General features: G+C 35.9%; 2 protein-coding genes across 2 annotated transcripts; one reads left to right on the top strand and one right to left on the bottom strand.

Moving 5' to 3' along the window:
* Positions 1-15,315: 15,315 nt before the first annotated feature.
* On the bottom strand, positions 15,316-42,050 carry gabra5 (gamma-aminobutyric acid type A receptor subunit alpha5). The gene is made up of 9 exons (XM_088913402.1): positions 41,968-42,050; positions 41,324-41,445; positions 38,417-38,484; positions 38,080-38,300; positions 35,171-35,253; positions 22,024-22,167; positions 19,762-19,914; positions 18,906-19,117; positions 15,316-18,440 (listed from the first exon to the last, which is right to left on the bottom strand). The coding sequence occupies exons 1-9, from the start codon at positions 42,048-42,050 to the stop codon at positions 18,138-18,140; spliced, it is 1,389 nt and encodes a 462-aa protein (XP_088769528.1). The 3' UTR covers positions 15,316-18,137.
* Positions 42,051-61,325: 19,275 nt separating this feature from the next.
* gabrb3 (gamma-aminobutyric acid type A receptor subunit beta3) lies at positions 61,326-136,213 on the top strand. Its single transcript, XM_088913403.1, has 10 exons — positions 61,326-61,405; positions 61,494-61,585; positions 61,708-61,775; positions 100,862-101,082; positions 103,610-103,692; positions 104,752-104,889; positions 108,883-109,035; positions 123,275-123,519; positions 126,103-126,183; positions 131,996-136,213. Exons 1-10 carry the CDS (start codon positions 61,326-61,328, stop codon positions 132,341-132,343), a joined length of 1,509 nt encoding a protein of 502 aa, XP_088769529.1. The 3' UTR covers positions 132,344-136,213.
* The last annotated feature ends 7,966 nt before the right edge of the window (positions 136,214-144,179 follow it).

The raw sequence follows: 144,179 nt of genomic DNA, 5'->3' as shown, positions 1-144,179 counted from the left end.
ACACATAATGTAGAAGAAGTGCACTGTACAGTATATATCTTTGGTCTGTTTTTCTTCAGCTTTAATTATTGCTCTGAAGCATTTCTATATACAGTATAAGTGGTTTGTTTTACCAAAAGTAAATTTATTATTTACCTTAAAGAAAATTAACACCCAACACTAAGAGAATGTCAAATTTGACATTTTGCCAAATTGTCATAAGAACTTCCATATGAAGTTAAATCTGACTTCAAAACTTACATATAGCATGCAGCAATGACCACACAAACAAAAACTAAGAATGCAATGTGTCTTCCATATATCCATACTGTATATAACTTCCATAAAATAATCAAATAATCAAAATAAATAGATATTGTTACGGCTGAGTGGGTCATAAAATTTAACAAGTTCATTTCCATTTGTTGGTCCAAGCTTTGACTCTGAAATTATTACTCCATCACCAGAGAAGTACCAGAAAATGAGCTCACATGCATTAAAATTTAAAAAAAGAATACCTGAGTGATAAGTGTAATTATTTGATTTCCTACCCTCTATTTTCCACTCCTCTGTAGTTTGTAACAGTATTTTATTATTAAACAGCCTCAAAGTCTTTTTCCATCTAACACTAAAAACTCATTATTGTTTCTGTTCCTCTCACTTCATCTCACATTAGCCTACAGTATTTTACAATTCTGCTCTAAATACAGAATAAGGGCCCTACCTGTAAAACCAACTAAATGGCAATTACAGCTCCCAGTGCTATAAAAATGTATCTTGTTTAGGGTTTTATGTGTTTTTTATCATGAAAATTGTGCACAACACACTGCAAAAACAAAATCAAAACATACCCAGCCACAAAATAATAGTTCAATAAGACAGGTTTCCATTTCCTTATTCCATGACTTAAAAGCATTTTAAACCCACATTCATCTTAAAATAGTTTCCAGTTTTAGACAGCTAGCACATAAAATTTACATTTATTGAAAATTATTCCCATTTTAATATAAGCCAGATTTCCTTTGTTGTGATGCTTAATTTTAATGTTATACTATACTATTTTGATAGTATTGCAAATGCATATGAATAAAATCAGGAAAGGTACTTAGTACAAACTAAAAGAACAAGAAAATTCACTAGTGTGGGACACCTAGAAATCTAGTAAGGTCTGATGATAATGAAGCTAACAGTACTTTATCAATTCATCTCTCTTTTCAGAGAAAAAGGATCCTTTCAGTTGTGCATTGTGTTCAATATGCCATTTTTGGCTTGTCTCCCTAATGATCTGGCAAGTATAACAGGAAGTAGAAAGCTTTCTAATCAAAATATTTATTTACTCTTTATTGTTGCATGCTATGTCTTTTTCCTTTTGTTTGGAAGTGTTTGGTACTTTGCTTATAAAGTCTCTGAGAGAAACTAGTCATCGTTACTTCATTATTTCAATTACAAAATACATCAATCATAAGTATGAATGTGGTGCTTTTTTTTAAATACATTACAGTGAATATTACTCAAAACGGTTTACTTTGGGAGCTTTGCATGTGGCTCAACCAGTAAATGTACTCAGCTGACATTTCAGGTTGAACCCTATGGTCCACTGATTGCAGGTTCACATCTGGGTAATGTAATCAGTCAACTTTTCTTGGGATTCCCAAGAGGTAGTAGCTTGGTGTTGCTAGATTTGGGTAGGCTACACTAAGCCAGCATGAACACCACTTGTTTTTATGCCGAACAGTGACTCCTAACATGTGACGGTTTCCCTACGCACTGCTAACTCCCTCCACTATGACACTGTAGAGCTCCCAGCTTGTCAAATGAGGAATGCCTGAGGCAAGTGAGAAAGTCAAAGGAAGTCAGAAGGCAGACCACCAGTTCTTCTATAGGCTCAGGCTTGTGCTCACCCTTGGGCAAGAACACAGGCAAACCCATAAGTCTCACATGGCTTCATTCCTCCCTTCATAACTCACTTCATACCACCTTACTACCATTCCCATACTGTATATCTACAGGCCAGACCAAAGGCTGGCCTCCTTTGCTGCTTCTTTTTTCCTTAAACCACCTAATAGCCTTGACTACCCAGGCAGTGATCGTAACTTCACTCACGGCAATAAAATCTCCTGCTAGAGGATAGTTCAGTCGGCGCAGTTCTTACCGTGAAGGGAACAGTAGTGCTGGACAGACCACAGTAACACATAAGTCCATCACATCCTGTCAAAGATCCACAATTTCTGTCTCCTCTTGCTCCAGAAAATCAGATGGGCCCTACATCCTGCTGCCAGTGTGCTTGAATTTGAGAATTGAATTTGTGCTCAACTCTTATTTTTCTTGTGGAATCCAAGTATAAACCTTTATAGCTATATCAAGAGACAGTTGTAGGGTCAATCTCTCATGCTTCCACCTGCTTACTCTAATAGTTATATTGCTTCACCACCATGAACCCAAATTCCCACACTCAACTAACGTGCTAATAAGTAAGTAAGGAACAAGAATATCATCAACAGGACAAGCAGAACGCATAACTCCCAGCCTGGGCTCCTATTATTCCTCTATAGTAATTAAGTCCACAGGACCATAGGCTGCAGTCCTGTCTCCTGCTGACAGGGCACCATTGTTGCTGCAATACATTGTCCTAATGCTTGACAGTGTAATTTTGCTTGTGTATTCTGGATTAACACAAAATACAGTAATGTAATATTGCAGCTGCTAGAAAAAAAAATCTTTGACTTAAGGTTTTAATATGTACATACTTGTATAGTATCTGGCAAGGAATTAAATGTAGACTAAGATGTATAGAAATGTGTATTGTGAAATATTGTGGGATCCTCAACATCCTTTTGCTCTTTGGGTTTCTCCGGGAAAAAAAAAGTTTCTTACTCCACATGTATATTTAGCTTTATCTTTAGTTTCTGTTATTAGTTGTGTATTATTTGTCACGCCCTCTGCAGCCAGAGGGCGCTCCTTCTCTGTCCTGTCTCTCATTTCCGGTTCTTTGCTGTCCTTCCGGTGTTTCTCTCTCTCTGGGACTATATATTTCCGGGTCTTTCATTCTGCCGGGGCTCAGCATTGATGTTCGGATGTCCTGAAACTTGCCTAGCACTAGGTCGCCCCATGTCCACTACCTGAGGGCATAGGTTTCTATACGGCATTCCCTGAACAGCTGAGCCCGGGCTAACCCCCGTCTCGCCGCTATGCATAGGGACTTTTCGCTCTCCTGTCATTCCACGGTTCGTCCTTCCGACATCCGTGACATTATTATGAACACAAATGCATCATTTTGTGTCAGATTTTTAATTTCCAGTATTATACTAAACATCAACTAACATTGTTGTTGGAGGTCCCCCATCCTACCATCAACCTTGATTAGCTTCGAATTTCTGGCAAGGTCAGGTGACAAAATAGTAATGCTGTTTCAGATTTTATGTGATCCACGTCTTCATAAATCCCTTCTACAGTAATACCTAAAACTGATCCATCTTTAAACAAAAGGCCTGGGTTATAAATCAATAATTGTCTGGAACCAGGCAGGCTATATGAGAAAGGGGAAGGGGCTTGTCCAAATATGTTTTCCCATCTTGTCAAAAACATTATTTGCAACCACCTCTGTGGTGTGACACACAAGAAGGTGATGGTGTAAGTCTGTGTCAAGATCCAGCTCGAACTACAGAGAACCAGGGAGAGACACCCTTCACCTTGCAACAAGATGCAGACATGCATATCCCCCTTCTGAAAAGAGCTACAGTACATAGAAATTGTTGACTTCAATACAGACCATTCCAGTGGTTCCCTTCCTGGTCCGAGGGTGACTCATTCCTAGAACCAATTTCCCTTGTTTATAACATGGATCTTGCATATGATTCCATTTGAACCAATTGGAAAAAAAAACACTTGGTTCACAATAGTAAAAACTGTACGTTAATTTCCAAACAATAAACAAACTTGTCAGACAGCTTTTGAACTCAATACGAGAGGACTTCCACGAGCAATGCCCAACCAGCTTAATGACTTTCTCACTGCAAGCTATTCCCCCACAGCGTATCTTAACCTTATCCTGGATAGCAGGCAGCAGGATGAGGAGATGTTTATCTGTCATGCCAGTTTTCAGCAGGAAGTCAATATCCCCTTTCTGCACAAAAATAACCAAGGGAGCTACAGAATGTTTCAGCAAACATTAAAACTCAATTTCATGTGCAGAATAAGGTACAGTGACCCTTACGTCAATCATATCCATACAGGCTTTACAGGATCATTTCATCTAATGGAACCCAATTACTGCCACATAATCTTAAATCATTTGCTCCATATAATAAAAGCCAACAACCATAGAGAAGTAAAAGAGGAGACAAAATTACCCTCTGTTCAGTTGAGACTTTTTTCTGCTCAGGTTGCAAGGTAATTGCGGGGTCCCACATCTTATATTCAATGGAAAATACACAAAAACAAAGTTCTTTTGTTTTTGCGGTGATTTGTTATTTCCACAAGTACGAGTACAGTAGACTGAAGTAGTTCAAGTAGGCAGCTGTGTCAGCATGCGTAGGCTGCAAAGGAACAAGTAAAGATTTATTCCATGCTGAAAAGAGAAGAAAAGAAACACAACGTTTCGGCTGCAGAGTCTTCTTTGGGTGTGCAGATTTGCTTATTTTAAATTTGGCCTGGCTGACAGCGTCATGGATGACAGAACAGAGCATGATGAAACCGAGCTAAAGGATGTAAACTGCAACATCCAATTAGCAGAGCAACAGACTAGGATTGTGAGGCGAATCTAGCTAGTGAGTGAGCTGTGAGCCTCTCCCAGCCCCCTGCCCAAGGACCAACTACCCTTGTGAATGTGACCCGAAGATGAGTACTTTGATGGACACATCTTTTTTGCAGTAGAATAGGTAGAGCCAAAGTATAGAACAGTATTCGGTATCACTAGTGCTAAATCTCTTCAGTCTTTTAGAGGAAAGTGGAGATGACACACACCTGGCAGTGTGGTGGCTCTGTGGCAGAGGATCTGCGCCTGCAGCTGGAAGGTTGCCAGTTTGTATCCCGTGGCCGGCAGAGGAATGCTACTCCTTAACCCCCAACTACTCCAGAGGTGCTGTATAAATGGCTGACCCTCTGCTCTGATCCCAAGCTTCTCTTCCTGTCTCTGTGTCTCATGGAGAGCAAGTTGGGGTATGTGAAAAGAAATACAACAAATTGTATATGGCCAATAAAGCGATCTTATCTTACTGTATGTGAGTGGTATTTTCACACTTTTCTTCTGCAGGGGTCTAGGTGATAACTAGTCACCTACTGTAATCTACTGTTCAGCAGATTTTCTTTTGGTGTTAATTTTTAATCATATTAAATATCCTTTAAAGTTTTTCCTTTAAAATTATCCATAAATTGATTCCCAGTCAAATATGCCAAAAAGAGCAGTTTTACCACATCGGTCCCTCCCAGCAGTTTTAGATATTATTGTTACTATTTTTCCAAGCAGTTAAATGAGATGTCCAAAACATATATATATATATATTATTTTCAACAGAATTAATATATATTTAGTGTATTTAGTGTTTAAGGTCATTGTAGTCAATAATAAATCACACTTGGCAGGCAATGACGAGTTTTCACTAAAATGGGATATAGTGAAGTCTCCATCACTGCTAATGATCATTTAAAGGGATGAATACAGTAGCCCCTATCCATTTTTCAGAGAGGCTCAAGCCTGTTCCTTGAGAGTCACAATTTATCATGGTGCCTTTCAATCATTAACCCTTAAAAACCCCTGGGTAATGGTTTAAGCAATTCAATTAAGGCTTAATTGGGACACTTTAATTATTCTGAGGAATCTCCGGATGGAGTGTGGTACTCATGAAAAAAACTTGATGATACATCATAACTTAAATGTGACCATGTCCTTCCCAAAAGGCAGACAAATACCAATGCAGAAAAACATAAACATGTTAATATAATTAATAAAACAAGCACCCAGATACTCAAGTGAATAAAAAATATGAGCATACAACATTTTAAAGGTGTTTCTAAAGCATGGCACATTTACTTCTCCACAAAACAATTTTATCATTGTCATACCAGTATCTCTCAAAACAATAGAGATTCTTTCTTTAGGAAAAAAAACACATTCAAAGAAAGTAAGGGGAAAATGCATGTGAAAATGCTGTTTTTGGTTAATAGATTTAGATAGATTTTATTTGAAAATTCCTTTTGTCTTGACTCAATACAAACCTGCAATACCTTTGAAGCTCTTCAAACTGAACTAACATCAGTTATCCAAAGGAGCCATTTTAAGATTATGGGCAGTATTTCATGAAAAGAAAATGAAGAAATGAGTAATCAATGTTATAATGAAAAGGTGGCAGATATACCCACTCCTTTCATAAGTAGTAGTTGGCTTGTTGACATTGGCAGTATGATGAATTGTTATGGAAAGATAATGGTAGACATCCTTTCTGTTGAAAACTTATCTTTCAGTCTCCATTTTATAAAAGTGCATACACTGATTGAAATCTTCCCTACAGGGATCTTTGAATTCTCAGTGGTGCCAAGAGTGTTGCTTATAACGCTTTCAAAAGAATGGATGATTTCATGGATGAAGTATATAAACACCTGTCTTTTTTCTCCTTCAGGGTACTTGTTACCCACTTCCCCCACACAAATCAGGACATACAGAACTATTGTTACAAGAAAATTATGGGAAATACTAAAAATAGGTTGCGACTATAGCATCATGTTATTACATCCCTTGTCAAGTTTGATAAAGCTACCTGATGTGCTCCGGCAATATGAAAAGCATTGCTTAGCTGGGCGTCTTTGCTATCCACAGACCATTTATTTTATCTACCACTGTGTGAGATAGGAAGAAAATTTTGGTGCAAAAAGTGCTGGGTAAAATGTTTTCAAATGTCCTGCACCTTCTATTTATGTTTGTTTAGATGTACTGCACAATATGTTCATACAGTACACATACAGTTCATACACAGGGCCTAGGTTCATGCCAGTACCACAAAAATACAGCAGGACTAATCCTGCATAAATACTGCACCATCCTTCTGCAACATCATTTGCACACAAGACTGCCTGATACAAAATGGAGTACATACTTATGTATTTGGAATTTGACTTACAATTTAAGATACATGTCTGCTTTCTCCATCACATGCATGGTTCTGTCTCAGTGTATTGTATCTATGGTACGTCAAGCTCACTCATATCTGTATTTTAAGCTTGTACTGTATTTCTGTTTCCTTAAAGTGTATTAACACGTGATCACAATATGATTTGGTTGGAACATCCTGCATGCATATATACCACTCAGCTCCAGTCAGTTATCAAGTAACATCACCATCAGCAGTAACAATATTTTTCATTGCAAAGGTAAAAGAAGGCCACACCAATGACTCCTCCACTAGTCCCAATCATTCACTTCTGAGCTGCACATCATGATATACAGTAGAACTGTAAAACTGTAGATTTATCATGCCAGGCATATTTTTTTTATTTCCTATTTATTGTTCATGAAAAAGAATGTAAAATTAGTGGAGTATTCATGCAAAGAGGTTTGGATTGCACCTTATAGTACAGCCAGTTGATGAAAACCGGAAAGCTAAACTCCCTAAATCGTTGTTCTACAGGGCTATGTTTTGATTATTGTATGTAGAAGAGCAATGTAAATCTTTTGCACTGTTTTATACTGTGTCTTAGAATGAAAACAAATAGCTTCAAACGTTGATAGTGGTCTGTTACTGTAAATAAGAAAAATAATTGTGTGTTATCTGTTGTTAGATTTATGAATGACTTTGTTTTTCGTTTCAAACTAACCAGCTAGAGACCAGTTTATCTGTCCTTTAGGTAATCTGACTCTGTATTCCTTCGGATGGCACTTGCAATTCATATTTTCTGGTGAAAATAAATGCATTAAATATAAACATTCAATCTAAGAGAAATATATTATTACTGTAAAAGACACAACTGGGAAGCATAACTCATCATCTTTTTCAATTTCTCTACCACTAGCTTTAGTGTAGTCATAGAGACAAACATGAAAACGGGTTTACTCGGAATGCCAACTGACAAGTGCTTTCCTGTCAAAATGCTATAAATAGCACAGAAGAAAGAGTTACGGGGAGTCCCTTCCATTCATAATGCACAGCACCTGCACAGACATTGTGCACGGATCATTTTTCACCCATTCTTGCTCCTAAGTACCTCTACCTCACCTTTTATTGTCATGGTATTATAGTTGCTTCACGGTCATTATGACAAATTGCTTTCTCAGCTGTGCTGATTTATGTACCCAATGGAAAAGCAGCATCAGTTTTGATTTTAGCATTTTTTTGGATAAAGAAAAAGATAAACATTTTCAATACATTCATGGGTCATGGCAGTTATTTTTTGCAACTTGTCAGACCTACGTTCACTGTCAGCAATCCACCCACTAATAGGGAACGTGAGCTGGGATTAGACCGTCGTGAGACAGGTTAGTTTTACCCTACTGATGATGTGTTGTTGCAATTGGTTGTAGAAATTAATTTCTACATCAAAAACAAACTAAATAAAACCCAATACTTACTGTAAGGCATCATTATTTCTATTATATAAATCACAGTTACCGTATTTGTTGTCTAAAATTGCCCGAATGTACAAATAAATGTACTGTAGATACAAGACTGGTTTGTGTTATTATTTGCATTCCTTGCCCACTCACCCACACAACAAAGTACATGCAAGAACTCACTTCCAATATCTGGTCGAAGTTTCTTATCATATTCCTTTAATAAATTGTTCAATATTTGTGTGGCATCTGTCTCTTGAGTTTTCGGAGCCAGCATCTGGTTCACAGTTACATCCTCATATTCCTCCTCATATTCAATGGTCTGGGAACTACAATAGAATGAAGAAAAAATAGTGAAGCATTAGAAAAACTGTTTATGCTTCTGCGTGATTTGAGTGAAAAAGATGTGACATTTCTTTAATTAAAGAATGTTTTCTCTTTGTGTTATCACTTGAATGTATCTGAGTTACAGTATCACTTTAACAGGCCAAATAATTTAACTGTTGTCACATTGCAGGTTGAAATACATATACTTTATGGTACTGTATATGTACGCTTCAGCTTTTAGTCTGTTAAAACTTGTTGCACAGAATTTATGTAAAACAGAGAATATTTATTGAAAATTATTTGAGAAGCTGATTTGTAGTCATTTCATTGGAATAGAAGGTCAATTAGAACTAAGGCTGCAAAACGGTTTCAAAAAAAGATGTACAAATGCAGTTATTAACAAGCATACATTTTGTGAACTACAGTGCTAAATGTAATTTCAATAGTCAAACTGTACTTGCTTTAGTTCTGTATTCTGTCCCAAGGCATTTGAACTATAACCTTTGCTTTTAGGTTTGCGCTGTATAAATGCACATACAAATCCATTCTCTAGCCAAAAAAAAATGTCCTGGTAAAATAAACCAGCTTAAACCACAAGATCCCCCTTAAATTTGCATGTACAGTACATGCCAATGGACATATCAAGCAATTGATTTAAAACTTACAGTTGGCAATACCTGTGTGGCTCAATTGGAAGCACAATTGCAATCACACAGCTGGTTACCAGGGCAACCTGCCCAACAGTTAAAAAAGCAGATGATTTGCATAGTTTATAAGTCAGATTACTTAATGACCCCTTACAATTAAAAACTATTCCTGTATAGACCTTTTCAAATATTATATAGCACGATTACTCCTCAGTTTATAAACCTGATTTTTTCACAGAGAGTAAAGAGAAAAAGTAAAAGGTCACAAACAACTTCTCCAATAAGTCTTTAACATTTAGGTCTTTTGGGAGTCTAAAGAAAATATCAAGGAACTGTAATAAGTAAAGCAAAATGATTTATGTGAAATTCTTAGTTGTAATTAATATAATCCAGTTAGGTTCTTCTTTTAGAAAATGTAAATTCAACATAAATGTTTTTGATAGAAAACCGAGGGGACCTCCAAATCATTAATTACTATTCAAATGTTAATTCTAACAACAACATTATCTTAAATTGCTAGATAAAAAAAAAACAGATTTTTATTAATTCAGTCAAAAAAACGACATGTAATATAATTTCCAGCATATTAACATATTCCTAAAATGTAAACGCATTTAATTATACATGTTTTCTGCGAGAGACTGCAAATTATATCTGCCGTAGTACAGTATCTCCCAAAAACAGTCATTAAGAAAATGCGCCCATCAAAGTGATTTAAGATGCGAACTATTAAAAGAAAGGTAAGGAATTAAAAAGCCACTTACCATGCATGGAAGACCGACAGAAGTAAGAAATAAACCAGTAGTTTGGGCATATTTATGAGAAGACGATTCCAAGAATTCGTTAGAGTAAATGCTGTGCTGTATCTAAAAAGAAGGGGGTAGAAGATACAGCTGTACATGTATTTTCGTCTCAGTTTTAACTACCAATGTTTGTCAGTTGAAAGGAAGTGAAAACTAAAAGATAGTTTATAATCCACAAATAAATTCACGTATCTTCGTCTAACAGGTATGAGAAATTTTGTGCAGCTCCGGTACTTTCACAGCGAGAATCAATTGTGGGAATTAATGGACCAGCCCCTCCTGCTCCTTAAAGTTGCATTAGCTGCCTTCGATTGCACCACCAGATACACAGACATACTGACGCTCACAAAAGCAGGGCACCAACTCGCGAACTGGGAAACCTACAAACCCCTTCATACATTCCCTAGAAGCCCCTTTTCGTTGTTACGTCATCGTTTACCGCGACGAAACTCAAATGATTACACAAACTTTAAATGTTCTTTTGTTGTTGTTTTTTCTTCTCCGTCTGTAGGAATAAAGTCTTGTGAGAATCCATATTCTGAGAATTAAATCTCCTGTATTGCTGTCATTTCATTAGCTCATGAAATTGCCATTCAACATCCCACGGTCTAGTCTGGAGTGATTCTCACAGTATCTGGAAAGCTGTTTATGGAGGCTGGGGTGTCAATAAAAACGTAGGTAGGGTTAGAATACACTGTACTTCGAGTTAATTAGCTGATTTCAGCATATTTGTTTACCTGAATGAGTGCCTTGCAAAAAAAAAATCTTACTTCAGTGTTCTTTCAAGGTTGTTTTGTCTTAGTTGGTTACTACTCCCAATTTTGTAATTAGGATTAGCAATTATTGCTAATTTATTTTAAAGAGATGCATTTAATAGATTCAACACTTAATTCAAATAATCACTATGCAAATAAATTCGTTTATAGCTTGCTGGAAAAGCAAACAGCTGCAGTGATTTTTATCTTTCAAATCTGGCAGGTTGAAAGAACACAAGACATTGTGTAGCCCTTTTTGTGGTGCTTTAGAAGTATCATTTATCCTAAAGCTTCTATTTAGATAGGATACAGGTTATAGGTTATCCTATAACCAGTTTTTCTATAAATAGAAGTACAGTATATACCAATGCTTTTAACTAGAGTAACATATTTGGAAACATACAGTAGCTGCATGCACAGTATAGAGCTACAAACAATAAATTTGTGAATGAGTTTACTGTTAAGTACTTTACCGTTAGTGCAGGGTTTTTAGTCTTAGGATTTTATGTCTCCTTAAGATTTAGTGAATGGGATAGTTATTATATTGCAAAACATTATTTCGAACAGGAATTTCCAAAACCTGAATATTTCTTGTTTTTGTCGTTGTTGTTGTTGTTGTTGTTGGTACTTACATTTTTTTTTGCTTTCTGTAACCGTATCTTTATAGTAAGAGAAAAAGCATACATATTCATCATGCTCCACGGATGAAACAGACAATGAAGTACTGTACAGTACATTTCGGTTGCACAGAGGAAAGATGGTTTCATAGTGGTGATCAGTACATTTAAATCGCCGCTGAAATGGAATAAATTGTTTTGCCAAAAAGCGCATGTTATAGAGTATCTTTCTGCTGGAATATTCTAGAACCAAATTACTGATTTCTGCATTTCGTAATCAGATCCGAAAGTGCAATATCTGAGTCTCTTGTTCCTCTCTACCAGGGATCATCATTATATAAATCACTTCAAGAATCTACCTCCTTTGCACTCCTTGAAATTGTGCTGCAATTAAAAAAAAAACGCTCTTGCTTCAGGACCATGGATAGTACATTGCGTTTATTAAACACTTTCTCGGTGGAATCAGTGCTATACTGTAGCGCGTACCTTGGGCGCCTTCCATTTTTACTAGGTCATAACTGTACTAGGAATATGACTGACATCTGCATATTACCCATTTCCACTACCTACCTTTGGGTTTTCAGCTATTAATAAAGGAAATCTATGGTAAAGAACTGCAAAAATGGCGAATTTTATTGGGGTTTTTTTAACGGAAGATTCACATGCACAGTACTCTCTCCTGTTCTAAAACCATTTTCAGATACGTGGATTACGCAGTATTTGAGGTTATTTCTCCGTGGGAACAAGCAAATTATGTGGTGGGCGGTGAGGTTTGTTTGTAAAGCCGGATCATCTCTTGTGCTGGTGGTCTATCTATTAACAGGAAGCTGCTTAATCAGCCGCTTGAAATTGTGAGCTGCGAGGCAGGCTAACCTCTTGTGGCTGACTGGAGTAATGCGACTGCCTAATCTGCAAATGGAGGGTGTCTCTTATTTCACGGGGATCACCATCGTCAGGAGCGAGATTCTCCGAAAGCGCGTCATTTCGTTTTCGGGTGATCTCATTAACGATTGCAGAGGAAAATAATTTGTATCGGATAATGCTTTCGAGATAATATACACAAACTGGACTTTCAGGCAACCTACTCCGGGATGTTTATTACTTTCTAGCCTTTATAGCAAATTATGTTTGATGAACGTGTACTCGTTTGGGTGTCAGCTTAGATACCTTGTTTCCTATCACGGTGTTTCGTTTAATTTGGCCGATTAATCAACTAGAATAGCATTTGTTACATTTTTCAAATGAAAGAAACGTCTGCGCCACCTACTGTACCACGAGATGTTTAACTCTAAAGTTGCAGAGGAGCAGGGTACAGAACACGATTCAGCTTAGTGGCAGCAGGTCCGGTGTAGTGTTGTATAGTGTTTTAACCCGGTGAGAATAATGAAACAACAAAAAGGAACAATAAACAAAAAATATCACAGACGACTGACAACATTTAAAATAATTTTGTAAGTGTCATCAATACATTTTTGATGAGGTACTGTACGTCCTTCGTGTACTGCTACAGAACGCAGTAACATTTGACAGCGTGCTGAATATCTTCTGATCTACGTCTAATCGTCATCAAGAATGTGCTTGATGAATGAGCTAGGTTTTGGAAAGGAGGTGCTGCAGTCACACCGTAAATACACTGCATGCATCATACACAAAAGCCTTTAAATTGGTTTATCTCTTTGATAACCCATTTATCTCATTGGCAACCCAATCTCCTGGACTGTTAACTGTTCCAATATCAAGTGATCACCTTTTGGAGTAAACTTAATCATTATACAGTACGTGGCACCCATATAATTCTAAAATAAAGGATTTCTTTATTGTAAATAAAGATAATTACAGTGTAATTATATTGTATACTAATCTGTATATACTGTTTGTGTGTATGCATGTGTTTGTAGTGACTCTTCCACTATGAAACAGAATCGGGCAGATCAAAACTCATACTGTATGGTATGCACTTGCTGAATGATTTTACTCTTTAAGTGGTTACCAAAAAGATACATAAAAAAATCACTTTGTGAAAAACAGTTGTTCTTTATTAAAAATGATGCCTCACCACTTACTGTATATGATAATTGGCTGAAAAAGGGGAAACAAAACTAAACAGAAACAAAATGTTACATTTGCAAAATATGTGCTTAATATCTTGTGTTTGCAGGCCTTTGGTTTGTGAAAGGCAGAAAGATACACATTTTGCAGATGGAACCAGCTCATTCTGTGTGTGGGAATCTTTGCAATCTCATTGGGGTTCATACCAGGAAAGGAGCCAAAATAAGGCCAGGATTAAATGACCAACTACTTTAGTTCATCATGGAGATAAAGACCATTTAGAATAGCCAATTCTTGCCCAGATGTCTTTGAACAGAAATAGGAGCATCTACTGAAAAACTCCCACAAACATAACGGCAGTATTTAAATTACATACATTAAACTCCTAAGGTCTTACTACAGGGCTCCTTCCTGATATTCACTATAATTTGGATATGTGTGAATATGAAAGTTTTTGGAGTCTACCATAATAATGTAATGTCTTGAATGTTGGATGTGTAAGGTTCTACTATATGTACAGTACATATTAATATTATTCAACTAACAATGGGCTGCCATTGTGGAAAACGAAGTTTCAGAGCACAGAAAAATACGACAAACAGCATATGGAAACACATTGCTTCATGAACTATAAGACTCATTTTTAAAGGAAGTTTTCACAAAAGAATGAAGATATGAGGCTCCGTGTATGTTCTACATGTAAAAATTATATAATTGGAAATGTAAATATTTGAGCAAAACACAGCAGAAGATTGTATCACAAAATAATTCACTCCCACTTGTCCAGTAGACTGAAAACCTTTCAAGAAAACAGCAAAAAGGCAGGGATGCAGTAATTTAGTGCCATCACAAAGATCTTAGGTTGCAGTACACAGTAAGTGCTCACAGGATGATAAATAACAAGTTTGGCAGAAGTAGCTCCTTTAAAAACAGATAGGTCTAAGATGTTTCTTTCACACTGCAGGAAGTAAACAGTGTTGTATTCCTTCCATCTCATACTCAATCGGGTCTGGGTGTTTGTTTTTTATAATCCAAAGGGAAATCGATAAAGCATTCCATTTCTTCATGGCAACAAAAATAATGCACTTGTATTGAAAACGATCATAATGTTAGAATCATGATAAAGTACTTTTTAGTCCAAAAGTCCACTTGGAAAGTCTGTAGGTCCATAAAAAAAACAGAAACTGTAAAGTTGTTTTGCTTTTCTGTCCACAGGAACACAATGAAAAAGAAAAGTTTCCATTCAGCTCCAGCTTGTGTCAAACATCCTACTGTAGGTCCATTATGAATAACCGTACTGTGCTGTTAAGTTTCCAATATTATCCCTTAAAAGGACTTATGATGCTGGGGTGGTCATCCAAATATTTCCTTGGGTGAACAGACAGGGTTTAAGAAATCCTTGGCAGTTGTTTCTTGATTAATCTGACCTTATCTTTATTTGCACTGTGCACATATTTAACTGATAACTCTCCAGCTCGGTACACTTCCCATTTTTTTCCTTTTAGTATAGTTTGCAGCACAAAGATTTCCTCATAATACATACTCACCTGCAAAGTGTTGAAAACATTCAGCAAAATAAAACATGGGATATGCTCAGGTTACATCATTTTAATTTTTGTGTTCTTATTTTGCTCACATGACATGTCCTGGGCTTGATACACAAAACATACATCAATAAAACTAAAGGTTGAAAGGTAAATGGAAGCCTCAATTCTCAATCAATTCATTTTATCATTATGCCCCTGGAAGAAATGGCATACAAAGTAGTTAAGAACTCCAGCTCGTCTTGCACAACTCAAATGCTAAGGGGGAAACATTTTGTTTTAAAAAACTGAAGACCCTAGTTATGAAATATATCAAGCATTTTATTTATTGCTTTAGTAACAGTTAGAGAAAATGGACTGCACATCAGCTTACCGTAAATCAACAATGCAAAAACATTTTTGGTGAAGCAAGCTTCTAGATGCACTTTTCAACTTACACACTCTTAATTTAAAACTTTGAGAGCATCTTAAAGTTTTTTCTTCATGCTTTAGGCTTAGTTTTTTTTTCTGCTTCACTTTCATTGTATTTTAATTTTACGGTAGCTCTTTTGTACCTAACAAGAGCTACAGTATAGATTCTGAGCCATGTAGTGTATGCTTCAGATTTGCCATTTTGAGCTTGGTATCACACAGGATTTCATCAACAAGTAGTGCTTTACTGGTGTGAAATTAATTAACCCTGGGTAAATTGTCACCTGAAACCACTGAAAATACAAAACTAAGTGAAGCACTCCTTGTACTGTATGTCCAAATCATTGATACATACAGCCAGCAAAATGTCATTACAACAGTTCACCGTGCATACTGGTTACTCTGATTTTCCAGGTAATTTTTCACAGACAAACTTCTGGAAAATAAAATTAGATCCATATTCAACAGTAAAAATCTTTCATATTCCTTTCTTTCGAAATTCACTATTTTGAACTCCCAATTTGGCACGGTTAATAGCTGCTGTTACACACAAACATATCATAGACTACTATATCGAAGCTGATTGACATGAAGCTGAACCCTACTTGTTGAGATTAACAAAAAACAATTGACAATTATGTGTATATGTTGGTTCTTTCTCAATAACCATCTGGCTGGTGTAGTCAACATGACCTTTTCCCCTGATTTTTTCCTCATGTAAAATTTCATGAGTTTCAGAACACAGTTTTCAATGAAATAGAATACTTTTAGGTAAAACCAGCTTCAGTACCACAAAGATTACAGTACTTAGAGCAAAAAATAATAACTGCACAGAATTGAAAATAATTTAAACTTGCATCTACATTATATGGAAATAAGCAAAAATGTACAACAGTTAAAAAAACTAAGACTTAAATTCTAAACAATCCTATATTTTTGATAGTGAAGAATTGATATAAAAAGCGATACGTTCAGGTTTAGCTGTCAAAATCTTAAATTTCATCTAGATATTGAATACATAATATAATGCAGTCCTTGCTCACGATACGCAGTAGCTTGCATTTTTGTTGCATAATCTGTACATTATCTCTCTTATAGGTTCTTCCTACTTTGTCCTGTAGCGCTCTCGGGTTCACGTGGGTCTGCGCCCTCGCCACTGCCGCCTCAGGTCTGCCCCCCATTGCTGCGGGCTCGAACCCGGGCCTCCGGCTGTGGTCCCTGCTATTCACAGGGAAGGGTGGTGACGTCACCGCGCTGGTAAGCCAGCTCGCAACACCTCTAATGTCGGCCGTGATTGGCCCCTGCTTAATTTGCCATCCTTGGCAAAGGGCTATCCCATCCCACTGCTGACACCAATGTAGCACTCTTGGGTTCACGTGGGCATGCGCCCTTGCCGCTGCCGCCTCAGGTTGGCCCCCCACCACTGGGGACTCGAACCCGGGCCTCCGGCATCACTCAACAGGGACCCAGCCAGTTGAGCTAAAGGGAAATCTCCCTGCAGCCCGACGGCTGTGGTCCCTGCTATTCACAGGGAAGGGCGGTGACGTCATCGCACTAGTAAGCCAGCTCGCAACACCGCTGTATGCGTTACAATACTTTTGGAACTTAAGTACAAAACATTGTTCTGTGATATACACACAATTAATCATCTATAAAATTATTTTCTTTGTTCCGTTTATAACATTTCATTTTTCTTTACTTGATGGGAATCCATTTTCATACTTTTGCTAATTTAAAAAGCCAAATCTTAAAATTAGATATAACAAATCAAGAAATTGTTTGCTTTTGTTTTTTAATAAAATTGTAAAAATGTCAATGATAAACTTTTAGCTCCCTCTGTTTTTCAAATTTCTTGGATTGGATGCAATATGTGACAATCAAAGCTTGCAAGAATGGAAATCTGACAATATAGGCAAAACATATTGTGTGGCCATTCTTCTTTTGTCGCTACTGTACTCCTTAAAAGTTTTTTTTGTGAAATCTTAGTTCACATGACTTTCTAATCCACTCTTAAATGCCCCTTTTACAGTATATGTGAATATATAAACTCTGTTGTCATTAAAACCTTAATAAAACAAAATTATTCTGTATTGCAGTTGGATCTTTTTCATTTTTGTAACATAATGCATACCAACATTTTTAATGACTGTTATGTATATGCAAAATGTTATTTGGGTGTGTTAAACAGGTGATGTAAAGAATATTTCCTACTTTGCAATGATAAAAATACTTGCTGCGTTGAATAAAATGCAACATTCTTTAAGAAAATCTAGTATATTAGTATAGAAATCGTCAAGGCAAACATGGCAATATTATTCCATATAGCTTTGATCATGCAACTTAAGAAAACAAGTAAGGTTCTCCAAACTTGATTAGAGTAAGTCTTCAGTGCTTGGCATCAATTTCTATGGCAATCCTGTTGTTGTACAATATGGCTGAAGTTCGGGAACTGTAAACAGAAGCACTTTATGTAGGGGTCTCGGCTCCTTTAATAACTGGTTCTCGGTTCAGGTACGTGGCCCAGTAAACTAGGTTGAAAGTCCCAAACAACACTGGGAAAACTATCCTCGACATCTTGTCAATCTTGCTGACACTGTTGTATGTTTTTTTAGGGTCTGGTGCCTTTACTTCAGCAGGTTTCAACTGTACCGACGTGCTGTTTGAAATAGTGGAAAGAACAGCATCCTTTGTGATGTTTGGCGTGTAGCTAACTCCTCCAGTCGGACATGCATTGTTCGGTTTCTTTGAAAGTGCCAAGGGGTCCTTTTTCTGTATATGACAAAAAGAGTAACATAAAGTAAACAAACTACAGTTGAATTAATATGGTAATAGAAGTACTGGAGTAAACCTACTTTAAACAATTCTCACACTAAGCCGGGAAAACCGTTGTCTTAAAATACTGTATATGTGAATAATGTCAGTGAGTGACTTCCTTGTGGAGCATTCTGGAAGAACATTAGGATAATCAGAATGTGTGAATAATCAGAATTTAATATCTTTTCCATGCAATGAACATAACCACATAAGGGTTCATAATTACTGGAGTGTAGCAGCTGTGCTTCAGATACAGTACCTGAAAACAAAGTAGATATCTGACACGAATGTCATAAGTTATTTTGTTTTTAATTTCAGATACCAAACTACTGTAAGCTACACAATATCATTATACATAAACAGAAACATACATTTTCTGTTTTCTAGTGTATGGAGAGAGAATTTAATACTAAACTATACCTTAGGTTGACATGCTTCAAGGGCTTTTTTCCCATCCCATGCCCAACTTCGTTTGGTGAAGTAGTTGACAGTAGCAAACTCAATTAATGCAGAAAAGACAAAAGCATAGCACACTGCTATAAACCAGTCCATTGCAGTGGCATAAGCAACTTTAGGTAGTGAGTTGCGAGCACTAATACTGAGTGTGGTCATTGTAAGGACAGTGGTTACTCCTGAAAAAGAAATGTAATGTGTTTAATTCATACATAATGCCAGCCAAACTGACATGACATACTGTAAGCTGATAGAAAGATTACAAAGGAGAGTAGGCCATTCAGTCTCTAGCTACTGTACAGGTATTTTGTATTTTTTCCTGATCCAACAGGTTTGTAGCTAATTGATCCAAAGACTTCATCCAACCATTTCTTGAAAGAATCCAGGGTAGCAGCTTCAACAATATGATTGGGTACAGTGCAGTACATTTTGAAATATCTTTTAAAAATATAGGAAAATAGTGAGAATACAGTATTTGAGAATGCACCCTGTAATAACCTCAGCTGAAGATCTGGAAATAGATTTGCCATTCTTTAAAAATGACTCATGACTGTTAACCCATTATTATGAATAATGCACAGACAGCATCATGTAGATTTATTAATTGAATCACTGCAACTGACTTATAGTACAACATAAACACTGAACATGATTTAGAAACTGGCTTAAGCTACTGCTGCTTCTGCAGACATCATCTTTGTCTAGACACAACTAATGTTACTCTTACTAATTATAACTAGTCATAGTAAAAATAGCTACAGCAGTGTAGTATTACAGTAGATGTAACAGTACTAGTATGAGCAGTAGTAATAGTAATACTTACCAAAGACAGTTCTGGCAGGGACAGATTCTCGGTTCAGCCAAAATGAAACCTGGGACAGAATGACTGTCATAATGCATGGCAGATATGTTTGGATGACAAAGTAACCGATTTTCCTCTTCAGATAGAAATGTGCCATCATAACAGTGTATTGACCTGAAAATAATGGAGCGAGGAAATTACTCGATAGTTGCAGCATGGAGAAAAGAACAGGTCCAATAGAGCATGAAAAATGATGAGAGAAAACAAATTCCCTTAGAAATCCGGGAGATTATTAAAACATTTAGGTAGACAGTGCCAGAGAAATTAAATTCAATGGGGATTTCAAATTCTGTAAAGGATGCCCTTAGGAAGTAACAACTGGGGAATCAGAAACTGTTGGTGCTGAAAGACAGCTGTGTTATAAAGTGCAGCCATATCATACTGTATATAAACTAACATTTAAACAAATATTTTTTTTACAATTTTCAGGTCATATTAGAATAATAATAATATTTAAAACAAAGGTTACCTAGTTGAACACGTGTATTTCAAACTCAAGAGTGTGACAGTTAAAACATGAAAGAAACATTAGGGAGAGAGAGAGAAAATATTCTGTTAACCAACTGAAGATTGCATTTTGAGCTTTTAAAAAATCCTTTCTAGCCCTCCTCTGTAGAGTCTGATAAACTACAGAAAATCCACTGATGACTGCTGCTTTCTCCTGGCAAAATCGGATTTTTGTATCTCACTAATCCCTTGTCACAATCTGCATCCTGCAGTTTGAAATCCACGCTGCAGAGTACTGCTTCACTTCCTGACGAGATTCATTTAGGGACATACAATCTTGATGTTAAAAACAGGTAATTAATGGCTTAAAGCAAATGAAATACTTGGAAGGGGATTGAAAGGACCAGAACCAACTTTCTGATTTCTCAGCTGTAGTCCTAGAACCACAATGTCTTCCATGTGTGGGTTCTTCCCTACACGCACCAATGACTAATACTCGCAAATCTTATTCAACGGTGGGACGCCCATTAGAGGAGTATAAATCTGGATTGTTTGGTTTTGATGCATGGAGCCTTATGGGATTTTAAAAGGAATGAAAATGTACATTTGCTGGATATTCCTGCTAAGGGTTTTCAGTGTTTATGGCGAGCTTCCATTTATTGCCGAAAACAACGCAGCCATGTTGGTTAACTGGTGAGTACGTGTATCTTTTTCTTACCTTAAAAACCCTTTTGTCAGTGGGATTAAAGCATCAAATGTTAATGGATACACAGAGGAAAAAAGAAATGTTCCTGAGAGTCATGTTTTTCTACTGTACATTAAATAACTACAATTTCAAAGAACGGAATTTATATACACCGGAATGGTCTAGTTTTTTTAACTTGTATGCTTTGTCTTTTTATCTTACTATACGTATTGAATTTACAGTACTTGGTAGTCAAAATGTTCAATCATCTCACTTTCTGATCCTGAAGTTCTTTCTTATCCCTTCCCAGTTTAGTAAAGAGGGTTTACACCTCAGCTTAGGGCTGCTAAGTAAAACCCTGCAGGTTCTGAATCCTGTCAGAGGTTGGTGTTAATGTACAAAAGGTCAGATAGACTTGTACTTTCTTACCCATGCCATGTAAGTGCAGAATATTTGTACCGTCTTCTATACAAAATATTAAAATAATTCCTGGTACTTTCATATACCATTTAAGATGCTTATTTTGCATAGCACAACCACAGAAAAGAAAGGAAAGAAATAGAACAGAAAGTTATAGGACAATTACAATGAGAAATCATTATGTCTAAAGATGTTGGTAAAGTCCTAAGCAAAGAATTTATTAATAGAAAAAAAATAATCAACTTAGATACATGTCTAATTGCATGCACTTACTATAAAAGCACACACTGATATGAGAAACCTGTATCTTTAATAACCTTTCATCTCTGAGAAACAAAAGTGTATTACTGATTTATGTAACAGAATTAAGCAGATGTCTTTATATCCCACGTGTCCAGAACATGTTATCCAATCCCGATAAAGTGACATCATGTTCTAAATGCTCAAATACTATGACCGTGCGTTTGGATTAACCCTAGATTTCCAATGGCTCAAAGTAGGGATAAGACATGTTTTTTTTCCCGAGTGGACAGCTGGCAAATTATGTTTGCTGTCATGCTGGCATGGACCCAGATTCTAAAGATAACCATATGTACAGTACTTGCATTCAATGTTAATTTTGTGTAGTTTCAAACTGTGTGTATAGACATCTTCAGTAGAGCATAACAAACCTCGACTTGTATAGGTGTCTTCAGTCCCTGCTGTTTGTCCGATTAGATGATATTGGTTCAGTCTTGAACTATCTTCAGCCACAACCACCGATTGGGCAGCTCCATCTGTCCAGGTGTAAACAACTTCCGAAATCGGATAGGCATCTGTTAAATAAGAGAAGGAATGAACCATCATAAACAGATCAGTGAAGGTAAACATATTTTCTAAAGAATTTCCATTAGAAATATTTTTTTCTATTTTGAAGAATATCTATACATCATCGAAAATATGACTCATTATATTATTTTTCAGAAACATTATGAACTATTAAGTAGTTGGGTCTTCTATTCCAATTCAAGATGGTCTTGCAGGATGTTCTGAAATTAAACTAAACCAAAATACAAGTGTACGTGTTTATAGGTGTTTTTTTAGCAATTGCTTTATCCTCAGAGGTTTGATGCAAGCCAGAACATAATCTAACAAGCACAGTATGCAAGACAAGACTACATCCTGGACATGACAAGGGACAGTGGACTATGGGAGAAGACCAGATTTAGAGAAACCCACACAAACAAGAGGATAACCCTTAAACTCCACACTGTACAGCAGTCCAGAGTCAACCTAAGCACCCAAGAGCTTTGAGGCAGCAGCAATAACCCCACCACTCACACAACTTCTCCAAGAAATGTAACAACAACATCACAGTGGACAGGAGTGGAATGAATTGGATCTACAGTACAGATCCTGAATTCCTTTACTGCTTTAACTGTGATCTGAGTGATTTGAAAAGGAACCAAATCATTCAGCTGTCATTTAAACAACTTCTTTTCTGCTTAAAAAAGGGAATGGTAGTCAGTGCTATGTGAGCTGAATTAATGTTTTGAGATTTAATAAAATGTGATTATATTTTAGAGAGGGCATATTTTGAAAGCCTGTGGATCTTGCCTGCCTCATGCCAATGAGAGGCCAGAGATTGGAGTCTAAAACTATATTAGTTCATATGGATACAGTATTGTACTATAGTTGTCATCCCTGCCATACTACCAGTCCTAGATTCCTGTCCCAAGAACTCACTCAACATCCAAAACAACAATTAACAGGTTATAAAATTTTGATTTAATGCCAGTTGAAATGTGAGTTCAGAGCTGATGCACGAATATGCTGGAACTTGAAAATCCTTCAAAAATACAGAAATACAGATTCGTATCATCATCATTACTTTCAGTAACTGCTTACACTATCTAAATCAGGGTCATGGAACCCAGAGTCTATCCCGGAAAGCACTAGGTGCAAGATGGGATGCCAGTCCATCGCAGGACACACACCGGAAGACCTGACACCTGTTGAAGGTTCCACAGCCGAAACGTTATGTCTCTTTTCTTCTAAGCATGGACTAAAACCTTTACCTGGCCCTTCACAGACAAACACACTCACAACAGGGCCAGTTTTACAGAAGCCAGTTAACCTACCAGCATGTCTAAGGACTGTGGGAGGAAACCAGAGCACCTGGAGAAAACCCACGTGAACATGTGGAGAACATACAAAATCCATGCTCACACCACCCCAGGAACTGAACCTACTGTAGGTCCCCAGCCCTGTGAGCATCCACTGTGCTGCCCTGGATTGGGGTCCCTTATAGTTTAAATCTACAATTAACCACCAAAGCACAAGCACAGAAAAATAAAAAGGTGCCATAGTGAAATTTTAAAAGCAGTTTGATAGACCACTATTAAGATTTTTCCTAACATGATTGTTTTTTACTTTGAAGTATTTCTATTTTTAAGAAAACTAATCTCACCAAGTTAAAACAGGTGAGTTAAAACATTCACCAGCAGTAAATCTTTCTTTCTTTAACCGTACTGAATATCTTACTGTTTGAACAGCAGTGTCTCAGAAAGCATTCCTTGCTTCCCTTTCTCTAATGTCATTGAAATTCTACAACATGACTCTAAATGAATCACAAGAGCCTCACATTATACATGCAGAAATGAACAAGCAAACAAACAAAAACACCTTTCACTCCATTTAACAATTAGCATTCCTATATTTGTCTCTAATCACTATCAAAACAGAATATGTCCATTTCCTTCTTCAAAGATTTTTATATCTGTATTGTGCAGTTTTCCAGCCTCTTCGACATTATGGTCAGTTCTGACTGCTGAGAATATGGTGGAGAAGGGTAAATGGATAAAAGAGAGAGGGGGAAGAAGGGTAGTTCCCCACCCACTCTTGCCCAACAATATACCCCTGGCTCCCCACCTTTGCTATGTTTGCGTTTTTTTGTACAAGCACAGCTGTGTAGGGCAGCCTATGATCAGTGGGTAAATCCATAAAACACAGTTAAGTAGAACAAAAAAAACAGTAGGAAATGAACAACAATGGAACATCAGTACAGAACTCCAGAGTCAAAACAGAAGGCATGCTGATAATCTCTAACGCACAGTATAGTGTAATATCTTTACAAGCCTAAGAGGAATCTTAAGTCAACCGGAAATTTCAAGGCAAGGTGCTACAGTACTGTACATACAACAGCAATACTCTTTGATATCTAACAGAAAAATTGGAGGAAACTCCTGAACAATGTTCATTCTTGTACTGCAAAACAAAAGCGCAATCTGTGTTAGCATCTATTCATATTGCAATGCAAGTCCTCCTAAAATAATAGGAGGCTTTAACAAAACTGTGGAGGCTTAAAATGCACCAACTTGCTCGAACACGAATAATAGATCAGTTTCCTAATGCAGCAAGATAAATGATAGGATTGACGTAGCTCACTACTTCTAATCCCACCGCAGGGGCATCAGATCTGAGAAAAACTATGGGAAACATTGAAAACCAAACAAGAGAAGGATGGAAACCTGTCAGATCTTAAAATAAGCAAATGCCAACTGCAGTAACAACTGAAAACACAGTTCAGGACTCCAAGGATAGCTTCAGAGAAAAGCCTGGAATTTATTGACAGTAGTTTTGATTGGATAGTATTTGGTTGGTGTCAGTGCTGGAATGTCAAAGGGACATGGGGATTTTAATTCAGGTGGCAGATGATCAGCCTTTAAACCAGAAATCACCTGGATGACTCCTTTTTTATTGCCTCCAATGTTGACATAATTGAACTGTGATTTCTTGTAGAGACACACAAAGGGATATGAATTCTAAATGTTAATTTTATTATGCATTTTGAAAGTTCTATATAGCTAATGAACTCTTTAATGGTCTTTTTAGGTACTGTAAGTGCACTTCAGATTACACTCTGGCTGGTCTATACTTTTCTCTGCAGCTGTATTTCAATGCCAGGCAGCAAAACCCACTGAATCTGGATAATTACAACCTTATGAACAGCTTTTAAAACACATGTGAAAAACATTTTTTCACATTTGTAAAGCATTTAAGGCAACCTTGGCTTGATGTTACAGAAAGCTTGTATTGTAAACTGCAGGAAGTGAGGATCTAAAACATCTTACTGTAAATGATTTCAGTCTAAGGCATATTTCTCTGTAGTACAATGTGAAAGGATTCAACTAACAGAACTAAAAGGATTTGGGTTGTCATAGAAATAGTATTTCATACAGTCTTAAAAATATGCAAATAACCCACGTATTACATTGGCAACAGCAGTATTGTTTAGAAATGGATGGCTAGTTGATTCTAAGAATTAATTAACTCTGGGTTTCTCCCTGGTGTCAACCATGTTTTAAATCCTCCTAAGGTCACTAGAAAAATTATTTTAAGAGTTTTTAAATGTAACTCTCATATATGACAAACAACCTTCCAAATACAGAAACTAACTATTTTGAGTCATCTTATCACAAGACAGATTCACTGAACATTTCTCAAATTCTAAATGGGTTTTGTCACAAAATATAAGATTGTGATCACAGAATACTGATTTATTTAAAAATTGTATAATGGGTAATGTATTTCAATAAATATTTAATACATGATGTTCTAATCTAACAGCACATATCAATCTAAAAGCAGTTTTCGGGCTTTGAAGTTGTAACAGCTAGGATAATTCTGGCCACTTTCTTTATAAACAATGGCTTTGGTGACAAATGCTACTGTACGCTACAGATGAGACTCCCAAAAATAAGCTTTATGTCAATGTACTGGGAATTATAGCATTTATTAGTTTTGACCTGACAGTCCAGCAAAGAGTTTTCTGTTTTTTAGCCAGATTGGTTATTACAACAATTAATATAAAACATAATTTTACATTAGAAAATAACACTAGAACTGTCCAGTACCTTGAATTTGAGCCAAGCTATACGATTTATAAGAAATACATCTAAAAAAACTTCGGTGATCAGTAAATCTCTAAAGCACATGGTAAAAAAACAATACAGTTTTCCTGCATAGAGAATTTAAGCAGGATCCGTTAATTTTGCATTTAATTACTCTGTAAGTTTAATTTTCATTGCTTCCTGGATTCTTCACACTCCAAGAAAATGCTATAATTGCAGAGTGGCGCAGGGAGGTACATATTAAATACAATGGAAGCAAGATTAACACAACTGTAATCAAATGTAATTCTGTATATATTTTAAATAGTTGCAGTTTTTAATAAATTGTAGTTGTATAAACTTTATATATTTTCTATACTGGAATGAAGTGTGGTGGTGCCTTAGCCTCTTGTTATGAACAGAATCTCCATTTATTCAATTCTGTTGTGAGGGTGACTTTATTCAGTTCCAAGTCCTCATCTGTCATCAGTCTCTCAGCGCAAAGAAAAAAATTGTAATTGCTACCTATTTCTTCACTCTCCTCTTAGATCTTCAATTAGATCTTCATTAGCCCATCATTATAATCTGTGTAACTTCAGTTTTTTTTTAACTTGTCCTTAAGGTTCATCCCTCTTAGCACAGGGATTAGTCTAGCTGCTCTTCTTTGAACTCTTCATTAAGCCATAGGTCTTTATGTACAGTACGTGTTAGTGTTTGTGTCAGTTTCAGATTATGGAAAGCTTAATTGTGAGGAGTATGCCATGTTGGGCTTAACATTGCAACAATGCATATCTACGGTAAAACTACATTGTAAAAAAAACACATACAAAAAAATTGTTACATATTGATTATATATAAAATATATACAGTACTACATTTTGCATTGCCAAAGCAATGAAATGTCATAACATCGAAAACCTTTTCTACCAGTTGCCCTTCATGTGTTTATCTTTACTTTTGTAGGCCCCAAATTATTAACTGACATACAGTATATCTTCCCATTCTGCAGGGTATTCTTTCTGTACAAGTCCCTCTGCCTTTCTTTGAAAATCTTTGAACTTTTCCATTCTTATAATGTTTCTAATTATTTAAACATGTGGAAGGAGAAGGACATGTTCTTACTATAAATGCACAAAAATATACAGAAAATACATTTTGTTTGAATAATATATATGGTGGAAGGTTAAAACAAAATTTCAAGTTGTTTCATACATACTGTAGGGCTCTGCCTATAGAAGATGTTAGTCTAAAAGTTAGTCAAATGCAAGCTTTTCTGGTGAAAAGTTAAACTATACAGTACATCAGTTTATTGTACAGTATGTGCAAAATAAACATGCTCCAAGCAATTCAGTCCACTGATTTCACATTATATAATAGCCTTGTATGTACAGTAGCCTTTTGCCCTTTCCAGTTTCCAGTGGCTCAACCACTATACAGTACTTTCCTAATGAAAAAGTCTCTTAAGTCGGAGACAATGTTTTTTGAAAGTACAGTATAATACAAAACAGACTCTGAAGTTCTAATAAATGTTTTTCAAATGTGACATTGCTTTCATGTTTCAGAATTGTACCATAACGGCATAAGACTTTTACCATAACAGCATAAGGTTATAAAAAACAGGAGCCTGCTTGATCGGGATGAAAACAGTAGTCCAAACACGTATTTACAGACCTCTGCATTACACTCTGTTGCCATGCTACCTTGTAGTCATATGTAGAAATACAAGTGACAGGGACATTTTACAATATGCGTGATTAGGAACTGATGAGGTGTACAACATATGACAGTGATAGAGATGTTGAGGTAATTGCAGATAGATTGCTATTAAGTTTAATACTAAACCACTTTTGGATGATCATAGTCAGACTAGTATGAAGTACTGTAGAACCTTTTCTACTTTCAAGGAAAACAAAGAACCAAGAAGAGCCCGTTGATTACTGAAGGCAGTAGTCCAGCCATTTAAAAACTACATCATTAAGCTAAAGAAAGCAAGCGCATTAAAGGAGCAAGCTGGCATGACATGAACTTTACCTCATTCCTGATGAGGAATTCTTTACATTACCCTGTTTAGGTTGTAGCCCTTCGTCCAGTATATAATTATTAGTTGCCTCTGAAAAATTATTATTATTAGCCTCTAAAATGAAGCAAATGAAGGTTCACATTTTAGGTCTTGTCTAAAATCAAGGTTGTGAGTAAATGAACAAAGGGGAAAGGCATGGGTCTGTAAAGGCTGGGGTTTTGCATTACAAGGATAGTACAGTATATCCATGTTTAACAGTTTTACAGTGGAAACACTCACCTCTGATTGCTGATGTTAAACAAACATTGATTAATGTTTTATTGTATAATAATGCTTTTTATAGCATCATACCATTACATTTGAAAAGCAAAGGGAAGACAAATGAATCAAAATAGCCGTACTGACATACATTGTAATACAGTGAGGAATGTACTACACTAAAGCACTGCAGTTAGAGGAATGTTAGAAGAATGAGCAACGCCTATAGTTTGCACATTTTCATGCAGGCTCAATTAAGTGGTCTTGATAAACAGTCTGCTGTACCAGCATTGAAGTACTGTTAAACCAGGACTGTGCTGCACTGCAGGCATTCTAGCATTTCCCATACAGTAAGTAGCACAGTGTAAGCAAGCTTCATTCTTACCACTGCAGTGCAAGTGATTCCAAGAGAGCAAATTTTGGAAAGAGTACATACTGCAGTCTTGCAAAGGGGCAATGCCTTACTGAAAGCCTGTAGAGTATTTTGTACTGATCAGCTTTTGTAGAAACTGGTTTGCTTTGAACAATTGATTACCGTGTTATAGAACAAGACAATCTGAACAGAACCAAAAATAAATTGTATGCAATAGTGTATAAACCAACAAATTAAAATATGCATGCTATGTAAATAAAATAGTATTAGTTATATTGAAGTGCAGCAAACAGCAAATAAGTAAAAAATGTTGAAACATACTGTAAAAGGTTATGTTTAAGTCCGAAGAATAAGATGCTCTGTAGCAATGCTAACCAACAAAGCTGTTACATTTTGTTACTCTTCTGAGGATAATCCACTAGTACAGCATATGAAAATGGACCTCTAAAATTAAAACTAGTTTTCTTCATTTGATTTTAAAACTACCTTTACCTTAAAAATTGAAAGGATTAATTAAGGTTTAAGGATCTTACATAATTCTTAAAATGAATGAACATGAAGCTTTAACCCCATACTGTATGTAGTCTTACGTATTAGAAATAGGGTTGACTTCTACCATGCACAGCATTTAGCCAAAGTTTATTTGTGCAAGCAGAAGAAAATCCTCTTACACAGCCTTATATTACCCTTAAAGATCAGTACCCACAACACTTAATCTTGTTGCACCCCTTAAATGCCAATTTAAAAAGGCTATTTGTTTTAGTAGAAAAAAAAATTGAAGAAACGATAATAGTTTAACTCCAAAATTGTACTTGTACTAGAATGCATTTATAAGGTTTATAAATCAAGGTACAGTAGCATTATTCAAGTATTGTGTACGATTCTGCTGCTCCAGAATCAGTCCAGAGAAGATCAACCAGATGCACTCCCTGATTTAGAAGAATGTCTGACACTAAGGCTAAATGACCCATTTAAGAGCAGAGCAGATTACCAGGGCCCTCTATTTCAAACTCTCAAAGAAATGACGATCCCTCCTCAGAAACAGGAACAAATCAAAAAGCAAAATAGAATATACTGTATGTAGAAGTGCATTTCCAGTAAAACTGAGAAAGGGGGGTTATTTCTTTATGCAAAGGTTTGAAGGAGTTTGGAACAAGCCACCCACTTTGCTGAAGCTGATAGTCTAGCCTCTTTTATGAAACAGCTGGATGAGTGCTATTGTTATGTTTTTAAAAGCTAGACTTTTTAACATAAAGGTATCTGAAACAAATTTACTATTCTTAAATGTACAGCAACTTAATCAAATTAAGTTGAACTTTTCTTTAATATTCTTTACTAAAATCAGGCTAGTAAGTGCCTCAATAACTGTTTTACAGACAAAAATCTATTGCCATATCCCAGGGGAAGTGGGTATATCTAGAATTTAGAATCTAGAATAGGCATATAACCCCGTTGCATTCGCCAGATAAGGTGCAATAGCCATGAGAAGGGAGACTGAATCCATTTGTGGGTGAAGCAAAGAAGCAAACAGTGTTCAGGCAGGCAAAACTGAAAGAAAACTCCTCATCAGGCAGGTGATCAGGTACAGTAGGTCAGAACCAATAATTCATGGGTTTAAAGCATAGAAGTTCACAAGGACAAGAATTGTGCCTGTGGTGATCACCAAATTTCTTTTATCACTGGGAGGCTTTCACAAAATTGCAATGTACTGTTTTACTGTACACATCTCCGATTTCAACTGGTCCTGTCAGTGGTAGATATGTTTGGGTTTGTTTGTGGTCTCTGGATTTAAGGATAGCAATTGAGGCTGATATCTGTAAATGCACTGGAATAGTGATATTCCAATGGAGTTAATGAGGACATTACAAGAAAGTTCAACCCAGAGTAACAGCTGTACTCGGGACTCTTAGAAGTGAAAATGTGGCATCTCAGGTAGGTCTCAGGATCCTGATTCACCTGTTCCATCTACCCATTTGTCTCCGGATATCCCATGGATAAGTTGATCTTGATCCCCAGACATCTACAGAGGGCACACCAAAACCTGCAGACGAACTGGAGGGCTTGGTTGGAGGTGATGTAGGAGGGCAACCGACACAGGCAAAAAACCTCTTTCACAAAAATGTAAGCCATCTGAGGGGCAGACAGAGCTTGTGGAAAGGAACAAAATGGGAGTCTTTTGAAAATTGGTTGGCCATGCTTAAGTTGATGCAACAGCCCCAGGGACAAGGAACACCAGTTGATGAAAGCTGCCGAAATTAATTACCATAGATGCTGAGGAGACAGTAGAGGTTGCAAGTGGCTGGCACAAAATGATTTGAGGTCCATGGAGTAATTACAGATAGAACAAGCTGCAACAAATTTATCAAAGTCCCTACTCATATTAGGCCACCAAAAATACCCACTGACGTATTGTACCTGGCAGTAGTAGGAATGAAGAGTTTATTGGATGGAACATTTGGAGGAGCAGGAACAGAAACCTTTGCTGGCCTCACTGTCTCTTCAACCAATGATGCAGGAGGGTGGGACGATGTGCTCAGGATCCACCATGGAGTTGTCCAGGGCTTGGATCCTTCAGAAAGCATCAGCCTTATCGTTCTTTAACCCGAGTTTCTACAAGATGGTTTAACTGAATCATGAAGATAACAAATCCCATCTCACCTGCTAGGGCTTAGCGTTTTTGCCTTCTCCATACAGGCTAGATTTTTGTGGGTTGTGAAGTAACTTATTGCCCACACCATAGGTCTGCACGGCTACTAAGAGCCTCCTGGAAAAATAAGCTCAAGGGTGAAGAATCCTCGATGGACAAGGCTGCTGAGAAAGGACAGCCCTACTTCAAGGAAGCCAATGTAAAGCAGGGCTTTATCTTATCAAATGCTTGCAGTGCTTTGGGACCACCTGTCCTGATGAGCAAACTTCTTGGAAATCAAAGTGATGGGAGCTGATACGACTTTCTGGGGATGCAAAATGGTAGAGAAATGTGGTACCCCAGAAATGTGACTTTGTGAACGTCTAACTTCTAATTTAGTGAAAAAATGTTGTTGGCATTGCTGACCAAGAAACACTGCCTGACATGTAGACTACATCAAAATTGTAGACTACTACTAGATTTATGATTGAGGAAATCCCAAAATATGTCATTCACTAAGTTGAAACACTGCAGAATCATTACAGATTTCAAATGGCATGACAGAATATTCATTATACCTGGAGCTTGTGTTGAAGGCTGTCTTCCACTCTTCTTCTAAATTTGCACCAGGATGTAGGGTCTTCTCAGGTCAATATTAGATATTTTCTGTTTTCTCGCAAGGAGTACGAAATGGAAAGGGATATCTGTTTTGACAGTGATGTTGTACAGTCCACTGCAGTCTATACATGCATGAAGGGTTTCATCTTTCTTCTAGAGGAAAAAGAATCTAGCACTAACCAGAGATGAGGATGAACAGAAACCCTTCTGGAGATTCTCCTCGATGTGTCCCTGCATGGCTTGTGTTTTGACTGGAGAAAGTGAAAAAAGGTGACCACTGGGAGAGGATGTCCCTGACAAAAGAATAATGAGGCAACCATAGGGCTGGTGAGGTGGCAAACCCAGTTGAATTGTGGTTTTGCTGCTCCACCATTGGAAACCCAGAACCAGCAGACAGAGAGTAGAGGAAACATAGCATTGAATTTTTTTGGGTGTACATGGTGCTGACTGTGAGGTGGAGAGGGCTGATATGTTTTTTGACACCACAGATTTTCAACCAGAGACTGGTCCTTCCTATTTGCATCAGCTCTTCCCCTGCACATGGATTAGGAAACACAGAGGTTTGTCCTATCTCCTCTCGGGAAGGCGACTGTCCAAGAGAGACTGTGCTGCAGCAGAGGGCAGAGTTGGAGGTACCTGACAGAGTGAGGGGAATACCTGCTGCATGTTGTTCATAGCAGTGCACAGGTTTTGTACTGCATCCCTCAGCTCAGATACACTAGCCTCCTGAGAACTCCAAGCAGAGCGTGACTGGCCAGCACTCAGTGGAAATCTTCAGAGCCCACTGGATTCATATATGTACTGTAGCTGTCATACTGTAATGCTGTTACACTCAATTTATCAAGTGCAATGGCCATGAGACGGGAGACTGAATCCAGTTATGCCTAAAGCAATGAAGCAATCAGTGTTCAGGCTGACAAAACTGAAAGTAAACAGTCCAAGTACCCAGTCAGGCAGTCAAAGGTTGGAGCCAGTTAAGCACAGAAGAAGCCACAAGGGGAAATCCGAGAGATTGGTCGAAAAATGAATCAGGGTACTCAAAGCCAGGGAATAAGAAACACAGAAGGGAGGGGAAAATAAAGGTAAGGGGTGTAATTTTATGACAGGACAGGGAATACTGTCATCACAGAGGTTAAATCAAAGAGCTTAAATATGGTGAACAAGGTGAGTAATTGTTTAATTGCACACTGGTAGTATAATCCATTGACCTGGCCTCGTAACTATAGTAACTAATGAATTAACGAAGTGATGGTCACCTGGAGACAGGGGTGCTTGGGGTGAATACACCAGAATTCACCTGAGGATGAGCATAACAGCGAAGTCATTGGTTAATAACCCTCTAGATGTCAAGTCCTGTCATTACTGGTGGCATACTGCTGGCTCAATAGAGGCGACAGCCAGGATGATCTCAATAAACAAGAGTAAAGTTCACTTGGAGCTCTTGGTATATTCCTTCATAAGTCCTTTCCCAGCAGAATCCTCTTCAAGCAATAATACAATACACATAAGTCCACTATCAAAAACTCTGGTTACTTACTCAGAAATTCCACTAATCAAGGAAGACCCACTGTAAAACAACATTCTTTATCTTCCTTTATTCTACTCCTGTTTGACCTTTCTAATCAATGACACATTTAGTGAGCTTTCTGGGAAATACACAGTAGTATGCTGAACTAAATATTACTTCTAGACTCAGTATTTCCTCAAAACATGGAGCACTTGCATTGATGTACTGTACCATCCATCAACAGATAATATACTGTATCTGTTGATGTCCTACTGGCAACCTCCAGCATTTGAAAGGAAGGCTAAAAATATGAAGATGTAAGTGTTTAAGAACCACAGCAAATGCAATGTACAGTTTATTAAATATAAAACCTTACAAGCATGACATGAAAGCAGATTATCCAGTCTTTCATATTTTAGCCTACAAATCCCTTACATTGTCATTAAATTAAAGGAAGCAAACAGGACTAGTACATCTCCTTTATTTCATTTTTTTGGCCACGAGAGGTAATTTTGAATAGATGACTGTATATAAAACCTGTCATGCAATTTGATATTAAAAGCATTTGCTTATTCACAGAAAAATAAACTGTATTATCATCTGACTACCAATCTTTACGCAGAAAGGTGGTATATTTTAAGACTTTATGAAGGAGAGAAAATTCTGTATACTGTAGTTGGTTGTTATTGATGTGTATTTGCATGGCTGACCAAGATGCATCTCGTCTTTCCACCCTCAGCTACGGTATACTGTATGATGATGTCTGACTGCTGAAAATACTGTAAATGGTATCTACAGTATTTTAGTGCAATGACCAGTGATACTTAGCCTATGTAGATTCAGCACTGGGTTTAAGAAAGACTTGCAGCAACAACACCTGCAATAATTAGGGCAACAATGACAATAATAATAAATTACTGTTGCAACTGCTTTAGCAGCTGGTTGCTGTTTCTATGGCAGTACCCACAGCACTTGCATTCATAAGATCAACAAGAGCAACAATTAAGAGGACAAAGAGAAAAAAGAAGCAGATTTTTAAACAGAAGTCTCTGCATTTATAAATGGGAGCCACCTCTCTACGTGAGCATAATGTGCATTCTGGTGGACATGTTCTTCAATTGCTTATGTGGGTAGTTACAGCTCATCTTGATGGAATAGTAATCCATGCCGCAGCTGAGACCAGGAAATTAAGCAGTGATTTATCGATTAACCATTCTTTACAGTAAATTTGTGTCAGCTAAATTATATATCAGATGACCAATTCTTGTATTGATGAAAACACATTCTTTAAAGCGTTCAGTTCTTCAGTTCAGTAAAGAATAAAAAATTCTTTATATTGAGATTAGTTTTTTTCCAATTCTAAATGCTGGTTAGTCATTACCTTTCATGCACATCGGCACATACCTAGGGTGACATTTTAAACTAATGTAAAATAACCTTAAAATCCCTTAAGAGGTTCACATTGTGAACTCTTAATGGTGTGTAACAAATACTGAACTATTTCTTATTTACTATTAACATTTGTTATTTTCTGTAGTTACTTACAACTCCCAAACTTCAGAGGGCAGGCATGTGCATCCATTGGGAAATCTTCCAGCTGCATAGGACACTCAGCTGATATTGTCAACCTATAATAATAATATTAATACATTAATTGACAAACATACATAATAGGTATCATTTCATGCATCCCTGAGACAGGACACAAAGACTAGGGAGGGGAAAACAGGAGTACTTGGAGAAAGCCCATGAGCACAAGGTTAACACATGAAAAATCCACAGAGGAGCTGGAGTTCGAATTTTGTTGGTTTATATCATTACAGATAAATTGGTCTTTAAAAATTGTTAGACTGTATAAAAAAAATGTAACTGAAATACATTAATAATTACATCCCTATCAAGACTTTGAAACTACTGTAATACTTGAAAATATTACAAGTCCAGACTCTGTATCAATGTGCTCATGTAGATTGTAGTTATTCTTGCTACATGAGCCTCCCCATGTGGTGTGAAGTGGTAATACCTCATGAAAACCTTGAAAAACACCTTAGTCTTCCATTATACCTTAAAAAGCTGGTTAAAAACTGATACACCAAACCAAATCGATATAAAAGATATGGTTATTCATTCATCAATCCATTTAGTTTTCCATGTTGTGTGATCTTTAAATCACATATGTTGAGCAACATTTAAAATGGATGTCTGAAAACAATTCATGCTTAACAGTAACAATAAGAAAAACAGCAAACTGTTTTAATAATATACTCTTTTTTTTAATTTAAATCATAATATACTCATCATTTATTTCAGCACACATACTATTCATAATGTAAAATTAAATTTCATAAGAACCTTCCTAAACCCATGCAGAACACATAAAAGAGATACACGTTGCAATGGTGCCATCTTGTGTAACTTGTGAATATGACACATTGAATTTTTTTACCATCGATTAAAAGTGTTAATAGCAAATCATATCTCTAGCACAATGAAGTTCCAAAATTAAAAACAGTGTTAGACATTAAAATAATTTATGTAACTATCTTTATTGTTATTATCTATATAGTCACACTCAGATACACATATTCATCATTATAATATTAGAGCAGATATTGGATATCCTGATTTCTTTTCTTTCACATTTGCTCAATTTGCTGAAATAAACTAATAACTTACAGTACATGAAGGGCATAAACATGAACAGGTTTGAAGCAGATTGCATTTTAACGATACAAGGACATGCAAAGCCTGCAGAACTGTATCCCTCTGAAATAGTATACGTACTGTATATAAAAATAGTATATAAAATAGTAATAGTATATGAAAAGAATACTGTATTGTATTCTTATTGCAAGAGGCTTATATATTTAGAATTACTGTACATGTTTTAAATATTTTCAATAATCAAGTACAACTACCAACACACAGGAGGTGCAAAACACCTACAGTATGATGTTGCAAATAACTTTAATTATTACTGCCACTACCCTGCTAAGCATTAGGTTAAATATTGTCATTATTGATGAGTTTAGCCCCTTCTACAACATTAAAATTTAGAAGAGCTAATAACAAGTAATTGTTAAAGAACCCATCTAAAAAACTGGCATTAGTACGATCAGCCATATATCCAGTTACCTATTTCCGCTTCATAAACCTGAACAAAAACAAAAAAGGAAATCACGCTGTTATACTGCCATCTTGTTAAACGTATATGTATGACACACTGATTTTCTTGAATTTGACAATTCTGTATGTCTCTTACCTAACATAAAACGCCTACAGATTTTGCTAAAGAAATGTCCCAGCTCTCTATTGAAACCTATAGACTTCTTCAGAAATTTGGAATGTTGTTATAGAAGCCATCAGGTTTGGTTTTGAACGAGTTGTACAAAAATGTTCCAGACCATAAAAAAACAACAACCAATGTACAAGAATATTCACTGTGTAAGATAAAATCTGATACAACCAAAAATCTTTTTTTTGTTTGTTTTGTATTTAGAGTACAGAAATCCTTATCTCTAATATTCTATCTCTAATTCACATATTATTCCCTGTTATTTTGTACTGTCCATTTTGGAAGTCAGCATCATAACTAATTCTGTAAGATTAGATGTGGTTACTACTGTATTATTTCTCCCTAGTCTCCCCATTTATTCATTGGATATTTGTATCTGTCAAAAAATAATACAAAATATATCCCTACATAATAAATTACAAGCCAGTACAATGTATCATAAATATTTCAAGCTAAAGGGATGTTTAAAGTAACATACCTGTAGCAATTTTACATGAATCAGTCCTGTCCATGTTTTTCACTATTTGTGCCTGCCCATATTGATACCTTAATTTATCAATATGCATTTCAAACACTAAATATAAGGATATTTTTCTGTTGTCAAAAGAATGTAGAAGCAGTGGCAATAGTGATATATTGGAATAGTACAAGTAAAATGTCTAAGAAATCATGTCACAAGTAATTACAGTATGTCATATTTCTCTGATATTAAGAAAGTAACTGGAATGATATACAGTAGTATATGGCATCTTACTGTATTTGTAAAACTGAGAATTCAGTGGTCAGGAATTAAACGTTATACTGTACCCTGATAAATAGCAAATTAATGGCAGTGTAGACAGTGCAGTAGAAATTGGATGCAGACCATTTTATTGAAAAAAATATGAATTTGCATCTTTTCAGTCAGGAAAAGCATCGCTCCAGGAAACTTTATGCTGTTTCCTATAAAGTGAAACTAGTAGGGCCAAATCAAACAATCTTCTCCTTCCCCATAGGTCTGAGCGAACACCTTCAGGATAGTGTTTCAACATCATCCCTATCATAAGAAGTTTATAATCTCAAATGAGAACCAGGCTTGGGGACTTAATAGTCACTTTTGATTTAAGAAAAGACAGATGGGCAGATATTGAACAGCAGTCTAAAAGTTCACCATTTTTACCTCATTGTATACAGAAGAGTCCCATCATCCCCGAGTCGGAGTAGCTTGTTGGGAGTTGTCATATTGTGAGCAATTGATTTCTTGCCATTAAGGAAGAAGGTGTCTGGAGTCCAGATTTTGCTGGCTAGAAGGTTATTCAAAGGTAGGTTTTTCATAGGACCATTAAACATAAGGCGTTCGTCTTTCCAGCTTTGGCGGAAGAAAACATCAATTGTATATTCCTATATAAAACAGGGAGGCATCTTAATGTAAAGAAACTGCAATTAACTTTACACAAATTCAATAAATATGATTATAGGAGCAACATAACAGTTATGTATTTTAATGAAAGACTTACCATTTCAGTATCCGATACTGGGCCAAAGCTTGTAACATAGATATTTGTCTTTATCTCCGTTAACCTTTCTGTAAAATGTTATAAAAAACAACTTATCATTCTGAGAGTACTTTACTATATGTCCCATGCAAAGTTTATGGCTTGAGAATTGTTCTCCACAGTTACACCAGACATCCAAAAACTAAATAGCCTTAGCATTAGGCTTAGCATTGTTTTGCCATACCATAAAATGTCCATTTTGCTTTTTGTAATCACTGGTTATAATATATGGGGTAACGGATGCACATTCATATTGGGTAAATGAACAGACCAGGAGAAAAGCAAAAACTGATAGAACTGTTTGCTTTATTTAGTCAGGTGCTCTCTGCCATATCAAAAGTTAAAATTAATTTTATACTGTAAATGACATTAACAGTTAAGAGACCATACGTGTTTTGATCACATGTACCCTTTTTAGGAACTTCTTGTTAGTGAAACAAGGGAATCCAAATGATGAACATGCATGAAAGTGTGACTTATTACACTACAGAATTACAGTAGGTGTCATGTGATCCTTAAAATATGGTTACATTTTCTTCTCTTAGATCATTTAAAAGGAAGGTCATAAGAGAAATACCATAAGTTTCTCAGGTGACAGCTTTATTAAATATAATTTTCCCTATTATTTTTCCTTCTCAGACCAGAATGTACTTATAACTTTATCATGTCTTCAGTGGTGATCACACTGTTTTATAGACATCATAGAAACAAAAAATAAAGTAGGGTGTCTCACTTCATATGGTGCCAAATGGATAATTTAGTTATATACAGTACCTAAGACATTTTAAAAGTTAACAGTTTTTAATGCTTGAAGCCAAACATACTTTTGACTATGAAAAGCAACATTAAGCGTATTGAAAGGTTTATTGAGTGTTTTTGTCAGAGTAATTTTAGCAAAACCTATGGCCAGGAGAATCGGCAAAGCAGGACAAAGAGACTAGTGACCACGTGCAGAATGAAGAGTGACCAGAAAAGGTGAAGGGCATCAGCAAAAGTGGAGGTGAGGTGGAGGAGGAGGAATGTAAAAGACTTGTGCGAGGGAGAAAGGGGCAAACTTATAGTGCTTATATATTTTTTTTTTATCCGGGGAAATGATGTAAGGAATGATTACAGATTGCTGTTGACATCCATCCCGAACTTGTGTTATAAACTCCATTTAAACAACTTATTATTTAAATTATAAGAGTCTTAAATATACAGTAAATACACAAATACTGTACATAAGAGCTGTATTTATTCATTTGAAAAGCATGCGTTAAGTACTGTATAAGTCATCAATACTTGTGTTCATTTATGTGGTTGACTTTGTATTATTTTGGGAACCGTAAGCAGTTGTTTTTGTTAACAAACATTTTTAAATAGTTTTAAAAAGCATATTTATTTACCCGATTTCTATAACTGGTTTGGTGCTTTAGATAAAATGTTGTTCCTTTGTATTTGTATTTAAATCTATGTAATCATAGATATTAATAAACATATTTTTAGAAATCTTGGATGAGAAAGTGGAATCAAGCAAAGTAAAATGAAACTTTGCAGTTTAAACATTGAATACAAATAAACAAAATATTGCAAACATTTTTATGCTTCGACCTTGCACATACTGCATATAAAATGAATTCAGTGTTTGTGTGTGCTAAAACTGGAAAAGGTAACAGCTGGAGACTGCAATATACTGTAGGAATCATATTTCGCTGATGCAAGTACCAAAAAAAACTCCTTTCTCTTACAGAAACAAGTTTAACCATCTACAGTACAAGTCCACTACTGTACTACTGCGCGTGTAAGGTGTCATTGACACTGCTTAGATTTAAATTAAAGGGAAGAGCCTTTTCAACCCTGCAATTTCAAGCAAATTTGGGGTTTATATTATAAGGTGAGGAAAACAAAGAAAATGTATCTTTTGCACAGATATATACAAATAAAATATATAATATAATTATATACATTAATGTAATATAATAACATCTTTAGCACGTAGTTCCTTGAAGACAGTGTTACAATATAAATATGAGTAGTCCTTGCACACAGTAGATTCTCTTTGATAAAGTTAATATTGATCAGAAAACAGCTTTCCTTTACAGAAACATGCAGGAAACATACAGTAGTTCACTTGGAAACGTTAAATCTCAAGATGTATTCATTTGTAATAGGACATTTGTAATTGTCCTATATGGTTTTGTAATTTATGAAATGCTGACTACAATTATTTTTTAGTAAATGTTATGTTAAGTAAATGGCCATGTACCTTCTTATGAAATATAATAACCCCTCTATAAACACTAAGGTTGTTACTAATAACATTATCACTAAAAAAAATGTTTGCAAGGAATTCAGTGAACTGAAAATGTTACTGCTTGTATTTCTTTTATTTCATATTTGTAATACTGTATATTTATTGAAATACAGTACACCAGTATAAAAATGCTTCCGTTACATTCAACGCATTGTTGAATTTAGAATCCGAATTAGAGCTGATTACAATAGGCTGTATTGACAGAAATAACTGAATGAATAAAGTGAAAATTGTTTGTCCATTCACATTATGCTCCTCAAACACCAATCTTTAAAGATTTTAAAGCTTGGACATACTGTACTAGATGAGATGTTTCATGCCAAATTCAGATTAGCAAGTTACTGTAAGCACCGATTAAAAGCATTTACAGCACAGAAAAATACTCATACAGCTCATTACCATGCAAAAATTGAAACCGTTTTCCTGGAATTGTCTTAGATGTAGATGTAGGTGATATAATACATACTGTAGGACTTGAAAAAGCTTATACACGTACATTATTGTGTTTTAAACCACATGGGTCATTATTCTATTATTCATATACAGTACAGTACTGTATATACAGCATACCATACCTCCCAGTCCAGGACGAAGCCTATTATCATATCCATCCAGCAGTCCATCTAAGATCCTGGTGAAGATGGTGATATTGTCATTTGTTTCTTCTGTAACAGTTCCTGCTGCCATCTGGGACAAACTATAACAGGAACAATAGGACCAATATGAAATATCTAGATTTTTACATAGTCACTTGAATCTGTAACTGAACAGTTTCGCATTGCTTCAATGAAACTACTGTAATACAAGTTTACCGTAAACAGGAACAATTTGGAATTCAAATGAAAACTTCTGCCGATGGTATTTACGTAAATTATTATGTTAGGGAGGGGGGTTCTGTATACATTTCAAAGGCTTGGACGGGTATACATACTGTATAGTATATGACATACAGTATGTAACTCATGTGATGACATGGTTTGTGATTTGATGAAGAGTCAGTTTCAAGGTGTGTGATGGGACCAATAATGTAGGTTTTGGTGATGATGATCACGAAGCTGATAGATTCAGTGGGATAAAAGTTGATAGCAATTTCAATGGAAGAATGCAATGTTAAATTAATATTATAAAGTTGTACCCTGCCTAGTGTTCCCGATGCACTTGTCACATTTGTGATTGCAATCAAACAGAAAAAGAAGGGTAGAAGATAGCCATGCTTTACCCAAGACGGCAGATCACGCTGACGATCAAAAGGAAAACCAGCGGGGGTTTCATTGTAACAAAGCAGAGCATCCCATTGTCCATACCTGAAACAAAGGAAATTCAAAACCAGCAGGTTCTTCCATCGGAAACTGGTGAAAGCCATAAAACTGATAGAAATTTAAAGCAGCAGATTAAACAGTTAAATTAACGTGAAGTTAAACATTACTTCACAGTTTTTTAATTAATAATTGATTAAATACTGTTAGCTAAGGGGAAAGTATTCTGCACTTCAGGATAAAGTGTGTTGAATATTCAAAGCTCCCCATAATCAAGGCATCTTCTTACGTACATACTGTACAGTATGAATTACTGTATATCTTTACATCACTCTTGTGCAATGATAATTATAATAATTTCAAGGAAATGTTGCCTTTTTGTTGGTCTTTATTCAGATGAACCAACATTTAAAAATGTTGTAATTCCATACCATGTTCATTAGAGGTCGTCTAAGAACACGAATAGTCTGAAATAACACGAATGCCCTTATACAGCATTCTCTTGTATTAATAGAATGTGAAGTCTGTATTACTGTGCATATTAAAATTATTAAACTAATTATTATTATTTATTATACTCTGACAGAAAACCATTTTTCTGCCATTTTAATGTCGCGCTTTTTTATAAATCGCATCACTGGTCCGCAGTTCAGAATTTCAAAATCACCTTATACAGCGTGAGTACTTTATTAGAACTCATCAATCTCTTATCAAGCCCGATATTAAACCTTGCGGCAAATATAAATATGAAAAAAAAATAAAGTGCCCCAATAAACAGCCTGGCTTGGCTACACAACACGTCACCAAGCGAAAAATAGCTTTCTTTAATATCCTTGTTAAGGTGCCGTGTTTAATTCGATTCGTGGTTTTGCCTATTGTGTCAGGAAGCCTCAATAACGTTATCCAGCTGCAACTGTTTGCAGCATTACAGCTCTAAAAAACACACCTTCACGATACTGTTAACACATTTTTTTGTAATAACCCAAACGTCTTCGGGAACAAAACCATAACGAACACGACGTATGCTTTAAAAACAGTGAAATACCTTAATTTTTAGCAGAGAACCTTAACGACCGGCGTTGAATTCCATTTGAACCGAAGTGCCAACACTGCAATGTTCAAAGTAGCCGTTTTGCTTCACTGATCTTCTGTTTGAATCACTTGAAAACCTTACATTATTCAATATTCCTTTATCATTACAGCACAGGATGAAATTCCTCTACTCATTCCATTTATTGTTTTTCATTCGTGTTACTCTCTCAATTCCTGGAGCGGAGCATCGAAGATTAACGGACTGTGGTGCTGCAACAATCCCCATATAGGTTGTGCTATTCCCCCACCCCCTTCCTCTCTCTACCTAGTCTTCCTATCTGGTTTTCCCACTGAGGGACAGCCCGTCTTTTCTCGCAGACTTTTGTTCAGTTTAGTCTTCATTGCCGACGCTTCACTGCTTTATCAATACAAGCAATAGTGGATTTGTAAACGAGTACCCGCTTACCAGATCCTCTGAGGTTCCAATCTCCGTTTTAAGTTTCTTCTGGGATTCCCTCTTCCGAGCCGTCGCTGTTATTGCTATTGTTAATATTGGGAATCAAAGTGAAGGACGTCACCTCTCTTCGCACACCATAATTACCTCTCTGGGGAGAATAAAAACACAAGGGGAGGTAAATGAGACGATCAGTCCTTTTCAGGAAAGAAAAATCTATCCCAGAGCCCCGATAACAACAGGGGAGCAGAGTGTGCAGTTTTTTTTTCCTCTCCTGTTCTCAGACCTTTCTGCTTACTTAGCGTTCCTTTCGCTTTGCCAATACATCAGTATTCCCCAAGAATTCAACAAATCTGCAGAACTTGTGATTCTTACAAAAGTATATAGTACACAAACGGACATTCGGTCCATTATCTGTCATTCTGACAAAAAAGGCGCAAACGATTTCCCCACCCACTCCTACAAGGTCGTTAATACCTCTATTTGCGATGTAGCCCTTTGCCAAAGGCTGGATCTGGCTAAACAAGGACCGCCAATGAAACGAGACGATTTTCTCAACAAGTAAGGTGTCGTTGCAAATACTAATTACTTCTGAGTGCCTTCAACGCAACTACGAATCCGGAATATTTTTAGGTATTGATTTAAGTAAAAAAAAAACTAAATTGAAGTGCAAGTAGCCTAGTATCCGGAAAACATTTTGAAGTATTAATAAATTAATAGAACAAAAGGCCACTAAACGATAATCTCCAGTACTCAGCGAAAATATGCTTTATAAAAATAGATGAAATTTCTTTCAGTTCGACTTATACCTGTACATTTACTGTATTTTCAGGGGTATGTACAGTTTTTGATGGAAGGCTTTAGGTGCTTAGCAGATGTCCGTTTTGAACGTTAGGTGGATTAAAACAAATTTAATAGAGGTAGTTTCCAAGACCGCCATCAGAGGGTAGCCTAATCCTTTATTTGTAAAGATTAAAAGTATCAATAGTAAAATAATAAAGTAATGTTATTTTGCATCTTACGGAATGCTTGCCACTTGGATCCATACAGTATGTACAGTACAGTAAGTGATGTGGGTTGAAAACTGTACTCTGACATGGATAAGTGACATAATATTGTTTTCACAGGTGCAGTAAGATCAGATGTGATACAGTAGTTTCACATTTACACTTACAGTACACACGCGTGCAATCGTTTCTTTGTGGGGACTTCACATTGACTCCCATTTTAATTTTGCTGTTCTAAACATTCCAATGAAGCTACAAAAATGATGAAAGAAGACATCAAAATATCATTTCTAGCACTTTGAGATTTACAGTAAAATAAAAACCCATTTGGTTTATGTAAAAGGCGAATTGTTTTGTGGGGACGCACAAGCATCGCCTGTTCGTCATTACCGAGACTTCTCTTAAAAGTCTTTTCTCACCTAAATGTATACAAGCAGAAATAAATAAAAAGCTACCCCAGCTGTGGACAGCTCTTACTCCAAGGAGAGATCACATGATGGTTTGGTCTTGGAATGAGGTGATATTAACTCTTATAAATAGTATAAGTAAGATAGTAAGCTCTTACAAATCTATAACATATTACTTATACAGTACACAGCAAGAAATCAAAACTTTCACGTTTTGATTTTTACATTCATTTGAACATTTAATTCACTTTTATAGTTATATGTCAAATAAATTCTTAATTGCCACCCGACGCTGCTTTAGTCATTAGCACATACTGCTGTTTACTGGAAGGAATCTGATTGGGAGCCGCAATTTTTACGTACAGTAAGCATTATTTTTTTTATTAACTGATTACATCAAAAGTTCAGAAAGCAATATTCCAGGGAGATCGCTCTCCCTTAACACGCACGTTGAACCCTTTAAGAAAAATGATAACTGCTTGTATGTAATACTTATATCGAGAGTAAAATACATGAATGGGTTTCTTTATAACTTTAAGACGATAAGGTTAATTTGAAACCAGAACAGAAAATAAATAAGATAACTGCTAACATACAGTATATTAAGAATTTGAGAAATATTATGAAACATATTAAGAATATATATTAGGAAATTCAAGGCAATGATCTATACAAGAAGTGTTAAAAAGCAGACTATCTTCGGAATAGTCAGAAAATAGTCTGAGTCAACCGAATAACCCAGTAATGCAGATACCAACTGCTTGCTACTGTAGAGCAACGAAATATACAGTAATCATATGTAAAACACAAACAACATTTTACTATAGTTTTTCAAAGAAAGGGGGTTTTCTACTTTGCTTTTTGTTTAATTTCCACATTTGGGAAAATACACATACCGCCTGGTTAATTGGTGGTTTTCACGGTTTTTTATGATATCTGAGAAGATGTCAAAGCCTACTGTCAAACTACAGCACTGCAGTCCACCAACACCCGTCCCTGAAAGTGAGCAAAGATTGCGTGGGCGGCAGACAATTTCTGCCCCACTGTAAAATGCGCATCAGCCGTTGTTTTCTGGAGGCGCTTCAGAACCACAAATTCAGTGGACAGCTCCTGGTACTCTTACAAGCTGTTTAGACCGCGGCGAGTGTGAAGTTGAACTGACAGGATCCGTTGTTTGCCCTCTGCGCTAAGTTGCTCCGTAAGGCTGTTAAATAATGGGTGCAACATTCCAAAGCTCCTGATGCTATCTACTGTAATTAAGGTTACAGAATGTAGTTATTACACTAGTAGCCCAGCCACAGAAGTCAATATGATTTCAAAAACGTTTCTATAATAACTGGAGGCACATGCGATAAATTCTATCTTGAGCATTTTAAAATGAGGAAAAAAACCCCACAACGCATTAAAAACGCAACCCATGAGAATTGAAAGCTATAGAATAATTCATTGCGTTTTAATGGACTTCATTACATACCGTATATAAAATGGTCTCACATTTGTTTAAATTTTATTTAAATGTTAGAGATATGAACATTATAGTTTTGTAGTTTAAACTACACTCCGGGTTAGGTCCCGAAGAGATCAGCGTGCTAAAAATACAGAACCCCCGGAGTCTGGCACTCCCGGAGCACAGCTCTCAAGAGAGGTCTCAAGACCTTGATAGAAAAGGTGTGTAGAAAAGGTCGCACAATACTGTATGCTATTCTAAACATAAGTGTTGTATTGGTATACCTCTTAACTTTTGGTTTTAGTGGGTTAAATTAGAGAGCGAAAAAGTTTTAAAAAAATTTAACTGCCCAAGTGGGCATTGCACAGTCATGTCCAGTACGCTTTTAGAAGAAATCGAACATATGCTCCAGTTGTAAAATCTCTTGCTTTAAAAAATAATAGTTCTTTCAAAGCAAAGGTGTCTTAAATAGAAGGGTCAGTATTTCAAGAAATGTACAGTAGTTATGCTTAAGGTCAGCTGGATTACATACAGTATATAGGAAAGATCAAGGTTGCTTAAGTTGTTATGGGTAAGCCACCCGATCTGTTTAGGATCAGACCACGTAATGGGGAAGGGTGGTACTGTGTGCACATGCAATAATAACGAATTGGCCTAGTGGTACCTGCTGGCTGTATAAGATAAGATAACATCACTTTATTAGCAATATACAATTTCTTGCATTGGGAATTCATCTTTTTCACATACCTCTGCTTGCTCTCCATCAGACACACAGACAGGGAGAGAAGCTTGGGGTCAGAGCACAGGGTTAGCCATTGTACAGCACCCCCTGGAGCAGCTGGGGTTAAGGGCCTTGCTCAAGGGCCCAACAGAGTAGGATTCCTCTGCCGGCCATGGGATTTGAACCAGCAACCTTCCAGCCACAGGCACAGAGCCTTAACCATGGTGCCACCGCTCCATTATAATGGGAGCAGGTCCTGACTCCCGTTAAATGCGTAGTAAAGTGGACGGTATAATCCAGAAGTGACTGGAGAAGGACAAAAGGGAAGACACCCGAAGACACCTGAAGAAGGTTTCACAGCCGAAATGTTGGGTTTTTTCTCTTCTTTTTTCAGCATGGAATAAACCTATTACTTGTTCCTTTGCAAAAGGGAAGACATGGCCAGGATCAGGACGGGATGACAGACGGGGGGGGGCGGTGACGACAGTGATCCGTGCTCGGGGGGTGTAGCAAACTAGTCCAGAAGGAAGTCCAAAAAGGGGAATCAGGGTGCAGTCCAAGGTCCAGGTGCCGGGAGATCCATCCAGACGAACACGGGAATACCGTTCTGAAGCCTTTAAGCTGCGGACGTGGACCGACTTGATGCTAGGAGGGCCTCCGGGCCTCCGGGCCTCCGGGCCTCCGTCTTCCAATACTGAGCCCAGAAGAGCGGAGATGCCAGGCTTAAATAACAAAAACAGTAACAAGACACAGGTGTAGGAACTAAAACTAACGGGAATACAAAAGTGTAGGCACGTCCTCTAGAGGGGGGAAGACGATCGTGAAAGGCTGGAACCTCCTGACCGATTCTATCGCGTGGGCGGTGCAGAAGGAAGACGCGTTGGTGATAACGCAGCACTTAACGGAAAGCGGCGGCCGTGTCCCAGTTCTCGCACTGCGCCTCAAGCCCTTCCCCCAGTTTCGCATTTCTGTGACGTAGAGCAAGTGTGGTCTTCAAGTGCGCGACTCTTCGAGGGTGCATATAAGATTATGTGCGTTATAAGATGAGTAATGGGACACCCTCCCTCACTCACTGCTTACACGGCTCAGGGTCAAATTGCTTTCTGTTGGTGCTTCTCTTCCGGTGGCTAAGCGCATGTCGGCAAATATATATTTTTAAAAATTTATTTTTCATTCTCCGCTCGCAGTTTGATGAAATCGAATGTCGTCTCGTGTATCCCTTCAAGTAGTGACAGGTCGTGTTGAGCAGATTCGACTCAATACGGGCGAAGTAAACTAAGGAAAACTTGACAATACCGCTGTTTATTCAAAGCTTTGTATGCTAAATATATTTGATATCGTCTGCCCCAGTACAAAAATGACAGTTCGAGGAACGTTCATTTACGTTCATTCAAGCTAAACTAAATAAGGTAAACTTGGCAATACTTCAAAGCTTTGCACTATTACATACGTGTACTATGTAATATTCCGTGTACAAAATACTCCGCAGGTAAACAAATATTCATCAGTCGAAATGAAGAGTCGAAATAAAAGTTTGATGTCAAAACGTCGTACCAAGATTACAGTATGAATCTAAAGTACCCCAATAACATTTTATTTTTACATAAAATATCATGAGTTTTAAAACTGTAAAAAAAAGTTAAATTTTACTTATGCTTGAATAATTTATTCTCCATGGCAACTTCTCTCCGCTTTGAGAGGCTGGAGATTCTTTCAGAGAAGGGCGCATGGAGGGCGCTCGTGAGAACTCTTGTGAATCACAAATTTAGAAATGGGACACCCTGAGCTCTTCCAGACTTGAGCTGGAACGCGTACAGTAAATGAAGGACACAGGACCGCAAGTGTGCATATTGGGACACTGTCAGAGTCAATCCCAACTCATCCTTGTGGCTGTTATAGAGCTGTGGGCCTGATGTGTAGTGATATGGAAATATTGCAGAGAACCTCTTAGGGCCCCAGCTGTTGCACCTGTGTCCTGATGTTTTTGAATATATCCCAATTCAGTTTTACTTGGTGATGCATAGTTCAAGAGTATGGACTTACTGAGTATTACACAGTATGGACTGAAATCCTCTCGTGATGGACACATTTCATATTTCAGTCTCTTAAGAGATATACAGTATACTGTATATATATATAAGGTATTTAAGGTATGTAATGTTTCAGGTTTTAAGCTCACTGTTCTTGCAGTCCTCACTTAAAAGAATGTAGAAAGAAAGCATTATCATTATTCCCACTAAAGACTTAGCTGCTGAAATTAATTTACTACTCCAGTAATAATTACAGTGCAGCAATAATTCGTATCATTTTATTTTTAAAAACTATTTAGTCTTAAAAACATATGCCTATATATCAAGAGAGACCTCATCCAGTATTGATATACCTTATGTTAGGTGACTGAGGTCCTGTCTATGTGGTCATTAAAGATTCCATGACACTGTTCCTAAGAGTAGGAAAACTACAGTATCTCCTAGAACTGGCAAGATCACATCTGAGTGTGCACAACCTAATCTATCTAAACGTCACTTCAAATAATTTGGGAAAATTATTTCTCACTTCTTCACTACAACCGCTTCACAGTGGGATGAAAACCTTAACATCTTAAGGGTAATGCATGGAGAGTTGATCTTCTTGTATGTGTAAAGCGTTAGAGTTTTTTGGCATTAAAAGTGATATAAATCTAGACAACAGTAGCACAACAACAACTACAGATAGTATATTGTACCTGTTCCTTTTCTTCTTCTGATTATAATTGATAAGGTCTCTTATTTTGGAATTTCTTTAACAAATCTCTTTGTTGTTTTGATACTATTTATAGTGGTCAACTGTGCATTTACAAATATATTTTTTGTCAAAAGAGTTTGAGCATTTTTATTTATTCAGATTAGGCACCTGGGGTTTGAAAAAGGGGTTTATTAAACTGCATTTTCTCTGAGATGCTGTGTTTTAGCTGTCTAAAACAAGATAAATTCTCTGAAGAGATGTACAGTATCACAGTAAAGACAGATTGAAGACAGCAAATGGCTTGGGAAAGCAGGAGACACAAGAAAGCATTTGAAGAAAGATTTATAGTATATTGAAAAATAATTTAAAATGGTAATTTAAATGTAGTTTAATTTCTTAACTACACAATACAGAGCTATGAATATTTAGTGTTAGTTTATGATTTGAGTGTTGTTTTTACTCAAAGGCCTTGTCTTTGACCATAGCATACATTCACAAAACACAATTTATTAGTGCTCTAGAAGAAATACACCTTTAACATTACGATAATGTTCCTGCACTGAAAGATACCTAAAATATATTTTTTCTGTAATAATACTCTTAAAGGGTTAAAGAGCCATTGAAGGACTTCATTGTTTACCTCATGGTAATGAAGGTGAAGTTTATAAAGTTGATTACTTACATGTAAATGTGCTTACCATTTTTTCCTTTCCTTCCTTCCTTTCCTGTCCTACTCATTTTCAATTTTGACTTTACATAGTGTTTGGTTGTTACAGAAATACATTGCTGTCATAAAAAAAATCATGTATGAGAAATCATATCATTAATACAAGACAGCAAATTACCTCATAATTAGAAGATAGTACAGTACATTCTCACTTATGTGATCATCACTCACATAGCGCAGTTGTTCTACAATACCTACAGTACTTTATCATTAGCTGACTTTCAGTTTTAAGCAGTGAAATTGATTGCGTGGTACACTTGTTCTTGTTTAAGGGTGAGTGTCCTCATGGTTACAATAGTGTTCACATGAGGTACAAATTGTAACATTTTATTATGAATAAACTAGAGTATAAAGTAAGTCTGTGCACATTCTCCAGTGTTGGACAAACACTAAACCGCAGTTCCAGCTGAGCTATTGGTAGCTTCTACAGTATGTGCTGTCATTGTACAATGTATCAGGTGGTGTGACATTGCTATCTTGTAATTAAGAGATAAATTGCTATGTTGTTAAGATGATTTGCTGTCTCGTAATAACAGGATAATTTGCTTGTAATCATGAGGTAACATGGGATTTTTTTCCCTTGACGGCAGCAATGTGCTTCCATAGGCTGCTGCTTAGTTTTTTACAAAGTTGAGAAGACAACGATTTGCAATGAAAGTCAAGTGCAACGTGGAGCTACAGTACGGTAGCACATAAGAACATAATAAGAGTTGCAAATAAGAGGAGGTCTGGTTATATAGTATCTAACCAAGAATCCTATCCAGTCATTTTTAATTTGAAAGAAGTAATCGTATTGGCTTTAACAATCTGGCTGGTTAGCATGTTTCAGACCCTCACTACACTTTAAGGAGACAAAGTGCTTCAGTTTTCCGAAGAATGTTCTCAGCATTATAAAAACTCCCACTTAGTTCCCAAGTGTGCCCTCTCATCATGTTTCACTGGTGATTCTGAAGAAGTCTACTGGGTTGCCCTTGCCAATGCCTTTGAGGATTTTGAATGCGTGTCAGGGCCCCTTGTAGCCTTCTCCATTCAAGTTTAAAAAGGTTCAGTTGTTTTAGCCTGGAAAGTACAGAGCACTGTAGGACATTCCTTTAAGCCCCGGAATGTGTTTGGTCATTCTTTCCCGGGCTAACTCTAGTTAAAGGAAAACCAAAATTGTACACAACATTTTAAATGAGATCGTAAAGCAATATCTTATTTTGTGACATGGTGACCAAAATTAGACACAGCATTTTAAATGAAATCTTACCAATGCATTGCACTATTTAAACAAAACATCCTTTGACCTAAATTCTGAAATTTGAACTATGCATTATAACATTCTGTTTGCCTTTTTTATTGCTTCTTCACGCTGTCAACATCATGAAAATGCTATATTGACATAGACCTAAGCCTAAATGTAAGCCTTTTCAATTGTTATTTCCTTAAATCTAAGTGGTTTCGATGCTACTTTTGTACAGCTTATGTTTTTAGTTGATGTTTTTCCTACCCCGTGATTTAGCATGATATATGTACAGTATAGACTTTGAATGTGACAATCTGCCATGTGTGTAGGTTTGAATTTTGTCTTAATCTTTTTGAATTTATTTCTCAAGCTTCCACACAGTTTTCTGCCCCTCCCATCTTGATATTATCTGCAAACATGTCTTGTTTACTAATGATTCCATACTGTAAATGTCTAAATTAAGAAGAAGTGGTCCCTATACAGATCCCTATGGTACTAATTACATCAATCTGAACTGAAATTTCAATCTGAAATTACATCAGTCTGAACATTTATTCCATATCTGTATGTTCTGTTTTCTAATTGTTAACCAATTCTTCATTTAAGTACATGGATTTTATTGAATGTCTGCTCATATGCTGTCCTTCTACTCATGTTTATTTTTGTTTATATTTTTTACAGGAATGCAGTTGATGGAAACAAGAAATTATATGCAATATACGATACCAGGTAAGGAAAGCTTTTTTGTATAGTACAGTATATTTAAGGACAATTATGAAGCAATTTTGGACATTTTATCTATTTTCCCTATTAATTACAGCATTATAAATATTTTTTGTGACAATACCTTATCTTTGGTGATTATTATTTTAATTGTGTTTAAAAGTATGTTCTTAATCTTATTAATTTAAACTAAGGTAAATATTGTTGTTATTAGTCAAGAAAAAACTGTTTCCTAACTTCTTATGTTTCAGCTTTTTCCCAACACTGTAATTTATTGATAGTCATTTTTTTATGTTGTAGTACTGCATGTGATTTTACATATAAAATTATCAAATAGAGCTGGCCTCCAACTATGAACAAATGAAAAGTAAATTTTTAATAACTATGTTGTCTGTCTACTTATACACCTTTTAATAGAAAAATACTTTATCATGTTTGCATTTTCCTAAAGAGCAAAACCTACAAATGGATAGTTGTCTGTAATAATGTTACTTTATTTCTTTTGCCTTTTAATCAACACCAAAATCCAACTGAAATGTCTTGACATGTGAGGTAGAGGTAGATTTCAATGTGCCTTTGAGTTCTGATAAATAGAGAAGGCACTGTAAGGGTTCAGATCGTAGGTGAGTGAGTTTAGTAGTTTGATAGTGTGGGGATAAAAACTGTCTCTGAGTCTGGCAGTCTGGGCCTGGATGCTCCTGTACTGTTTTCCAGATGGTAGAGGGTCAAACAGTCTGTAGCTGGGGTGTGTGGGGTCTTTGATTATGCTCAGAGCTTTCCTCAAACACCGTCTGTCATAAATGTCCAGAATGGATGGGAGAGCAACCCCAGTGATGGACTGGACAGTTTTCACCACCCGCTGTAGGGCTTTGCGATCAGCAATACTGCAGGTGCCATACCACACTGCGATGCAACCTATCTTTCTTGTATGATAGGTTGTATGCTTTCTGTAGTGCATCTGTAAACATTAGCGAGGATCTGGGGAGATATCTTAGCCTTCTTCTTAGGAAGTACAGGCGCTGTTGCGCTTTCTTTATCAGACAAGTGGCATTGAGAGACCTTGTGAGGTCCTCAGTGATATGGAGGCCAAGGAATTTGAAGTTACTGACCCTTTCCACTTCAGTCCTGTTGATGTGGATAGGGGCATGACTGTTTTGAAGTTTTCTGAAATCAATGATCAGCTCCTTGGCATTGCTGATGTTGAAGGTGAGGTTGTTGTCCTCACACTACATTGTAAGGAGATTGACCTCCTCCCTGTAGGCCCTCTCATCATTGTCTGTGATCAGACCCACAACTGGTGTCATTGGCAAACTGGATGATGGAGTTGGTGTTATATTTGGCCTTACAGTCGTGGGTGTAGAGGGAGTAGAGCATTGGGCTAAGCACACAACCCTGGAGGGACCCCAGTTTTCAGAGTTAGTGTGCCGGAGGTGTGGTTTCCAAGCCTGACAGCCTGGGGTCGGAAAGTTCCGAATCCAGTTGCAGAGGGTGGTGTGGAGACACAGTGCACTGAGTTTCTTGACTAGTTTCTCTGGAATGAAGGTGTTAAAAGCTGAGCTGAAGTCGATGACATTGATGAAATGTCGTCTAGTAATACTAGAAATACTAGCAATAGTATTTCTACAGTACATGTGGTTATATTTTAAGTAGAGTCTAAGCAATACAAATACTTTGAAGAATTAGTCATAGTGAGGTACAAGTATTCTTTGCAAGCCCAGTTTTAGTTACTGCTTGTAAAATGGACTGATGTATTTTGTGATTGTGACATTATATAGTGAGTCATTACTCATTACTCAAACATTAAGGTTGTACCAATCCTTGTCCATCAAAAAAGAATAAAAAAATCAAAATCATTGCTGTTTTTTAAAGAATAAGAGGCTGAAAAATGAAATATATATCATTTTAAGAAACTGCTATTCCTAGATCTTTAATTCTCATCATTCATCATTGTTACTGAATCTATAACATGGTGAGTCTCTCTGCCAGAGGAATGCACAGTACAATGCTGAAACTCTAATCCTAACCCTCTGGTCAGCAGCATTATGTGAAAGTTGTGTTACTTTTATTTTTCTCACACAGAGTTCAGCCACTGACCTCATTATAGAGGAGAGTGGTGTTCCCTCTGTGCAATATCAAGATCCGGAAGACCTTCTCAAATCTCCAAGCTTGCTATGAATTAAAGTCTGGCAGTCTGTGCTGGGAATCAAACACATTACTCTCAGAAGCTGATTGTAAACACATTAGCACAGCAGCATCCTGCTACAGCTCTATCCTGGAAGCTAATGGAGTAGGAGAGATTTAAGCAAGCATTATTTTAAACAAAAGTCTGATTCTTTCTCCTAATTGTCCCGTGCTGTGCAATGGAGTTATTGTTATTTTAGAAAAAAAAATGAGTAGAAATAAAAACTATGTGACATGCTGTGATTTTCTGTGCCACAACCAGAGCCAACCATTCTCTGTCCTTCCTCAGCTCCCTTCCAATAAGTTTTGGTAAAATCTTGACTCTGTATATTCATCACTCTTTTATATTCTTAAACATTATGGAGTAGTTTAATTACTAATTATTTATTATCTTTGACACTAAATATTGCTAATTCATTCAACTGACGTTTTTTTCCATATCTGGTTAATTGTACAATACAGTAAATACCCAGATTATAAAGTATGATCATAGCAATATTGCAAATGACATTAACAAATGCATGACCTATCTTGGAAAGGGATGTTATAAACAACAATACTGTTGGACACACAAAGTAGGTCTAGCTAAAACAGACATACAAAGTAGCCATAAGGTAAAGAGACATTTGGCTTTTATCTACAGTGTAAGGATAAATACTCAAACACACACACAAACAAATGTTTATGCTACCCCTTGAGCCATTAACTAGACTTGTTCAGTCACTTACTATCTATAGCTGGGCAGTTAAGATGTTTACCATCTCCAAAACAACATATCCATATTTGAAAATTTAGACACTCATAAAAGATCTCAGTCACTTGGCTTCCCCTCTCACTCCATTTGCATGACAATGGATCTGCTCTCCGTCCCTACAAAGTAGATAAAAGGCCAAACCCTGGAAGTCCCTGTTTATGGTTTTTATTTTAAGAACCACCTGACCAGTCATTCTCACACAATGAGTCAGGTGACTGAAAGCAGCAGCTCATTCCCACAGCATTCTGGAGAATGTGGGTCTGACAAATATCTCTATCTTGTCTAAACCTGCTGCCCTCTTAAAATATGTAGTTTATATTAAAATTAAAACATGACGTTTGGTTGCCACTATCCTAAAAGATAATAAAATCTTCTGCTCTGAAACACATTAAAGGAAGAAGAAGTTTTCAAATTTATAAATACTTTAGTTTCTGTCATTGCCAGAAAAGTCTTCACATTATTGAGGTATGCATAAACTCCAGACAATAGTAAAACAAAACAAAAAACAAAAACAAATTGCAAACATGCAGAACCCATTGGTTATTTGATACATACTGTACTATCAGGAAAATGGTCTTTCTTTGCCAGATTCGGATTTGAATACACAGAGATTGTCTTGTTTCTAATGATTTATAGTGCTGTGCTTTGCTTTGGCTGCTGAAATCTGATGAAAGAGACTGGTATAGGGCTGTATATTTTCTTGCGGTATTGTGGTCAGTGCTTTCTCATAATATGTTAGTTTTTTAAATACTAGTTTCACTTCTGTAAAAACAAATTTGGCCACACTGGAATTAGAGTATATGGGAGGTCACTTACACTTGTAATACTTTTTTGCCAATTACAAAATACATAGTTTATGCTGATGTAAAGGTTTACTTTACAGCATTGTCCTGGTTGAGTCCTGGCGGTGTCCAATCCACTGTGGAATTACTGTAGAGGTTTTACATTAATAATCTGGCTAATCTTCTTATTTGAAATTGTCAAATGTTATGTTACTGTGTAGTCAACTTCAATTTTCCAACTACTTTATAGCTGAGAACAATTGCAAAAAAGACTGATTAAGATCAGAGACTGATTAAAGGTTTCCTTACTTAAGCGCACAATTCAAACAAATCATTAGTAAACACTGTCCAAGATCCAGTCTGAGGGTCTCTGCTCTATTGGAATATCCAAGATACAAAGTGCTTTGCAAATGTATTTAGTCCCTTCTTATGGTGTCCATTTTGCTTTCTAAGGTGAAATTACAAAATGATGTACAGTACAGACATTTTAAACACTTTTGTTGTATGCAAACTGAAATGCTTAGATTGAAGACTTTTATGGGTAAGATGAGGTAGAGTAAATGTCACTAAAAAGTAAACACTATAAATAAAAAAATAATAGAAAAAAAACAAAATGTGTTAATTACTTAAGTATTCAGAGCTGTGAGTTCAACCTGTTATGGAAACACCTTTGGCAGCAATTAAAGCCCCATGTTATTTTGGTTAAGTCTGTACTGACTTGGCCATGTAATTTGTGTTTATTCTACTTGTCAGAATTACTCAAGCTCTCTGAAAATGCTTTGATATTGGTTATGGACAAACGTTTTCAGGTCTCAATCTGAGGATTCAAGTCAGGACATTGCATAGCCACTAAAAGACATCTTACTTTCTTATTCATAAGCCCTTCCAATGTACCTTTAGCCTCCAATATGCATCATTGTCCTGCTTGTTTGATCACATTATGTTTCACCACATTTTTGCAGGATCACTCAGGTGCTTTGTTGCAAATTTCATACAGGATATGAAATGGTTTTCCACTCTACCTTACACACCAGTTTTGTGGAATAACCAGAATATTGGCCGTATTCTCCCTTCACAGCCATTGAACTCTCTAGCTCTTTCCATTTACCTCATGATGGCATCCCTAACCAGTTTCCCTCTTGTCTGACTGTTCAGTTTAGAGGGACAGCCTGATCTAGGCAGTGTCTGGATGGGATGATGCATCTTCTACTTTTTGAAAATTGAGCAGACTGTTCAGAAACTTTCCAGAAAATTTCCTTACCTGTTTCCTGTGGTTTCAATTTCCTTATCTCTGACTTGCTTTGGAAGCTCCTTAGTCTTTATGGTTGAGTCTTTGCTTCCCAAAATCACTACCTGATCAAGGAACATCAAAGAGGCCATTGTTTTTATTCTGAATTCATAAGAGCCCCTCTAAATACACACAGGCAGAGGCCAATAAAACTGATTATGTGGCTCATTAAGGTAATTTTGAGCATCTAAATAAATTTAGGAACAAGTAATAGGTTTATTCCATGCTGAAAAAAAGAAGAAAGAGAACACAACGTTTCGGGAGCCTTCTTCAGGTGTGAGAGAGAATAAATAAATTTAGGTTTGCTCCAGCAACGAGTTTAAATATGTAAACAATCAAACCTTTCCCTTTTGCTTTCAGGTGTATTATTGGTTTACAATACATACTGTATTTATTTTGGCTTTATGCATCGGATATGTGGAGTACTGTAGGTTGTGTATTTTAGCAAGTATTGATCGCTGTCATGAGTGCTTTAAAATAATAACAGTGCAACGGTCTTAATAATCTTCCAAGGCACCGTCTCTGTACTGTCAATTCTGATACTATCTGACAAGAAATCTATTGATGATAATGGGGGTGAAGGACTCTTTTTCTCTTTTGATCTGTTAAAACTCAAATTCAATAAAGGTGCTTCTATTTTAGAAGCTGTGGACCTCACACCCTTTTCATAGTGTCAGAAGATGTATATATGGTGGATATATAACAAGAGAAGCAGTCTGACTGACTACCGGTCCTTTGTCCTGCTACTGCCTCTCCAAAAAGCATTTCCAGAAATAAACAAACTGACAGTTTTGCTGTATTAAACTAGAATGAGTTTTACAAGTATAAGAGAAATTTCTATTGAAAAAAATCAAAATACTGTATGCCCTTACCACTGAAAAAAACTGAAAGGGGAATTAATTATGTTTTCATCCTTCACACTATCAAATCATTGGAAAATATAATGAAGAAATGGAGTATGTGACTGTACATACAGTAGTAATCACTATTACTCATTCTCAAAGAAGTCCAATCACTTCTGAGAGCACTGAATTGCCATAACACTGAGGTGATACTACAGCGTTTCTTAAATGTAAGAGGTAATCAGATTGTAAAACTGGGTAACCTGAGCCTAGGATATAGTTAGCTAATCCCTATATAATAATCACCACTGTATATGCTTAGCAGTGGACAGCCTCCAGTGGAGTGGAGGAGACATGCTTGATATGAATGCAAAGGAATTCAATATGCATTACTGTTTACTGTATACTGTAGCTAATTTCATACTGATGGCGATTAGGTACAGCTGTGTGTGATTGACTTGTAGTTGTTATCCTTCCCAAACATCAGTTAATAACTTCCATTTATCTTATTGATTTCAAGCCAAACTGTCGAAGTTCCTTCACTGTACTCTATGTTTTTTGCATCTCATATTACAAACATAGCTTGTAGGTGTAGAGAATATTAACATTACAGCATGCATGGAGCTTAAAATATATCCTAAAATATCCTAATCCTAAAACACGTGTTAACATTATATACAGTTTTAATTACAGTATTTGTAACAATGTTTATTAAGTACTAAATTATAAACTGAAAATGTCTATGTTATTATAAAGTTATTAATGTAAGTTAATTAATATCATTAATTCTTCTTTAGAACGTGTTAGGTTGGAGTGTGGGAAGTTTAGAAATGAGGTTGGGTTCAAATACACATGCTTGTCTTTGGGTTTGTATCACAATGTACTACAACGCTGAATCGTTTCTCCTGCAATGAGAAGAAAACAAATCATTGAAGTATCTTATTTTGTGAAAAAAACAACAACTCTGGGGGTGCACTCCAAAATGCACAGTCTCTTAAGTGTACACCTTTGTCTCCAAGTGTTTTAGCCTGTGCCATTCACAAAGTTTGCTGTGGCTAGCACGAGGACTTCAACAAGAAAGAGATAGATAGATTTCATCTCTCACAATCTTATCACATCTCTTAGAGGGACAATTTGCCACAACAGAGAAATTCCCAGTACACTTTCATCTCTTTAGAAGAAATAGCCTGTGGCATTTTCATGTCGGAAATATTGGTTCTTTGCACCTCCCCAGAATTAGACGTGCGACCTACAGTATTCCCTAGGGTTTTTTTTTTCACTTTATTTACTGTCAGTTAATTTCAATGATGAATCCCTTAAAAAGATTGCTGGATCCTAAGACTGTGTTTTATTCAAAAGTCATTATTAACACTACAGTAAAAATTATGTTGTCAATTTCAATTTACTGTATTTAAACCCCCAATGTTTCCTTGTTTTTTTTTCACCAAACATGACATGCACACACAAATGTTAAGAAGTACAGTATGATAGCCTGACCATGTTGCTGCCTACAGTATGTGCTGCTGATATTCTGAATTCATACAATCATTTTAAAGGATGGACATATACAGTACAACATATTTAATTTAACCCTTCAGCTAACTATATAAATCAATTGAAAGCAAATTTTAATTTCCGGCTGGAGAGTAGAGATCGACAAAGTAGAGTAATTTAATGAAGTTATCTGGGGAAGTGTCTGGCTCAGGATTACAGAAGCAACGTCCCTTTTGAAGTCTGTGTACTAGAGTTCACAGTTTTGTTGTTGATCAGTACTGTAAGTGCTTTTTTGTCGAACTCTTTCAGTGAGAAACTTCGATACCTATCTGAGTGATTGTTAAATTGAATAAAAGCACATCTCGTAAAATCTGTTTACATGCAACCTGACGCTTCCCGGTCAGCAACAGTTTCACTTTGCCTTGTCTACATGCATCTGAAATGAGTAATTACAGCACGTCTCACAGACGCTATGAATGCAGAGCTTTTCAAGGAGTTCCTGTAAATCACGAACCATTTTATGATGACTATCTTATTACCAGTCTTTTTACCGCAGACGCGAATTTATTCACAACTGACATATAATGTAATTCTCTTATAAAGCTCAATAACGTGGTTTACAGCGTGTTGGAAAAGCACTGTCACATACTGTATGACATACCTGTATGCCCTCAGTTAAGAATAATTAAAACCGGCAACTGTCAACCTGTCAATCCGTAGTCTGTGTACAAAGCCCTTTCTTTAATCGTTTTTCACCCAGTAAGGCATGGTCTCACCTTAACAGAACTGTTGCTAGCCCTGTTGAGCCTTTATGAGGTCCTAGCTCTGCCAATGAGCACAACCTCACTTCGAGTAGCTTTCAGACTGGCGTATCACGTGGGCACTTTGCTTTATAGTGAATCATTTATGCTTGGCATGTCAATTTCCACAAACTCAAGGCAACGTGGTTAGAATCGCCCCGATTCAATGACTGTCCAGCGCAACAGTGAAAAAACCTACACTGCGAATGTCGACATAAATTCTGTAGCGGCATGGAATTGCACAAAATCGGAGGTGTTACAAGTAGATGATGTTTAGTGCGTTTGTATAATCTTGTTGGGACCGACGTGTGTGGTTTTCTAAAAAGGATTTTTAAAAGAAGCGGGATTTATGCTGGATAGCTGAGCAGCAGAAGACAAAACTCAAGGGGAGATGGAACCATGGTCTGGCTGAGACCGAACCACAAAAATATCTTTCTGCCATTGCCGGCAATGTTTCAGGCAACATGCATCAGCCTTCCCGAGTGCTCTTTTTAATTACCGCTTTAGCATCCAAGAGGGAGTACGTGGGGAAACGGATTGTGACAGATATTTACTGACATAAGACATCGCATGGACCAGCAACGACTTCTTTATCAAACACCTGCTAAGGGAATACATTTATCTTTACTTATCCGGTCAGCTTCAACACTGTACTGACACCTAACGTTTTAACGTCTTGTTGATAAACTCCTTGACATAAACGATCCTGAGGAATGTGGGGATTACAGAAAAGGAGACTATTTGGTGTTCTTTCAGCACCAGTGATAGTAGCAGTTATGTGCTGTGCACAGAGGTAAGTATTGAGGGTACAATAAAGCGTGAAAACTGGACAATCGTCTCGTTTGAAAAACTGGAATTTACCTTTTATTATTTCTTTCTAGCGCCAACGAGCCAGGGAACATGTCTTTCGTGAAAGAGACTGTGGACAAACTGTTAAAAGGATATGACATTCGCCTTCGACCAGACTTTGGAGGTGCGTCAGTTCTTCTTTGAAAAAGTGTATTACTTACGTTGTGAAAATGTCTTCTTCAAATATTTTCGTATTTTTATATATCCATACGCTTATTTTACGCACATATTTTTCTATTTGTTCAGGTCCCCCGGTTGCCGTGGGAATGAGCATAGACGTTGCGAGTATAGACATGGTATCAGAAGTCAATATGGTAAGTTTCAACATTCTCTCTACATGCAGTATATATTATTCCTTTTGTGTGTGTCCATCTAAAAGCAAGGTCCAGTAAATTATTTTTGCGTTTTACTTAATTAGTACATTGAAGTGATTTGTGAGGTGAGATGGGTCCTAAATGAAGGGCACTAATCAAATATATTAGGATGTACCCTGTTTTAGTGACTTTGTCCTGGTGTTTTAGTAACATCTTCTACGAACCTGTTTACTTCAGTAAATGCATAAGAGTAGAAATAAGACATCGCTAAACTTGACATAATAAATTCAAGAAGTTTGAAAGAACGTGTTTATTGTGGAACCACATACTGTACTAAGTACAGTATGCTAAGTAAAGACAGCAATAGAGTCTCGCATTGTGTAAACGACATTGGCATTCTCAGTCTGTGGGATGGCTGCCCATTCCCGACACAAGAGCCTGCTTCAGGAAGTCTCATAATTGACTTTACAGGAATGCTTTAGTAGAGACCACTGGAGAACAGCTATTATGTTCTCAAATGAGTTTCTGGCCAATGACTGGGCAGGCCATTACCAAGTTGTAGTGCCTTAATTCTTTCCATGTCTGCATCGCATTAACAATGCAGATCGTTGTACTACAGTATGTGAAAATATTGTTTGATTTTCAATGGCAAATGACAAAGGAAGGGGTCTTTGATAGAGACATTGCTGTTTGGCACACCAACAGTGTACAGTCATCCTGCTGTGACCTTCCATGTCCTGTATCTTTCCCCACATCTTAGCAAACAGCCCAGCCTTTTATGAACTAACTTGCAGACTGATCAATGAACATTCGTGTGTTTGAGAGTTGGTGAAATAGTGAAACCCTGGAATAATGAGAAAAAAAAGGTTAGTTACAAAAATCAAGCTGTCTTTACTGTAAAATATCATAAACAAAAGACTAGCTTTGTGTGATGGGGAAAGGGCTTGCTTTATCTGTAAGCCATAAGCCCAACATGGAAATAAGGTTTGCTGATTAGTGTTGACATTCACATACGTTTTGAGACATGTCATCTGATTGTTGGTGTTATTAATTTTCTGCACTCATATCCCCAGTTTCTTTTTCATTTTGGAATGTACAGAATGTCCAAGAACAGTTGCCTTGGCTTAACATGAACGGGGTAATCATCATGCTAGCACTCAAGGAGGGAAAATCCAGTAGTTCAAGAAGAGCCTCCTTATTTTTCCAGTACTCTATTGCCCAACTGTGAAGTCACGTGAACTCTGTGTCTGGGACATGACGTTCTGTGTTCAGATACTTCCCATGTTCTGTACTAGCAATCATGCCTTATCATAGAAAGCCCCCCATGAACTTCAGGGAATGTAAATTTATTATTTTCATGTTTTTGTGTTTCTTAAATACAGGTTCTTGTGGTAACTCATGTACATATTATGTTATTGATATGTGTGAATGCAAGATCAATATAATTGAATGTGCTGAATATGGCATTGAATTCTTTGCAAGAAAGTTATTCAATGTTTATTAATATGAAACTGCTACTGAAACTAAGTAGATAAGTAGCTAAGTAACTAAGATTATTTTTATTGTTTGGGTGTTTTATTTAATTAAATGTGTTGGTTTTATTGGAATTTAGCCGGCTGCAAAGAAAAGATGACAAAAATTGATGTTCCATCTGAGACAAACAACAATACTAATGGAATTCATTATTGCTGCCAAATTGTATGTGCTCATATTGTATGTTGGTTTATTTTTTTTTAATTTAGCCTTAATTGTATTGCATAGTAAAGAATAAACAGGTATATTTCTTAGAAAATAAAGAGCTTCAATGTTAATAGCTTTCTTTTTTTCAGGAAAGTATTAGAATGTTACATTATGTTCTGTATAATTATATGCAGTAGTATTTATTTTAAAATGATCATGAATGTTTATGTTATGTAAAACAATGGGATCTCATTTTAGAAAATGTGCTAAATGGCAGTAGAATTTATCGAGGCTGTCCATGGTGCTGACAAGCAACAGTTGCGTATTCTGAGCTTTATACTGTATGTTGAAATTAAATACATGGCAGATTTTCTACAAAAGAAAGCAGTTAAGTTAATATAAGTTTAGTTGAGATATTGTTAACAAATTAGTTTTATATTTCAGAGTCAATAAATAAAATAAACCTATTTAGCTACAGTAGCCTTTAATATACTGTGTATACAATGCAATACACTGTAAAGCAGAAAACTTTGCTTATAAATTAGTTACCGTAAATATACAGTAAGATTAATAAATATTTGTATATTATTTGTATAACACATACATACAGTATATAATATGTAGTAAACTACAGTTTACAAATGTTAATTGCTAACATAATAACATATAATTAATGTTCTACTTTAAAATGTTATAAATTAAAATATCTAAGAATTTAGCAAAGAGCAATCGATAAACTAACAGGACATCACAGGTACGGTACAATTGTGATGCAATGAATCAACCAGGGTATTATTGTATGGAAATGAAAAAATCACTTTTATCCTGGACCTCAAACCTCTAAATACCACAAAATTAATTTGAGTATGTTGTAATCAAAGAGTGCTTTTTAACACAAAATTAGCCTATTTAAATTCACATTTATGCCTGATATAATAACAGGATCAGTGGAGCTAAAGGGCTTTGCTTTCATGCACGTGGCCTTCTGTAATTATCATATTAATTGTTGTTATTCCAGCCAGGAAGGGAGATGTTTTATTTTAATTTGAGGTGCACTACAGAGTGACTGGAAACCTTATTTATGCAATACTGAGGCATTTTCAGTGTCTAATTACCATATTAAAGAATATGATAAGGAGTTTCTAAATGACTTCAGAATTACAGATAGAGATAAAAGACACCAACATGGGGTGTGGGTAGGGTGGGTGTTAGCTGCAGGGAAATATCAAATAAACAACAGGAAATCCCTTGGAATTCTGGCCAGAGAATTAAATTATATTCTGCACCCCATGGATACAGTGTGGTGAAAAGTAAGTACACCCCCTTAGAATGTTATGGTTTAACATATCTAGACATACTCCTCACCATGTCCTAATAGCAGATAAAATAAGCCTGATTTGACAGATAACACAGAAATTATATTTTGTCAATGTTTTTTTAAAAAGGGCAGCCAGTATTCAATATCTTTGATCTTTGTGTTAAGATGTAAGTGCACCTTGTGCTGTGAAACAATAACTTACATTAAACATTTCCTGTAAGAGCTGATCAGCCTCTCACATCTCCTGGGATTCATTCTGGGATTAATGAGGTATAATGGCCAACTCTTCCTTATAGAACTGCTTCAACTCTATGATTTATGAGGTTTTCCTTGTTTGCACAGCTCTCTTAAGGTACCTCCACAGCATCTCTATGGGGTTTGGTTTTGGACTTTAACTTGGCCATTCCAAAATCCTGAATTTCTTCTGTTTCAACCATTCTGTGGTAGGTTTACTTATGTTTTGGATCATAACCATTTGGATACACTTTTGGTTCATCTTTAGCTGTTAGCCAGGTGGTGTCTCAATTTCCTTAGTATACCTTGGTAAAGTATAGTTTGGAATGCATGGTAAACTCGATGATACTGTAGCAAGGTCTCTGGGTCTTGAAACAGCAAAGCAGGCCCGGACCATCAACTTCCATCACTGTGCTTGATGGTTGGTACTGTATGAGCTTCTTCTGGTCAAAGGCAGTGATTGGCTGTCACAGAAAACATGACATATTCCATTATAGCTAAACAACTTCACTTCTGATGCATCTGTCCAGAGCATATTCTTCCAGAAGTCTTGTTTTTAAGTCAAGTGCTATTTTGCAAACTTAAGCCATGCAGCAATGTTCTTCTTGGAGAGCAGGGGTTACCTCCTGGCTACCCATCCATGAAAGCCATTATTATTCAGTCTTTTCCTGAAGGTGGACTAATGAACTCTAACATTTAACATAGAGAGAGAGGCCTGTAGATCCTTGCATACCCTTGCGGGTCTCTGAGGCATCTAGTGTTAGGAATCCCTGGTGGGAAGATACACGGATCCTGTGCAGACGCAGGCACAGGTGATAGATGAGGCAGGCGAACAAACCAAAACGAGAGGCAAGGTCGTAGTCAAAAGGCGAAAGGCAAGTCGTAATCCAGGAAGTTCTCCGGTAGCAGACAGTCCGAGGCGAGAGGCGAGGTGCAAAGTCGAAAAGGCAGAAGGGGAATCCAAAATCCAGAATAAACGAGGTACGGGGAAAAACGCCAGGTAGAGCTCTCAAGGAGTAGACTCAATACCGAGCAGTGGGAAGCAGGTGAAGATGGTTTAAATAGCAGTGCGCACCGCACAGTGAGTGTGCGCAGGTGGTTTAACTCGTGCGGCGGCGCTTGCTAATAATCACCCGCCGCTGGGGCTGATTAGCTCGCTTACGCTTTGGTCTTGACTGCCTGGTGGTCGTGACATCTAGAAGCATCATATGGTAAGCTCTTGGAGAGAATTTGGTAAGATGGCCACAACTGGGTAGATTGTAGAATATTTTTCTTAGTGTGAAATGATGGACTTCATATTGTTCTAAAATGGCTTTGATTGATAAGCAGAAACAGTTCCTTCTCTAACACTGCCACAGATTTCATTTGATCTGAGCATGATGTGTTACCACAAACCTACTGTAAGTGCTTAGTACCAAACTGACAAATATTCTGATCTTACGTACAGGTGGAAATCACCTCCTGATGATCAACTAATCATTTACACATGTTTTGTTGCACATCCAAGGGTACACCTACTTTTTCACAAAAAGATATTGAATACTGGCTAATGTTTTTTTAATAATGTCAAAGTAGATTTTTTGTTTGTTTTTTATCAAATCAGGTTAGTTTTATCTATGTATCTGGTTTTAACTACTATTATTGTGGTGAGGACTAGGTAAATGTCAAATACTGTATGTCTAAATAGGTGTAAAAAAAAGGGGGTGTAATACACACTGTATATTAGATAGATAAAGAATAGTATGCTATGAAGTAGCATATGGTGAAGCTCTTGGTAGGTTTATAATGATATTTTACATTATTTCAGTTGGTCAATATTTAAATAGCCTATGTTTTTTTTCCTGGAAACTGCATAGCATCACCACAAACTTGAACAAGTAACAAAATATTATTTAAAAAGATAAATATAAATATATTTTGTCCATGTTTTTGGATAAAATATAACAATTGACTCTGCATTTATGATATGGTATAGCCATTTGCTTGAAGGGTTTCTGTGTAGGAGCATGAATTAGGTGTCTGTTGTATCCAAGATGAAATAATATAATATATATATAATATATATATAAATAATATAATATACAGTAGATGCAAATTTGGTTTTGGTAGAAAGGTGAGGGATAGCAGTGAACAATTACATGATATAGTTCAAAGCTGAAGTCTCTGGTATTTTATTTTTCTCCTGGAATCCAATGTCAACAAAATCACATACCGTACAGGTTCCTACAGTATACGCTGTACATGATGAGAGAAGATTTCATGACCTTGGAGTCAGTATCAGATAATGTTATATTCTCAGCCTATTGTATGTTTTGTATTTCTGAGAAATAATATAATTTGAGTAAAACAGTTGGAGTGTATAGCAATATTTGTTAAGCATGGCTTTTTTGTTGGCTTTTGCTGTGATGTGATATAATATAATATCCTAAAATGTAGAAAACATATTCCACTACTTTACTATATATACTGTACAGTGGAATATTGTTGAGGTACAGGAATATTGTTGGTGTGCTGTTGAAATAATACTTGAATTTTGTTGGTGTATAATTTAATGACCTGATCTTGACAGGTGTTGCTCATTAGTTACTGGATTATATAACTTTTATTTTACCATTGCAACTTTTCCATAATATTTTTTGGGGGGTTAGGAAGTATTAGATGTAGTACAACTACTAAAAATACAACTTCTAATAATAAGAACAAGAATCAATTTTATTTATGAGAGCTTTCAAATGTAGTTATATGTTTAAGTAAATGCTTTTAGACAAATATCATAATTAAAAATAAACAATAAAGCTCTAATACAAAAAATAAGGAAGTCTTTCAGCAACTTTCGAAGAGTAAAGGATTTTGTCATTATGTTTCACAGACATAGTGCTGTCTTTAGTGCCCTTTATCTGGAGCCTGGTCTTAGGTATAATAAAAAGATATCTTATACAGTATAATAAGTGTTGTTCTGTACTCAGGCAGTAAGTCCTTAAGGTAATCTAGGGCTAGACCATTCAGTACCTTCTTCTTTATGTCATTTTAAAATACACTCTAAAATTCACAGGGACCCAGTGTAACCTACACTTGATGAGAATCATATACTGAGATAGAATAATTTTAGTTAATACATACTGTAAGCTGATCCAATAAAACAAGGCCTTGACCCTGGTGATACTATATAATATAAATGAAATAAATGGAAAAAAGATATCCTTGTGACATCTCTAACATGAGCTTTGAATGACAACATAGGGTTAAAAATAAAACCAAGGTCTGTAACCTCAGTCAAGGTTTTCAGTGGCACAGTCAACAGTGTCAGTGTCACCACTGTCAACAATAACACTGAGCTCACCACTTTTACATGGCTGATATTGGGATCCAATAAGTATTAACTTGCAGTGGCATAGTGGTCCTGTGGTTAGCATTGCTGTCTTGCAGTACTGGTGCCCTGGGTTAAATTCCTTGGTTGCTATCTGTGTGGATTTCTGCCCATGTTTATGTGAGTTTGTTGGACTGGAGTTGGTGCTCCAGTTTCCTCCCACCGGTTAAAGACATATTGGCAGGTTAATTGGCTTCTGTGAAAATTGCCCTGGTGTGAGTGTGTGCATGCTTGTGCCTGTGTGTGCCGTGCTATGGACCAGTGTCCTGTCTTGCTGGGGATAGGCAAGCAATGGCCTGTATTGAACAAAGCGGTTATATAATGGAGGGATTGAAGTACAGTACAATATTAACTCAATGTTGTCCCTGAGTCTTATTACTACAAGTAAATGCAATTACCACTGTCTCTAGACGTTATTTGGTAGGAAAAGAGAACTTAAGTAAAATTTAAAAGTTTGATTTATTCAAGTCAATATTACATTTTACAAAAGCAAGGACAAAGGTAGATACTGTAGGAATATGAATAAAGAGCTGTACAAGTGTTAAAAATAAACAGCTGTGTATTCTGGAGCTACAGTATACTGTACATACCTGTAGAATGGGGAGAGTTTGTAGGGCTAAGACTTTGCAGAAGCATATTTTGTCTCCTGCAAGACAGCAACACAACTGTATACGGATGAGGTCACCCATTCCCAGATCACCATCTCATCAGGGAGTCTTGCAAATTGAGTTTAAAAGGGATTTGTTGAACATTGCTTTTGGTGCATTATTACTTCAGACATTTTCATGGAAATTGTGAATTTATATTTTAAATGCTATATTCATAGTTCACCATGATACAAATAAGAGAAGCCAAAAGGATGTTCAAGATCAAGGCCAAAAGCATTAGGTACAATTTTCCATGTACAACAATCTAACCATCAATTTTTCAAAAATTATTTGTTTCAAAAATTGAAACATATTTTCAATAAACATTTCTGAAAGGGGCATATTAGAAATCTCTACAGAATATGACAACACAAGAGTCATTAAAAGTTTAAATTGTTTAGGCAGGCATGTAGTACCACACTGGTGCATTTACTTATTATATAGTATTAATTCTATAATTCTTTAGCATTTTTTTACAAAAATCATTTATTTTCAATCATCTAATTTTGACGAAAAGTCAGCCTTCATTAATAATGGAACAAGTAATAGGTTTATTCCATGCTGAAAAAAAGAAGAAAGAGAACACAACGTTTCGGCCGTGGAGCCTTCTTCAGGTGTGAAGAAGGCTCCACGGCCGAAACGTTGTGTTCTCTTTCTTCTTTTTTTCAGCATGGAATAAACCTATTACTTGTTCCTTTGCAGCCTACGCATGCTGACGCAGCTCCCCACCTTTCATTAATAATGGCCATTTTTACCAAGCTTCCATTGATAGTACCTTTGGAGAGATTTGTTCATGTTTGTCTTGGTGTTCATGCCAAAGAAAAAGGTGGGTGATACTATAGTAAATAAATTTACTTTTGTAAGCTTTAGATTCATGCACTGGGAGATGAACTACACTGTATAAGAAAAAAAGTGCTTAAGAAAAAAAAGTGAAATTTGTCAAAAAAGTGACAAACTCTGGCATTTGTAGTTCAGATTTTTGTTTCCTTCCAGAAAGCACTAAATAGAAAAATGTCATTTTACAACAATATTTCTGAAGTACTCAATTAAGACACCATGATATTCATAAAAACAGAGCTGTTAAATAATTTTAGCGTTGTGTTTTTTAACACAAAAATTGAATTTAATTTGTTCTGTGTGGTGTTGTAAAGTGTAGCTTTTGAGTGTAGAAAAATCACAAGTACATTTGAAACAACTGCAGTCTGAACTTACAAGCATTTTTATATTACCATTATCATTGTAAGCTCATGAGTATGAAGTCATTGCTGCCCAGTCCAATGCATTCTGTTGTCTTTTCAGAAATACGAAGTTCATTTTTAATTTATTCAAATTCTATGTTGTTAAATTATTCTATAAAAAAATTGATTCCCTCTGAAAGATGTGTTTTTAGCTGTATGGAATTGTAATAATTTTCCTTACTGTACTTACTTCCTGACAAGCAATGTTTTTTCTGAAGCTGTATTTAAGATACAGTCTGTCCAGTGTGAGAAGCATAGAATCCGTCACATTTTACAGGCATTTTCAAGCAGAAACTAATTAAGACCTAAAAACCAGGTGATTTAAAATATTTATCCAAATAATTCTATTATGAAATATAGGTCAATTAAAATTCAGAAAACCATGCAGCCCCATGACCTAGAATTATCCATTCCAGATTTAGAGATAGTAGAGACAGTAGTTATTCTAAACAGAAACACATACAATTGTTTGAAATGCCAAGCTCTGTAGTTCAGATGCAGTTGAATGGATTCTTGGCTATGTAATTGGGATGCCATACAGTAAGTGTGCAATTAGCCTTTTGCCACAGGGGGCTGGTGGGATAAGGTTTCTTCGGCTTGCTGTCCCTGCAGTGAATCCTGTGGTTTGCTAGGCTTGCAGTATTATCACTGAGAATGCACTGGTGCTCCGTTCAGTGCTGGCTCAGCTGTAGGTAGTCTGGTGTACTCTCTGCAAAAAAAATGGTTAGCTTGATATAGTTTGTTCCAAGACAGAGCCTGCCGTGACTGTGTCTTTTTTCCTTTTGTTGTTTGTAAAACTGCCATAAAATGACTTCTTTCATGGTAATCGACAGTTTTTCTGTATCAAAAATCGGGGAGGGCATAAAGATGGATTCCTGTCATTTTCCAGAATTGCTTTTATAGGTGACAAAGGCTTACAACATTCTTCAAAACCTCACAATTCTTTAAGCTTGCATATCTCTACTTGTTACATCTGTGGAATTAACATTGTGTATTGTAAATCAAACCCCCTTTTTCCAATGTAACTACTGTCCGATTTGCTATAATAAATTATAATTTCGTCTTGTTCAAATAGCCCGCTGTCATGGTTACAGCCAGCACATTCAAAAGGCTTCAGGCAGAGAAACAAGCTTGTGGAATTTACAAGAAGATGGTAGCTCATTAGAAAGGAGCATTATGCCGGCAAGAAGCTTTTTATATAACAGAGAAAACAGCATTAAAATTAATTTAATCTGTTTCAGGGCTACAAATCTGTTTCCCTTTTTAGAAACTTTGTGACATCAGAACCAAATCTTGAACTACTGCATGATATTTTTAGAATTTGTTTTACATGCAAACACAGTATTTGTTTAAACAGTACAGAGAAAATTTATCTTTTATGAGATACTCTCTACCACAGAAATAATGTGTTTATATTAATACACTGGTTTCATGTAAGAGTCCAGGTATGATTTGTTTGACCTGTTTGTTTGATACTGTATGTTTTTAGTTTTACTTTAAGGCAGAATTTATAGAAATGTTCAACTAGGGATTTATTAACTGTTGTAGAATTTCTGCCTGTTTTTTGTACAAAACAGATTTTGTCTACTATGTGAAAAAATATTGTTGCACAGTTCTTAAAGTGGTCAAAAACAGTAAAATGTGCAATTTGTAGTAAAAATAACAACATGAATAGTTTTCTATGAGCAAGAAAAGCTTAAATCAGTTGAAGAGCAAATGACAGTTATAGTACATACTGTAATACCCATACAGTACATAAAATATGTGGAATTTCTTTGGGATTAAGTTAAATTGTTTTACAGAGCTGGTTATTTTCAGAAAACAAACAAAAAAAAAAGAAACAGGACAGCAGGTTGCATGTCAGTTGGTGCTGCTGCCTTATAGCACTTACAGTAGATCCTGGGTTCCATTCTGGACGTGGGTGGCTTCTGTGTGGATTTTGCAAGGAGTTTCGCCAGATGCTTTGGTTTTCCCACATCCTTCCACAGACATCTTGGTTAGGTCAACAGTGTTTCTAGATTTTCTTGGTGTGCTCACATGTTTGCATGTCCTGTGGTATATCTGCAAAATCATCACTATGAAATGTAGCAGGGCAGCAGTGGTTGTGAGGGGTGTTTGGATGGTTGGGGTGTCTAGATAGGAATACACTGTATAGTGTTAATTAGGATTAACATTTGAGAGGGATTATTAGAGAGATCGGGGCAAAGGGGTACACGTGGATTAAGTGTACACATTTGTACAAGCTGCTTTCATAAGCACCACTGCCCTATTACAGCTGGTAAAACAGAAAATGTAGTAACTATAGATAGTGGATGTGTATGACTCCACTGTTTCTGACATACAGTATATTTTAGAATAGTGTGCACATACAGTAAATCTTGTATGGGTAACAGGGCTCAGTGACACTGAGCATGTTATGGAAGTGACATTACCCTCTTGAAACCTAGTCAACCAAGTCAAGCCCCGCATACTGTAGCTGAGTTTGTCACTTCATCACTGTCTGGTGGGTGTGCAACATGTACTGTAGCTCCCACAAGCAACTGCAATCAAATCCTGGCAGGGGCAGAGCAGAGCTGCACCTTTCACATCTGTACTGTATATTAACCACATGTACAGCGCATACTATACAGATTGCATGACTACTAGTTTTCTGACACACTCAGCTAATTAGCAGTGGAATGTTTTCTTCTTTTAGTATGTTGTTGAGTGAATTCATATTCTGGATATAGCCAGGTAGAGTGTTATGGCACATCATACCCTTAACATCCTTCAAAATACCCGCATGGGAGGCTGGAATAAGCTTGTTGACAGCTACAAATTCTTGTGTGATTGTGCCGTCTGGAAAAGAGAATTTGCAAATTCATACACCATAAACAGTCTGCAAGGAAGCCTTATTCCAACACAGCGCACTTAAACCTGTCAGGCGGTATAATTAAGTCTGGCTAACCCAGTCTCTTTTTAACAGTGCCTTTGGATCACAAACCTCTGAAGAGCTGCACAGCAAGTCCTTGCGTATTATTAAGATCTCTTTCAAAATTAATTATCTCCAGATTTTTGGGGACCTACTGTGCAACGGGCTTCTCATATTTGGTGCACCATGCATACAAGTTCTTGTTAGATTTCTTTGCTACAATATAAGAAAATAATTCCTAGGAATCACTTTAGTTCTGAACTGCATCTGCTTTATGAGTGTTGTCCTGTTCTTTTTGGCAGTTTGCTACATTTGTTTTGCCTAAAGTAAATGCCATGTTATTTTTTAATTTTAGTTTTAAAAAGGAACTAAGAATAATTTTCCAACAATTGATATTTGTTCATAAACTATTTTAAACCTATATCCACTAAGAACATTGCCGATATAGACTAAGAATACACTAGATTAAGAGCATTGTAAAGTGACCAGTGTCACTATTGCACCTTAGGAGTTTTACTGAGTTGTATTTGTTACGCCACGCCCCCGGAGGACTCGGCGTTCCACCTCGCATTCCCGCACGGTTCCCAATTAGCCTTTTGCCCATCTTATTTAATGCTGGCTCACAATCTCACCTGTGCTCAGTACTAGGGTTTCTTGGTTAGAGCTATCCCCGTCTTCCTGTGATTAATTATGTCTTGGTTTTTGGCTTCCTGACCCTAGTTTGTTTTCCGACTACGTCTCCTGGTTTTGTTTTGATACTTTGACTAGTGTTCTGGCTTAGACTCTCGGCTTCCGGCTCCGCTTCTGATTTTGTACTTTCGGACCGGTTTGTATCCCTTCGGCTTTCGGACCTCGGACTGTTTAATCGACTATGCCTCTGAAGTTCGTCCTGATTATTCTGCATAGGGTCCTCATTAATATTCCGTAACAGTATTCTTTTCTTACTTATCCCATAATACGTTTAGGGCTCAGAAAGCATTGCTTTTGTTGCCTTAAAAAATCCCCAGAACCCACAGAAACAAACTGTTACTTCACAATAGGCACCCTTGTTTTCCACAATGGTGCTAACAATAATCATGCAGTGGAAGTACTTCCAAATGTTTGAATTTCTATATTGAGGTAAGAGGGTAATGACTAAGGGACACATTTGAAAATTAATATTTCAGGTAACAAATTGATTTTCTTTCAGTTTATGACTTTCAAGCCAGATTTTTTTTAAATCTCCTAGCCAAATACCTCTTGGAAGCTGTTGGGTTTAATATAATTTTGGATGCAGGTATGAATATGGCTTTCGTGAATCATATACTGGTTCTTGACAGATCGAAGATGAAGGTGATGAAATGCCCAGTTTCTGGAATCCATAGCACTGAGAAAGTGTATATCTGGGTAATATTCCATAGATATACACAGCATGTGTTTAACCCTTTAACCAGACATAACCCATTATCTGGAATTAACTAATTTGCCTCATGTTTTTTTTTTTGTACAGTGCTACCATGTACCAAAACTACCCATGTCTTCTGTAGGACACAGTCAAAGGGTTTTTTAGAAATAATTCAGCTGCTTTAAGTTCATAACTGTATAAATCTTGTTTGGAAAAAAATGAAAACTAGAATCAACTCTACTCCCCTTTTCTAATGAAACTGCATCAGAAACTTCAAACAATAACAAAGGGTAAATCAGCTGGAACCGATGACATTCCTCCTGAATAGCTAACCGTTTGACACTTGTTAGATCCCCTTCTGCATGAAATGATACATGCTACCATTGAAACATTCATTTCGAAGGGTTTTTAATACTGCCATTACACTTTGTGCAAATTATTGTCTGATCTCTATAATTTGTTCCTACACAAAGCTACTGTACTGTTTATGCAGAGGTTCTGTCCCACTGACTGGAGCCCTACTGTATACAGTATGAACAAATTAGGTCTCTGCAATCAGATGGGATTTATTAGAGAGCATTTAGGATCTGCTGATTTTTGACACCTCCTCTGAATTAATTGAACAGCTACTGATATTGCTTACCTTCATGGCATTCCTGAACTGGGGGATGAGAAAGCTTTTGAACATCCTCAAAGTGAATGTCTATGGTATGGAAGATATGGGTTTGGGGTTAAGTTTCATTAATACGCTTAAAAGTTTATACTCAAATGATTTAACATCTGTGTTAACAGGCAGCAAACATTCTTTAGAGTGTGCTATGTTTAAGGGCACTCATCAGGGATGTGTGGTTTTCAATCTGTTTGCTTCTTCTCTCTATCCACCATTTTAAGCTGTCCTTCAGCCTATGGTATCCACTTTAATTTCTGTTAACAATGCTTAACATTGCAACTTTCTATGCTGATGTCTCATCTGTTAACTGTTTTTTTAGCATTTCAGTACTCGGTTTTGGAGAATAAAAAAAGTTAAGTCTGCAGTACTGAAGGTAATTTTCTAATAGTAAAAAGACTATTTTGTCAAATACCACAAATACAGTAGGCTGCTACTCAGAGTTATTTTTATTTATGCAATAATTAACTTTAATACAATTTTTAAACATACACGGTGCCCTCCAAACCAGTGGCTATCGGAACGGCAAAGTCAAAACTGATGTTTATACTTTATAGTTGAGCAATTTGTATTTGTGATAATGAGATTAATATGAATAATACAATACATTTACAGTTGATCACATTAGAACAGTTACTGTACAGTATGTGCTTTGTGTTCAACCCAATGATTTCAAGTGACCATAAGTAAGGGGCACATTCATCAAAGTAATTTCAGAGTGTAAAAGTCAGTATTTCATTGTATATCCCTTGGAGGCAATAACCACATGAAGTCTATGACCCATTGAGCTCACCAAACGCCTTGTGTAATCATTTGAGATACTTTTCTATATCTTTTACTGTTCATGAACTCCTTAGTTATATTGGCTACATACAGTACTGCATTTTGTTTCATTGTCATGCTACATGATGAAATACAGTCAAACAAGTATGAAAGCATTTTCTTCCACATAAGTAGACAAAATGTTCTTGCAAATATAAGAATGCATTATGCTGCTGCCTTTAATAGTTACATCATTAATAAAAGATGAGTGAGATGGTTCGAAAGACTAAAAAATGAATGTGTTTCCTCTCTTTAATTTGTATAGTTCTATGATTTCTCTTTCACCCCTTTATGGTTTTTGTAGTGCAGCCAAAACCTAATACAAAAAAGATACAAAACTTATTGTAACTCTGAAACATATTAAAGTCTATTAGGTGTAACCTGCCTGGCTGAAGGAACTATAGCCTGCCCATGAGAATGAGACTGATATGCTTGAGAGAGAAGAACTAAATCCTATATGATGTGACAAAGAGACTTTGGAAACATGTGGAAAATGTTTACCATGTTATAAGCTTATTTGGTGAAACTTACCTGGCTGAGGGAACATTACCTTACCTGTGAGGACTAGGTTGACATGACCCCCAAAATATATGAAAAGAAACCTATAATACGATACAGAATTCTTCAGTTGTTAAAGGTAAAGATAGCATATGAATGAAGGCCCAAGTTGAAGATTGAAAACAAATGGGAAAAGAAAGGTTTGAGGGAACTTTAGTAGCATTTCCAAATTCACTAAGTAGAAAAGTGGTTTAGGACACAATGCTCTAGAGAATACTATTTGAATCATGGCAAGGGGAAGTCCATAACACAGAAGCAGAAGAACCCTTAATTGTGGAACATGGTGAGCTTTCATAAAGTATATTAGGCTCTAATTTGATGCCAAATCCATATTTTGAGCAGACTAATGTTCAGTGATTAAATACGGGTAATGGAATTCCTTGACGAGCAGTGAAGAACACCGCACTAATTGAAGGATTAATCAGAATGTGTTTGAAGCTGAAGGAGATTTAGATAACATTTCAAGGAGTGATGTAGCAGGCAGTGATTTTCCAGAGAGCATTGGGTCTGAAGGTATGGCTGTTGGTTGCCCAAAGATCACCCAAGAGTATTGGGTCAGAAGGTATAGCTGTCCAAGATTAGTGTAATTTTTAGTAGAAATAGGGTGGTTTAAAATGAATGTTTGGGGAGATGGACTTAAAATAAAGAATGAGTAGAAAGTTTGAGGTGCAATGCTCTCGATAATAATCTGAGAAGGTCGCACTGCATACCAAGGAAACCATACTGGACTGTGGCTTCTAAGTCAGGCCTAGGAGAATTTCTGAAAGAAGAAGCCTGTAAAAAGATGAAATAAAAGAGAATATGAGTAGTCACATTAAGAATTGGTTATAGATAGAAACCTAGGTGAGATGTTGGGGAAGGTTCATGATACACATTGATTTAAAGCACCTTTATTTAATGTATATTATAGATACTATATATGACTGAGAGGATCATGCCAGATGATCCAAGTGGTCACTACGAATGGAACCCCAAAGAAAGAATAATGGTGAAAATGTTAGGGTACGGTTGACAAAATGCAACATATGATATGAAGGAAGCAAAGTCAAGAAGATGTAGAGTATGGTAGTCCCTTAGAGAAGATGTGCATAGGAAACATTAAATGAATGAGCAGGTTTAGGAGCTCGCATTAAAGAAGAGTTGGGGGAATTCGAGAGAACTGTCTTAAGCATGAGGCAAGGTAAAATCAAGGATGAACCTTACAGACCCAAGAAGAAAAAAATTATCTCCCCTTGTTGGAGTGAACTCAGATGCTTGAAAACCCAATCAAGATTGAAAGAACTCTAGTGGGGGAAGTGTCCATGAAAAAGACATCCCAGAAGCAAGGAGGCAAACATGTAAATAAGAGATGATACAGCAGAGGGGTTTGAAAAGTTTTAGGCTGGTTCAGCAGTCAGAAGTGAAATGGATTGTGAAATAATATTTTTCTCATTGGTACACCCTGTGGTGTGCCAGAGGTTTATGGAAAAAGGCACAAAGTTTAGGAAATTAGCAAATATTATACCCAACGGTTACTGTATGTGTTTCGTCCTGCTGTTTTAAACAGGTGTGGCAAGATTGCACAGAGGAAAGGCAGAACTACACTATAGAGTAAACTTCTTAATGCCAGGAGCAAAGAAGTTATAAAGGAAGTGAGAAACATTGGTGAAGAGGTGTGTCTAAACAGTATACCCAAGAGTTGCTATATACTGTATAGAGTGCTAAACCTTTTGGGAAAAATGTAAAAAGGTCGTGAGAGCAAGCATCAATGGCTAAGCGGGCATCTATGAATAGGAAGAAGTGGCAGTGGTGAAATAATCAAGCAAGTTGTTTCTGAGATATGTACTGTAAGTCAAACCAGCATAGTTGGCATGGGGAAAGATGTCTAGTATTGAAAGCAGATTCAGCTGCTGGGAGAGTTGCAAACAAAGTGGTGTAGATGGAACACAGCTGATCATGTGGACACAGAGAAGAGGACCATTGGGGGCCAGGCCCAATGGTTATCCCTCTCCATTCAGTGAGTTTAGAGTTCGAATATTATAGTAAGGCAAAGACCATCTCAAATTTTCAAATCTGGCTGTAGTTCATTAGCTCAGAAGCCTGAGGCTACCTGTGCTGAGAAAGGTTGGAGGCCCAACCAGAGACAAGGAAGAAAAGATGAAGAGAAGGAGAGTGGAGATGGCCAAGAGGAGGTAAAATGAAAGGGCTAAAGAGAGGGGGAAGAAAGGGAAATAAATGGATTGGTCACAACTTTTCTGGAATTTCAAGGATGTTGAAGAAATCAAATGAGTCGGAAGTGAAGAGCAGGCATCATTGTCACTCCAGAGTGCCAATTGCTTTCTGTAAAGCACCATCTATTCCCTTATATAAGACTAGAAGCTATGAGATCTATATCGGGCAAGAGCAGCGCAAAATAGTATCACGAGAAAATGAATGACATTTTTCCTTTTTTTCTAATTCCTGTTTTTTCAGGTCTAGTAAAGACTCAGTCATACTGGAGGAACACTACGGTTTAGTTTTCTAAGAACGCTTAAGTGTAGATGCCAAGCAGGAGCAATTGCATAATAGTGCATTTACAAAACTACTAAAAGTACTAAAATACTTTTTTTTATTGTTCTGTACTTTCATGTTTCCAGCAAGAGTAGAGGGAATAGTGAGGAAATAAATATGTGGAATATGATCAGCATACAGGACAGGGCAAAGGGCTGCCCAGGGAATGTAGATGTGTAGGAGCTGGTGTAGAAGTGTGTTATCAGCAGGACAAGGAAGGAAGGACAGCATGGGGGCTTGTGCAAGCACTTGGGAGAAGATGCAGAACTGATTCATCTACTGGGTAAGTTGTAGGTAGAAACTGATATGGCAAACTGCTGCAGGAAAGTTGTTTTTCTTACTTTTAAATTTAGTTTAACTTTCAAATTCGTAGGGGTTCCACGGCTTGGCAGGAGGTCTGTGGATGAAATAGTCTATAGAAAACTGGAGTTTGATTCTTCTGAGCACATGGAAGCAAAGGAGAAGCCACAGAGAGTAACACAGTTACTGTAGGTCTGTGTCTGCTAAGATCAAATGCTGAAAGCAAAAATGAAGAGCGTAGAAGAAAGAAGTGCAATAGGGATTTTCAGCAGTGGTTTATGTGTTGGAAAGCAAAAACAGACAATATTTGGAATTTGATATCCTCCCAAACAACTGTTGAAAACACCATATTGGAATTAAATGATACTTTAATCTCCTAAAAGAATCTCTTACAAGCAGCCACTTACTAAATTCTTTAATCTGCAGCATGAAAGTACTTCAGGGGTCCAAGCTCTGCTCAGCTTTAAATCTTGATTCTACGGCTTTTTTAATCACTGTGTCTAGGCATCAATTTAAAGAATGCATAGCTCTCCATATAGACTTCAAAAATTAATATATTCTAGGGATACCTGTATGCACTGTAGATTTAGTTTTTGTTTTGTGATAGAAACATCCATGCCAGCCAGTAGCCATATCACTCTGCAGCTCTCAACTGGCTACCCACTAAAGCTAAGCAAGGTTGAGCCCAGTTAGTACCTGGATGGGAGACCTCCTGGGAAGCTATGGTTGCTGCTGGAAATGGTGTTAGTGAGACCCGCAGGGGCTGCCAACCCTGCAGTCTGTGTGGGTCCAAATGCCCTGGTTTAGTGGCGGGGCCACTGTACTGTAGTGGGAGCTGTCCTTTGGATGAGACGTTAAACCGAGGTCCCGACTCTCAGTGGTCGGTAAAGTTCCCCAGGCATTTCTCGATAAGAGTAGGTTGTCATCCAGGTGTCCGGGCCAAATTTCCCACCTCAGCCTTTACCGTTGCCTCCAAATTGTCCCCATGTATGATTGGCTTGTACGTGGCAAATGACATGACATTCATTTTCTATTTTACATATTTAGACATGTTTTACAGGTAATTTCCTTTCTCTTCTATGCTTTGGAAAAATAAAGGGATTTACATTCTAGAAATAATTCTAATAAGGATAGTCGATGTTCAGTTTGTGCTATCTCTTAAGACTACCTGTTTTTTCTTTCTATTTTTTACATTTATACTATACTGTACATACAGGTATGAAGATAATAAAGGTTACAAATGAGAGGGGGACATTTGGCCCATCTATCTATGTATAGTAATTAGTAATTAATTGATCCAGAGACAAAATCTATAATTTTAGGCACCACAGCATTTCCCAGTCATGTTCCCTTCGAGGTTAAGTTTAATTATACACCCAAAGGATAATTTCAGGAGCAAAACAAGGGGAAGATATCATCTGTTTATTGTTTTCTGTAATAGACATACAAATATTAGAGCAGCTATTTTAATGCTATAATATATCAAAATCTAGTATATTATGTACAGAATAGTGGTATAATATACTATATAATACCACAATAGACCAAAAATACTAATCAATGAATTATTCACCAAAACTTCCTTCACATATGGTACTTGACCCCTGCTTACTCCTACCTTATCTTGGCTGCGCTCACCACAGCTAAAAATATGTTGACTTTTCGTTGGGAACTTTTGTATTCACTCCCCAGATATAGATCCCTTTCTATCTTAAAATTATTTACATGGAGTGTCTGGATTGCTCATACTGTATGCTTAGTGCTAGTGGAGATGTGGTGGAGGCCTGGAAAGCATGCAAAGTCTTAATACTTGGTATTATCATAACATTCTGAATTAATTTTACAGGGCCTCTGTTATGAGTAAAAAGAGGGATCACTGATGGTAGGGGTGTTTAGCATGGGTGTTATATTGTTTTACCTTATTTTTGGTAAAAATTAAAATGAATAAAATATTTTACAAAAAATAAACAGAGGGCATACTTCACTGGTAGAATCAATAATACTTTTCAGAGAAGAACTTTTATATTTTGCATAATAAATGATAACACTAGAAATTATGGAAATTGAGAGTATTAAATAAAATTGAGGTATTTTCTTTAAAAAGTCATTGTTAACTTGCCATATAATGTGTATAGTTATATAGATCAAATAACAAAAAAATCACAGGAAAAGCCACACTGTCTTTCAGGGATGATAGCTTTGTATATCTAGTGATATCCAGGTTGTTGCTATGCTATGTAGCTACAGTATATGCATCACAAGCGTAGAGCAGAGGTGTAATACACAGTCTCCTAACAAAGTCTTTCCAATATCAATGCTTAAACATATCACAGTACGATCCACAGTGCTGCCTCAGGCACTCTATGTGATCTTTCTCATTACAATGAAGAAAAATTTAAAGGCAGCATTAACCACCCACATTGCTATGCTCCTAATCTTACTAAGCCTGTTGAAGTCAGTGAATGATGTCTGAGCATGCAGGGAAAGATAACACTATATAAAAATTCAAATAATAATGTCAAATATATATATATACATAACTCTACTTTTCTGCATTAAAATTAAAAGAGCTAATTGATATTCATTCCCATATATATATACAATTGTATACAGGATATCTCTTACAAAGAACACCTTTCAGTATTATGACTTATTATGTGTCTGTTTTAAGCAAAATTATAGGAATTAGCTCACCACTTCACAAATCTGAAAAGCAGAAAGGTCTATACTGTATTTCATATACTGTATATACTGTATATACAGTACTATACACACAGTATGTTGTTTTTTAAAGTTAATATCTATTGAATTAATCCTCTGTTGGGAATCACATTTTTAAACGCTGCTTGAATTTACAGTATTCAAGTATTTAAAATACATATGCATTACATGACTACCATAACAAATACAATAAATACAGATAAAAGGCAAAGGCAGATGAGTTTTTGTGAGAAGATTGGTTTCATTTTCACCATCTGTCCTACTGTAAATCCATTCTCAGAAGGATGGAATTGCAGTCTACAGTTTCCTTTGTAGGAGTAGGTTCAGCCCAATGATAAAAATGAAGCTAATGAAAGTTCATGTGACAAAATACCCCCCATTGTGATATTTCTAAGGTTCAGGTTATTGTCTGGACAAGGGTTTGGCAAGTAACACCAAATAGCTTTACAGATAAGGTCAGTTATTACCACATTTATGCAATTAATAATGTATACTTGTACTTTATTACATTTAAACACATAATTTAAAGTGCTAACAGCATGTTTTGCCTCCTACAAAAACAAAATGGATGATTGCTGATAGGACTGTATGTCACGACTGTATGTTATTGAAGGTTACTCACAAAAGTGTTATCTAATGGTGTAATCTGTGTCGAAAATCCCAGTTCCCTTGGAAACCCTAATGAGTCTTGAGTCACGATCTCAGTTTATTTGTCATCTTCAACAAGAGATCAAAATTATGAAGAGGTTACTGAAGATGAAGATTTTGAAATGCATGACCACTATTAGACTTAAAAGTAAATTGTATTATAAAATTATGAAACAGATTATTTGTTATTTTTTGCAAGATCCTGTGTAGATGTTAGATACCTGGAATGTTTATTTGTGGTTTAAAAGCCCAGGTATAAAAAGTATGGGAGCCATCCTTAATTATGCAACAAAATAGATTCCAAACTACATTTGCTTGTCATACAGTATGTTCTAGCAAATATGTGATAGCATTGTGTATTAAAGGACTGTTAAAAGGCTTTCAAACATTTTTGTCTTAGCTTTATGAAGTTGATCAATTTTATGAAATGTAACAGGACATGCCAGGCACAACAGATATAACTCAAGAGTTAATAATTATTTTTAAATGTGCTAATGCTTATAATAAACTACTCGTAAAACTCAGTTCTCCTAATATTTTTGTCATTTTCAAGAAATAAATTTAAGTGGAATGAATAAATAAATGCTATCTTCCAAAAGACAAACAATAGCAAACAATAAAGGCAGAATTGCTAGAGCTGCGTTAAAATGGCAGGAGTCATATGAGGTATCAGATGAAACCTCACTACTGTGTGGGCGTGAGTAGAAAATGTGTAGTCAAGGAGATAAGGTTTATTTATTTATAATTTGATTGGATAGATTGCTTAACTGCAGCGTTCCAATACATGCTTATTTAATGCAGCTTTAGTTTAACTCTTTATAACCTACCATCAGATTATGATGGCACTAGTAATGGCAGTGATAAATATTTGAGAAGCAATGTAATGTATACCCTTATAAATATATACTGTATATGCTACTTTGTGTGCCATTAACATTCCAACACTTGTATTATTGCTTTGCAGAAGAGTTATTTAGAAATGCATTGTTCTTTTAGGAAATGCATTAAGTGTTATTCACACTTGGGAGTTTAATTACTTTCCATTAACCTATGCCTATTTGCATTATTACATTATCAAGCTGAAAAAAAAAATCTGCTAATAAATGAGTAAATCACCTTTGTGTGGATCTTAAATGCCACTAAATGCATCATGTTCTACTTTACCAAATCCAGTTGAAACATAATATTGGAGTGTTGTATGGGTCTGATGAGAAGCTACTATATTTCAAAATTGATCTGGCTTTTAGAAGCTTGTAATGCCCTAAAAGAATTAAAAGAATTATTTCTCATAGAAGCATTCATCAATCAAGTGCATCCAATTAAACTGGGTAGAACGGATCTTGCAGTGACCACAATGCACCCTTCCGTATTTAGTCTAAATCTGTTGTAAGTACCTGCGTGTTATACTCTAGATAATGCACTTGTTTTCTTGGTTCTTTATTGTCTGGCCACAGAAATTCTCTAAAAAGCAATTTGCACTTCTTTTTTTCTGGGATAGAGTGGGGATTCAGCGGATCCTAGCTTTCCGCACTGAGGAGGAGGGTTTGATTTCATGCGTATGACTGACAAGATGATATCCTCCTTGTGCGTTATTCCTGTTTCAGACAATCAGTGACATCAGGAAATCCCCAGACTATCCCTGTAGCAAAGCCCTGTGCTATTTTTAATTTGTAGTTCCCGTCATCCTGAGAGTGGGGGTGGTGACTTGGAGAATTCCAGAGGGTTATGAAAAGGGCTGTAAAAGCCACTGAAACGCACTAAACCTACAGCTTCATTGGGTCATTTTAAATGCCATTCCTCTTTTGTACAGACATCATTTTCTGTACAGTGAACTATATACAAGTATTTTTTGTACAAAAAATTGACATTTATCTTAATCACAGTGCGTTCCTTGACAACCATGATGTTATTAAGCAGTGCTGAAGATAGACGATTGATAATTGCAAAGGTGTAATGAAACTGGAATTGAATGTTGAAATCTGGGAGAACAAAAGACACATTGATATTAAATTAAAAAGAATTATAATTATATAATTATAAAAGCATTAGAATTTTAATTCTAAAAAGCCATCCCCTTCTTTTTGTGAGCTATAGGTTTGCATATTGTTTTTTTCCTGTAACATGATTTATTCTTTCCATTTTGTGAAGTGTTATTTTTTTAGATTTATGTGATTAAGGCATTTAATCCTTGTAGTATTATTGTTTCCTTCAAATATTTACTGTAACAGAAATCTTCTTGCTATAATCATGTCAATAAATAGAATTAATACATGTTCTTTCAGTGAGTCTCTTTCAGGTATGGTCTTTCTCAATTCTCATTGTCTCAATGATGATATTAAAGTGCTTTAATATCTTTAGTTGTCTGTTCTGAAAAAAAGACTTTTATTGTTGTTACATGGAAAATATATATTTTCTGAAATATTTAAATAAGACATTATATAATGTTGTATAAGAAAAAGCATCTAGTATATCATTACTCATAGAATAGAGTATGAATCATAACATTGATGATCTGTTACACTTTAGCTAATCAGAAAAACAGGCTGATTCACCACATGGACTAATGTACAGTAGATGTAGAAAAAAATCATTTTTCTCTCATGTTTTAGGTGATGTGTGATATATAGTCCATCATGTGTATCCAATATACATACTGTATGAATTACCAAAGGAAGATTTGCAAATCTAAAACATTATTTCACCCCTATGTGCAATTGTTTTGTGCATAATATACAGTATACTATGGAATTCAGTCCGGACCTTACAGATTACCCAATGCATTAAGATAACTAATAGTTTTTGTAATTATCAAATTTGGAAAGGTTATATAATTTCAGAACATATATACAGGTAAGCTTGAAATGTGTAATTGTGTTGTATATTGTTTTGAGATCTTTATTATTAAAACTCCATAATCTTAAAAGAGTTTGTTGTACAGTTAATCAAAGCTAGCTATATGATGCTGATAACCCCTAAGAACGGTAACTAATAACAAGCCCTAAATCTACAGTATGTCTGCTAACTTTGCCAATATGAAACTGTGAGATCTAGTCAGTACTTCGATACTTCATACTGTATCTGACTATGCACCCATCCACCTTTCTACACAGTTGTCTCCACATGTGTCTGTAGGATAACTTGAAGCATGGTTGTCAATGCAGTACTAATAGTACTACTATATATTCTCTGCACTGTATAGTGCTTTTCATCCCAAACGATCCTAATGCATAGGAAGAAACATAAGAGATAACCCACCTAATACACCACTGAAGTGCAGCACCCACATGGGGACAGTCATTATGCACAGTATCACCAGCCTCACTACAAAGCAGTTCATGCAGAGAAACAGAAATGAGAAATTGCTCAATGGAATTAAGAGAGGATGTGGAATAGGACAATTTGAGTTAACCCAGAGTAGAATGTAGCCAAGACATGGGGATTAATACAGTACTTCTACTTTTTCAAAAAGTAGAGGAATCTTTAATGATCTAGCTGTCAGGACCTCTTACACCACAGAGTCCCCGGTCATATATAGGCACAGGTTTTTAAATTTTGATTCAGACAGGACCTCCTTTCGCAAAAAGGTTTTCCCTGTATAACATACTGTATACAGTACTGCTAAAATATGGATAAAATCAGATCAGATCAAACAAACAGTTTTACCAGAACAGAAAAAAATCAAAACAGATGGAGCTTTACTATTCCATTATACTATTCCATTATGCAAATCATTTTTATTTTAATTACATATTATTGCCATTTGAAATCCTGTTAGATCATAAGATTCTCTTGGTAATGGTGTCTGGACTGTACAACTTAATGAAGTGCTGTACAATATTTTTTTCAATATATAATGCATAAATGTGTGTGTAGACACCTTGAAGTATCCATATTTACTTGTACACAAAATAGTGCAAAATAACACATGCTAATGCAATGTGTTAGCTAATGCATGTAGTGATACATTTGAATGGTTTAGCAAACATTGGCCAAAGCATACTTAATATGCATTAACATTTACCTCTAACACACAGTCATATTAAGCATTTATTGCTTATGAAACTCTAAAACCACATAACCTTAAATAATTCAAAGTCCATTGAAACAAGAAGATAATGTCCCAGCAGATTTTGTGAATGAAGCAGAGTGTGACTGAAGTGATTCACTTTTGACTGAGCACATATAACATGCTTGTCAACTTCTAATGCGTGGAACTTTTTCTATGAAAATCCAATACAGTATGTGTCATATTGGAGTGAATATGTTAGGGTTGTTCTCTTTGTTTAGCAGGATGTACAGTACAAGCAGAATATTATCTGTATTGTATTAGATGGACACATGCGTATCATTGATGTGTGATGTGCAAGTTTTCATTTCTCTTGGGACACAGCAATTTTACATTCCTGTTGTCATTATTATTTTGCATTTTGAGGACTTTTTATTGACAAGTGGTATTAAAACATGAATGATGTAATTCATTTTTTTGTATTTGTTTTTTCCCAAGTATTACTATTGTGGCATTAAAACCTGGTTATGTGCTGTGAGTCTTTGTATGGGGTAACTATAATTGACCTAATAATATTCATTTTTTCAGAATTTATCTTCTTAGAAATAGTATTAATACTGTTTTACTTTACTGCTGTTTCATATGAGAAAGGTCATTGAATATTATATTTGGGAAGGAAATGAGAGCACTCAAAGTATTCCAGATGCCACTAAAACTATTGTTACTCCAGCTCCACCTACTCCTTAATTATTTGGTTTGTCTGAAGGTTTTAGGTGGGAAATTATTATTTTTGTGGAAGAAAACAAATATCAGAACAAACATTAGAGGTTCAAGACAAGGCCCCTGTAAATGTTATAATTCACTCTGTTCTGTTTAAAAAATAATTCTGTTGCCTGGGTAACAGGTGAAATGCCCATTTTTTTTAGAATTCATAGGCTGTCAGAACCAGCTGCTTCAAACAGAAAGCAGCAAAATGTCAGATGACAAAGTGAAAATGTTTGCTGGTGCAATGATATGTCTTAGCTAAATATAGAGATGTAAGTGATAACTGAAGGTACTGTACTTGTCAAGTGACTATGCTAATTCCTCTTTGTCTGGCTCAGAAGGTAGAGTACATATGAAAATGACAGGGTAGATGTCAAGGATATCTCATCTTTGTTTTGCTCTCTACATTGTCCAGAAAGCATTGTATAAATTATAGCATTAATGTCGCTAATCATCTAGTTATAACACTAAACATTCTACAGAGTCAACACCTGCATTTTTTATCAACTTTTTATCTTAAAGGTTAAAATTCCTGTTTACATTAACATGCACAAAATTATCTCTGAGGAGAATTGCAGTACTTCTTTTGCAATAGTGTCTATTGCCTTTTTTTTTCTTATTTCATATTACTGTTAGTATTGAAAAGCACACTACCTATATACAGTATATTACTTGGCTATGCTTCTGACAGTAATATGTCAATGTGTTGTAGTCTCAGATTTGTTTTGTAGCAGTGCAATATGATGGCCCAGGAGGAGAAACAAAGAGAACCCCCAGGAAGTTACGGAAGAGTTACATATTTAAAATGTATGCCTTAGGTTAAAAGTCTAATTGGTCTTGAAATGACACCTACAGTCAGACTGCCTTATTTACAAAACTCTAGTTTTCTTGCCTGAGAAAAAAGTGTTTTTTTCTGCTATATGTACTGTATATATTTGTGCAGAAAGATTGTTAATGTTGTCTGTGTATAGTACCTTATCCAAGCCTGTATTAAAAATGTGAATTGGAGATCATGGGTATAAACATGAATATAAGTGACACATACAGTATAACAACATAACATTACTTGGATCCCTGACAGTAATGGCAAGTAGCATAGTCACTTTATTTTCTCCCTCTCTCCTTCTCCTGAATACAAAAAGTCAGTTTATATAACTAGGTCAAACCTCATTTAACAAATAGAAAAGACATAACCTATTCTTATACTTGTGTAGCATATGCAGTTGGACAGATAACAATACATTCATAAAAGTGTTGTCATACTGGTTTAGCTTGAACTTCTGTGAATTCAATTAAAAAGGTATCCAATCAATGGAAAGGTGAGTGACCTTTTCTCTCCTTGGGCTGTGCTACTGTCAGCCACTCTGTCTCCTCAGTAGAAAAAAATCACTTCTGAAATCTTACATCTCCTGCTGAAGTGTTTCTTTGGCAGTATTTTAAACTCTTTCACCTACTTGTGGTCAGTTAATAGTGTGAAGTAGTGAGGGGATGCGTTGTTTGAAAGCTACTATGTTAGTTCAAAATGCAGGACCTGTAGTGTGGCCTTGAGCCAAGATGGCCACATGTTAATTGGAAGAACCTGCAGAATGAAGCACAGCTGGTTGAAATGTAATTGGTGTTCAGAGGAAATGAAATTCTACTTGAGGGGAAGGATTTGATGGGAAACTGTAGGCTCTGTGTGGAATTTACTAATTTTCTGGACTAAATCTAAATCTAATTTCAAGTAGGGTCTCTCATGGCACTAGCTTTGGAGGAAGAGGAAGATTATGGATGATGATGATGGCATCCCTTTCTCGCTCCATGTATTATCCTGCCTTCCTTCTCTCTTTATTTTTTGTCTAGATGTCTGTTTCTGTATTTATGCTATGGCCCATTCCTATATAAGGCTAACTAAATAACCTCACTAGGAATGGCCTAGTCATTACTCACAGTCTATTCTTTAATATGATGATCTTATTGATAAAATTAAAGTTGATAAACCTGAATAAATTATTTGGGCTCATTTTGTCTATTTGTATCTTTCTCCTTGTTTACATGCCTCATAGTCCAAAGACAGCTATGTACAGTAAATATAATCAAACAATACCCATTGCATGAAACCTCCTGCGTAAGGCAGCACATTTGAGAAGTGGAAATGTTGCTAGCCTTGGTGAAACGCAGCTGCCTCCCCCAGTCTCAGCAATGCAACCTGAAGAAGGCTTAATAGCCAAAATAGTTTTTCTTTTTCAAAGTGGCTTTACCTATTTCTTTACAAACAGTGCTGGCACAGCACACTAACATTAGTTACTTATAATGTATTTTACAATTATCCTTGTGTTTTTAATGCTAAAATTCAGAAGTCAGGCACTCAGAAGCTGTCCCTATTATGGATCTTCTAACTTTAATGAACGATAAAAAATAAGTGTTAAATATCAATTGTTTATTAGAGTCGATTTTAACAGAAGTATGAATGAAGATCAAGAAAAATGATACATGCCAACTATATTCTTATCTGGGTATACATCACATATTTTTAATAATTAAGAACATCTGTTTAAAGTTGATGAGAACAGATGTTAGAGGAAATTAAATTAGCTCAACGTCAGTCAAGACCATGAAAGATGATGGGTATGAAAGAATTAGTAAACACATAATGTTATGCTGAAATGCATTGTGTAATTCTATCTCTGGCAAAGTACTGTATGCTATAATAATTGCTATTAAAATATATACTGTACATTGCAATGTTTTGGGGCCAATTACAATGTACTTGTGGTAAGAAGTGATGCAGCAAATGAAATAAATACAGTATATATGTACTGTACATGTGTATACAACATATACTGTAACTGCACTAGAAAATTAAAAATAAATATGTGTAGCGGAGCTAGTTTCAGCATGGTGATGTCACCGCCCTCCCTCCGCATAGCAGGGACCTCAGCCGCCTGGGCTGGGGGAGGTCTCCTTTAGCTCACTCGACTGGTTCCCTGTTGCGTTACGCCAGATACCCGGGTTCGCGCACAGGTTTTGCAGGATGAACCGGCAGGGTGGAGCGGCGAGGGCCCGAGCCCGCGCAGAACTGCAACGGTCACATATTTATATTTGAGGAGATACATGTATTAGTATAGCAAACAGCTGGCAAGGTCATTTCCTACACATCTGGTTATGATGAACATCTAAAATGATTAATTAGTTGAGTTGCCATCCCTACAGGGAGAATAATGTCTTTATATTAGAGTAAAATCAACCATAGCTGAGGGGGGGAGGTAAATATTTCTTGTCTAGTGAAAAGGGATTGTCTTTTAAGACTCATTTAAAATAACATAGATATCACCCTGTGTGCACTTACTATGACATATATAATAAGTGCAAAACTCAGCATTTTTTATCCCGTTATTGTACTGTACTTGTATTCTTTGTGGATATGAAGCAGCATTCATTAATCAATCTTTAAAACTTGTCAGTTCTACAAGCCCAAGCCTGCCATACTGTATGTGTAATTTTATGTTCTTGCAAAGGTGCATGAATGTAATATATAAAGACAGCTTCCTAATAATGCATTTTTAAGCAACTTAGACTGAGTTTCTGCTTAAGAATGTACAGTATGTTTTAATTGTCTATGCTGAATATACAATATAGCAAAAAGGGTGGCGCAGCTGGAATGTTGCTGGTTCGTATCCCACGGCTGGTAGAGGAATGCTACTACGTTGGGCCCCTGAGCAAGGCCCTTAACCCCAACTGCTCCAGTTGGCGTATAAACGACTGACCCTGCACTCTGACCCCATGCTTCTCTCCCTCATGGAGAGCAAGTCGGGGTCTGCGAAATGACAAATTCCTACTACAAGAAATTGTACATGGCCAATTAAGTGATCTCTCTCTTTCTCTCTTAAAAAGGGTAGTTTTGTGAACATGGGACCTCAGTATAAATAATTTGGTAAAAGGTTATTAATTTCATTTTCTTATTTCTATTTCTCTTCCTTGCACACACAAAAAAATTAGTTCAGGCTGCACCATACAGTATGTATTCCCTTATTTGCTTGTTATATAAATTAATTTTCTGTTGAAACAATGGCTTGTGCAGTAAGTGCTTTATTTCCTGCAATTACCAGATTTCAGCATGTTCATGGGGCAAAGAGTTGTTATTAAGCCAGAAGTGGCTGGTGGGTGTTGACTTCTTGTTTTTAACACAGTAAGTGACTTACTTTACTGGTGAGAGGGAGAATATACAGTAACAAAACCAAAGGCTTGGATTTATATTATTGTAGTTTTTCTGTTATTGATGCAGAGGAGGCAGTGTCTCCTTATAGTCAGATTGCCCTTGATGATCATCATTTCTTATTCCTTAAAATTTTAGAATACCACTGTAAAGAAAAGCAAATACTGTAACAATGATCCCATAAAAGACGCGTTAAATCTAAACCTTAAAAAACACTTACTGTAAATCTAAATGAAAAGTAAATGTAAGCTTATCAAAGTAATTTATAAAGACACTACCACATAAAATGACCATATTAGAGAATACGAATAGCCTGCTGTCTGCCTGCAGTGGCTTTTTCATCTGCAACATATCACATCATTGATTCCACTAGCTGTTCAGAGATGTCCGTGGAGACATGACCACTCAGCTTGGAGCAATTGAAATAAGTCTGCATAAGACGTGTTTTGTTTTTCAGTAGCTTCTTGACACATGAACTGTACTTTCTGTGTGAGTCTACCAATCACTGTGTGTAAAGTGCTTTTTTACTGGCAGTGTTTGAATTAACACATTAGTCGGGTCAGCTGTTGCCATTAGCAATGCTCTAGAGGCATATGAACATATTAAACACCCTGTGGGGTGATTTATATCATCCGTCTTTCTTATAGAGCAGCATGCTGGAAAAGCCTGACCTGAGACTACTCACTGTCCTAAGGAATCATGGGATATACTGGCCATTCCAACTTTTCTGAAAAGATGCGTTAGTGCTGTAGAAGATACTATTCTCAATATTTAGGTTCTGTAGAGCATTGTCCTAAAAAGATAAACTCCAAATCAAAGGAATTTAATAAGTTATATTCATTTTAAGTAGAATTATAAATGTACAGTACATAATATATAATGGCACATATAATTTAATTACGTTTACTGCAATTTCAACAGAAAGCAAAAGCAAAAAAGAGGATCCACCTATATAACCTACTGTATAAATATTTTCATGAGAGATAAAATGTAACTTACTGTGGTAACTGCATAATAAAAATATCCTGTAATGAATCTGTAGCACCTTAGCTTTAAATATTTGCCTCTCATTAAAAATGGTCACATAGGCTGTAAGTTTAATTCCATTCTTTTAGGTAAATCAGCATAAATGTGTTGTAAACAAAGCAACAAATACTGTACAATGCAACTTGCATTCTTAACTGCTATATACAGTAGGTCCTGTTCACCTTTCTGTTTTGTTTGTGTTATTTCTACTCTCCTTATTTTCAGATTATATTTTCATATAAGTAAAAAAAATAGACTAAATCAGAGTGGCAAAAAAATCAGAGTGATTTTCAGTTCTCCAGACCAACTCAATTGCTTATTTTTCAATCATTCAGATTCACCTTGCCTAAAAATTCGGTGGCCCATCCGCAGTACATACAGTAGATATTATTCCACTTTATTACAAAAACTCAGTTGGTTGGTCCATATTTTCCAATATTTTAGACCTAAAATTTAATTAGATCTTCATGAAAGTCTTAATAAAAGCTGTTAATAACCTAATTAAATGTATCAGAAATACAGTAGAGTACAGGATTAGCCTCTTTTGTTGGAAGACAGTTTTTGGTCTTCACCAAACCAAATGTTTTTTTTTTATTCCAGCCTAAAAGTTCAATTTATGACTCGTATTTAGAGTGAAATTCTTCCAGTAGTCTCGTGGATCACCCAGGTGCTCTTTGTCAAACATGAGACAGGTGTAATGTTCATTTTAGAGAGCAGTAGTTTCTGCCAGGCTATTCTCCATGAAAACCATTCCCAATCAGTCTTTTCCTGATGACTGAGGCAAGAATATTGACATAACTTATTAATTATTATTAATATTAATTAACCCTTTAAGTGAGAAAAGTAAACTACAGTAGGTACTTATTTATTTACTTTCACTTAATTGTTCATATATTAGAACTTTGTGTTCTCTTGTGTACGTTTTAAAAACATTGAATTGGTAAAGAAAAACCCTTTGCTTATTTATAAAACACTGTTTTGATTAAACAGGATATCAAGTTAAAAAATTGGAATTAACATAATTATACTGCATAATTAGTTTTCAATCCCAAAAGTAAAAAAGAGCACTGTTCAGTGTGAGAAATAAGAATAAGAAAAATGACTTATGTACTATTCCATAAATTTTATCAACACTGACACATGGTGCTTACCTTCAGGAATTGTTTGTGTCTATCATGGAAATAAGGAAATAAAGAGAAACTATCTAACCTATGGGCCATTTCTAAAATACCTGTGTCAACTCAGCAAAATTCAGAATATCATAAATCACTTTCTCTAGATTAACAGTCCAACTATTTTCTTGCAGTTCTTAACCGTGCTCCTAGGGGGAGCCCCTTCATAGTGGACACTACAATATTCTTTCCTCTGGCCTTAACAGCGTAGACTTGCTTTATGACTAGGTCGGTCTGCGGGCCACACTTTGAGATCTACTGCTCTAATCTACTGAAACATCAGATGCTCATTTCTTCTTTTCCAAAGATTCCTTCAAGCATATATGATTATCTTCTTTAATCTATTCCCAGGAATTAAAAGTGACGATTAAACTTACTGTAGATGGATTTCTGAGGGAGATAAACTGGACGCTTTCAGACAAAACTGGACTTCGCCTCCTTAAAACATATCGACATGTAATTTAAACTTTACTCGTTTTCTAAAAGAAATATGTTGTCTAGATACCACTAATGAATATTAAAATAAATTTAGTGTATTGTTACTTGGAAAAAAAATTGTTAACTGGGAAGAAATGTATAGTTTGAATATTTTGTTGATACTATTATTTTATTGCGCTTATTTCATAGTTAACCATATTATGCATTTGATGACATTTTTCAGACTTTAAATCTTTGGCTGTCACAATGTGAATAAACCAATTACATAATTTTGCCAAGTTTACAAATTATATTTTCAGTTTAGAGGCCACATGTAAGGCCTGTCCTGTATAAAAGTCTCAAGTTGAATGGGGTCAGCTAGCAACTGTGTATAAAACACCAGTTGAAAACATGATATTCAAAATATTGTGCATAAGCATAGAAATTTACCATTAACACTAATTATTGCATAGTCTGAGTGGCACTTGTTTCAATGAGTGGTTTGTTTTGAAGGCTTCTATCCTGAATAAAGTTTAAAGTACTCCAATTATTTATGAAATATCCTTGTCAACAGAGAGATTCATTTAAACATCCCAAATCAACTCCTACAGGCTTCTCTTCAGATTTGCTCTTTTGTTTGAAATACAATGTAGTTAAAGAGGTAGAGTCAATAAATATGTCAATGCAAACATTTTGTTTGTAGAGGTGACCCCAGTGCTTGTGTTAAATCATTACAAATCTTTCTTTAGAACCAAAGAACTGTCTAAGAACTCTGAAGAAGATCCATCCATTCATTTTCTAACTGTTTGGCTAGCAATGGGCACAGGGTGGGGCACACCCTGGACAGGACACCAGTCCATTGCAGGGCACACATAGACAGACACGCGCACACTCACACCAGGTACAATCTTCCTAGAAGTCAGTTATAATACCAATATGTCTCCGGACTGTGGGAGGAAACCGGAGCACCCAGGGGAAACCCACAAGAACATGGGGAAAACATGCAAACTCCACCTTGATGTTTCTTATGGATTCATAAAAAATGTTTTCATAGATAGTTAAGGGTGCACATTCAATGCACAGGAGTTCATATGCTTTCATAGAAAATGTGTATGTGAGACTGATGTTTGGTTACGCCTGTGTTTTGTGGATGAAGACTCTTGAGTAATCACCACTCAGCTTTAAGTGGTGGGACAGATTCATTTAGCCTATGCTGCCAGTGTTTGTGCAGGGTTTTTTTTTTCAGTTTGAGATACTGTAGCATATAAAAAACAAGTTAAGGAGAGATTAAGTGCAGTAGGTAAAAAACATTTGCTGATCTTGGCTAAACAGAATTCCACCTGAATTATGACTGCAGTAGCTTTATGTGATGAGCAGCGCCCTCTGATCTTGGAATCCATTAAATATGGAGCAGTGGAGATTTGTTCATTTCATGGGGGCCAGAAAACAGCTTGATTACTCTTTTGTTGAAAACATATAAAGAGCCAGTGAAATGTTCAAAATACCGCATGGCATCAGTAATTTGTATTGCCGTTAAGCTACAGTATATGAAAAGGATCTGGTGATGTCATTGATGACAATCTGACAAATTAATACATGAAACTGGCTTTATGAGGGAGAGAACTGCTTCAAACAATATACAGTACCCAGGTTGTTGCATATTATCACCATTGCTAATATTCTCCCAAATTATTGTGTTGTGTCCCTTGATGCAAAAAGTCTTTGACAGGGTGGAATAATCTTATTGATAGGAGGTTTTAGAACAGTTTAGGTCTGGTTCAAATGTTACAGTATTTCCATGATAAAGACTTTGTATTGTTCCCCTTATTTATCGGCAATTGTCAATCATCTCCTCTTTAGCTGCACAGAGAAACAAGCCAAGGGTGTCCCATCTCTTTTTGAACCCCTTGCATAAGTCATCTGAGAACATGAAAGCATGTCCCTTACCTACAGTATGGATGAGGAGTCTAAAGTGCAGTGGAGATCTATAGACGTTTCCTTAGTGAAGCCACACTCACGTTTAGGAATATTATCCTGAATTCACACTAAGCCTGGAAAAAGTTAGAAAAGATAATGAATAGCACTTCTAAATTTCCTTGGATATCTCCTATCTGGCATAATTTGTATTTACAGACTGACGCAAGCCTTTCACATACATATCATAGAGCTCAAAGGGCATAAATAAGATAAAGATGTTTATGGTGAGACAAGTTTATGTACTGTACATTTCAAGAAATCTAAAGTACATACAATCTCCCAGGCTTTCTTATTTTCTTTATTTAAAATTTCGATAAGTAATAAAGGCTTATGGTGTGCCATGGAACATGCCACTACATCCAATGGAAAGATGGATTGATCCAGCTGCCAGATAACAAGGATCAGTAACAATTACTCAAGGAGTGTATATGCAAGAAGTTGCAAATAAAAGCGATATGGGAGAGGGAGATGGAAAGGGAGGAATTGGTCCTGAACTGGGAATGGAATGGTCTAATCTGATTACAGCCTCAAAAAACTCAGTCACCAGCTTGTTGACTAATTTATAAGATGTTCTTTATGTCACACCTTATAAAAGGTTCAGAGTGGGACAAATTACAAGCTTAGTGTGTACACTATGTCAGATTTTGTAGGAACTGTATTACACATGTTTTAGAAAAATCCAGTTATCCACAACTTCTGGACTCACGTCTGTACTTCAGTGGTCAAACTAATTGTTACATAGGACAGTACATTTCAAACTAGATCCTTGCCTGTGTTTGTGGAATAATGATTGTTATGTTCCTTTTACTTTAATTCAGAAAAGACTGCTTTTTGCTAGCTTCACAGCTGAGCCCATACACTGAGTCAGATAAATACTGAATACTTACTTTTCAATATAGTGTAAACTTAGAATGTACAACCTCTGGAATAAATAAGGGAAACCTAAAAACAATTCAATCTGGGTAATGGATTTTCACAGCTGTTTCAAAGTATGCTTCTTTTCTTTAAAATAAATACACATACTGTATAGTGTATTCTACATTGATATGTATTAAATTAGTATTCCATGAGTATTTGGATAAAATTGTATGACTGTATTGTATTGGTACTGTATTGTTGATGTTTGTTCTAATTTGTTTTTTTTATCAGTCTATGTTTGAAAATCCATTAAAAATGTTGATCACAACAAATACCTGCTGCTGAAAAGAATATATAAACTTAATCACAGGATGAACTTCTAATGCTAATTACATTTTAAAAAAACACAACAAAAAACATTATTTCAAGCGTATGGTTTGTCTTTATTCTTTCATATATACTGAAATATAAACCAGAAGTGTATCAAATCAAACAATGAATTCTGAATTACTGTATGTAACAGACAAAAATGCATAAATATTTGAAAAGTAACAAGTAATAGGTTTATTTCATGCTGAAAAGAGAAGAGAGAAAACACAACGTTTCGGCTGTGAAGCCTTCTTCAGGTGTGAGGTGTGCCTTCTTCATACCTGAAGAAAGCTTCACAGCCGAAACATTCTGTTCTCTCTCTTCTTTTCAGCATGGAATAAACCTATTACTTGTTCATTTGAAGACTATGCATGTTGATGCAGCTACCCACCTGAAATACTTGATAAGTTCTGCATTAAGACTAAGAACTTTTAAGATTGAGAGTCACTATGCTGTTCTCTGTGTTTGTGACTTTGCCAAACGTGTTAGATTTTTTAATTAACAGAAATACTAGCAGATTTCGTTTGCATTTTTTATTTTTGCAGTATCACTTGTCTCTTTACAACTGGATATCTCAAAGCAGTGAATATTGTAATATGTATGTAACATATATATATATGTATGTAATATGTAATGTAAACAGTTCTGATTAAAATACCATGAATGTGTCAACAGATTGAAACATGAAATAGAATAATTTAACAGGAAAGCATGGACTCTAAAGCAGTTTCCAAATTGGTTTCTGATACACTATACCAATTTAATGTAGTAACCATTATCAGTTATTTATATATTATTAGTCAGCATAATGGAAAGCATCATATCAAAGTTAATTTATTATTACCTCTGATGGATTTATTAATAGAACCAAGCTCCCAAAGGAACATTAGATGATTAAATTATAAACAACTTGTTCCAGCATACACTGTATGTACTTTGAGGTATGTATCTCTGAGACCTAAATCCTTGAAAAAATGCTTTCTTGATACAAACTGCTGAATATTCAAAATCTGTTAAATTAATTCACCACAGCTCCATGCTTTCATGACTGCATTTCCTTTTAAAGCAGGGTCATTTATAAATGGATTAGGAGAACAAAAAGGCAGTATAAAGTGGTATCACCTTCCCTAAATGGTTTAGCGGTTGTCTGATTGCTGAACTGAATGATAAGTCAGTTTTTGTTTCTTTTTCAGACACTTTTAAACTCAGGTAGCAAAGCCAATTAAACATTTAAATTACATCAAAGGTGCAATCATAAATGGAATCAAGCAACTTCTTTTAAAAGCTAAATTATCAGTAAGGTTCAGTTAAAATCCAATACGGTATCTGTAAAAGTACACATGCCAAAAACATAAGGAAGGTTGCAAATGAGAGAAGACATGACCCATTTTGCTCTTTTGGTAGTCGAGTAGCTACCTGTAAGTGAAATAATAAGACAAGAAAGACTTTCAAACAGATGATGTTAAATGAGATTTAAATTGGCTCTCTTATGCTAACAGTTTACAACATCTTAAAGGACAGAGTGCTAGGTCTTAATTTCCCTCAGGATGTAAACCAAACTAAATTACAAAAAAAATCATTTAATATACATCTTAATTGTTACAATCTTCAAAAATCATCCTAAAAGAAAAAAAAGTATTGTTTTCAAACATCTTTTGCTTTGATACATTTTTCTATTGGATTTCAGGAGCCAACTTACTGATTACATTATTTTTGCTGATGATGGTGACATTCTGTGGAGTGAGGCATATTGTAACTATCGCAAAATGTGTTTTATAAAGGAGTTTTATTAAATTGTGAATTATTGCTTAATTAACAGTTAAACTAAAGGAATGTTATTGAGGAGGGATTTTTCTGTATGTACTGTCTTAAGAGTGAAACAAATTGATAAGTTTTATCCTTCATTGACACCTAGGTATCCAGGCTTTTGTAGCGAGCTGTGCACTGAACCTTAATGAAGATGCAATATGTCTGTAGAATGTAGCCTGGATCCTACAACACAGTCTCGCAAAGCATTATGTGGCAGTTCTTTAAATAACACTTTGACAAACATAAAATCTATTCCAAGCTCTGGTCTGTGGGTTATAGCTTTCATTTCGATAAGGTTTAGTCCGGTCTTCTCTAGAGGAAGCCCCCTGAGTCAACAGCTCTTGACAGTGGTAAAGAAAGCAAATCCAAAACATGTAACCTGTGTATTGCAATGAAAGCTTTGAACTGCATGCATTGTACGAGCTATGGATGATTTAATTTATTTCTTTTGCTTCAGTAAAGAACAAAATTAATGGTCGAGCTCTAAATAGCAGTTCAAAGCCAAACATCTAGTTAGACGAAATGCAGGTGTGCTTTTTAATGGTGAAAGTTTTAGAGCTTTATCACTAGATAAAAAATGTAAATGTTTTTTTTTCCAGAATTGAAAAGTTTAAAATTTGATTCTGCCATACTTTTTGGACTTTAAATCGGGATTAGTTTTAATTTTGTGAAGTGCTTTATCATATAAAATACTTTACCATGGTAAGTTCCATTTCCAAAAGTTTTTCATGGAGGCATACTGTATAACAGTTGGTAGTGCATGTAAAGCATATAAATGAATCTTTTTCGCAAAAGAATGTACAATCAGTGAGTTTTAGAACCAAGAAGTGACACTCCCATCTTGATGCCTGAATTAAGATGACAAAAAAGAAAGAGAAAACAACTTTTCTTCTGGATTTTCCTATTTGTGCATTTCAGTATATACAGTACCATGTAACACAACATTGTGTGTTATTCCTCCATTCTGTATTGCAAACACCACTAGCAACACAATTTGTTTTCAACAGAAGGATGACTGTCTCTTGGACTGAGCAATATTTTCCCTAATGGCCAAGGTCACATATGTTGTGTATTGTTTAGAGGATTACATAAAGGGAATGAATCCTGATTCAAGTAAATAGTGGCCAAATGCCAAAAACATATTACAATAAGGAATTAAAGGAATTAAAGCATAAGTGCAATATTGCTTTGTCAATGTCAGGTCTGCTGTCTGTTGGAAAAAGAAATATGGCCACTATTTAGTTAGATTAAAGATTTCTTTTAGTGACTAGCACCATAGTTTGTGTTTAGAATCTTATATATAATAAAAATACATTATCAAGATTAAATCTGTGTTTAATGCTACAGGAATTCTGTGTAGGGTGTCCTAATTTGATTCCTCAGTTTTTAGAAGATCAAGAAAAGCTTGTTCTATAATTTGGACAGGGAAAAAAATTAATATCATTCTTTCTTCTCTTTTTTATTTTAGGATTACACATTGACTATGTACTTTCAACAGTACTGGAGAGACAAGAGGCTTGCATATTCAGGAATCCCATTAAACCTGACACTTGATAACCGGGTAGCAGATCAGCTGTGGGTGCCTGACACCTACTTTTTAAATGATAAGAAATCCTTTGTCCATGGCGTTACAGTGAAAAACCGGATGATTCGCCTACATCCAGATGGTACAGTGTTATATGGCCTGAGGTTGGTATTGTTAAACGGGAAGTGAAGATAAAAAATCATTCTCTGCAATTCATTAGTACTCTTGACATTTACATCTGAGGGGATTTTGTACGAGAGCTGTGGCTGAATATATTATATAACTCCAGACTTCAGCTGCAGGGAAAGCCTGCAGAGAACATGTGACAGGCTCAGTGTTTCTTAATCTCACAGGCAGTGTCAACAGTCAGGTTTTATCTATTTATACTATAGTTTGCTATATTGGGAATGCCCTGCAGTTACAGTAAAGACTAACAGAACCACTGAAAATTCATTGGTTAGACAAAGTGTTTAATTAGCACTGCAAAGAAGGATGCTACTGTGTCTTGCAACACTGAAAGGTCAATGCAAAATGTACTGTACATTTACTTTGTGTAACACTAACACCCATTTCACTTTAAATAAGTGATGCTTTGATCATCTGATCAAACAGTAATCAGGCAATGTCAAAATACCACAACAAAGCAGTTGTAAAATCTGTTTAAAGAAATAATTCTTTTTAAACAATCTCTAAATAATGTCTAAATGGCACACTTAAGTGGTACTTTCATGTATTTTCTTTGAAAAGACTGATTTGTTCTTCATTTAGCTTTGAGTCTGCTAATAAAATGCTAATTGATCTATATTTTTTATTTAGAATACTTTATATTCAGCATGTTTTTTTGTGGTAAATACCATATAAACCATGGCGTGAGTGATGTATCATAGGATTTCCATTTTTTGCTGCTGTTCTAAAACAATACTTGTGCTACACAAAATAAAAATAGATAAAAAAGATACAGTATATAAATTAAATCATACAAATGTATTAAACTGAAGCAATGTACAGTTACCACTGTAATAAGCGTATATCATCATAAAACATAACTTTATCAAAATATGGATTAATGTCAGGCTTGTTTTCTGCACAACATCTAATTATATGTAATAAATACTAAATGTATACAAACAAGTTGACTCATCTTGGTAGGCCTTCTAGGACTCTGAGAGTATCTATAGTAGGAACAGTTCAGTTTATGTCTGCTTCTCTTAAACATGAAAATACAGAAACCCTGAAAGGTTTGTTGTAAACCTTTAAAAAGGTGTTGAGAAAGGTGTTGTGCCACCATGACTTTTTCCCTCCATCACAAGCTGTGTTGAGAAGTTCTTTTGTGACTGACATTATCCATGTCATTATATCTTCTGAATCTCTCTCCAGACTTTTCTGGACATAACAACATTTTCAGAGAAATTAATCCAAGGCAAAACTATTTAATTTGACTTCATCACAATGTGTATTCACTGTCTGATCTCATTGAAAAGTCTTCTTGCATGCTCTTCCCTTACTAATACATTTATTTGCGAGATAATTTTTCTGTTTTAAAATGACTTAGGACCATTTTGACATTAGGACAGCTGTTTGTACTGTAAATGCAATGAGACTGTGCGTTTGTTTCCTACTACATTATATGTAGGCACTACCACAATGCAAAAAATAAATATTCCTGCTATTACTTTTTCTGCTTGAAGTGAATCAAATGATTGTATCTCCAATGAGATTAACCTCACCTATGACCTGAAAACTATGTCAGAATTTCTGTTCATGGTTAGTAAGGAGATATATTGCAAAAATCACTTGACATGACCATATACTGTAAGCTCCCTGAATAAAGTGAAGTCCAAGTCACTTTTTCAGACTGTGAATTGCAGTGATTTGAACTTTAGCATACAGTACATGAATGCTACTCCTTCCTGGCAGGAGTAAGCAGGCCCACTTGGAAAGTTTGTATGTAAGTATTTAATAGGGTGCATTCATTACACCATGTTTTTATTAATTGAGTATTGCATATTTTACAAGACAATGCTTGACACCAGTAATCAGGGATATTTGAAGACTGTGACTATGACAATAGAAGCGATTCCTATGTAATGGTCTCATACACATGGATCTGGAATGCCTGGACAAAATCTGCATATACTGTAGATGTTGAGAAATCGGAACACTTGCACTGTTGATATAATTTCTAAGGTCTGATGTTATGTTACCAGGACCTGAAATATTAATATTACATTTTCTCTAAAACCCACAACACTAGTATAAAAATTCATATGCTTTACAAAAAAATTCACAGCAACATACAGTATGTGGTTCACAAATAGTTGCTGAAGGTTTATTCTTTTCACAAATAACTAAACCAAAGTAATATCAGAGGTGGTTGGGATGCAAATGTGAATTCCTCAGTGTGCATTTGTGTGCAGTAACTCTGAGCACTGCGCACTGCAAGGCAGGACATATCAATAAGGTAATTAAATCTGTGAAGGTGGCTAGTGCCTTGTTAAACAAAAACACATTCAATTCATGGATAACATATTTAATAACAGAGCTAAACAAAAGGCACAGAGCTTGTCCAGTGCACACATTGTCTTTTGTCTTGGTCACTTCCAAGTCAGACGGCTTGAAAATAAACAAGAAAAGGTTCATTTCCTTGGTTACTTTTTAAAAGGTGTCTCCATAAATTTGATTTTGATTTAGGATCACAACAACAGCTGCCTGTATGATGGATCTGAGGAGGTACCCACTGGACGAACAGAACTGCACCCTGGAAATAGAAAGCTGTAAGATGTCCACAAAGACATGTGAATGCATAAATCAGGAAGCTGTTGCATGTTTTAATATTACAACCAATCTAATAATAGTATAATAATTGATGTTTGCTGTCCTTTTAAGTTTGTATTTATAATTTCTTTAATATTCACTTATTCCCAGTTTATTCAACATTATAGTGAAATCCAGACTGTATGACTCAGGCACTAAGATACATATACTTTATTATGCTCAACTGGGTCTATCACTAGATCCATACTGAAATGTGGGAAGAAGTGCATTGGAAATAAAACTAAATGTTGAGTGTTGGAGTGAGACCTATTATTTTATATAATACACAATTTGGGATTTTCCATCTAAAGTAGTACTCCCACTTTAATTATGAAAAGCATTGTTTTTTTCTTGTTGAAACTAATGACTGACATTGTTTAATGCTCTTAAGCGCTACACATTAAGGTTTCCAAAAGTGCTCAATTATTTTTTATGTCAGAAATGCTATCAGAAACACTTGGAATATGTTGACCTATGTTAAAAACAAGGTATCATACTCCTTGTGCATGCAAATCATACAAATTGAAAGGGCTATTAAGTTGACTGGTGATCACTTCATACTGTACTGTATATCATTGTTTTGACTTTTCAAAACTGGAGTTGTTGAAGATTTATATATGATTAATGGAAGTATGCAAACAGTGTAGTTCAAGCTGGCTCTTCATGAATCATGGACATTAATCATCTACCTGCCATCACTGTTAATGTCAGCTGACACAAAAGCAAATGGATGTTCTGTACAGTACATGTACAGTATATTACCTGGCATACATGTTTTCCTCAAACTATTGGTCAACATTGGTTAGCTCATGAAGAATTGGTGCTACATCCCTACATTATCATGTAAAATTACTATTTTTTTTTCTTAGGCATTTTAGGCACCAATTATACTATTTTCCTACTAATTAGTCATAATCCAGTAATTTGTATGTCAATGCAAATGTGCAAGAACTAGAGTGCTTGCTGACCTTTCTTGTTCGGGGACCTTACAGGATTTCTCTTTTTTCTGTGGTATCCAGATGGCTACACAACAGATGATATTGAATTCTACTGGAGAGGTGGGGACAGTGCAGTCACAGGTGTGTCCCGGATTGAGTTGCCTCAATTCTCCATTGTGGAACACCGACTGGTTTCGAAGAATGTTGTCTTTGCCACAGGTAAAAATCACAGTCTCTGCCATTAAGGTTTGTCAATAAATAACATAAATCTCAATAACATTTAGATGGTTGACTATAAATGCACACTGCATGATGGTGCAGTGGTTAGCATTGCTGCATTGCAGCACCATGGGTCCTAGGTTCAATTCCGGGGATGCTAACTGCATGGAGTTGATAAGTCAATTGGATTCTGGGAAAAATGGCCCAAATGTGAGTGTCTGTGTTTGTGTTCCTGCAATAGACTGGTGTCCTGTCAGGGTGTACCCTACCTTGCATCTATTGCTTCATTGCTTACCAATTAGAAAATGGAAAGATGTAGAGGATTTAACTTGCCCATACAAAGACAGAAGAGCTTAAGGAGGAGGCATAATCAAATATTTAAAACTTGTTTCACTTTTCTGATCCTGTCTGACACAAAATATGGCCAATATTTCTCCACAACAGACAAACAATCACTGACATCTTCCTTCTGCCTCACGGTGATTTGGATGGAAACACACTTTGAAACTGCAGTTTATATCAAATGGACAGAGGATTTTGTTCCTTACCTTGTTTCTTACAAGTTGCAAAAAAAAGACAGAGTGGAGTTTCCTTGGATTTTACTGATTTTCTGCTGTGCTGGGAATCATAGATTGGAGATGTGAGCAAGTAAACACAAAAACATGGACTAGGCATCTGTACATACTGTAAAATGTAAAGGGGGCCTCTCCTCTAAATGTGTGTGTTGCTAACAACTGCTTCACAAACAGTGAGAAACTATTATTTATGACACAGTCCTTATTCTTTTCAATTTGGAAAAGAAAACTGAAAAAATGAAAACATAAAAAAGACCCCCATTTCAGATGGGAAAAAATGCTCTTGTAGAGCATGCTAAATCCTTACTAGTTGTAATTTTATCACCCATTGTGCCCTGAGAGGCTGCACCTCTTTTTTCACTATTGATGTGTATTACAGTACATGCTGGTACCTGAATACTAAATCACTTACTCATGCGAAGTTGCAGCCATTCTCTAATGTTCCCATTTTAGCAGTAGCAAGAGTGCACATACAGTACATACTCAAAATGTAATCAACTATACTCTTTCAAATATTTTAATAGGTCATTGTTACTTAGATTTATTTGTTGGCCTTTTTCATCACAGTACATCTGCATTTATTTTATACAGTACCAGCAGTGAAGTTTCATGCTTTTACTTCGGTCATTTTTTTTTACCATTCTAAAACTGAATAGCATTACATGGTTTTGGTCTTAAACATAGTACAAGGAAAAGGAAAAGATTTTTCTTTCAAAGTAATAAAAGACATTACTCTTGGCCTCTGCCTAATCAAAAATGCATTAAGATGTAAGTCTACTGTATATCAATTAAGTGATAACAAGAAAAACGATGACCAGACAATACCTCTGTGTTAACATATCTTTTGGACAGATTCTCTGTTAAATATAATATTTAATTGTGCTTCTGCATTCACTCATTTGCTCATTTTCTTTTTAATATCTACTGTACAAACACAGTCCCATAAACGAAAAGAAGTTTGCTGTTTATCTCTCTGGAACTGTGAACTACTGGAAATGCGTATAAAACTTTATCTCTACTTTTTAAAATATATTTTTATATATACGAGCGTATATCTATATATACTGTAGTTCAAGCAGGCAGCTGCGTCAGCATGCGTAGGCTGCAAAGGAACAAGTAAAGGTTTATTCCATGCTGAAAAGAGACAAAAAACACATTTTGGCTGTGGAGCCTTCCACACCCGAAGAAGACTATACAGCCAAAATGTTGTGTTACTTTTCTTCTCCTTTCAGCGTGGAATAGACGTTTACTCGTTCCCTATATCTATTTTGTTTTCTTTTTGACCTTTTGTTTCTTTAACTCCACATCTGTAACGAACAGTTCTTTCCGGACCCTATGCGGACGACACAGTCCGACGGAGTGGGGGGGAACACTAGGGAAACGTCATGCAGGAATACGGGGCTGAAGACAGGGGGGCGTGTCCAAGGTGCGCTGGTGCACGGGGGAGGTGTGGCCGAGGCGAACAATCCGAGAGAGTAGTCCTTAGGGAAAATCCAAAACACAAGGGTAAATCCAGAACCAGAAGATCCATCAGAAGAAAGATTAAAAACCACGAAGGCCGGGTCGGAACCGGCGGACGGGGAACAGGAACGGGAACCGAGGTTAAAACCTTAACGGGACCAGGCGCCTCCTGGTCCCGGACTCGCACGATATGGAAATCAGATGCAGAGCCCGGATGAGCGTCAGCGCCTGGCTTTTAAGGTGGGCTGGGAATGGGAAACAGGTGCAGAGAATAAAGTCTTAGTGAAAGGGCTGGAGCACCCTTAAGGAGGGGGAACTATAATCGTGACAACATCTGTAAGTCTAAAATATTTTATAACTAAAAAGCTATTTCTGGTATTTCTGCTTGAGGTGCATGGAAACGATTAGCTTTGTTAAAGTTTATCATAAAATCTAATCCAGTTTTCCATCCTATGATCCTCATGCTCTTCTTCAGTGATCCCAGGAGAACCTTTGTACCACTCATTCGAAAACCTGTCTAATTAACAAGTTTGCTTCATACACTGGCTTTACCAAAAATTACCCTAGAATGGTGAATGATAATGGAGTGGCAATTATCCTGCTGTTTCTTAAAGCCCTTTTTAAAAAATGCAGAGCTTCATACAGCACATCATATATTCATGAAGCCCAAGACGCACAGCATAAATTATTCTCTTATAAAGCTCCTAACACTCATGCAAGTGATACAGTAATGATTCATCCTCTGCATTTTAGTTCCTAAATTAATGAGATCCATAATGGATATTATTTTTTATGTATTTTGAGAGTGGATAACAATGCCTGTGCTGGCTTGTTGTTGGCTTTTGAACATAATGGGCAAGCTGACTAAGAAAGACTATTTGTTTTACTTCTCATTGTTTGCTGGATAATCCTTTCTGTTTAGTATAAATTAAGGGGTTTAGAGCACTAATCAAAACGTCGTGAACACACACAAAGAAACAAATGTGTTTAGCCAATTAGTAAACCATTGCACAAATGTGTACCACCATTCTATTGAAATGAAAAACAACACACTGTCAGTATAATGTTTGTCTGCTCCCAACACATTGATTCATATACTACAATATCCAGTATATGAATCAATGTGTCGGGAGCAGAAAAGAATGCTCCTTTCAACTAAGTTGCTAAAATCTGAAACTGAAATGCAGTTATGTACATGAATGTTCAGAAAGGGTAGTTTTGACTTTCCCTAAATGCAGTGTCTGTATCCCAGTTGTGCCTGAAGGTATTACACGTTGCTGATTTGTCCTGACAATTTTGTTCTTATTGTCATGATGTTCTGCTTTCTAAAGGTGCAGATTTTAAACCAAACTGAAAAATATATTTCCAGAGGCCATATCATTGAATACTATGTTATATAGCTGAAGTATGGCACTTTCATGTTGAATTACATTTCCCAAAGAATTTAAATTGGAATTTTAGAACTTCACCAATGGAAGAGAGGATGGATCTCTGTTAATGATTTCATGACTGCACACTAGTCACGGAAGTACCTATGAAGTAATATACTGTACCGTAGCATAACCTCATATACTGTAAGCCCATAAGGAATATGCGGAGTACTGTATGTACAGTAGGTTTCATTCCATATTCACATGAAGGTGCCATACATGTTCTCTATATGACTACACTTAATGTATCGTGACTTTTCATGTTCAATAATATCATGCATTTTTTAATTAAATGCAATTATGCTCAATGTATGTGTATTTATACATATATTATCTGATGTTATGTGCTTCGTACTCAGAACTAAGTAATGAAAAATCATTGTGCAATTTGAAACAAGAATGCTGGTTTCCATAGCGATAAACCCAATGCATGCTGCCGTTGCCATAGAAACTGAAACAAAACATAATGTATGCCTGTGTGCTGTTTGAAGTAAATAGCCTTTTTTTCTTCAATCTTCTTTTCTTAGGTGCCTACCCACGATTGTCTCTGAGCTTTAAGTTAAAGAGAAATATTGGATACTTCATTCTTCAGACCTACATGCCCTCAATTCTGATTACCATCTTGTCTTGGGTGTCGTTTTGGATCAATTATGATGCCTCTGCTGCAAGAGTTGCTTTGGGTATGTTTATTTTAAGAACTACAAATAGTGTATGTTTAAACACGTTATAACAAATCAATGCTGAAAGTTTTTTTTTCCAGTCTTACACAACACCCACATATCCTGCCGTATATTTCTAATCTTTATTTTTTCAAATGTTAGTATCGTTTTACTGTATATTTACATAGTTTCTTTAAATTGAATATAATAGCAAGATTTTACGGGTCGTGGCATTCCATGTACTGTAACTTGTTCTACCTTCATTTATTTTAAACACAGCCCAAGAAGGCTGTTAAATATTTAAAAAGGAGACTCATGCATTTTAATGTAAATGACTAATTGAAGACGTATTCAAGTGCAAAATTTAAATATTATCACTGTCTGAAATGATGTTACAATACTTTCACATTAACTGAAAAAAATGTGATACAATCTTGAAGTACTGTTCAAGCTGAAGTAAAAACAAGTAGCTGAAGGAACAATTTAAACTTTACATACAGCATTGTGAATTTTGTACTTTATTACTGACTTTCTTTTATTAAGTAATTAATAGTATACTGTTCCCATTTGCATGGATACCACTTTTAAACAATGCTGGTCAGGAGTTTAGTTGGATGATTAGTATTACGAGTAATGGCCATTAAAACAGTCTCATTGATTTGATTAGGGATCTAAAATGGTACTGGTCTATTTTCAATTTTCATGTGCTTTTGCAATTGTACTGGTCAAGACAAATTTTCCATCAGATTTATAGACTAGAGGAATAAGCACAGTCAATCGATTTTAGGCAGTAACATCAACTCAAAAGGATATAAGATTCTGTTTTTTTTTATCTTCTGTACATAATGCTAATGTACTATATATTTTTTGGCTGAGGAGATACTTTTAATTTTGGTAAAATTCATGTACCACATTCTGCATATAAAATATTTCACTTTTCAAAACTTTTCTACTTGACTTAGATTGCTAAGATCACTTTTAATATGTGTGAGTTATTAAAATTATGTAGTTGCAGATGAACTACTCTCTTTTACATGTTTTTGGTAGAGCCTATTCTTTGGTCACTAATGAATTTAATAGTCTTCTGTGCATTACAGCCCTCACAGATCTACTTTGTATAAATTTATATTGTTTCAATTTAAATGTAATATTGAAATTTAAATTTCAGGTTTTCTTTTGTTGCTGTTGTTTTTATTATTTTTAGTTAATGTGGAATAATTTATTTTTTTAAATTAATTTGCATAACTGGAACTTTGCATATTACGTATGTTTTATTTTTCTGCTAAGGAATGCAGTATGAATGGAAATAAAGTAAAGATGTAGTGAGCGAATCACTTCTAATATCAAATAGTCTAAAGGTGAGAGAGAATATTGGGACTGATAAGTCATTTCCAGCTGTTATCAGATCTAATAAGGTTAAACTTATTTTGGGAGTTAATATCATTGATAGTTGGTGGTAGTTACCTTGCAGTTCAGTACTATGGATACAAAAAAAACAACATATTATCTGGCTGGCCTTCAGAAATCCTTTGTTCTTTAGGTAACCCAAGGTGAATGGTAGAGATATACTTGCTGATATAGAGGGGCTGCTTTTAATGCTGATACTTGGCTTTTTGTCTTTATAAATATAGAGGGCAATTCTTCCAAAGCAGAGACTTTTTTGAGCACAAAATCCAAAAAAGTGGCTTTGATATTCACTTGAGGTAAGGAGTCATATCATGCCCCATGGTCAGACTGAATCTCTATGGAAGCCTGGGGAAACTTAGAATCTTTTATTATGCAGCCACACAGAAAGTTACTCTAAACCATTAGTGTGAGCTTAGCTGGGTGGGACTGTACTTGTCATTAAAAAATTAATATGTTCCATTGTTCTGGTAGGTTCGGTTTGGTTTTGCTGAAAGGCATTATGTTTGCTATTTGACTTTTAAATGACTTTATTTGTGGATATTATTTGCATTTGATAAGAAAGTTTCAGTCTAAGATGAGAATTCAATGACAATAAACTGCATGAATTGAACACACTAAAGCAATAAAGTTGTAAAGTTATAAAATGTGCTGAGACAATAAATACAGAAACGGAATGTATACATGTAATGTATTGTGTATATATTACTGTATACACAGTATTATTAATGTTAATCATATACTGTACACCCACTGCACATTTCAACACATGTAATAACGCTGTTACATGTAGTGTAACATTCCACTATGATTTGGATGTGTTGTGCTTGGAAAAATCATTCTGTACTGTAATACTCCTCATAGGTAATATGTAGTTTTAATCTAAGGTTCATAATTTGGTCTTGAATTTTTTTTGTAAATGAACTTACAATTTAAAACCGCAGAACAACAGCATTTGGAATATACTGTACATGATGATTGTAATTAGATTTTTTTTACTTTGGTGCAAAGGAAATTCCTCTGGACTTTGCCTTTTTCGAAGTGCCATGTCTTGTTGTTATTGTAAATGTATAACCTATAACCTGTTCTTCATTCTTGCATTTGTATTGCTGAAAAGTAGAACAATGCTCATGTAACAGAGCTTATAAATCTCATTTGTGCAGTAATTGCCTTTATATACCCCATGCATGAAGCAACCCATCTGGCCTTTCGACACGCACTGAGAAATAATAGTCACTGTACATTTTTTTTCTTATACTGTACTTATTACAAAAGGCATTATGCCATTGTTTTACATATACTGAGACTTAATACTTAAGAGAAGTCATACAATATATAATTTGTATGACTCTAAACCACTAATTTTAGTCTTGCTGGATGTCATATACTGTAGGTTCTGTACAGTATGTTTTTGCTGAAAGAGATTATTTTAACTATAACATACAGTAGGTAACTATAAATAATAAAGTAATACTAAAAGCCATATCAAAGTAAAAACAAACATTTAGGCAAATGCTTTGGTGTGTAGATAAAGCTTTTGGCCATTTCTTTCAAAAATGGTCACAATTTAGTATGAGAACTGTCTGGTTATAGAATACAGAACATCTTTGACTATATATTTATATTTTAAAGGTCAGACACTTTAAGTCTGTTATGGGTTTAGTATTCCATTACAGGTGTAGAACTGTGCTGCCAGTGGGTAATCAGAATTATTTGAATCAGCTGACATCCATTTCTAAAAATCATAAAATTATTTGCGCAGGTTAGACAGACATTTGTCTTTTGTTACAAAGACCTCCTGAGCTAATATATTTTTAGCTTGCCTTTTCATTTTCACATAAGCACATACTGTACAGTTTTGCTGAAAGAATGTCCCACAACTGCTCCCTACAATATTTAAAATCTTCATTACCTGCTTTAGTCAAAAATTAAAACTATTTTTTATTTTACATTTTTCAAGTCATCTTACATTTTACTAACAGGAAAATACCACAGGAACTGTCCATGGTACTCTTCCTCAGTGCACCCTCTGTCCCAATGGTTTTCACACATTTTCACTACTATTAATATTATCTTACCTGCTATTGAGTAGGCCTGCATTTCTGAATTAAGGTTAGCAAAGTCAGGTTTAATAGAAGACAGTTATACCCTTATATCGCTCTCAGCATCCTACCTTTAGCAATGCTTTGTCTTTACTGCTGTCAGTGCCGAAAAAAACGAGCCTCATAGCATGTAAGACAAAGGTACATTGTGGCAAAGGGCATTTATACCCTCAAGGTTGACTTTGATAGATCCAGGTATTCACCATTACTAGCGCCCACAAATGCACCAGTGGTTTCTGTAACTGTAACTGTAACTGCAGTCCCCCATCCGACATCAGCTCCATCAGTTTCTCTTGTTCATAAAATGACAGCTTTGGAACCCGGGGTGTAAATTCAAACGGATTTTGCATCCAGCCCTGAGACGTGTCAGTTGTATTTTCACAGCTGCTGACTTTGGTGATCGAGATTGCTTATTTAAGAGCATTTTCTTTTTTGCAGTGAATTCTTTGAGCACTGGAAAGCACTGAAGGGAAACTTGTTGGACACAGCTAGCCCAGAATGTTAGTTTTTTTTTTTAATATTGCTTCGACCTGTGACGGGGACACCCTGGAGACTTAAATTCAGATTTTTTCAAAGCAGAATAAATGTCTCCTGGATACGTTAGTTTCTGTAGCCAGTATTCTTCATGCAAGCAAGATGACAACTCAAACAGGTCATCCACACAAAAATTGCTAAACTTCACATCTCACTTGAAAAGGATGTCAAAACATTGCCGCATGATAACCAGCGCACTTTCGTGTGCACTAAGCGCATCTTATGTTTGCTACCCATTTCATTGCCCATTTCGTGTTGTAAAATTCTCTGAATTCAGTGGGCAAGCTTTCATGTAGTTAAAGTCAATGATTTCACAGAATCATTCAGTACTGGCAGACGTTTTCCTAGCATATTTTTAGAGGCAGGAGCCTCCTGATGATTGCTAAAATGTACCCAGGAAGCCATTGGAGCAACCTTCTTGCTGTGAGCTACAACTCCTTTATGTTTCCTCTTCATTGACAAATACAAGTTCCTACACAGTGCACCCAGTCAATTCTGTTGGTTTCCGTTAAACTGTCAGTTCAATTAAAATCTGGGCCCAAATAAAATAAAATAAAAATCCTAACAAAATTAAAATACTCACATACAGCACCCTCAAATAAGTAACGAAGTAAACCAAAGGCTATGCCACATTTGCAACGTCTGTCAATTTGCAGAGAGTGAAATTCACTTTACCAATTGATGGAGAATATTTTCAGACATGCTACTGATGCACCATGACATAGCATTGTCAGAAAGAAAGATTATATCCAACTTTTAAGTGGCCTTTCCACCACTCATACAACTTACCATGTGTTGCATAGTTGGTAAACATGGATTTTCTGTGACTTTGTGTGGCATTCTTTGTTTAGTCGCTCTTTAGCTCAATAGGTAAGACGCATTCAATGCAGCCTTGCAAGAGCCGATGCCTGCATTGATTAGTTACATTTGTTGTTTGCGTTTTTCCAAATTCTTCTAGTTTACATTTGAAAAATACAAAAGCAGTGGGTATTTTACCTTAACTGTAAAGTTTTAGTTCAAAAAGGAGGAACACAGTCCGGCGAGTTACATACTCTGTCTCCATTTAGTTTCCTGCAAAATGAAGGTTACAGGACTGTTTCTTTACAACACAGGTACTCAGTGCCGGATATTCAGCGATATTACCAAAATCCAAGGAATCTAACAAAGGCTGTTGTTTTTTCCTTATCTATGTGGACATCCATTGTGACAAAACAGGAGTAATTCAATAACAGCCTACCTCTAAGAACTGTGTCAACGCTCCAGAAGCATGCTCTGATATTTTGTGTGGAGAGTCAGTTTAAGGTAGTTTTTATATTTGATTGTTCAGCTATTATGGAGTTTTTTCACACATCCCTAGAGCTCAGCTAGTGCACCCCTGAGGGTATGCACGCCATAGGTTGAAAACTACCACTCTAGCCTCAAGCCATTTGCCTCAAGACAACCATTCTTTTCTTATCCATCCATTAGCAGAAAGCTGCTGTACTAGTCAGGCTTGCTGCAAAGTGGAGCTTATTCTGAAATCACAGGATTCAAGTCCAAGATTGTGCCTTGACCCATGTATTTAAAATAGATCAAAAATTGTTTGGCCAATTAACATCAGAATTTGTACATACAATACTAATAATATAAACAGGACATATACATGTGAAAATGGGATTCCTTTATGAACGATCATGGCTACTTTACTTTTGTCTTTTTGTCATAATACTAATTCCTGCTATGTGAAAATGATTTGGTTAATTGATGGCAAACATGGCAAGTGCTTTATAGTAAGGATACCATTAACATTTAATGCACTGCCATTCATGCAATACCAAGATGGGCACATGACTACCATTTTTTTCACACAAATCGATCATATTGTATGTTGATTTTGTACAGTATGTTCCCCCTGTGTTCACATGGCTTTCCTCCAGGTACCTTGCTAGGAGAGGCTCTGGCTCTCCCTTGACCCTGTATTGGATAAACAATTAGAAAATGGATGGATCAAATATATGGCCGTCCATTAGCTAATTTGTACACAAAGATTCCCATTGTCTTGGGAACCACTACACCAACTGACTTTAAATGTGGCAAACTGCATCACACTCAAACTTCAGATTTGTACCTTACAAGTTGCAACAATATGTTTATGCTTAGTCTAGGTCTACACGTACTTAGTATAATCTACCTAGTAATGCTACTGTAACTACTCTCCTTCAAAACCATTTCTGCTAATATAATTAACTCCAAACTGTGTATGTATCATTCAAGGGAATAAGGTTCTTACAGTACATACACCAGGATTGGTTAACTTGTTTACTGACATTTTCATACCCATTTCATACCACAAATTGTTCCTGAGCAAAAAGTGTTTGGACAGCTAATTCCAGTGTTAGATCTTTTCCATCTCATTTTCAAAATATCAAAGGATATTTTCAGATTTGGATAATTACACTTAGGAAAGCGCTTACAGTTCAGTGCCACAATAGATTATGACTTGAAATCGTACTGTATAAGATTAGATAACAGGCCTGTGTTCATGTTTTGTTTTTCGGGGAAAGATATTCTTTGCTTCTTGTTCTTTATCATCCTAAGGTGTCACTTGTTGTTTGGCAAGCAGTTATTTACTGAAGCAGCTTGTCTTCATTATTTGCAAGAAGAGAATAATCTAACAGCAACAAGGGAATATTTTCTTTCTACGAAAAGAGATGCCTGACAACTATAAAGGAAAGAAAATGTTTTCATAGCTAGATAATCAGTATCTAGACATCATTCTGAGCTACAGTACGTGAACATAAGAAAGATTTTTCTATACTCCCACTTGTTAGATAAAGACTTTGGTGGTTTAGTTACTTATGGTAGAGTCTGTCTTTTATTTATAAGTCAGGCTGAGATTTATGTACAGACTGTAACAGGTACAATCTAGACAAGAGCATTTAAAGTATTCATGGCCAGATTTTCTAAGTAACAATCTTCACCTTTTTATCCCTTTGTGGATAGCAAACAATGGGGGTAACACAATATATTTCTTGATAAAAAGTAATTTTATCACAAAGTATTCAGTATAATATGGCTATTTAGACTTCACTGACATAATATCATAATATAGACAACTTACATTATCAAAAGCACATACTGTAAGTCTCTCAAAAACTGTTGTGCAGTCATGAGGCATCCAGTTGGTGGAAGCTTATGAAAGTTGTAAAGATTTATTTTCCTGCTCACTTTTGAAACCACCAATGTTCAGAGATTGGGCAGCCTAGTAATTTCATTCTAGGACTGTATACTGAGAAAGAATGGCCACTACATTTGTGATTGTAACGAGTGTACTAGTGTCCTAGTACACTAGTGTCCTTGAGATACCTATGATGGTGGTCTGGGGCACATATTCAAAATCTTCAGAAGCTTTGAAAATGCCGCGTGTTCAAAAACATTTTTTCTTCTGAACACTTACACCTATTCAACTTAAACCTAAAAGATAATCAGCATCAGTCAAAGCCATATAAAATCTGCACCTTAATAACATTTCTAAAACCAATTTTACACCTTCAAGGAGTCATAAACCAGTTTGAGAGGTACAGCACATCGCATAAACTGTTCCTGTTCTGAAGCTGCTTGGTGAATTAACAGCAAACATAATAGGCAAAATTCTAGTACTAACAGTATGGATGAAACATGAAAATGTTGGTCCTGTACAAACCAAAAGACTGCCTGTCTGCTTGCTTTTTCATTTTTTTCATTGTTGGTATGCAGCCTGTAGTACTCCCACAAACAGTTACCATTGTTTCAGCAACTTTTCTCTCACAGATTCCATCAGTGGCTGAAACTGAAATGGTAGACATGAGTGACATCAGTTTTTTCAGAGCACCAATTAGTTGAGGTGGTGAAAAGGATCTATGTAAGCTACTAACCTCTGGTTGTAGGCATGCATTGAAAACAGTAGGGTCTGAGGTGCTGACATATGTAAAGACAGCGAGGTCTAGGCAAGTTCTGTTGAATCTATGAGTAATATGGGTTATAAAAGTAATGTGGGTAAAGGCATTTGTGGCTGGGCATGAAAGAGAGGTGTTACGCCACGCCCCGGAGGAATTGGCATTCCACCTCACATTCCAGCACAGTTCCCAATAAGCCCTTTTCCCCATCCTATTTAATGGTGCCTCACACTCTTCCCGGTGCTCAGTATTAGGGTTTTCCTGGCTAGAGCTACTCCCAGTCTCATTGTTATTCACTACTTGTTTTTTTGGCTCTCTGACCCTGGTTTGTCCTCCATCTATGCTCCTGGTTTCGGTTTTGGTACTTTTGCTCTCATTCTGGTTTTGACTCTCAGCTCCCTTACAGATTAGGGCTCCGCCTCTGGGTATTTGTACTTTAGCACCGGCTAGTTTACCTACGGCTTACTGACCTCGGATTGTTCTTTCGACTATGCCTTTTGGAGTTTGCCCTGGTTTTCTGCAGAGGGTCCTCACTACTAATTCCTAACAAGAGGTGCACCCTCATCTACAAATGCACAGCCTGGAGGTCGCATGCTTGTAGTACTCATAGTTGTGAGTGGTTGTGAGTTATGAGTCTGGGGTTCTAAGTTGAGGCACTGAAGACTCTCAGTGTGTTGAGAGGGTGAGGCCCGGCCAGATTGCATAAAGTGAAAATATCAGCGGTTGGAGGCAGACATGAAGTCCGAGGGCTGACTAGGGGAGAGTGGGAGAGCCAGTAGCCATCATGAGTGAGTTACACCAGGGAAAAGGAGAGGCAGTCGTTTTGAAATCAGAACTCATTAAAATTGTCTAATTGTCAATGAGCCACAGTAGAGAATCTTGCTAGAGCGAAACATTCCTATACAAAATTGTTTCCAGCTTTCTTTTTGTGTAAAAGATCTTTTAGAAAGGTAGGCTACATTTGATCTGTTATGCAAAAAGATGGATATGTATTTGTTTTCCTCATTTTTGTTGTTACGATAAAGTGCATTTGTAAAATAAATTAGCCTCTAGTTCAGCTGCTCAAAATCATAAAAACAGAATCAGTATTTTGTGTCAATTGGCAAACTATCTTCCAAAAAGCAGAGCTGAAAACTCTTATAAAAGGGGTGAATTGTACTAGACTATTACATATCAATTTTTGGATTTTCCCTGGCGAAATATCTTCAGTTCCCATTTGATTCTGATGTGAATATTGTGAAGCTTTGGGAAAAAAGAAATATTGAGTGTTTGAAGACTGAAGACTTCTGGTGAAAAAATAAGCTTTCAAAAAGAAGGGTAGGGAGGCACAGGGAAATCATGTTTGTGAATAAGCTTTCAAGGTGTGGAGTCCAGTGACAGAAAGAAATCGCTCAAGGGGTTTGTGAACAACTTATATACAGTATCTGCAGAGGAAGTGAGTAGTGTATTTCTGTACTTAATGCAAAATAGTGGTATCTAAAAGGAAAATTAAATTCCTGGAGCAACTCAGTCAATTTTAGACTCCGTCTACAACTGCATAATGTACATGCCTACAGTACACAGTTACCATAAATCAATTTAATGATGGACCCACATTTTTTTATCTTTTACATTTTATTATACCACTTTTCTGATTTATATTGGTTCATTTGTTCTCTGCAATATGCAGTTTTCATTTTTCACTGATAGCAAACCAGTAGTCATAGAGCTACATTCAGAGGTTTTGTGTGCATGTTTGGTATCTAGAAAAAATGCTGAGTGACCTTTACTTCTACTCTTAATTTATATGAGTGTTACCAGGGAAACTCTTGTAGGCACAACTAATAAAATGAGAAGGCACAGTAATAGTTATTTTTTTTTCATTTCTTTCCTAAGCTGAATGAACAATAAAAAAATCTATATTAAGGTTGGAAGTATACTGTAGATGTCTATGTTGTGAATGTTTATTTTCGTGCTACAATATGAATGAATTTTTTAAGTTCTAATTGATATCTCTTGGATATAATATTTTGTATTTTATTACAATAGAACAAAATATTGTAATAAAGTATGGTGTAGAATCTCTATAATCCAAAAAGCAATATGTATGAGATGTACAGGATGAGACTAATGCCTTAATTACAACTCATTTAAAAGCTATGTAATTTGCAAGTTTCTATAATATAAATTCATACTGTATATGCTGCACCTCTTGTTCCATAGGTGTGAGAAGAATCTCAATTGATTGAATGGCTTTGTTATTACCCCCCCAGACAATCTTTGAAAAGTTTTTCTAAATCAATTCATGAACTTCGGGCTTATGGACTCTTGAATAGGTTTGTTTGCCTGTATTAATCCAAAGTCCAAGGGCTATGCATCGTATAAATACACAGTTAATTTAGAAAAGCAAAGACAGTTATTGACATTCAAGTTTCATGAGTTCAGGACAGTGCATACAATGTCTTAAACATAGGCCTTTTTCTGGATATTCCTCTCCCCTTTAGCTACATTTGTCCTTGATCAAATGCACACATTTTGCAATTAACTAAAAACATTTGCCGTCATTGTTCTAATGCTTAATAAAAATATTAAAAGTGAAATACAGTATGGACAAATATATCTACTGCTAATGTCAGTACTGGCTGCAAGGAAATCAAATAGTTTAATAAGATCTCTTTGGGCCATGATATCTTCAGGGCAGATGAATGGTTCTCCAATGAGCTTGAATTAAGTGGCTATTGCAGTGGTTCAGTCAGACCTACAACCTCTCATTCAGCTGACAGCTATACTGAGTCTATGTGGTAGTTCATGTCAGGGGGAGAAAACTGGACAGGGACTCTTACTAGCAAATCCACCTAAGCTAGCTTAATTTTAATAAAATCATAAGTAGCGTGTCTACAGAAACCCAGACAGGCATTGAAAAAAAAAACGGAAAAGAATGTGTTAGTTATTCCTTAAGATAGTGCACCATGAATAACTATTGACATCTACCCTTGATGTTTATTCATCATTAAAAAGTGTTAATTAGGAAGTGATAACAAGATGGTTTTATCTTCGAGTCATTTTAATGTTGATCATCATATCACGTTCAATAGCTACTTATCCAATATAGGGTCGAGACTTGCCCGGGAAGCACTGGGCACTAGGCTGGATACACCCTGGAAGGGATATACTGTAAGTCCATCACAGGGCACACACAGACACAAACACGCACACACTCACACCATGGACAAGTTTACAGAAGCCAATTAACCGAACATTACTGTATGTCTTTGGACTGTGGGAGCAAACTGAAGTGCCCAGAGGAAGCCCAAATAAACACAGGGAGAACATACAAACTCCACACAGATAGTTCCGCAGGCCCAGAAGTGCCCCATAGCAGATAGGCAGCAGTGCTAATGACTGCGCTAAAGTTTCACCTATTTTAATAATAATATCCTAACATAAAGCCATTTGAAGTCAAAGTGGTGTTCTACATGAAGGATTTGGTTCTTCCATAAAACAATAATAATTAAGAAGCTCTTTCTTGCCAGTATTGTTTATGGTTATTGTTACAAATATTGCAGGTGACTATCGAAGCATCTTGATGAATCTACATCGAATGGGTAATACGTGATTGGTGTTAACATTTCCAGTTCTTGGAAGCTTCAAAGCAAGAATAAGTTTGCTGAGATGCAGGGGTAGGCAATTCAAGGATCAAAGCAATCCTTAATTTTATCTTAGTTAACTAACTTCTGTGTAAATGAGCAGTCCATGAACAGAGCACAAAACACGCAGACAGAAGGGACAAAACGAGAAGGAAGAGACAGGAGGGACGACAAGGGGCAGAAAGTCGAGTGGTTCTTGTCCTGATCATCCATAAAGACCAGATTAGAGATACTGTAAGTATTTGAACCTTGTTAATAGAGCTTTCTATTCTATTCTTTCTCACAAGTACACATCCGGCTCACTGCCCACCCCTATGACTTGCGACTCGCTATGAGAAAATCAAACCAGTTTGATTTTGTTGTAGCGAGTCACAGAGAGTTGTAGGGGATATTAAGAGTGCTATGACTGAGTCGATGGAGGTGTCACACTACAAAACTAATGGTAACGGGCAGGCGCTGCGACTCTCTACAACTTGCTGTGATTTTCTTATGATTATGTAAATAAAGGCTACGACTGAAAATTCTAGGAAAAGTCGTGTAGTGTGACGTCAGCATTAGGTACGGTACTTTGATTTTCTGTGTCTCTCAGGTTAAATACAGCCTCTCCTGGTTAGTGTGAACATTTCAGAATAGGGAGGTTCCCATTGATTTTGTAGCATCCGGGTTTACAGGGATTTGCTGTAGCAGGCTTGACAGCAGTCTGGGGGTTTTCTGGGTGGTCAGGACATAGGCCTCTTGAACACCTTTTGTGTAAAATTGTAACTTGTGTCCAAACGTGTGTGTTGTACAGTATGTTGATGTAGTTTTACTGTGCTAATAAATATTTGTTTAACGGGGAACAGCTGTCCCACTTTTTTTTCAGATCAGTTATGAAATCAGTTACAAAAAAAAATCATTGACGTTATAGAAAAAAGATACAAATTTCTAATTATGCACAAAATCATGAATTTTATGAAAGTACTGTAAGTCGCCATGTTGTCGCAAACTCACTTTTGAGTTCCCGCGAATTGCCCTTCCTGGTCACTAGTCTCTGTAATAACTAATGTGATGTATGAGCGAATAAACACAGGTTGTGCAGCAGACATTTCACCGCAGAAATGTTCCAATGTGATCTGCATGCAGAGGTCACGAGTAAGTAGTATTTGTTGGCTGAATGTCTCCAAATCAAAAGCAATATTTTTATTGGACTAAAAGAGATATATTCACAAATCTGTTTGTTTACAATGTCATAGGGGCTGCATATGTCACCAGAAGTTTTGTTGCCTTGTTCTGAATCACAGAATATGGCGCTGTGCGTGCCTGGAAATCTCATCTGTTTTATGATGTCAATGGGAAGTTTTACAAGATACTGTGCCCATTTTATTTTTATTGCTGTTTGAAATGCACTCATCAATGCTGATTCTTTCTAACCCCAAAATATGAAAATAGCATTGCAGTTCCTCTTTAACCAGTGTGCCTGAATTGTTACTCTTTTCACTTAAGCTTTGCCAGAGCACAAAGAACTCAGGTGCCTCTAATTATAGCAACCCCTTGGGTATATTCTTGGGGAAATAATTTACAAGTTGGAGGTTATGATTATTTAATTTAAATACTGATTAATTCACTTGGCTTATTTCTGATAATTCATTTTTTTTTCAGAACCCCTGTTTGTAGCATTATGAATCATACTTATCATATTCTTCTATAAGATCAATTATACCTAGAATTTCAAGGATGCAAAGGAGCATATCAAAGGTGTGAAAAAACATATCTTTAATTAAATTTTATTCTACACTCTATTTTGCAAAGTATCATTCAATAGGGAAATCAGAATCAGAAGCTCTTTTGAAAGAGGACATAAGTAATTTTTAAAACTATGCTAAGTTATTCCTTTTTAATAAGTTGCATAAATTATGTTTAGTAAAGATAAATAAAAGCACTGTAGCAAAAGTTGGCAACTACAGATGAAGAGATTTCTGTTGGATGCCAATGCCCATAGTGGAGGTCTGAAATCCCAAAGCTTTAGGAAGATTCAAATTGAAAACTTGAAATGCTTTCATCACATTACAAAGTGAGGATTATTAAACAGCCTTTAGTGTGTTCTGTATTCAGGCTAAATTAAAGTGGCTTCACTCAGTCTGCTAGACCTCAAGGGTCCAGGTAATTAAATTTTAAGAAGTAATTCAAGAATCCACAGTTAGTCAATAAAATAATGAGGCAGAAGATGCTGGGTGAATTCATCTGTATTTCCAGTGTCTTTGGTTGCATGTTTCTCTCTGAGACAAATAATAATTCATGTTACATTAATGATGTCACAAGCGATACAAAAGCAGCATCTTATGAGTTATTTCTTCAGATAAAAAATGCAGCAATGAAAACATATTTTAACTTTAGAGACCTGTATATACAGTACCTTGTTGTGTCATGTCCTGAAAAAAACATTAAATAGTAATGAGCCCACAATGCTTTTTGACCTTTCTTAACAAGTGAGCATAAGATAAACAGTACATAATCATACTGTATGTCCAAAGCTTTGTTTCAAATTTTATTGTCATTCTGGTTTGTGCTAGTACAGTATGACACATCACAAAGTGCGTGCCTGGTGATTTCATCGATCCTTGATAGCTGTTAAAATATGTGAGTGTTTACAGTTTAAGAGCTGCAGTCATTTTATTCATACAACACAATGCTTGTTTTCCAGGAATTACAACGGTATTGACGATGACAACAATCAACACCCATCTTCGAGAGACGCTACCCAAGATTCCCTATGTCAAAGCTATAGACATGTACCTGATGGGCTGCTTTGTTTTTGTCTTCTTGGCCTTGCTTGAATATGCTTTTGTCAACTACATCTTTTTTGGAAGAGGCCCACAAATGCAGAAGAAGCTTGCAGACAAAGCAGAAAAGGCTAACAATGACAGGTCCAAATATGAGGGCAACAGGGTAAGTCTCCTTTATGTCTGTTCATTTGCATTGATTAAGTTAACTCAGCCTATCACAATGAAGAACACAACTGATATAAACTGTTTTAAAATATTTGAATAACTTTATGGTGTATGCCTTGAATAAATAAATTAGTATCAGGAACTTCTTTATGAATTCCAAATTAAAAATAGAAGGCTCGCACAGCATGCTCAAATATTATATGGTTTTTAATCAGAATAATGTTCTGTGTAATACCAATTTAACAATCCAATAAAGTGAAATTCTCAAATGGATTTCATTCCGTGTTCGTGCACAAATGAATATTATTACTAGGTTTTACATCTTAGTAAAAAGTGATGATTCTTAAACTTAAAATGATGCTTCTGGAATTCTACAACAGAAGAAATGAAAGAATAATATTGTTTTTATGTTTTGTAAAGATATATTTACAGTATTAGCCTATTAACGCTGTACTCACAATGACTAGATTCCATAATCTAGATGATAGATTCCATAATCCTTATCTTTGTAAACTTATAGAACTGGTGCCTCAAGTAACAGACATATTGTATTAGTTGCTTAAACTTTCAAAACCAAGCATAAAGAAGTTACATACAAAAATTACCAAAACGGGACAATCTTTACTGACCATTGTTTGTCCAAAATGTGACAATTTACATTCTAAAATATGTAAATGATATTAAATTAAATATATATTAAAATAAAATAAAACAAACTGGTAAAAGAATTTATTAAGTGCCAGAATGTTCTGTCTTCATTAATTGTGAGTGGCTTGCCAGTAATGTAATATTAAAACCTTTGGAAGTGAGAAATAAACCAGACCAACTGTGGATGCAAGAATGCAGGGTAGGAATTTAACTATAAGGACTGCAACTACTGCCAACATATGCCCCTTCAAAACATATACTGTAAACCCTTCAGGATGGTGAAAAGTATGTGGCCCAGTTACTGAATCAAAAATATTTCTGAAGCTGCCATCAAACACTTTCATTAAATTAGCTCAATGTATCTGCTGTTATCTGCCGCTGCACAGTGAGATGTAGTCTAAAGTGATTCTAATGTAGCAACCTCCATTAAAACAAGTGCTTTGTCCCAGGAAGGAAGAGATTAGGTTGCACCACCATACAGTAAGTGCTACTCAGAATTAAAGGTCCATCATATAAAAATGAGTCAGTAAAACAGAAAACTTGAATTTCTCTTTGCATGTACAACCAACGGGGAGAAAGTGGCACTACCACCCTGCTGCCTGATCTTGTCAGGTCACAAAGCTAAGAAAGTTGGGCCTGGTAGAAGGTCTTCAGGTTGTAATCTAGGTTTAGCTGGAAGTGGTGGTGGTATACCAGTAGGTAGCACTCTTTCCTCTGGTCCAGACATTTATATATAAACCATTCATATAATTTAAAACAAAACTAACTTATAACAATTAAATATGAGAAACATAATACATTGGTCAAAAAAGACCATGCATAAGTATGGTGACAGAGAACACTGTGTTGTAGAAGGTTATGTCCTTTAGATAAAATGTTAAACCAAAGTCCGGACTTGGTCATTGAAGGCTCCAGGGCACTCATTAGATTAAGGGTGTTCACCTCAACATCCTGGCTAAATTCTACCATTAACTTGCACAACCTTGCCCCTCTAAACCTACCTCTTCATTCAATTGGAAACATCATTTTTGATTTCTCCAATGATCTCTGTAGTGAGTTTCTGGAGCATAACAGCTTAAGTGGGCCCCATCCTACATATTGGAGTAGTTTGGGATCATCTGAGATAAAAAAAATATACAGATTCAAGTAAATATTATCATAATGTCTTATCATACATGCAGTTTTTCGTAAATATTTTGGCTAACCTCCTGGCCACAGAACAAGAAAGCTAGGACCCCCATACAGAGTGAGGAGTGACCAAGGGGCAGCTGCAAAGGTGGAGATGAGGTGGAGGTGGGATGCAAAAGACGTACAGGTGGAAGAGAAGGATCATATATACTGTACTGTAGTATTTATAGTGTTTTAGGAGTAAATAAGGAGTAATCAAGAGTAATTGCTAATTATTGACAGCTGTGTTTGAATGAACTTGGTTGTTGTCATCCCTCCTAAATGTTCATCACAGACTCCATTATATCTTCTATTAATATATAGATTCTGGAGAATTACTGCTGATAACAAAGCCAACTGAAAAGAAAGAGAATGAGACGATGTTTTATATTTGGCCCAGAAAGCTAAATGACCTTATGTACATTACTGCAAAATCCAGTCAGCTAAAGTCAGAACATTTGTAAAGGTTTCACCTAATTTAAAAAAGTATAAAAAATGGTGTGTATACGGAACCAGAGTACAAGGTAACAGTGTTCATAGAGCATAGATTTATATGTGGAAAGATGAGGGGTTAATAAACTACCAAGATTAATAATGAACAGACCCTTACCACATTTCCACTTTAGTTTACATTTGATACGTTAGTGGCTTTCATTGTTTGAAATTAATATTTACAGTACATGTTAATATTACTGACTATTCCCCTAACTTTTTTGTATTGTTCTGATGAGGCTCTCACAAAGAAGATTTTTTTTTTTTGCCGTAGTCTGTTCTGGAAGGAGGCAATTGCAAGCCAACATCTGTTAAACAGTCCAATCAGGCGCAAGGGCATCGGCACTCACGTGCGGTGAGTGTGGATCGGTGGCTGTGTTTCTCGCTTCACATCCCTGAAGCATTGCAGAAAAGCAAAACTTTCTGTGGAAGACAACAACATTCGAACCGCCAAGTCATTTGTTATGAGATCACTTTGTCCGTTGTGCAAATGCTCATTTGTTTTGCTGGTTACATGTGGTCCTCCTTCCCCTCTTTTTTCGTGCATGGTCAGCTTTGCAACCTTCTGTACATGCAGACAGCTTCAGCTTGTTTACTGATAGAGTAGTTGGACTGATTTATTTAATTCCTATTGCTATTGACAAGGAATCAGTCTGGAGATATTTTTTTTTCTCCTTGTGATTTTTAATGTCTGCCATTTTGGAGTAGCTCCAAACAGGTGCTGGAATCAGAGATGTGAAAATATTATAAGACATCAGATTCCTTTAGGTCATGTATGATACCATGAACAGCACTTTGATCCTTTACACCAATGAATATAACAACCATATTTAATTAAATAGCCATTTTAAATTCAGTACAAAAGGTCAAAGCCAGTGTATGAAGTCTATTTCTCATTTCATCCACAAGGTCTTTTTCTGCATCTCTTGTAAATATTTCAGAATTATTGGAAAAAGACATTGAAGAGTTTGCCCCCAAACTGTCTGTTAATTTAAATCTATAAAATTTTCTGTGAACAGGTGTCAGGGAAAATTAAATTGATGTAAACTGCACTAAGCTTTTTATATCTCCAATAATGATCAGAGGAATTTAAAGATAAAAAATGTTCAATGTCCTCAATCATTTTGTATCAACAGACAACAGTGCAACCATGAGAGACTGAAGAGAATTTTGAAAAGCATAATGTAAAAATTATGAAGCTATGCAGGAAAGATGAGACTCTGCCATAATATAATCTCTCTCATAATATCTCTCATTCACAATCATGGACTGGATGGATCACATTTCTTTTTTATGATTACAAATTACATAGTTAAAAATATTGTCTAAACAATAGACAATTAAAAATCTGAAATTAAAAATATGAGAACAAAAAATAAAATCATGAAACAAATATGTTTGGATTAAATGTAGCCATCACAGATTTCTGAAATATTGGAAACAATATCAATTCAAAACACCATATTTTTGAATGCACAAACTAAAGATGAGTATGCCTCAAATTATTAGCATTTCTGAAAATTCTGTCTGGGGAAAATTAAGCAGACAAAAATGTAAAAATGGAGCATGCTTTAAAAAGGTCTTACTATAAATAAATCTTTATAATATTATATCCTGAGACTCGTTTTTTGTCAATATGTTTGATATAGGACTGCTATTGAGATGGTTGCTAAGGACAAGGTGAATGTACAATTTTAGATTCCATCTTAGAATCCCTCATAAATCTTGTCCATTATGCATCAGTTTATCTGCATTAAGCTCTAAAAATAAAGACACGAAACAATGCACATTGCTCCGGCTGTTCAATAATTGTACCCCTCAGGTTCGTTTTAATGAACAGCATTTTTCTTTCTTTCTTTTTCAAATTCTTTTATTGTAGACGTCGGTATACCAAAAAGCTCACCCTCTTTAGAGGAGGGAACAATCATTAAAAGTTAGTTTGAAGAGGACTAAGCTTTGAAAAATCACAAATAGGGACCTAGTGTAATTGATAACTCTATATTATTAAACTGACTAACTTTTCCAGTAGCTTCTACAATAAACGCATGGCCTGTGCCATGTTTACAGGCTTAGTCCTTTTTACTTAATTTCTTGCAGAATAAGAGAGAAAACTACTGTTTTATTTTAAAAGTTCAAAATATTTTTCTAAAACATATCTTGCTGATTTTTATAGAGCATTTGCTAGAATTATGTGCACCCCAAAGAATCTACTGCATATACCTTCTTTTTAATCTTAATCCTGCAATCACTCGTATTTAATTCAGTGATGTCTACTCGACCCACCTTAATATACTGAGGAGTTTAAAAATCAATATCTGCAATTAAAAACATGCGTAAAGCCCTTTCATATTCAAAGCAACAAAATCTTAATTCTAACCTACATCACACGTTTCTATGTAAATAACAAAAATATATTGTGTAAAGTATGCTATTCTAAGAAAACAAGCAGCCTTCCTTTGTACGATGCCTTCCCCTGGCTGGGGATTTAATGAATGATCTCCAGTACATGTATTATAAATCAAATCTTACCACAGTCTTGAAAACCAGCTGCATCAAAGATCTGCAGTCCATTGAACATTGACTGTAAACAAAAAAAAATCAGTCTTTAGGGACATCACTTCCCCTTCTGTAGATAGTATACATTTCCTCTGCTTTTAAGTTAAAAATACATAACTCATACCTGCTGTAAAACTTTGCTATCTGTCATAGACCTGTTTCACAAATAAAATATGTATTTTTATTTTTTATATAAAAAATAAAGAAAGTGCTAGATTTTCTCTCAAATACAATATCTTAATACTTCTGCTTTTCTAAATAAATACAGTAAGCAATGCAATTAGCATTTCTGCTTGTTTAGCATCCAAAAGGTATTCTGCAACTGTCTATTGTGAACTTGATTATTAATGATCTTGTTGCATTAGTGAGTGAGTTTAAATACAAATGTTGAACAGTGGAAAAAAATAAGCATTTCATGAAAGACATACAGTATGGTATACATGTACCTTTAGCATCAGTTGATTACCCACTGCATATTTAAGCAAATATAAACTTTTATCTTTATAGGTTCAAACAATATTTAATGTAGCTTTGGAATTTTAATGGAATAGAATCTGCATCTTTTGGAATGTATAGTACTGCACAAAAGACAAATACTTCTCCTTTGATGAAAAGTGAAAGCCAAGGCATTATGTCAAAATCTACTGAGCAGAGAGCACGCTCCCATTTTCTATTACAGTGTGGTTTTGATTTGAGTCATGAACAAATGCTGAAAATTGTCTTAAAACAGTATTTAGGATTTATCATCTCATAATACACTTGCTCAATGGACCAACAGCAGGGCTCAATTTACTGCAGCTCATCAGTTGCACCTAACCCATCTATGTTGCAGATGATGTACAGTTGCAGGAAAACGTTTGTGAACCCTTTGGAATTACCTGGATTTCTGCATTAGTTATAAAAATGTGGTCTGATCTTCAACTTAGTCACAATAATAAACAAACACAATCTGCTTAAACTAATAACACACAAGCAATTGTGCTTCTTCTTGTCAATATTGAACACATCATTTAAACATTCATAGTCCAGGCTGGAAAAAGTATGTGAACCCTTGTATTTAGTAACTAGTAGAACCTCCTTTAGCAGCAATAACTTCGACCAAACGTATCCTGTAGCTGCTGATGAGACTTGCACAACGGTTAGGAGGAATTTTAGACCATTCCTCCTTACAAAACTGTTTCAGTTCATTGATATTTCAGGGATTTCTTGCATGAACAGCTCTCTTTAGGTCATGCCACAGCATCTCAGTTGGGTTGAGGTCTGGACTCTGACTTGGCCATTCCAGAACATACAGTATATTTTCTTCTGTTTAAGCCATTCTGTTGTTGATTTACTCCTGTGTTTCGGGTCATTGTCTTGTTGCATCACCCAACTTCTATTAAGCTTCAGGTGACAGACTGCTACCCTGACATTCTCCTGTAAAATTTCTTGATACAATTTTGAATTAATTGTTCCCTCTATGAAAGCAAGCTGTCCAGGCCCTGAGTCAGCAAAGCAGCCCCAAACTATGATGCTCCCTCCACCATGCTTCACGGGTGGGATGAGGTTTTGGTGTTGGTGTGCAGTGCTTTTTTTCCTCCAAACAGCGTTGCACATTTCTGCCAAAGAGTTTTTTTTTTGTGTGTCATCCGTCCATAGAACATTGTCTCAGAAGAGTTGTGGAACATCCAGGTGGTCTTTTGCAAACTTCAGACATACAGCAATGTTTTTTTGAAGAGAAGTGGTTTCCTCCGTGGTGTCCTTCCATTAACACCATTCTTGTTCAGTGTTTTTCTTATAGTGGACACATGAACAGAGACTTTGGCAAGTTCAAGAGATTTCTGCATGTCCTTTGCTGTTACCCTAGGGTTCTTTTTCACCTCCTTCAGCGTTCACACTGAGTAGCAACAGTACTGAATTTCCTTCATTCGAAGACAAGGCCTTTAGAAATGCTTTTGTAGTCTTTTCCAGCTTTATGCATCTCTACAATTCTTCTTCTAAGGTCCTCTGATATTTCTTTTGAAAGGGGCATGGTTCACATAAACAGTTCTTTCTTGAGAATTATTTTTTATAGGGTAGGGCACCTCCAACCCACACTTCCAATGTCATCTCATTGATTGGAACACCTGACACCAATTAGCTTTTGGAGAAGTCATTAGCCTAGAGGTTCACATACTTTTTCCAACCTAGACTGTCAATGTTTAAACGATGTGTTCAGTACTCATAAGAAGAAGTGCAATTGTTTGTGTGTTATTAGTTTAAGATTGTTTGTCTATTATTGTGACTTAGTTGAAGATCAGACCACATTTTTATGAGTAAATAATGCAAAAAACAATGTAATTCCAAAGGGTTCACAAACTTTTTCTTGCAACTGTATATTAAAGAAAAAAATAATCATTTTAGGAACAGTTTATCATGCTTTTTTACAGACTTTTTCATGGTAGAGCTTTGTTACTGTATTGTTCTACAGTATGTGCATCTTTTGCTTGTGCAGTTTTATTTTATTTATGTGTATCGTGCATTGTCATGTGTACTGTATGTACTGTACAAGTGCATTATTTAAACCGATAGGACTAATGTACATATGTTTAGTAGAGTCACAGCTAAAAAAAAAATGAACTGTAACTTTGGAAGTGTTGCACAGAAAGTCCATTGGTATTTCAGTCTTACAAAAAAAAAAACATCCAGTAAACAAATTTATTTTGGTCTGGAAATTCACACACAATCTGCAAAGATCCAAGTGTTCCTGATTTTTGAAAATCTGACAATTTACATTAATTAAAACGGTGTCTGATTTGGCAGTCTGAACGTGGTAAACTTTCACCTTTTTCTTTGATGACAAACATTTAGATGAAAACGATAGATGACTATGCAGAATACTCATTTTAGATAAGATGGGTGTTGCTCAGCACCTTTGGTTATAGTGCTCTGTCCATTAGTTACTCTAAACTCTAGACTACATAAACTCTGTGAAGAAGGTTTCATGTAACCTGACAGGACAATGCATGGAAAATATATTGCAAGAGGCAATTTCTTAAAAAACAAAATGATGGAAACTAAGGGGTTTTGTTTCTAAAAAATAATGCCCATAAAAGGTGTTCTAAAGCAAATGTATCACTATTTCAAATCTCACAGATTCAATTCAATTATTAAATAAATATGGTCCCTTTGATTTGAACTAAATGGCAGCCCTGTGTGTAAATTCTCTTTTAATGTTTTGATACATTTCACAACTGTCTAACCAGTACTCTCTACCTACCGTATTTGTAAGATCATTGGTGAGCTACAAGTGTATGTGCTAAACTATCATCGAAGGTAATTAAAAGATGGCTTTCAAAACTTTTTGCATTAGAGACAAATGCTTTCCTTTTTCATACTCCAATGAAGTGTGCTGCATATTCATTTCACATTCATGTTTCATACCAGTATTGTTTCTTACTTCTTTTTAATGTTGGCTATTTAAAAACAGGTGAAAACCTAGCTCTGAAGCAAAAGCTATGGAAATCTCCCAAGTAACTTCTATCTGATAGAGCAATGTAAAATGTAATCTGAAATAAAGTGCTCTTACTCATACTTACATATGTACAGTATATACTGTATTTACAATACCTTTTTTTATATTTTGAATCTAGGTGGATGCCCATGGAAATATTTTGTTAACGACATTGGAGATTCACAACGAAGTGGCAGGCAACGAGATCACAACCAGCGTCACAGAATCGAGGAATTCCTCCACAGCCTTCGACAACTCAGGAATCCAGTACAGGAAACAGAGCATGCCTCGGGAAGCCGTTGGACGTCACAACTTGGACCGCAGCGCCCAGCTAAAGAAGAGCCGCCTAAGGAGAAGGTCCTCCCAGCTCAAAATAAAAATTCCCGATCTGACTGACGTGAACGCTATTGACAGATGGTCGAGGATAGTGTTCCCCCTAGCATTTTCACTCTTCAACTTAATTTACTGGCTTTACTATGTGAACTAAATGTTGAGTTGGGAATCTTTGGTTCTTTCTTTTTGAAAAGACTGCTTCTATGTCAAGGGTAGAATTGTTTACCCCTTTTGTCAAAGTTTTTTATACTTGCAATCCTACCTAAAGTAGGGTTTACAAATGAATTGCGAACGGTCACACACAATTTTATAAAGACCTATAAAAATGGATACCCACCGAATATTTAAAAGCACTGAAAGAGCATGCATGATATAATCAAAAAAAGTGGGAAAAAAAACGACTTGCCCATTTCACAGACTGGAAAGACAGAGCTATAACCTGATAAATAAAAGCGTATAGTAATGACTACAGTATTTAATCTGAACCTTATAAAATGCAATATACAGAAATGTGGGTTTGATTAAACAATTAGGTTGTAGTACCATTAAATTTATACACTTTCCATGTTCTGATGATGCTCATATTTATGCACATGAAAGTAACGGGGTGTACATAATCATGTTTTATGATGCTTATGGATTCAAATTTTTGTGATGATATCATATGCATATAAATATATTTGCCTTGAGTAGGTATGTTTCTCATGGGGCACACTATGCCCTGTTTATCGTAAACTGCGCTATGTAATCTTGCTTTACAGTATGTATTTCTTACAGCACACTCTAGAAAACAATAGATCTTAAAGCATTTCAGGATACAGCTTTGTTTAAAACATCTCATTAACACAAGGGTTAATGTTTTTTCAACAGAAAGAAAAAAATGCTTGAAAACATAATTTGCTAGCAGCACTGAAAGTGTTACATTTAAATTTATTTTTGATGTTGGCTAATTAAGAATGAGAATCCTGTTAAAGGTTCAAAATTTTTCTAATGTATTTTGTTCATTTTTTAGATTGTTATACAATTACTTGTCTCAGGATCCACATATAGACATATATACAGTACATAACATTTACTGACATCAACACTTTTATCTTTGAAGTCACATTGAAAGCACCATAAATGTTTTACTTAATTTTGTAAGATAAATATATATCCATATATAGGTGACTATTGCATAGTTTATTTTATCTTGTGCTTTATATTGTGACAGCATGATTTTATTTTTGTGTAGATTACATACGGATCACAGTTTGTTTTTCCAGCATTTTATATTTGGTTGCTGCTAACAGTCATTCTAATACTTTTTGCAGTGTTTTGTGAAACAGTGACTGTACATAGCTTGCTATGTTATTACTGTACATACAGTATACAGTAAAAGTGTACATTAATAGGTCTATACAAACCACTTCCTCAAAATGACATATGGCCATTAAATAAATATCTAAATGCTGTTCGCAACATTAATTTATTGAGTTAATGTTATATATAAAGTATATTTATTACACTAGTAGCTATTCATTATTTGTACACACAGTACAGTATATTACACGCTATCTTACTGTGTTAACCTTTTTATTTTGAAACTGTAAACCCATATTCTGTTATTGCATATAACACAGTGATAATATGTTTTTTTATCTGTTTCTGAGGTATACAGTATGTGAGGAAAATATTATTATAAATAAATTATTATTATATTATTATTATAAATTAGGAATTGCATCAGGAAATAATCTAGACTGAATAAAAACACATTAAATTTAAAATACCAAAACAGGTATAGAGGCAAACAAGAATTTATGGAGAAAGTAAATTAGAAACAGGACATAAGGGGTGATGGAAGTTAGTTTTCTTAAACAATGAACTCAAATTACATCATCTCTGTATTAAAATATCTCAGACTGCAGGCCATCAAAGCAGGGATAGTTATTCTTCTGCCCAGGAGGTGTATTTCAATTCATTCATTCATTCAGGAAATAACCACAATTCCAATATACACAAAACCGTATCAATAGTGAATGATTTGTTTCTAAACACTTACCCTTTTTTGTCATTTACATTTTAGTGATAATAAAACATTTTGTAAGAAACAAATAAAACTTTCTGTTGGAAATATATATATTATTTTGTTGTTACTTAGTTTTTCCTTTTTTCTTCTTTTCCAGTTACAGAGTATTTGTAGATAAAACTGGCAATATGCACCCCACACTATTACACTATTACTGAAGTCTATCTTCAGTATAATGGGAACGTTTTAAATATTCAAAATTTTATCAAAAGACTAGTTCAACACTAGTTTTGAACGAAAGGTTGTTTGTTTTGTGACACTACAGTGACCACAGAAGCCTCAGTGCAATGCTTGTTCAATCCAAGGGATATTAACATTGAACAATTAATATGAGTAGTTCTCTGGAAAACAAAAACCCATTAGGGAAGTTGAAAGCACATCTAAATTTCATTTGATTGATTTGAATGTGAAAAATGTGGCTTGTTTTACATGCTATATAAACGGGTATTTTATTTAAAGCCATTTTCCCTTATAAACACCATGGTTTGACATCAGGCCACTATTTTGGCGTTTTGGATTCAGTCAGCAGGCTGGCTAAAAGACAAGTGGCACATTTCTCAAAGCTTTTAAAAGGTCAGGGAGGACAAGCAATCATGCTGCTTTGTGTCAAGTATCAGGGGTTTTCAGAAATCTGGAGAAGACTTAATACAATTCATCAGATATAAGTACATTCTTACGGTGTGTCACAAAATAAGGAGAGACATGTGGCATTTGGAGAAGCTGTGATCTGGTATCACAGCAGAGTCCTTTCAGGTCAATATCATGAGATATGAATAGAGAAGATAAGAACTGCCCACACCAGTATAACCTGTAAGCCCTAGAAGTAATAAACTCGTTAGTTTCTGATAAACTGGTAACTAGGATACTAAAGCCTGTGATAAACTACCAACTTCTCATTTGTTATTGCGGAATCAATCAATGTGCAGTAAGGGCCTACTGTAAGTGAAGCTGATGATTGCAAAGAATTAAGCATTACATTTCAGCATCCAGGTGTTTTTTTTCTTCTTCAGGAGTCATTTCCCAGTGCCGATATAACTTTATTACTCTTTTATATTGACAACAAGCAGCTTATTGCTAAAATTGGGATGTACAGTACAGTGAAAGTAACAAATTTATCTTTGATATATATATTTTTAATACCTAATGCTCTAAATGTGTGTGTTGGGAATCAGATTGGAAGATCACCATTATTTAAGTATGCTGAGGACAAACTAATGGTTTTACATGATAACAAACTTTATTATACATAGTATTATTTTCTCGTCTTATGTAAAAGTGCATTCATCATTACTGTTTCCATTGTTGTATTGCCTTTGCACACTGTACTAAAAAACAATCTATTTTTATTTTGTCGTTTACAGCTCTAGATATTTGTGATTATTTTAAATTTTGGTTATGTACTGTAAGCTGCATACAAAAAGCCATAATGCTAAGTTTAAGTATGGTATTGTATAAAATCATTATGTTGTTTTTAGATTAGTACAGTAGATACACTTTATAGCTTCAATAAAGTGTAATTTGAGATTTGTCAAGATATTGTAAACCATTAAGACATAACTCTTCATAAATGGAAACCAAAATTGTATCCAAATTTATTTAGGTTTCATATTTAAGGTGTTTTTTGTTTTGAAACAAATGTAATTGTAGGTTTAATTTATTTAAAAATAGTCATTTTAAAATACATTAAGAAACTGAGACTAAATTTTTTTTTGTCAGGGATATTAAGTTGAAATCATGAAAGAATGAATGTATTTGCTTCAAACACTCACTTTAAGTTATATCTATTACATAATTATGTCTGTTGTGTTTGTGTTTACAAACCCTGTAAGCAAAGTATGGTTTTATAAATTAAGGGAAGACTTCACTTCAGATTAACTACAGATATTGAGATACACTGTAGGTAACTTGAATGTGAGTGAGATACTTTTTGCAGAAAAGCAATAAAAGATTGTTTAACAACGTTTGCATATTGTTAAGTTTATGATTTGTATACTCTTGTAACACTGCTGCTTTTTTATTCTTATGTTTAGGTAATCATAAAATTTCTGCCAAAAAAAAGCAATTTTAAACTTTGGTGAATCCATGTTTCTTAGTTAACTGCTCCTTCTTCCCATAAATACATACTGTAGTGTTCTTTTAACATTTTTTCACTTTTATTGATTTCCTTCTGATAATGAAACTGATGCATAGTGCATTAAACCAAAACTTCCATACTGTACATAAACATCATTCAAGCCTATTATTTTTTCATTTTAGTGTTACTTGTTTAAATCATAACTTCTTATTACTTGATGTCGTAGAACCACAGCAAATATTTTTTCACTGTGTTTCATGATATACAGTACATGAAATTAAGAAATCCTACTGTATGTTGTAAAGTCAATGCAATGTAGACTGGCGGGACAGTGAAAAGTATCTTTTTTCAGTAGAATAACAAGATCAAATATTGATGGTGCAATGTGAAATCCTACATACTTAATTAATTACATGCAGTACAGAAGATGCAGCATAACACATCCATTATTCGTCAGAAAATGAACCTTAAAGGGATCCACAGAGCCTTACCTGGCAGACAGAGTACACTCCAGATGGGACACCAGTCCAGCACTGACCATACACAGTCATCCATGCAAAAGATGGACAGTCATCCATGCAAAATGTCTTTGAACTGTGCTCCAATCCACAATCAACCCCAGGACCCAAGAGATGACTAAGCACCATGCCATACAATTTATTATTGTTACTAGAAAAGATTTTCCAGGGAATTGCTTATGTTATAACATTTGTACCACTCTTTTACTGATTATAACCTCTTTAAGATTTTTATAATGTAGTAATAAAGCATACAGTATTTGGTATATTTGGTATTCAACATTTTCTAAGGACTCATCATTAAGATAGTGATCTAATAATAATACCAGTAGAGCCTTTCCTGATATACTGTATCACACTTTTCCCATCTCATGTCATACATCAGCAAAACAGAGAAACCAGAGGAAAGATTATCCATTAAGGCGGGCATTTATATCAAAACGCATACTGTTGGAAGCCTATATTATAGTACATAATCAAAATCTATTTTCTGCTGACTTTAAAAGCTCTGCAAGGCAAATGTAAAGCAGTACATCAGCAAAATCTGAAACGTAGCCACTAAATTACAAATAAAAATATTGTACCTTAAAAAAAGCTATGCTTTAATGCTGCAGTAAAAAGCAGACGGAAGTAAAATTATAGCAATTCAGTTGTGCAGCATTACATTTCATTACTCAGGAACAAGTAAAGGTTTATTCCACGCTGAAAAGAGAAGAAAGGCTCCACAGCCGAAACATTGTGTTTCCTTTTCAGCACGGAATAAACCTTTACCTGTTCCTTGCAGCCTGCGCATGCTGACGCAGCTACCTTCTTGAACTATTTAATTACTCAGCTGTGGAACCTGAGTTCCGCAGTACCATGGCATTTCTTACTCGTTTTCACTTTTCAGTGTGGAAATAACCTCAACCTGTCCTTTGTGCAGCTTGCACACTGACAAAACTCAGCAATCACCGTTGTCCTTTAATACTGACCTCTTTTGCAACAATGAGCTTAGTGTCACATTCAATTTCTTAAGTTACAATCAACAGAAAATGGTACGATACACCAAAAGATAGTCTGCCTGTGAGAACATTGCATTACAAAAACATCATTTCAATAAGATTCTTAAAATATAAACTAAAACTTGAAATAATTATTTATAGATTAATTCTAACTATCTACTGTACTGTTTTAGTGCAAATGTTCTGGCAGGTGCAGTGAACACAAAATGTTGACTTTAGGTAACATTATGGACATGATGTGCTGAAATTTAAAGAAGAGTGACTGATCAGTAATGCTTCCTATCAAAGGCTATTTTTTTCCTTAAAAGTGTCTTAAGAGTCTAGGACTCTGCTTTCTTCTTGTTGTTCATGAAATCCACATACTGTATACTGTATATGAAACTCTTACTCCCTTGACAAATGTTCTGCTGAGTCAGCGCCTATGTTTGAACAATCTTTGAGCTGAGGGTCAGATTCTCTCTGTAGTAAAATACTGCAGTTACAGTATGTTGGAAGTATCTACAGTCAATTTTTACTTCTTTTAATAATAAGCATGACAAAAAAATTAGGAGAGAATAGTAGAGTAACCTGGAGGATAAGAATGTATGCTTATATACTGTATACAGTACTGTATAATTTTAGTTTAGTGTAGGTTTTCTGATAGAAGGTCATGAAATTAAAAGTTTGTGTCGTACTATTTCCTGAAAAAAGTAATATTAACCATCCAGCAACAGAGCAGAACTGCTCAGCTCTCTCCAGCTCTTTCCACACAGCCTGCTACAGTACGTCACCTATAAGTTAAAAATACCACTGGACTAGAGCTTTTAATTTCACTAACTGCCTGAATCAATCCTCACATACCCATCCACTCCTTCCAGTTTAACGATAACTCCTCATCTTTTATTTCTAAAAAATGTGCAATTAAAAAACATTGCAATAAAATAGTAACTAAATATGTATTTTATCAATTTTGTTTCGATTTTCTTCAACCTTCCTGAATAGGCAGATTCATACTGTATATAAGTATTAATACATTGGCTTTAAGGCCATGAAAGTAACAATGATCAACCAGAACAGACAACAGTAAGCACAACCTTATAGTAATCAGGTAAAATAAACACAAGAATCTCTTCTCTGCATCTTTCCATCTCAGTGATTAACACAGTCCACTGTCATGAAAAGGGCAGTAAATCTGTCAGTAAGCCTGTAGAGTCGTCTCTAGCCTGTCTTTGCACACTCTACCAACACAGAACCTGGAGCGTTCGTTACAATACAGGAATAAAACCACATTGAATTGCAGACAGGTAGTGAATACTTGGGCAGGGGGCAGGGAGAAACTCATTCGCTAATAAGATTTGTCTCACAATCCTAGTTTCTGGAGCTGTTAATCTGAAAATTGCTCTTAACATTCTTCGGCTCGGTTTCATCTCTTCTTCCATCCAAGACCCTATCAGCCAGACCGAATTGCAAATAAGCAAATTTGCTGAAGTTTAAATTAGTTGATGTCAGGACCCTACTGTACTGCAAAGAAATCTTTCTTATATGAGTCTTTCTCACTACTTTTGATGCAAGTGTACAGTATGTTTTAGTTTTTTTTAGTACAACAGAGCCCAGAGGCATCTTTCGTTGTTCATCTACTGTAGTTCTCTCCCAGCCAAACTACTAACAGCATTTTGGCAAGTGCAAAAAAATATATCAATCATGCACTCCTCAAAAAATTGCAGTCCAAACATCATGTTACATTAACAGCATGTTCCCCAGAGGCTAGAGGCTTTAAACATTCTCCTTGTACTAGCCTTCCTTATCTTTCTGCTGGTGAGCTCAGGAATTTTCATTTCATTGAAATGTAGCTGTCTGTATTCTATGCATCAGCTGGATACAAGCACTTTTGAATGATGAATATTCTCTTTCAAGAACACATGTTTATTGTTTATTTTAATTTGCATCTTACATAGTGCCAGCAGTCTCATTACACACCTGATCAGGTGGAGAAATGAGAAATTGCATCACCAATAGTTAGAAGGGAGTTTTAGGGAGATCACATTGTTCAAGTACATAGTGGAATTTAGCCAGGACACTAGGATCAACACCTCTATTCTTACAAACTGTCATAGAATCATAGAATTAAAGACTAACTAGTAAGGACTTTTTTTTAATATTGTGCACAAATTGGTTTTAAATTCTGATCCAGAGTGTCACCTACTGGTGCACCAACATCACCAACAACAACCTGCTTTCCTTAAAGATCTTCCATTTCAATACTGATCAGATCCAGACTTGATCATAAATCATAAGAAATATAGGAATGATAAACAGTATGTTTTCTTTTTGGGTAATTACATGCATGCATTTTATCATAGTAGAACAAAAACATACTTTGTGTTGATCCAAGTTAAGTGTCCATAAGAACTTTCACAAGTACAGTACATTTATAGTCAATATTTCACAGCTTATCCTTCTGAAGCAATAATGAAATCAAAGACCCATTGAGTTCATCCAAGTCTCTATGTAATCATTGGAGATATTATACTGTAGCCACATTTGGGTTGTTACCTATTTTGGGGGAGTCCTGACTTTTTTCAGCTTGTGATATGCATGCTCCATTGTATATACTGTACATCTACAGTGTGACTTGGCCACTCTAATATCTTTCCCCTTTTTTCCTCCTGATTACCTCTTTGGTTGCATTTTTCATATGTTTTGGGTCATTGTCATGCTGCGTCCTAAAGCATCACCCAATAAGGTGGGAAGCATTTTCTTCTACATTAGATGAGAAGATGCTTCTATATTTTTGTGTTGCTGCTGCAATCATTAGTTACAATAGTACATCATTAGTTACCTCATCAGTAAAGATGAGTCATTATATTCCAGGGGTGCCTATGCCTCACATTACCTCCACCATGCTTCATGGATAAGGTAGTATTCTTTGGAAGCTGTAATTCCTTTTTCTCCACAGTTTAACCTTCTCTGAAGGTGAAGGTTAATTTTGGTCTTGTCTATCCATTCAACATTGTTCTAAACTCTCTTGGCACGAGTTTGTGCTTACTGTATGAAGCTTGGTGGAGGTGAGGTAATGGTCTGGGCATGCATAGTTACTGTACTTCTAGAATGTGATAACTTTATAGATGATCTGTGATCTTGATCTTTAAAGATGATGCAAACATTTACACCCTGTATTTATCAAGTGTCACCTACTGGTACTGGTGGAATCTAATTCCACCAAATATTGTAATAATAGGAAAAAAATAAGCATCTAAATCAGAAAACCTCAGCAAATAAGACTCATATTTGCTCAACCAACACAACTCTATGAGCATGGCTGAAGGTCAGTGAGCATCCTCTAATTTTAACATCTCTGCACACACTGCTGAAGCCCAATTGAAATATTCAACAAAATGCTTTAAACCATATTCCATGTGTAGAAAGAATTAATGTAATTCATCCAAGGTAATCATCCAATCACATTAGGCTCACCTAATGCCCAATCCATGAAAGGCTCTAGTAAATAATTTATCTCAAAATCTTACATCCTGTACAATGCATAGAAATGAGGAAGGAGAGTATAGTAAAATCTTACAAGGCACACCTTTCCAGATGGAGGTGCATGTCAAAAGTAGGCATATGCAATGAATTACTGTATTGTCATGAATCTTAATTAACTCTTATCCAGTCAGAATACTACAGGATATTTTACAAGGTCTGATTATACTCCTCAAGGGACACTAAAAATCCCAAATTCAAAATGTCTAGTGTCACGGTCAAAATCCCCTCCTCCAGAAGGCCTCTCTAGATAATCCTTTTAATCATTACTTCCTGGTGTGTCTAGTTAAGTCCTTTATTTAAGTTTTCTTCCCCCAGCCTTCAGAGCACAGCCATGGTCTCATGGCCCGCCTACCACCAGGTTTCACGGAGAAGTCTGAGGGCATAGGCCAGTAGTAGTCACCTTAACCTTCTGAGCCCGCGGCCTGGGACGAAGCCCCGTATTCCTGGTTCTTGTTTTTTTGTGTGTCTGTTCCTGTTTTTTCTCCGGATGGATTTGCCGATAATGGATATATGGACTGTTTCCTGATTCTCCTGTGGACCTCCCTGGATTTGTAGCAAATGATACTTATCCTTCACTTCTGCACGGACGTCCCTATCATCACTGTGAGCACCAATAAACCTTGTGTGTCTCCCCTCAACTCTGTTCCCTATTCCTTTCCGGATTTGCCGCCTCACATAGGGTCTTAAAATACTCTTTCCATGGGAGCCTTACCAGGCAACCGTTACAAATTCATGGGGTGCTATCTGTGTGGAGTATGTCTGTTCTTCTTGTGTTTGCATGGGTTTCCTCCAGTTAATCTGGTTTCCTCCCACCGTCCAAATACATACTGGTAGGTTAATTGGCTTCAGGGATATTTTTTCCTGAAGTGAATTTGTGTCCCATCTAGGGTGTATCCTATTTAGTGCCTGTTGCTTGCCAAGATAGGCTCCAGCTCCCCCTTTAAAGTGGCTAGAAAGTGGATCCAGGAGAGACCCTACGGCATAGGCTTCAGAATGGCGTCCTGACCATCTGAGTCTGGGGCTCGGAACACCTGGCTCTGTTATGATTTTAACAAATGGTGCATGTGTGTACCCTGCGATGCACATACAGTTCTTGTACAGGGTAGAGTGTTTCCTGCCTTATGCCTATTATTTGCTGCTAATCATGACCCCATATTGAACTAAGTGATTATTGCAAATGAGTGGATGTGTCAGATTAATCATATTAAACAAAAATGACAAAGGAAGATCATTTCAATGGTTTCATGAGCACTCAAAGATCCACTTTTGATACACTTTGGGTCAATATTTTACTATGTACAGAACTATGTGTTCTGCTTCATCCCTCCTTATTGTTTAAAAAAACACAGTGGAAAGAAATCTTATTGTCATGGTGAAATGGGGAGGACATGATAAAATAAATGTTCTATACTGTATCGTTTGTTTCCTGACAATACAAATGAATCATTGTTTAATTAAATTCTTGGAACATTTTCAGAAATGATTCTGATGGACAAAAGAAGACAATACCAACTGTACAGAAAAATACAATTGTATTGTAAGAAAACAAACAAGTATCTTGTATAATGAATTGATGCAACAATTTGGGGCAGTGAAAAAAGCATTTTTTTACCTCAAAGGCAGGATTAGCCTTAATGTAAAAGCCCTGTGATGGTGGTATTTAAACCTTTATTGTCAGTCAAGCTGCTGTTTCTCTTAATGTGTACAGTACTTCACTTTGCTGAAATACTTTCAACTGTAAGATTGTTGTAAAATCCATACTTGACATTCCACTTTTGAGGACTGGACAGCATTAAAATAATCCTGTGTTCTGGATTTACATATGTTATAATACATAATACATATGTTATAAAGTTCTTCTTAATGTTGTGCCATTTGGCCAGCCTCCATAACAAAAACAAATAGAGATCCATCTGTCACAAAAAACTATGAAGAACAAGCAAAGCAGGGTTTTTGTTTTTGCCTCAGAGGTGATTCAAAATGAATACAAAGGTTGTGGAAATCCAATTGTAAGATGAACATTATTTATGAATAACACTCTGAAGGTCAATAAAGTGAAGCTGATATCCTAGGGAAAAAAAGGTGTAAATTGATCAAAAGTAATTGGCATCAACCTCAAAACACTATTAAAATGAACAGTCAGCCATATCAGTGGATCTCTCTTCTCCCTAGTCTTCACCTTGTTTGTTAAGGTGTTAAATTTGTTAAGGAAGGTTCCTGAAATATTTAAAGTTACAGTATGTTTCAATAGATACACAATGTTGTGCTTTTGATTTGTATTAATAATAATGAACATTAACATACATCTGACAGAATAATACTAAAATAATACTAAAAATAAAAATAATACTAAAATTGAATACATTTACAAAGTAAACATTGCTAAAGGTAGAATATTTTATCACATTCAACTATGGCAGCCAAAAGACTTCTTCAGCAATTTTCATGCAGTATGTCAATAGTATGTTAAATTGGTGAAAAAACACAGGAACATCTTTGGGACTTGAAGTGCAGCTCCCACCTGGGTTACATGTGACAACTGATACACACCAGCATCATCAATACAGATCAGGTAGAGAACAGAAGTTACTTTACCAACTGAATTAAATGGGAAGTTTCAGTTAACATTATTGTGCAAATCCAAGTAGTATTTATTCCAGACACTGGAGTTAACACCTGAATAGAACCTGAGTTAACCTCTATGAATAGAGCTGTGGGACATCAATTGGAAAAACAAAAGAACCACACCACCTACAGCACAGTGTCGCTGGTCACCATGATGGGCCTTTTGGGGAATGCTGTAA

Source organism: Atractosteus spatula, chromosome 4 (genome assembly GCF_055471065.1).
Source record: "Atractosteus spatula isolate fAtrSpa1 chromosome 4, fAtrSpa1.hap1, whole genome shotgun sequence".
Taxonomy (NCBI): Eukaryota; Metazoa; Chordata; class Actinopteri; order Semionotiformes; family Lepisosteidae; genus Atractosteus; species Atractosteus spatula.
The sequence above is the reverse complement of the archived record's forward strand: the minus strand, read 5'-3'. Positions and strand labels throughout refer to the sequence as shown.

Excerpts from the sequence above, each read along its gene's own strand:
- gabra5 (XM_088913402.1), bottom strand. The coding sequence starts at position 42,050 with ATGGACAATGGGATGCTCTGCTTTGTTACAATGAAACCCCCGCTGGTT. Across the intron at positions 38,301-38,416 it reads CAGTATCGGATACTGAAATG|GAATATACAATTGATGTTTT; the intron begins GTAAGTCTTTCA and ends TGTTTTATATAG. Across the intron at positions 35,254-38,079 it reads ACTCTTCTGTATACAATGAG|GTTGACAATATCAGCTGAGT; the intron begins GTAAAAATGGTG and ends TTATTATTATAG.
- gabrb3 (XM_088913403.1), top strand. The coding sequence starts at position 61,326 with ATGTGGGGATTACAGAAAAGGAGACTATTTGGTGTTCTTTCAGCACCA. Across the intron at positions 61,586-61,707 it reads CCTTCGACCAGACTTTGGAG|GTCCCCCGGTTGCCGTGGGA; the intron begins GTGCGTCAGTTC and ends CTATTTGTTCAG. Across the intron at positions 101,083-103,609 it reads ACAGTGTTATATGGCCTGAG|GATCACAACAACAGCTGCCT; the intron begins GTTGGTATTGTT and ends ATTTTGATTTAG.